This window comes from Antechinus flavipes, chromosome 6 (genome assembly GCF_016432865.1).
Source record: "Antechinus flavipes isolate AdamAnt ecotype Samford, QLD, Australia chromosome 6, AdamAnt_v2, whole genome shotgun sequence".
Classification (NCBI taxonomy): domain Eukaryota; kingdom Metazoa; phylum Chordata; class Mammalia; order Dasyuromorphia; family Dasyuridae; genus Antechinus; species Antechinus flavipes.
Window position 1 is genome coordinate 27,946,532 of NC_067403.1, and position 127,214 is coordinate 28,073,745.

The following is a 127,214-nucleotide window of genomic DNA, read 5'->3' on the forward strand; positions in this document are numbered from 1 at the left end:
CTTCAGGGAATGAATGACTCTCTGGGCAGGAGGAGACAGAAACCACACTTACCTGAGAAAGAGTGTTCCCTTACATGATGGGCCAAGATATTAATGCCTCCTCTGTTTTTTACTTTGGATGGGATTATAAAATTAGAGCTAAAGGGCATCTCAGACACCTAAATAGTCAATCAGCTCATTTTATTGATAAGGAACCGGAAACCCAGGGAAGTTAATTGACTAACCTACAATCACACAGAATGAATTAAGAGGTGTGCTTTGATCCTCTGGCTTGTGGCACCAGAGAACTACTTAACCACATGACATCCTATCCCTGTCGGACTTTACACAGGCTGAAGTCCATGCTTGCAGCATATTCCTTCCTCATTTCTACTTTGGCTTTTCACAACCTTTCTGTTACTATCTTTTTGCTTCATTGTTTTCAGGGAAACTAAATATTCCTGGATCTGAGCTAGACATGGATCAAGTTCAGATGCTTCCAGAGCTGCCCTCAAAGGACCAAATGAACCACAGTGTTGTGATTGAGACATCATCAAGCCTGAACCTAGATGATGTGAGTCCAGGGCTTGATTAACAGACCATCACTTATGATGATCATATCTCAGAATTCAAGAATTTGGGAATATCCTTTTTAGGTTATAGAAGGCATTTTTACCTTAATGGTACTAAAGGTAAGTTAGCTACCTCAAAAGGTAACTAACTTACATAATTCTGGGGAATGTGGGTTAAAAATGTAAATGAATTCAAAAGGATCCTAGCATTTAGATGATGTACAGCAGATCCAAATGGATTAGCAAGATTCTTACTGCATTGACATGTGGATTAATTTATTAACAAAAATAATCATGATTATTCAGGAATCCGTGACTTGTAGAAATCCAATAGTTACTTCTCATTAGATATCAATTTTCCTTCCTTGTTAATTTCAGATAGCAGAATTAAAGCAGATTAAAGATAGCAGATTAAAGTTCTGCTTGCTCTTTCTTCAAGGCTGCTATTGAACTCTCATCACTTTTTATAAAACTTTCTTTCATTACTCCAAACAAGAGCAGTCCTTCCATTCAATGAGTATTTGGACAAATCATTTTAACTATCTGGGTTTCGGTTTCCTCACCTAAAAAATAAAGGAATTTAATGGAATGGCTTTTGAGGGCCCTACCTGTTCTAGCTCTGTGGTCCTATTGCTATAGAATCTAGAGTCCAGATTATGCAGTTTTGTACTTAATTATCATCCAATTGCTTCATGTATTTTTATTCATTATTTAGATTTCTTCTTCCTCTTCCTCTTCTTCTTCTCTTTCTCTTCCTCCTCTTCCTCTTCTTCTTTCTCCTCTTCCTCTTCTTCCTCCTCTTTCTTCTCCTCCTTTTCCTCCTCCATCTCCTTTTTTTGCTTCTTCTTACTATTATTATTTCAGAGATTAGATCTCCCTATATTTCATTGGAAGCTGAGTGGCCCCTGACAACTACTTAGCAGACAGCAGCCCAATTCCAATATTGATCAACTTGGAAGTTTTGACCTCTTCTGTTTCTTACCTTGTATCATTCATTGTCCCACACTCCCCAACTCCAACCACTATTTTTAATGCAGAACTTTAGTCTGGGCACCCAATTAGCATAGTTACCTGCAACTTAGAACTTCCAAGCCTAAGTGACCAGCCAGACTCAGTTTCTGCAGTAACTGCAATTTACAGATATACCACCATGATGGACTACATTGCAAATTCATGAACTACTTTTTTGCATATCATAGCACTTAGTGCTAAGTGCATAATAACTGTTCATCGAATACATAATGATTTATTGAGGGGAAATGCATAAAAATGAAAGTCAGTGCCAGGAATTTATCTTTCATGATGATGTTCGTGACCCTTTCTATAACTCTGAAATCGTCTGTGATCTGTTCATCTTTCCAGATTCTGACAAATTAATGCTTATGGCAGCTCTAAGGTTAGCCCAGAAAAGTCCATGTTTATTCTTTTCCTTGGGCCATTCCAAATAAGTTCTTTGTGCCATGAGAGATTTTAGCTTATGATATCTGGTAGGAATGATGTACTGGGGGATTGGTTCCAGTAATATGAGAATTAAATTATTAGAACCTTCCTGAAATAGTTTGTGGTGAGCAAAGTAAAGTTCATAATGGCACCATTCACTCTGTACAAAGTTAGAGGACAAAACAAAGATAGATTTGTAGCTTTTCTCGATGCAGTTTATAATATTTTCGACAATACTCTTGCCAGGAATGAAGTGTCTCTCGTGGAGACAAAGCAATATGGAACTATTTTCTTTCTCTAGATTTGGTATCAGCTCATTCTTTACCCAGAGGGAATCCCCTTCATTGTATGAAATGAAAGCATGAAATTGGATCGTTCTTTTGAGTTCTTCTAAGGGCACATTCCTACTTCTGTGCTGGGCCCGAGTCCACTGAACTATCATCCTCAGGTACCAGAGCAAATCCAAACGGATACAGAGCACCGCCATGATAACTGTCCAAATTAACCCGACTATCAGAATGACAGCAATCAATAGAGGAGTGTTACAGGATAATTCTGGCAGATCAACATTCTCTAATAGAATTCCCTTTAATTCTAGAGGAAATTCACAGGTATAAGCATCCGGCCATCCAATCATCAAGCCCTGGGATTTTTTTTCTAGGTTGACGAAGTTTCTCAAGTCACAGGAGCATCTGAATGGGTTGCCTCCTGCTTTCAATGATTTTATTTCCTGGCAAGTCTGGAAGAAATCAAGAGATGGACTAATAATGGAATTCATTTCGATATTCAGCACAGAAAGTCGTTGGAAATTCTCACACCCAGGAAGATCCGTTAGAGAATTGGAGGCAATATTCAGTTCCCACAAAGCTTTCAGATTCTCAATTTCTCTGGGGATGGTTCTGATGTCATTATTATGCAGATCAAGAACTTGGATGCTCTTTGGTATGCACTGGAAAACAGAGCCAGTAAATTTATTGGATGACAAGTTCATGGTTGTGAGGGTTTCTGGCCAGTAGCAATCTTTTCCATCAGCATATTGCAGTAGATTCTGGCTTAGATCTAAGTGTATCAAGGATGTTTTAGTAGCAAAAGAACTCACTGTAGAAAGTGTTTCTAATTTATTCCTTTGCAAAATGAAAGTTTTCAGGTATGGCAGCTGAAGAGCATTTGAAAATAAGTCGTCTGTCAAGGCATTGTTGGCAAAATTCAGGTGCTGAAATTTGGTAGGATACGTAGGAAAAACCACATGGGGCATCCTCCCATCTGATATTGTCAAGTTTTCGATGTCCATTTTGGTAAAGAACAAGTAGACTATATCCTGTCGGAAGGAATATGTTCTAACAGTCACATGTTCTACCTTTAGAGCTTTCATTGAGGTACTCGAATAGTTAAATAATCTGAATTTAAAATCACTTTGGGCTCCAATGATCAAATTCTGTACTTGTAATTGTTGAACTGACGAGTGCCAAACAAATTGCAATATTTCGACAAACTCCTCCCATGGTACATATATATTACTGAGTAACAGATGAGAAGTTTTAGAATATTTTGGGCTCTCTAAAAGAGGATTCTTCTGACTTCCATGGCTTGTAAATTGATCCCTACTGACATTTGCCATTTCTAAGATTTTGGAAGTTTGGATTCCATCGCACAAAATAAATCTATAATCAGCATTCTCTGGAAGGACTATATGAAGTCTCTCAGTGTTTAAGACGGTCAAGCTGCCTTCTTCATAGTAAGAGAAATAGTTTAAGCCCAGGAAGAAAGTGCTGAGTTGCAAATGAGCAACTTTCTGCAAATCTGATTTTCGGATCTGGGCTCCACTCAATCCTAAAAATTCCAGTTGGGACATACTGCCAAACTCCTGACAGATGGGAATGTTGTCAAAGTCATTAAAAGAAAGATCAAAATGCTTGAGGGAAAGAAGCGAATAACAAGAAATATTCCTCAGGCTATTGTAAGATAAATCTAAGTATTCTAACTCCTTGTTGAATCGGAAGATGTCCATATTCAGGTGTTGAATTCTGTTATGAGAAAGAATCAAAACTTTGAGCTTAGGGAAAGGACTGAAGTCCAGGTTCTGAGGCTGACATGGGAATTTGTTGGACAGATCCATTGTGGTAGCTTTTGGTGACATATCCATAAGAACATTTTTAAGATAGTCTTGAGAACAAGCGGTAGTTAATTCCCTTGCTCCAGGCAGCAGCAGAGCACCACACAACACAGACAGATCAATACTATACAGAATGTAAATGTTTCTGATCATTCCCATTATTTTCTTCCAATCGCTTTCGCTGGTTCTTCCAAGTCACATATGAGGATGCGTCAAAGTCTAGAAAAACAATTTATAACATTATCTGGTTATTTGGTTAATTAAATCTCACAGAAAGAAAGATAAAACACAAGAATAGAGTGAGATCTCAAAGAGCAATGGTACTAATGGGGGAGATGTGTAAATAAATTCATCCAAGATGCATACAGAGAAGACAAGTGATCTTAGAGAAGACTCATTTGACTGGGGGCAAAGAGAGAGAGGGAAGGCTCCTCCAAAAGTTAGTGTCTGAGTTTGAATTAAGCCCCGGATATCAAGAGGGAGAAGGAAGAAGGTAGAGCCTCCAGGCTGAGTGATAGACTCTGAAGCTAGTGTAGATGATAGCTTTTCCTAAAAGGAAGAAAGTGCTGAAGGATCATTGGAAGCAAGACTCCCACAGCTCTTAGCACACTGGCATATGGTGAATGCTGAAGTAATCCTAACTGGCCGTCTAGTTAAAGGTTGACTAATTTATCCGTGGTCACAAAGTTAGTGGTGCGGTGTAAGAATATGGATAGATCTCCCCGATTCCAGGTCCTAACATTAAAGCATGCTGAAGGGTCCTAGGAGATCAAGGGAACCAGATACCTAGATGGAAGCCCCGAGTTCAGCAAACTTTTGTAATCTTTAAGGCTGAAAGGAAGATGGCGGTTTTAAGGTGAGGAGGAAAAGAAATAAATGAAAGAGATCCCACTGGATAACTTTATTATTCTTGGTAAAGTAAGAGACCAGATTTGCTGAGAGTATAGGGAGTTAGGGATGGAGTTGGAGGCAGTAAAAAAAAATATTGGAGATGATCACTGTAGGAAAATCCTTAAGGAAGAAATAAGGGGTGAATGAAAACATTGTCACAAAGCAGTGAAAGTCCTACTGAAGTCAGCTAGCATTCGTGAAGCACTTATTATGTATCAGACATTGTGCAGGTTAGAATGCAATTGCAATGGATCAGACGAGCAAGGGGTATTAGTCCTCAGATAAGAGGGATTTTCAAAGCTGAGCTTGGGATAAAGAGAACAAACAGCAAAGATCTACTCTTTAGAACAGATGATGTAAAGTTAATAGGCTGCAAAGACAGAGTAAAAGTCTAAGTAAAAAACACAAAAATTTGCCATGAACTAAAGTGACTTCACAATGCCTTCTGGGTACAAGTATGGAATTTCCCCACTTCAACTTCCTCAGAGACCAGCCTCACCTCAGTCTGGGTCCTCAATCGTTGTTCTTCATTTCATTTATTAATTTTTTCATCAACGGTTCATTGTTAAAGAGCTTTTTAATTTTTTTTTTTTTTTTTTTTAGGAAAGAGTCAATTTATAACAAAGGGGTGTCAAGTGCTCCACCTAGAAGCTCCTGGAACATAAAGAAGAAAAAAAATACCGAGTCTTATTCATTCCAGCTGGAAGAACTGTTCTATTCCTTCAGCGTTCTGAAAGAGGAAGATAAGAGGAATTTGGCTGCTGGATTCTCATGTTCTAATTCTAATCAGTTATCTTCCTTCTTCCATTGCTTATATTAGGTTTAAATATTCTTCCATTGCTTTCTTCCTCTGAAAGGATGAACTGTGGCCATGGACAATAAAAAAGTTTTTAGAGGAAAAAAATCCAAACTCATCTGAGTTTCCCTACATGCAGAATTTAGGCAATTTCTTTTTTTTTTCAATGTAATTCAGCAAACATTTATTACATAACTATTATGTTCAAAGCTCGATGTTAGGTGCTGAGGTACAATGACAAAAAACAGACTCCCTTCCCATACATTCTAGAGCCTAATAGATCTAGGGAATCATCATTTATGGTTTTTGAATTGCAGCTTTTTCTCTCTTTGTTTCTTTGTTTCTTTTTTTTTTTTTTAATTTTAAGTAACTTCTAAAGAAAGGTAAAATTTACCTCCTTTACCATTCCCTCTCCCAGGATGTCACCGGATTCTTCCCAATTCATTCTCTCCAAATCCTTTGTGGAGATTTCACACTTATCACACCCAAATCATCTCTCAGCCTAATTCTGTCCCTCCAGTATGATTCATTAGTCAACTCAATCTAATGTATTAATCCACTTATTAAACACCTCTAGGCAAAGCATTGTACTAAGTGTTTGAAGTCACAGAAACAAACAAAAAGTTGGTTTGTGCTTTCAGGAAGCTTTCATTTTGCTTAGAATCAGACAACTTACACAGAGAAGTGTTTACCACAGTTTCCTTTAATTGTTCTGCCTCAGTTTCCCTGAATTGTCTTTCTTCAGTTCCCTAAGTTGTCCTACCTCAGTTTCCCTGAATTGTTCTGCCCCAATCTCCCTCGTTGAAACCCCCTCCTCCCCCCACTTCCTGACCATTAAAACTGATGTCAATCAGGGCTGGGAGCCCTGACCATTAGCATTCCATAAGAGCAGACAGCTCATCTCAGATTCCTAGCTGGCACCCTTTATCTCTCCTTCCAGACCTCCTGTCTCTAGCTTGACCTTCTACTTCACTCCCAACTTATAGAGATTTATGGTCCTTCCATACTCCCAACCTGTCAGAACCAGCTTTATGGTCCATTCCTGGAAATTCCCACTGACCAGTGCTCACTCCACCCCTGCCTTTATTTCCCTGATTGCTGAAGTCTTATAAAAATCCCTGGAATTCTTCATTCTCTATTGAATGCTTTGAGACTCAAGTCCCATTCAGTCTGTTGTAGTCAACATGGATCCTATTTTGGTCCCGGACAAGCTCTCCCTCTCAAATAAAATATAAAAACTCTCTAATCTCTATCTTGCTTCAGTTTCTCCAGCATCACAGAAGGAAATGCCAGATAGCTTGAGAAGGGAGGGAAAGCACTGACAGCTAGAAAAGAAAATACAAACAAAACCCTGTTGAATTGAAGTGGATTAAAGTTCAACTGGAGACACCTGACCCAAGTCTTGAGGAAGTTAGGGGATATAAGAGGCAGAGGGGAGGATAGAGTAAATTCCAGACTTGGGAGAGGGGACCTGTGTCAAGGAGACAGCATATGGAAAATTCATTTTTTAAAAAATACACCAAGAGAGAACTGAAAACCAGATAAAATCGCTACTGCTTCACCAGCTGCTTAATAGCTAACAAACTTCAGTAATTCTTCTGCTGACTTAGGTTTTCAGGTGCCCATTATTTAGCAAGCACATCCCAGCGGCACCCAAGCCAGCCTAGACTCACAGTCTCAAGAGTTTCAGGTATAAAAACATCTCGATTTCTGTAAAAACAAATCCTGAGCTTTTATAGTCTGAACTTTGGGAAGGGATTAACCTGATTAAAATGGTATATTAAGAAGATTATTGTGGCAGCAGGGTGCAGAAAAAAATTTAGAAAGGCAGAAGACAAAAAACTGAGAGAATGGTTTTTATTTAATCCAATGTCATTTAGCCAATATTTATTAATTGATTATTATAAGCAAAAGGTATTGTGTTGGGTGTCAGGGTGAGAAGCTTAGATAATGTTTTGGACTTGAATGTAAAAGGAGAAAAAGATAAAGTTTGAGTTGTTTGGGTTTGGAAGTTTGTTTTTTTCACTCTAGGAATGATGGTTCATTCATCTATGGTTCTGTTGCCCATCAGATATTTTTAAAAATTGAGTATTTTGGTGATACTTATATGCCTTAAAAGTCTTTACTGGCTATTTTCCTTTATAGATTGTTTTGAAATTTTCTCTCATTAGACAGAATTAGCTTCATTGTTTTATTATAAGAGATGCTTTATTCTGAATGTCACGGTACTATGTTATAGAGGGAATATTGTTATTGTTGTTTTCTATAGCAGGAGATACTAAACATCAAGGATCAAATGTTAGGTTATCCATCAACATTAATTTTTTTCTATACATATTTCCACATTTATCATGTTGCACAAGAAAAATCAGATCAAAAAGGAAGAAAATGAGAAAGAAAACAAAATAAAGCAAACAATAAAAAAGGAGAAAAAACTACATTGTGATCCACATTCAGTATCCACAGTCCTTTCTCTGGATGCAGATGGGTCTCTTCATCACAAGTCTATTGGAACTGGCCTGAATCACCTCATTATCCATCAATGTTTATTACAATTTTTAGAATACTATAGGTTTCAAAGGTCTTTTCCCATCTGCAAGTGTGACATTTAGAGAAAAATGTTTGTACATCTGAATTGAGGAGTAGTGTAGACTTGTTTTTCACTTATGGCCAACTGTTTCTGACTCTATTTAGGTTTTTCTCATCAACGATACTGGAGTAGTTTGCCATTTCCTTCTCCAGCTCATTTTACAGGTGAGGAAACTGAGGCAATGAGCTGAAGTGAATTGCCCAGAATCACACAGATAATAAGTGTCTAAGGTCAGATTTGAAGAAGGAGATGCCTTGTTGGAAATTTCCTTCAAGATGAAATCACTTGTATAGACTTAAAAATGAGCCAAAAACATAGGTATTGAAGAAACTTCTTACAAACAATTTAATTTGAGTACTTTATGTTCTCCCAAAAGAAAAGACTGGATAGGAATCCAATGACTCCCCCAACTAAATATCAATAATCTTTTAAAATATTAAAGGTTAATTTCCTGTTATAATGGATTTAGAATTTAGAAGTAAAATTTAAAATGTAGCAGGATCAAAGTCATCAGTTTTTAAAATGTCAGGGTTTTCTCCTTTTAAAAAAATACAGCACAACGACATAAATTAATTAGGTGAAATGACAACAGATAAGCACCATACTGCAAAAAGCTGCACTGAAAACATGTCGATAATAGATTTAAAAATAGATGTTGATAAATTTGAATTGAGAGCAGAAAAAGAGAAGAAAGGATACCAGTAAAACTGCCCATCAATATCTAAATTCAGACTTAATTATCTAAAGACAATATAATATCTTTATTTAATTTTTAATTTTTTTAAAATTCAAGACAGTTTTCTAATTCAAGCACATATTAATCCAGAATTCTTAAAAAAATCCTCAGTGCAATACTTTTATTTACTACTCATAGATCAAAATGAGAAAAAAATCATAAACACTAAAATCTTATTTAAAATTCACTTTTCTTTCCCTCCTTAGAGTAGATCCAATATCATGTAGTTTGGAAAGACCTGAGCAATTCAAGACCTTTACTCTATGGCAGGGTTTCTTAATCTATTTTTGGGCCATGGATCCCTTCAGCTTTCTGGGGAAGCTTAAAACAACTGTGGTTACATTCATAACTAAAGAAAATGCTCAATTTCAGTTAGAGGTTAGTAAAAATAAAAGCATTATTTTTTTTCCCATCCAACTTCACAGCCCTCTTGAAATTTTTCCAAAGCTCTCTTGGGACTTTGTGGACTCCAGGGCAAGAACCTTAGAGGTAGATAAATAAGAAAAATGAAGAATTCTTACCCTTAAGTTTGCAACTATTTCAACAGAAGCAGCAGGTGCCTTTAAGAAAACAAGACCAGTTTGCTCCAATTCAAAAGTCTGTCAAGATTTATGATGAAATCCTGTCCCTTTGCGGGAGAGAGAGCCACCTACCGCTCATGGGCAGTTTCATATAGGATGCAAATATTGAATTCTTGCGCTTCATTTTTATTATCTCTTTTAGTAAGTGTTTTTAAATGGAGTGGCTGAGCTTGGGGCCAAGTGGGAAGCACTCTATCCAAGTTAAAGGATTAGGCATTCTAAGTAAAACAACATTTTAAAGGGATTACAAGAAGGAAACCCAAACCGGGGAAGAAAATGTGTTTCTTGGGTCCAGAATTTGAGTATTTGACTTAGGTAACATGCTAACTTCCTGTGTAGAAAGAAGAAAAATAAACTCTCTGAACAAAGAAGAATAGTAACAGTCAACTTGCTGTGAACTGGTTCTTTGAAGGAGGAAATTACATTCAGCCTTTGGTATCAAAGAGGTATATTTTAAGTCAACTCATGAATTAAAAAAAAAACGTTTAATAACTCTTTTCTGTTGTTGTTTTAAACATCACTGTCACTTCCTAATCCTCTCCTATATTTGTGCACATGGCTGGACATACACACACAGAACCCATCCTAGAAAGCTCCCCTCCTTGTGACAAAAAGAAATAAGTATTTTATCATCTATAGTGTTTGCTGTATATGCCATATTCTCTATCTGTAGTCCACCACTTCTCTATTGGAACAGAGAGGGGAATATATTTTATCATCAGTCCCTTGGAACCAAGATTAGTTATTGCCCTCATCTGAATTCTAATGCTTTTTTTTAAGCATTATTTTCCTTCACATTTATAGTCATTGTTTATATTATTGTTTTGTTCTACTCTGCTTTGTTCTACATTCCTAAGCTTCTCAGAATTTCATCTCTTTATTGTTTCTTAAAATTACTTCACAACATCCCTAGGACAGTATTTGTTCAATCATTTACCAACTGATTGGTTTATGATTTAGTCAGCACAAAAAAAAGGCAGTTTACCTCATTTTAACTTCTCTGAGCTCAACTAAATTCAGAGTTTACCCTGTTAGGGGAGAATAGTTTATATTAATTAATCTCCTCAGCAAAATAGAAACTGAAAGAGTTGGGCGTAAGCAAAAGCAGAACCATTCTGTGTGATTATTTTACTATTTTTCTGTCTGATTAACTCCATCTGGCCAAGTAATTATTATATGCATGAATAAGGTTTGACTCATGTCCCTCCAGATACCATATTTTTATCCGGTCTACCCTCACAAGTAAATGACCTTTTGTTGCTCCCCTCCTCCCTTGACGGGGCTCAGAGTTTTAGAATTTTAAGAGTTGAAAAGGACATTAAAGGTTGTATCATACAACTCAACTTAAAATATGGAATAAGACTCTGTAATACTATTGACTGTTGGTCACTCAGACTCAGCTTAAATGATCTCCAGGGATGGGGACCTCGCCACTTTCTGAGGTAGTCTGTCCCATATTTGGATAGCTCTTCCCCTCACTTTATAATGGTGAAGCTCTTTACTTCACTCCTTGGAAATGTGAAAAATTTTATTTTAAAAATACATATAGAAGAATTGTACATGTTTAACATATATTGGATTGTCATCTGGGGAGAGCATGATGGGAGGGAAAAGAAATTTGGAACACAAGTTTTTGCAAGGATGAATGTTGAAAATTATCTCTGCATATGTTTTGAAATTGAAAAGCTTCTAAAATATCTATCTTTATTTTTTAGTTATTATTCTTCCTCTTACAATTAATCAATAACCTATTAGCAAATGCTTATAATGTTAAAGGAACAATGCTAGGGCTAGACACTAAGCGCTTTTGTCTTTATGTCAGAAATGAAATAGTCTGTTCTCAAATAAGATTTTCTTTGTAAAGTGCACCTAGTGCCGGGCACATAGGAGACACTCAATAAAGTCCCCTCCTTCCTTCTCAGGCAGGGCAGATATATTCCATTGGGGAAAACAATACATACACGTAGGAGAAAATATGTAATGTGACTAATCCCCCATCCCAATTGGGAGGATGCTGGTGTTCTTGACAAAAATGAGATTCAGAAGAGGAAGTTTTAGGGGGAAATATTAATTCTGGTTTTGATAGATTGAGTTTCCGTTGGAAACTTTGTTTGAATAAACTGAAGCAAACTCAATTTGCTTATTGGTTTTTTAGTCTGAAATTACCAGTTGGAGCTCAGGAAAGAAACTAGGGTCGACACAGCTCTGGGAGTCATCAGTATAAAGATGATCATTAACCTTATGGGAGTTGATGAGATCATAGAATCAAAAGAGAAGGGAGTTCATGAAAGCCTTGGGGACATTTAAGGTGAGTGAGACATGATTAAAAGTCCAGCAAAGCATGTTTGGAGGCAATAAAGAAGGAGTCAGTAGATAGGAAGAGATTAAAGTGAGGGAAAACAATTATAGAAGCAATCTACCAGAAGAGATGGGAGGCAATGAGATCAAGGGCACAAATAGAAAAATTGGGCTAGGAAAGGGCTACTTCTTCAGCAGAGATTGGAGTAAAGGGGAGGATGGCAAAAGCTAATGTCAATGGGTTTTAAAAGGTAGACAAAGGACAAAAAGGAGCTCCAGAGGAAAGGTTTTATTTTCTCCTATCCTTCCCCCTATATCTAACTAGTTGGATAAATCTAATTGATTCTTCCTCCAACACCTCTTATACCCATCTCATACTCACCTATCTCATTCAATCCCTCAACATTTCCTAAAATCTTAGACTCACCAAATCTCAGAATTGGAAGTCTTGGTGGCCATTTAATCCAACTCATATGGAAAAATAGTGCTTACTGTTACATGCCTTTGAAATGATCTTCCAGCCTCTAAGAGAAGACCAACATGAAGGGGAACTATAAACTCTCAAGACAGGATATTCTATTTTTGGACAATTCTAATTGTTAAGAAGCTCTTTCTGACACTGAGACTAAAATCATCTCTTTGAAACTCTTCCCTAATGTCCCCAGTCCTGCCCTCTGAGACCAAACAATACAAGTCTTACATCTCCTCTATATGTGGAGGAAAGTATTCAATCCTTTCTGTTCCTTCCACACTGCTGGAAGAAGGAGAAAACAATCCCACCCAAGCCCCATCACTCAGACTTTACTTGTCTTCCCTCTGACCTTTTCTATTCTCATAAACAACTGGAGATTTAATCAACTACATCCTGTAGCAACACTTTGCTTGCTTTGGGCTTAGGTGCAATATAGTAGTCCTCAGATCTCTTTCATTGCCCTTTTATGGAGTTTATAATAAAAAGTATTAATATCATTGCAATAGCTCAGAATCCCAAACAAGAAAAATTACTAACATTCAGAGGTTTGATTCTCTCCCCTAATTAAAAGCTTGTGCATTGCCAGCTAATCCCTGGCTTTTTTGTATTTGGAGCAATATTAGGGCATAGGAAATGCTTAGGTAATGTGAACAAAATACGTCACAGTGTCGGTTACTAGAAAGTTAGGGAAAGAGTAAAACTTTCTTGGTTTCCCAAGAGGTGAGTTCCCTATTCCCAAATACCTGAAGATGCTACAGAATATAAAATTATTAGCCTGCTTGCTGTTACTCCCACAGTGTTCCCTCTTTTACTCCTTTATTCTGGAAACTACCTGTTACCTCTAGAGAAGGGCAATCTCCATTGTTTGACATGTAAAATTCTTCACAATCTAGCCCCAGATGTGTAATCTTTCCTGACTGATTACACGGCTTTGCCTCATGCATTCTCCTGCATAATATTCCACCTTCCCAATATGCTCATTTTGCTCAGGTTGTCTTCCAGGCCTAGAATGCCCCCCTCCTTACCTCTCCTTTTTGGGGCTCTTTCAAAGGTGGCTGGGTGGTGAAATGGATAGAGTGCTGGGACTGGAATCAGAAGAAAAATTCAAATCTGACCTCAGGCGCTTACTAGCTATGTGATCCAGGGCCAGCCACTTAACCCTGTTTGTCTCAGTTCCTCATCTGTAAAATAAGTTAGAAAAGGAAGTGGCTAATCACTCCAGGATCTTTGCCAAGAAAGCCCCAAATAGGATCCTGGAGACTCAGATAGGACTGAAACAGCTACATAACAACAGTCCCCTTCAAAGCTAATCCCAAATAGTGGTCTTCCTTGATTCCTCCCCACCCCCTATCCCCATTATTAGTGCCCTTCTCCCCTAAATTAATTTGTTTTGGATATTGATTTTATTTTTGTTCATTTACTTACTTTTGATTTTTCATTTACATTTATTTCCTAGTGTTCATATTGTTCCCTTTCTGACCTCCTCACAACTAAAATGTAAATTTTCAGCCTAATGCTCTTGATGGTACATAGTAGGTGTTTTATGGATAGAGCTGATTTGAATTGTTTGCTGTATCAGCTACAACTATTGCAGATCACACTCCTTCTCATACCTCAAAGACCCTTTCATAAGGCTTTCTTGCTTAATAGTGATAGTGATAATAGTAAGAAATATTGTGAGAAAAGAAAAAATAGCGAGAAAGGGAGACCAAGAAGTTATAACTGTCTTCCCTTTATGCCCATTTTGTTTTTCCTGTTTTGAGTACAATGATCAGATTACAGAATGTAATCACTCCTGTTTCGTAGCTACTAAACCTTAATATTGTAACTCCAAATGGAATATTCAAATTTCATGCTATCCTTCTTGTTGATACTTTTGATTGTGACATATCAGATACAGTCTAACAAACAAAATTGTTCTACAAAATGCATTTCCTGAAAACAGTTAAGTAAAACTAAGAGTGGTTATGACTAACAATACATGCCAATTTTCTTTTCTTTTTTTTTAAATACACATTGCTTTATTAATCAAGAGCAAAAGCAAAAAAAAAAAAAATGGGAGAGATTAAAAAAAAAAAAAAAACAACAGAGAAAAGAAGTGAACCTAGCATGTGTTGATTTACAATCAGTCTCCTTAGTTCTTTTTCTGGATGCAGATGGCATTTTCTGTCCAAAGTCTCTTGGAATTGCTTTGGATCACTGAATCACTGAGAAAAACAATGCCTTTCATCATTGATCATCACACATTCTTGCTATTGCTGTGAACAATGTATTCCTGTCCTGCTTGTTTCATTCAGCTTCAGTTCATGGCAGTCTTTTCAGACCTTTCTAAAATCAGCTTGTTCATCATTTTTTATACAACAATAATATTTCATTAACTTCATGTACCACAACTTGTTCAGCCAACTGACAGGCATCTACTCATTTTCCAATTCTTTGCCACTACAGAAAGGGTTCCCACAAATATTATTTGCACATGTGGGTCCTTTTCCCACCTTTATGATTTCCCTGGGATACAGACCCAGTGATGGCTCTTCTGTGACAAAGAGTATGCACAGTTTTATGGCCCTTTGGGCATAGTTCCAGATTGGTTGGATTCGTTCACAACTCCACCAACAACGTACCAGTGTCCCTGTTTTCCCACATCTCCTCCAATATTTGTCATTTTCTTTTCCTATCATCTTAGCTAATCTGAGAGGTATGAGATGGTACCTCAGAGTTGTTTTAATTTGCATTTTTCTTTTTTTTTTTTAAGATCCATAGAAATTTGCATTTTTCTAATCAATAGTGACAGATTATTTTTTCATATGATTTATTGATGGCTTTAATTTCATCATCTGAAAATTGTCTGTTCCTATCCTTTGACTATCAATTGAGGAGTGACTTGTATTCTTATAAATTTGACACAGTGCTTTATATATTTTAGCAATGAGAAGTTTTTCAGAAACACTGGCTGAAAATTTTTTACCAGCTTTGTACTTCTCTTTTAATCTTATTTCTGTTGGTTTTGTTTATTCAAAATCTTTTTAAATTTAATGTAACCGAAGTTGTTAATTTTGCCTTTCATAAAAAAGCTTTTGAAATAAGCCAACATTTCTTATACAATGTTGAATAACAATAGTGATAATGGGCATCCTTGTCTCACTTTTGAGCTTATTGGGAATGCCTCCAGCTTCTCCCCATTACAAATTATACTTGCTGTTAGTTTTAGATATATATTGCTTATTATTTTAAGGAAAGCCCCATTTATCCCTACGCTCTCTCGTATTTTTAATAGGAATGGATGCTGTCTTTTGTCGAAAGCTTTTTCTGCATCTATTGAGATTGTCATATGATTCTGTTGGTTTTGTTATTGATATGGTTGATTATGGTAATAGTTTTCCTGATATTGAACCAGCTCTGCATTCCTGGTATAAATTCCACTTGATCATAGTGTATTATCTTGTTGATAAGTTGCTGTAATTTCTTTGCAAATATTTTATTTAATATTTTTGCATCAATATTCATTAGGGAGATTGGTCTGTAATTTTCTTTCTCTGTTTTAGCTCTTCTTGGTTTAGGTATCAATACCATATTTTTGTCATAGAAGGAATATGACAGTACTCCTTCTTTACTTATTTTTCCAAATAGTTTATATAGTATTGGAATTAATTATTTTAAAAATACTTAGTAGAATTTACTTGTGAATCCATGTGGCCCTGGAGATTTTTATAAATATTCATCTATTTTGGTTAGATTGTCAGATTTGCTGTTATACTGTTAGGCAAAATAGCTACTTTAATTTCTTTGTCATTGGTGATTCATGCTAATTTTTACTTTTATCTCTTAGAGTTTTTTTTTTAAACAAGTAGGAGGAAATGTGATTTAATATAAATGATTTGGATTCAACTTGATCTATCGTATTTTACCTCTTTCATTGCCTTCTGGTATTGTCTTCATTTATATTGTTATGGTCATTGTATATATTGTTTTAGTCTTACTCTCTTCATTCTGTATTACTTTATGCAGGTCTAAGTTTTTCTGAATTTTTCATATTCATTGTTCTTTCTAAGGCAATAATATTTGTTTAGTCATTTCCAAATCATTTAGAAGTTTATTTCCAGCTTTTTACTATTATAAATAGTGCATCCATATTTTTGTACATATGGGCTTTTTCTTGCAATCAGTAACTTTCTTGGAGATATAAACCCACCTGTGGGATCACTGGGCCAAAGGATGTCAACATCTTGACATTGTTTTCTAGAACAATTTCCAATTGTTTTCTAGAACTATTAGGCCAATTCAAAGCTCTAGCAGCAGCAAATTAGTATACCTTTCCCTCCAACAGCTAACACATTGTCTTAAAATTTCATTATGTTCTTAAGAAGTCAGATAAAGTCTACTTTTTTGGCCCACTTCCTCACCCAAAATCATCTGTCCCTCTTAGGAACTCTCATATCACTGTCATTGTCTATTCCTCTCATCTGGCATTTATTGCTGTCTTATACTATTAAAGAGATTGTCTGGCATTGTGGATTGAGCATAGGACTTAAAGTCAGAAATATCTGTTAATGACACATCATATGGTTAGGCAAGTCACTTGATTTTTTGGAGTTTCAGGCTCCTCTCTTAGATAGTAAGTTAATGAAAAGCTATCACCAGGATGAGTCATTGCATCCTCAGCTACTTAGATTTTACTTTCTCAATCAGGTTAATATAAGCTCTTCAAAGGGAGAGATTCTATTTTAATATTCATTGCATCCCCCATCATGACTTATGTACCCTACACTTAAAGTACTCAATATTTATTCATGAAGTACCTGGCTGTAAAAAGATGACAGCCAGCACTGAATCTCCCTATAGATTTATGCTTTATACAAGCATTGGAGAGAACAGTGTAAGAGTGTGTGTGTGTGTGTATTAAATAAAAATAGATTATCTATCTAGATATAGATATAGATATGCATCTGTTCTACAATTAAGGGATAACTGATAGCCTGGAGTCTTCCCTAGCATCCTTGTAATGGCAAGAGAAATCCCCTCCATTTGTACTTGTGAGAAGCAATAGACAGACAAGAAGCTCACTGATTGGGAAGACATGGTTGAGTGATTGGAAAGAATATCCACAATGATAAAGTCACAGATGTTTTGAATATTTGACATTATGCTCTATAAGTATGATATGTATCTATGTTATGTTATATTATGCCATATATATATATGCATATATATATATATATTACACACACACACACACATACTTATACCCATATAACTAGTAGTCACCAAAGAGAAGAATTATCAGCAAATTTATTGTACTTTTGATATGAAGTATAATCATTATTTATAATTGAGAGCTTTTCTTTTTTTAAAAAAGTGATCCTTTTTGGGGGGTTCAATTTTGCTTTTTACTGTGACATTGACAAACAGCAGGAAATATGAAAATGTTATATTTTATATATTTATATATATTGTACCTTGCTCTCCTAATTTGCTTATGGTATCACCCTTTATACTCAAACCATGTGACCATTTTGAATTTTTTTTTTTTTGGAATGGATTGTGGGATGTAGGTCTATGCCAAATTTTTATTTTCTAGTTTTCCTAGAAATTTTTGTCAAATACTAAGATCTTATTCCAAAAGCTGGAGTTTGGGTCTTTGTCAAATACTAGATTATAATAACCATTAATTATTATGTTGTATGTCTCTAACCTATTCCACTATTCCATCACTCTTTTTCTTAATAGCAAATGGCTTTGATGACTGCTTCTTTATAATTTAGGTCTGGTACTGCTAAGCCACCATACATTCTATTTTTTTTCATTAATTTCCTTGATATTCTTGACCTTTAGTTCTTCAAGATCAATTTTGTTACAATTTTTTTTATTATAGCTTTTATTTACAAGATATATGTATGGGTAGTTTTTCAGCATTGACAATTGCAAAACCTTTTGTTCCAATTTTTCTCCTCCTTCCCCCCACTTTCTCCCCAGATGGCAGGTTGACTAATACATGTTAAATATGTTAAAGTATAAGTTAAATACAATGTATGCATACGCATTCATACAGTTATTTTGCTGTACAAAAAGAACCAGATTCTGAAATAGTGTACAATTAACTTGTGAAGAAGTTCAAAAATGCAGGCAGACAAAAAAAAAAGAACTCTATGAAGTAGTTCATACTCATCTCCCAGAGTTCTTTCACTGGTTGTAACTGGTTTAGTTCATTACTGTTCTATTGGAATTGATTTGGTTAATCTCATTGCTGGAGATGGCCACGTCCATCAGAATTGATCATCATATAGTATTGTTGTTGAAGTATTTAATGATCTCCTGGTCCTGCTCATTTCATTCAGCATCAGTTCATGTAAGTCTCTCCAGGACTCTCTGAAATCCTCCTGCTGGTCATTTCTTGCTGAACAATAATATTCCATAATATTCATATACCACAATTTATTCAGCCATTCTTCAATTGATGGGCATCCACTCAGTTTCCAGTTTCTGGCCACTACAAAAAGGGCTGCCACAAACATTTTGGCACATACAGGTCCCTTTCCCTTCTTTAAGATTTCTTTGGGATATAAGCCCAGTAGAGACACTGCTGGATCAAAGGGTATGCACAGTTTGATAACTTTTTGAGCATAGTTCCAAATTGCTCTCCAGAATGGCTGGATGTGTTCATAACTCCACCAATAATGTATCAGTGTCCCTGTTTTCCCACATCCCCTCCAACATTCCGCATTATCTTTCCCTGTCACTCTAGCCAATCTGACAGGTGTGTAGTGGTACCTCAGAGTTGTCTTAATTTGCATTTATCTGATTAATAATGATTTGGAGCATCTTTTCATATGGCTAGAAATAGTTTCAATTTCTTCATCTGAGAATTGTCTGTTCATATCTTTGACCATTTATCAATTGGAGAATGGCTTGATTTCTTATAAATTAGAGTCAATTCTCTATATATTTTGGAAATGAGGCCTTTATCAGAACCTTTGACTGTAAAAATGTTTTCCCAGTTTATTGTTTCCCTTCTAATCTTGTCTGCATTAGTTTTGTTTGTACAAAAACTTTTCAATTTTATATAATCAAAAATTTCTATTCTGTGATCAATAATGATCTCTAGTTCTTCTTTGGTCATAAATTCCTTCTTCTTCCACAAGTCTGAGAGGTAAACTATCCTTTGTTCTTCTGATTTATTTATACTCTCATTCTTTATGCCTAGGTCATGAACCTATTTTGATCTTATCTTGGTGTACGGTGTTAAGTGGGGGTCCATGCCTAGTTTCTGCCATACTAATTTCCAATTTCCCCATAAAAATTAAATATTGATTGAATCAAATATTAAATATAATTTCATCCTTAACTTTCTGTATCAATGTGTAAAGGTATTAATTAAAGCTAAGAGAGGAAAGACTGGGAAATCCTAACATCCTTGCTAAATTTCAGTAAGGTCTTATTTGTTTAAAGTCACTAATATATGTAAGTAAAGATCAGTTCAAATACATGACTAGGTAACAATTGAGATGGGGAAAAAAAGAGATCTAATTAAATTGAAGAGTTTCAGTAAATATGTCCAAATCTTTAGCTTGCATTCAAATCAAGCTTTTAGCTTAACTAATTTACTAATTAAATATTTAATCATAAGATGAGCAGAACAAAATCTGTTTCCCCTAAACAAGGTCTCCCCAGCAATCACCGATATTGTTAGATTCCCCTCCTCCTCTCTTTCCTACTTGAGTTGGCTTGAACCTGGTCTTGTCTTTGGCTGTTCCCCAACATAATCTCTGCTAAACATCCTGCTATACACATAATATCATCACCAATGTTTGTTTACTCTCTGCGTAGCTCAAAACCTTCTTAGAGAAGGAAGCAAAGAAGGAGCTGAGGGAAGAAGGGAAGAAAGGAAGTGAGAAGAAGAGTTAATGGAATAAAAACAAGAGAGCAAAGAACCATGAGGAAAGGGGATTGATGAAGCAGCAAAGACTATAAGAATCAAAAAAGAAAAAAAAAAAGAAAGAAGGAAAAGGGGAGAAAAATTGAGTTGGATTCTGAGAGGGAAATAATGAGAAAAGAAAAAAGAAAGAAAAGGAGAGGAACAATTAATATAAATGGTGAGAAAATTAAGGATGCAACACAAACTATGACATGGCCTTAGAAAAAGAGAAAGAGAAGATGCTGAAGAGCTAAAGGAATGAATGAGGTATAGGAGAGAAGAAGGAGGAGTTTGGGCATTGGAAGGGATTATTGTAATCCAAATGATAGTTGTAAATAAGCCAGCAGAGGCCCGGTTTTCCTTCTAGGAACCATTATGAAGACATATGAGGAGATTCTGAATGGGTCATGTCCCATCTACACAGATTGTTGTTGTCTTTGTCCTTCATGATTCTTGAGGCTTACTTATTTATAGACAATGATATTTATTGCATTTGTTTTGATTCAATGTGAAAAAGCCATCAAAGTCACTGTTTCTCTTTTTGAAATTGTCCAAGTATCTGAAAAAGCAGAGCGCTTCTCAAAAAGTTGTCTGGTTTCTTCTGCCATCTCCTGAAATGTATTGGAATTACATCTTAAAAATTATATGGGATCATGGAATTTTAGCACTGGAAAGTTAGCTCAATTTATATAAAAATAACAACATTAAAAAAAAAAACAAAATTAAAGTTTAAGAACTCTGGTCAATGATCAACCATATCTCCAGAGGGCCAATGATGAAGCCCAATATCCATCTCCTTGCTGAGAGAGGTGATAGACTCAAGATGCAAAAAGAGACCAATATTTTTGGATATGACCTCTGTATAGATACATTTTGTTTGATTACTCTTTCTTTTTTTTAATTGAGGGAGAAGTTGAGAGAAAAGACCCCCCCCTCCAAAAAAAAAGGGATATTGAAACATTTTTTTTAATGGACACAAGTGAATAGGAGGAAGTTCAGAGGGAAGTACAATACATAAAAGTAGGACAGTTTTGAAAATAATGTATGGGATTATATACTTTTTTAAAAAGGGATATGATAAGGATATTTATAGTTTTGCAGAAAAACCTCCTTTTGTGTCTTACTATATATGTGGAAATGCCTTTTGGGAATTGGAACTTCAGTTCAGAATTGAAAAATTAAATTTAGAAAAATAAAAGAATATTTTGAAATCAGAGGATTCAAAATCCAACAAATAATTACTGATAATAATTCTGATAATTACCAATAATAATTTTGATTATTGTTTGATTGATTATTATTACCTTGGGCAAATTGGGCAAATTATTCAACTCCCTGCCCTTCAGTTTCTTTTTTTTCCTATTTTCTTTTAAAAATTCTGCATTTTAGTTCCATGAAACTGGCTTCCTCGCTGCTCCTTGGGCAAAATGCTTGGGCATTTTCTCTGGCTATGTTCCATACCTGGAGATCTCTCCTTTTTCATCTTCATCTCCTGAATTCCCTGACTTCTTTCAAATCATAACTAAAATCCCATCTTCTACTAGAAGTATATCCCACTCCCCCAAAATTCTAATGCTTTCCCTCTTCCAATTATTTCCTGCTTTTCTATATGTAGCTTATTTGCATGCACTTGCTGCATCCTCATTAGAATGTGAGCTCCTTGAGGGCAGAGACTGTCTTGTGCATCTTTAGTATTTCTAGTGCTTACCACAGCATCTCCTATTTAGTAGGCGCTTAATAAATGTTAATTGACTGATTTAGCAAGTGCCAAAAATATATTTCCATAAACAAAGTAGAAGAGAAAAAGCTGATTGTATATAAAACCATGAATCTTTATTACATAATTTGCATTAAAAAAATAGGTATGTGGAAGTGGGAGCCATTAGATGGTGCTATAGTGCACAGAGTAAGGGAGACTCATCTTCATGAGTTCAAATCTGACTTTAGACACTGTCCTGCGGTTTGACCTTAGACAAGTCTCTATTTGTCTCAGTTTCCCCATCTGTAAAATGAGTTGGAAAAGGAAATGGCAACCACTCCAGTATCTTTGCTAAGAAAACCCAGATGGGCTCATTAAGAGTCAGTCTGGGGAAAAAAAAGAAACAAAAACAAACAAAAATATGGGAGAAAGATTAGACTGCTTTGGCCTGGACCAGGTCTCAGAGGACATCACCAGGAGTAATGGATCAAACCTGGAGAAAGTCACGTTCCACCTCGATGTAAAGAAAAGGTTTCTAACAATTAGGACCACCTCAAAAAGAAATGGGATGTTTTGAGAACTAGGGCAACATTTCTAATGAATGTTGATGCAAGAATGTTGTATAAAATATTGATGATCTATTGTAACCCATTTAAAAGAGGATACACTGTGACCAGACTGGATTTACACTAAGACTTAAATGAACTAAAACAGCATGATCAGAGCAAGAATGATTTCTACAATGACTACAATATTATAAATGAAAACACTTTGAAAAACAAGCACTTTGATTGATGCTGTAACTGATTTTGCCTACAGAGGACTGATGAGGAGGAATTCCTTCGCCTTTGGGTGGGCTATGGAAGTACAGGAGAAGACATGTTTAGACGCAATCAACACAAGAAAATTTTGTTTTGCTTGGCTGTTTCTTATAAAGGAAAGCTTTGGGGAGAGGAAGATAATAATTAGGAAAAAATTGACACTAATACAAAGAGAAAAAGAAGAGAAAAAAAGAATCTCAATGAGGCATCTAAAAATATACAGAAGAAAGCTTAAGGAATTTCAAACAAACACATGGTTTTCTTTGGATATGGAAATGTTCATGCTGTTGATAATTTTCTAGTTAGCAATTTTTAAAAATAGTGTAGATATCAGACTGTGAAAAGCTTATTTTGTATCAAAAGTCTCATTAATTCAAACACAAGAGATCAAAATAGGAATTGATTCAAAATTAACCAAGTACAGATTATCTAAATATTTTATTTTTTAAAATAGGTTATATAGTTGACAGGAGAATAGCTTCAAATATCATGCCATTTTGAATAGACCATTATGTTTCTCAAAATTTTGCTCTATTTGTTTTTAATTAGAGAGATTGGAGTGAAAGAATGAAATTGTGGAAATAAAATCCAAAATATAGGGTAAAGACCGTGAAAAGACATTTAATTTATCCATCTGGTCAGAACGATATTCAGAAGGAAGACCTTGTATAGTTAGGTTGTTTTTAATGACTTAAAGAGTTTTTCACAATATCCCTTAGTTAATCTATTCCACTGTCAAGATAAATCTTTGTTAAATCCAAGTATGTTATTCACAATATACTTTCAACTCATTTCTTCTCACTGGCAAATTCTCTCTCCTCTCATCTTATTTTTTCTGAAATTTATTTGGGAATAATGGAGAGACTGGAACTATAATTTCATGGATATAATATGGAACTTATGATGAAAATATCTTCATCTCTTTCAATGCAGATCTGGGACTGGTCTGTAACTTAGAGCCTTATTGAGTTATCTAGGATAATGTGAGGTTAAATGTCTTGGCCGGGATCACACATACAATATGTGTCAGAGTCAAGACTTAAATCCATTCAGACTCCTTGATTCTGAAACATACTTCTGACAATATAGGATTTTTTCCTATAAAGGGATCCACATAGCCACTTCCTACTTACTGTTCAATCATATGAGTCATGTCTAATTCTCTATTACCCCAGTAGGGCATTTTCTTGGCAAAGATATTGGAGTAATTTGTCAAATCCTTCTCCAGCTCATTTTATAGATGAAGAAAATGAGGCAGAGTTAAGTGACTCACCCAGGATCACACAGCTACTCAGTGTCAGAGGCTAGATTTGAACTCATAAAGACTCACATTCCAAACTCCGTGCATTATCCACTGCAGCATTAGTGTTCACATCATGGCAGTCTTTTTGACTCGTCTAAAGAAACTTAATATTTATACAGGGATGTTCCAAGTTCTCTTTTAACAAAACTTCAAGTAGGCAGAAAAATTCAAAATGCTCTAATCACTTTCTTGAGTGGGTTTTTTTTTTCTTTTTAAAAAAATTATAACTTTTTATTGACAGAACATATACCTGGGTAATTTTTTACAACATTATCCCTTGCACTCACTTCTGTTCCGACTTTTCCCTTCGCTCCCTCCCCTAGGTGGCAGGCAGTCTTATACATGTTAAATATGTTATAGTACATTCTAAATACTATATATATGTGCAGAACCGTACAGTTCTCTATTGCACAAGAAGAATTGGATTTGGAAGATAAAAATAACCTGGGAAGAAAAACAAAAATGTAAGTAGTCCACATTCATTTCCCAGTGTTCCTTGTCTGGGTGTAGCTGATTCTGTCCTTGATTGATCAGTTGGAACTGAATTAGATCTTCTCTTTGTCGAAGAAATCCACTTCCATCAGAATACATCCTCATACAGTAATGTTGTTGAAGTGTATAATGATCTCCTGGTTCTACTCATTTCATTGAGTAGGTTTTTCTTTGGGCTACAGATAATAGGCATTTATATGTAGTGCTGGTGGTTAGCTGGAAACTTAATTATGAAATCCTGAGGTCTGGTTTAGGAAGTTGTTAAATTTTTCAGTTTCAGTGCAAGCATCTTGAAAAAAATAGGATCACCCAGTAATAAGAACTGCAACAAGTTTTGGTAAAGAACAGAGTATATTTATGCCTTTTCTATACAAGTTGCCTAAGTTCGCTCTAATTTGCATCGTAGAAACTGGAAATATTCTCTCACTTCCTCTTAGATAAAGCCTTTAGTATTCTTCATAATCTGGCTTCCATGTTTTTGGAAAAGGATTCAACTCAAACTATTCCAGTGCAAGGAATTCCCTTCAAAATGTTACTGTAACAAGTACTTCTCCAGCCTCCACTTTAAGGAAGCCCTCCCACTTTGGAATATACCCATAAACTATCTATCACTGACCTCATCTACCACGAAGCATGCACTCATCAGCTCAAAAAATCAAATAGAGAAGTTGAATTCCTCTTCCTTAAAGGGCCCAACAACTACTTGAAAATGTTCTATTACATTCCTTTTAAGTCTTTTCTTCTACAGGAAAAAATAAGATGAGAGGAGAGAGAATTTTCCAATGAGAAGAAATGAGTTGAAAGTACATTGTGAATAATTTACATTAGAAACATCCTCAGTTTTCTTCACAGACTCTTTTATAGCATGGTTTCTTGTTGTCTCACTCTCTTAATTCCCCCAATCTGGATTAAGACTAATTCCTGTTTTTTCTTGGAGGCTTTGGTTTTAAGAATTTTGACTTTGTTATCTTCTAAGTGTGTGTTTTGATTTTCTTTGTTACCACAGTAACTTTCTATGATCAGAACTTCTTTCTGTTGTTTGCTCATTTCCTCCCCTTCCCCCCCCCCAATCTATTACTTGATTTTTAACTCTTATTTAAAACAGAGCTCTGCTTTCAGGGTGGAAGGTATACTGTTCCAAGCTGTAGGGGTTTTGGGCAGCTATTTTTGGAGATACTTTTAGGGACCCATAAGTTTTCAGTTCTTGGAAGGTAGTAGGATCTAAGAAGAGTTGTTTACTACTCTCCTCCCTTGTGTTCTGGTTTGAGTGACCATAGGCACTCTCTTCTGCCTCTGTGCTGGTAGAGACCCCCGTAACCTCCTTCTGACCTATTTTATGACCCCCTAATGCTCTGAAGCCTGATTCAGTGGCTCTTAAGACCTGTTCCTGGTTTGCTGAGACCTGGTCTGTGCTGCCCTGGGCTGGGCTAGAATGAGCTCCATCCTTACCCAGATCTTTCCCGCCAGCCTTCTAAGTTGTCTTTAGTTGGAAAATTATTTTACTCCATCCTCTTATGGGTTCTGCTGCTCCAGAAATTGTTTCATTGCATTAGTTAAAGGGATTGGGTTTGGGGGAGAGCTCAGGAGAATTTCTGTCTTTTCTCCACCATTTTGAATCTGCCTCTCAAGCATTATTTTAAAATATGCTCTTATTGTAATAGTGTGAGTTTTTTTTTTTTTTTAATTAAGGAAGGAAATACATTACAAAACTCTGCCTACACACAAATTAAGTGGAGAACAAACTCTTGCCCACTGAATCTCATAATGTTGCCCTGAGGCCTGATCAGCCCCAGAACAGATATGTGTACTGTGCTCCTGAAAAAAAAATTAAACAAGCTCTATTACCACAAATAAAAAACCCTGACTACTCAAAGTAGAACAGCTATGGTGTCAGAATTACTGAAACAAGTGAAACTAATCTATCTGTGGAAGTATCATGTATTACTGACTGTAGGAGTTCAACAAATGTTTGTGGAATGAATGAGGTAAAAAAGGTAAGTATTTCCTCGTGAAGAGATTGCTGCAGCTAGGACATGATGACTGGGGCTTTACTCCAGGGCCTTAAAATCTTGAGGGTATTGATAGCATTTGTAGTCCTCAGAAGGTTATATGTTTAGCCCTTGCTCTCTCCAAAATGGTCAATGATTCCTTAAATGTCAAATCTGATGACCTTTTTGTCTGATGACCTTTTTGTCTATCCTCATTCTTTTTGACCTCTTGGCAATAATTTAATACTATTTACCATACTCTTTCCTCTCTGGGATTTTGAGAGGGTTTTCTTTTGATTCTCCTCCAACATATCTTATCAGTGTTTCTTTTCATTCTCCTTTTTGGTTCATCAAACACATCATGCCCTGCATTTATGTCTCCAAAGACTCCACCAAAAGTCCTCCTCTTCTCTCTACACTGTCAGATCTGGTGACTTCAACAGCTCCTATGGATTTAATTAGCATCTCTAGGCAGGTAACTCTTAGTTCTATACATCGAACTTTATGTATTCTCCTAGTCAGCTAGGTGATGCAATGGATAGAGCTTTGGGCTTGGAGTAAGGAAACTGGGTTCAAATCCAGTCTTGGACACTTTCTGTGTGACTATAGGGAAGGTGGGTTGGCGTGGGGAGAGACTTGAGGCAGGTTAAACAGTTAGAAGGCTGTGGCAGTCATCCAAATGAAAGATGATGGGGGCCTTATCTAGGGTGTTGACAATATCAGTATAAAGAAAGGTATGGATATAGGAGATGTTGTGGAGGTAGAAATGGTTAGCTCTAGGCAAGTCACTTAGCCTCTGCCTGCCTCAGTTTCCTCAACTGTAGCCCCTTCTTCTACAGTTGTTGGGAGGTTCAAGTAAGATGCTATTTTTTAAGTACTTAGCAGGATGCTTGGTACATAGCAGTTACTATATCATAATACTATATTATATATAATATTATAATACATAGTGTATTATAGCTATTGTTATTATTATTTATTCTCCTGAGTTCCACAGCTACTTCATCAACTGCCTATTGGACTTTAGAAACCAGATGTCAACATATACAGAATAGAACTCATCATCTTTCTCACAAAATGCACCCTTCTTCTTAATTTTTTACTATGGAAGCCATCATTTTTCCAGTTATCTAGGTTTACAACCCATCATCCTCCATACCTCTCCCTCACTAATCCAATAGCCTAAGTTCTAAATCTAGCCATTTCTGCCTTCCCATCTATACCTTTCTTTATGCTGACATTGTCAATACCTCAGATAAGAACCCCTGATCTTTCACTCGCATGATTGTCATAGTCTCCTTACTATTCAACCTGCCTCCAATCTCTCTTTCCTCCAATCTGCCTTCCATATAGTAGCTTAACTAGTTTTACTAAAATTCGAGCTTGACTACGTCGCTCCCCTTCTTAAGAAATATCAATGACTTGTGATCAGTTATAAACTCCCTTCTTTCACATTTACCTTGAATAACCTGACTCAGATCTTGTTTTTCCAGCTTCATTAAACATTACCTCCTCCTTCATCAGATTTAAAGTCCAATTAAACTCTCTGTCTTAGTGTTTTATCTCTAGAAACACTCCATTTTTTGTGTCTATTCCTTACTTTGTCTATATCCCAAGCTTGGAGAGTCCTTTCTCCTGTATTTTTCCTCCAAGAATCCCTCCTGTCCTTCAAGACTCAGCTTTAGCATCATCTTATATATAAATACTCTCCTGATTTGGAAAACATGAAATCACTTGACATATATATACCCATATAGTATATACCCATATTTGCACATGCTGTCTCCTCGATAGAATGTAAATTTTTCAAAGATAGGGACTTTTTCCCACTTTTCTTTGTATTACCAGCATGTAAGAAATGCTTATAAGTACTTATTTATTGAGTGATTTATTAATTTTCAAGAATAATTTTTATACCTTTTTCTTCCTCTTCCTTTCCATGGTAGCTATACTCCAGCTGAATTCCTTCATGATCTAGTCCTCCCTTGTTACAGGTCAAAGATTGAAATGGATTGGGATTAGAAAGGCAAAGGACATGTAACATACATGTAACTGATATTTTTTTAATATTTTATTTTATTTTATAATAACTTTATATTCACAGAATCCATGTCAGGGTAATTTTATAACTGATATTGTTAACATTTTATGTTTATATCTGAAATATTCTATAGGCAGCAATCTTTAAAAAATGGAAAACATCATTAATACCGAAATTTTTTTTACCATCAGGACTTTCAGTTAAACCCCAGAATAATCAATTTTTCTTCATCAGTTTCACACCAGATATAGTAAGATATTCAATGGCTGTTGGCCAAAGAAACTAAATAATTTTAATAATCTATTTCCACATTGGCCAGAATATGAATAAAGGTAAAGCTAATTTTTTTCCAGTTTTGACAAGAAATTCATGAAATAGGAACATTAATCCCCATCCTGCCCACATTTAACATGAGAAAATTCTAAATTTATCATTGTATTAATCGATACATCCAAAATAAAACAGAATGGTTTGTTTGGTGGGAAAACAATGTTCAGACTCATGGTGTGTAAGTGCTAGAGGCCCTTTGATTCTCATTTCTCATAAAAGTTTCTTTACACTAGCAAAAGGTTATTTAGAAATAAGTAAGCAATGGATAGAAAATTTGATTTTCCTATTCTTAAAGTACTCACTCAGCTCTTCAATTTCAACCTCGTTGAAACAGGTTGCCAAATTGCATAAAAACAGGCAGGACATCAAACTCTTTTAAGGAGATACCTAAATACATAAAAAAAATCCTTCACAAGTCATTGCAGCATAAATCCAAATATTCTAGATCCTGGTGAAAACATTGCTATCAAGGTGTTGGATTCAACTATACGAAAATATAAACACGCGTTGTTAAATGACAAATCTAAGACTTTGTTTCTGGTGCTGTTTTAGCACATACTGAGAGAAAAACTGAGTCACTGACAGCAATTTCATTTTCCACTGAGGATTGAATTTTATTTCTGAGCATTAACATAAAGATGGGAACAAAATGGAAAGTTCTGAAGACAGGTTGCCTTGATCTAAACCTGTTGTTGCAATGATGTGGGTTTATTTTATATCTGCTATTTTGCTAAAATTATTGTTTCAACAAGCTTTTCAGTTGAATCTCTAGGATTTTCCTAGTATACCATCACATTGTATGCAAAAAGAAAATTTTATTGCCTCATTGCCCATTCTGATTCTTTTAATTTCTTTTCCCTCTCCTATTGCTATTGTTAACACTTCTAGTACAATATCAAATAATATTAGTGTTAATGGGCATTCTTGTTTTAGTCCAGGCTTCTGTTTGAGAAGGCTTCTAGGTTGTTCCTATAATAGATAATGGTTGCTAATGGTGTTAGGTAGATGCTTTTTTAACATTTTAAGGAAAAATCAATTCATATCTACATTTCAAGGGTTTTTAACAGAAGTGAATGTTACATTTTGTTCAAAGTTTTTTCTGCATCTGTTGACATAATCACATGATTTTTGTTATTGATATGATCAATTATGCTAATAGTTTCCTTATATTAAACTAGCCCTGCAATATTGGTATAAATCCCACTTGGCCATAATGGATGATTTTTATAATATGTTGTTGTAATCTCCTACTTGGTATTTTATTTAGGTTTTATGCACTAATATTCATTGGTGAAATTGGTCTATAAAAAGAATCTAGAAAAGGGGAGAGTAGAGTGAAGGAAGAAAAGGAGAAGAAAAGGGAGGGTGGAAGAGATTTGGTTTGGGTTCATGTTGGACTATTTCCAGAAAAGAGAACTTTACTGTACCTCTTATTTAAATAGAGGTCCTGGAGCTCTTGGCCCTCCTCTCTATTCAGAGAATTCAATCAGAAGGGCAGAGAATATTGATGTGATCTAAGCACCAGCCACTTTCAATTTTGCAGTATAATGAGATTTCCAATGAGATTCTTGGTGAATTTATCTAGGTTGGTATTTCATTGGCAAACACGGTGTGTTTTATCTAGGTCAATACCCAAAGCCTTTCAACTTATTCATTCAATAAATATTTATTAAGTGCCTATTGCATGCCAGGAGGGCAGCTAGGTGGAACAGTGGGTAGAGTGCCAGGTCTGGAATCAGAAAGACTCAGCTTGCTGAGTTCAGACACTTATAAGCTGTGTGACAAGTCCTTCAACCTTTTCTTCATCTGAAAAATGAAGTAGAGAAGGAAATGGCAGACCACTTAAGTATCTTTGCCAAGAAAACCCCAAATGGGGTCATGAAAAGTTAGACATACTTGAAATGAAAGAAGTGCAAGGATCCTCTTTTTTAATATGAGGAAAATTGATTCTCAGAGAACTGACTGGTCCAAGATCACACCCAAGACTTCCACAAATAATCAAAGTGGGCTTCTGGTTTCCTGCTTTTCCCATTAGTATATGTGCCCTCTAATCTAATAGAATGAAATACCTGCTTTTTACCACTTCTCAATTCATTGTTTGTTAGACAATGTTAAAAAAAAACTTTTTTTTTTCATTTTAGTCTACCTATTCATCAAATTCCTGAAAAACTAAACAATGTTGAGGAAAGGATTGATGAAAATCTGGAGAAAGGTATTCAGTGAACCACAACAATGGAAAAGAAAGTTCTTTTACACTAAAATCCTTGGGGCTGGTCAGATGAAGTGACATCAGAAGGGGCTATGGTTTTATTAGTGGAAAGAACTTTCAAAGCTATATTACTATCTGTTTTACCACTACATCTTAAGCACCATGGAACTTTTCCATTGGACTTAGAGTTGAAGTCTTGTGTTTCGGTAACAACAAGATTATATGATAATCAATTCTGATGGACATGACTCTCTTCAACAATGAGATGGTTCAGACCAGTTCCAATGATCTTGTGATGAAGAGAGCCATCTACACCCAGAAGACTGTGGGAACTAAGTGTGGATCACAACATAGAATTTTCACTCTTTTTGTTGTTGTTTGGTTGCATTTAGTTTTCTTTCTCACTTTTTTTCCTTTTTGGTTGGATTTTTCTTGTGCAGCATGATAATTGTATAATTTGTAATAATACAATAATGTGTAAATATGGGAATACATCCCATAAAAACTCAGAGGTATGACTAGTAAGGTAGAGAATATCAATATTATAACAGAAAGGTTGGAATTGTCTTAAATTTAACAAGATGAAGTGGTGGATTGAATAAGAATAAAAGCAAATTCCTTTTGTCGTTGCATCGTTTTTCAGTCCTGTCCAATTCTTTCTGATCCATTTGGGTTTTTTGTTGTTTGTTGTTGTTGTTATTTTTGGCAAAGACATTGGAGTTATTTGCTATTTCCTTCTCCAGCTCATTTTACAGATAAGGAAACTGAGGCAAACAGGGTTAAGCCCCAGGATCATAGAGTTAGTGTTTCTTAACACAAGATTGGGACTCACAATAACTCCAGACCCAGCAGACTATCCACTGAACCACATAGCTACTCTTCCTTTATATTATAAGTTCAAAATATCATCTGCCCAAGTTGACTGGGAGAGATCTAGTTTGGTTGGAAGTTCATATAAAAAAGAAATTTGAGGGTTTAGCTCAATGGAAATTCAATGAGTCAGTAGAATATGATGACATTGTAAATGACATTTAATCAAAGGAGTATATATAAATTATTTTGTAACTATAAGCTCTTGTATTTACTAATATTATTAGACTATGTTGATACAAGTACAGTTTCCAGAACAATAAACAATCGAAGGAATAACCCCAGAGTATTCTAAACTGATCAGACCACTTCTGTAGATTAGTGTTCAGTTTGGGATAGAGAACCTCAGAGACAGGAGGATCTAAGTTTAAGTCTCAACTCTGAAAAATACTTGTGACCATGTCTGCTCCAGAGAACAAGTAGATAAAATTACCCACATCTCTGAAATCATAGGTCCAGCCCAATCTCATTAAACTAAATAAATAATATGAAATCAACCATAATATTGCTATGAACATAAAAATACCCAGCAAGTCACACAAGTAAGTCGGTATAAATATATTTGATTCGTAGCAATTTTATATAATAAAAATTATAAATTATCTAAATTTCATCGTCTTCTGTAACTACTGCTAATTTGACATTAAACGCTGCTCTGATATTAGCCCAAAAGAACACCTGCTTACTCTTCTCCTTGGGCCATTCCAAATAGGTTCTCTGTGCCATGAGAGCTTTCAGTTTGTGATACCGGGTAGGAATGCTGCGCTGCGGGATTGGTTCCAGTAAGATAAGGAGTAAGTTATCAGAACCTTCATGAAAAAGTTTGTGGTGAGCAAAGTAAAGCTCATAATGGCACCATTCACTCTGAATGAAGTTGGGGGACAAAATAAAGATAGACTTGTGGCTTTTCTCTATACAGTTTATAATGTTTTCCACAATACTCTTTCCGGGGACAAAGTTTCTCTCATGGAGGCAAATCTTGATGTTTTCATTCTCTAGGTTGGGAAGCAGCTCCTGCTTTACCCAGGCAGAGTCCCGTTCACTATAGGAAATAAAAGCATGAAACTGGTACGTTCTTTCGAGGTGGTCTAAGGAGATGTTCCTGGCTCTGCGTCGTGTCTGAGTCCATTGTAATATCATCCTCAGGTACCAGGGCAGGTCAAAGTGGATGCACAGAAAAGCTGTAGCGGTCATCAGAACTAACCCGATGAGGAGAACAGTGACTGTGATCAGAACTAAATTACATGAGAAGGGAGACAAGTGAAAGTCTTTTAACTGTGTCCCCTTATAGCTATCTGGAAAGGCACACTTATACGAATGTGGCCATCCCCTCACCACTTGATCCGATAACTTGGCTATATTTCTGCTAAATTCTCTTAGCCTACAGGTACACGTGAATGGGTTGTCTCCTGCTTGTAGTGATTTAATATTCTGGCAGCTGTCGAAAAAATGAGCAGATGGGTGGGAAACTGAATTATAGGTGATGACCAATGTGGAAAGGCTTCTAAAGGTACTGCACCCCGGAAGATCAACTAAAAAATTAGAAGCAACATTTAGTTCTTGCAACATTTCCAGACTGGTCATGTCTTTAGGGATGCTCCTGATTTTGTTTCTGTGTAGATCCAGCACTGTGATCCTGGGAGGTAGACATCTGAAGACAGACTCAGTGAGCTCATTGGAAGACAGATTTAGGACCAATAGACTTTCAGCCCAGCTGCAGTTTTTTTTATTTTCATAACTGATGGAATTCTGGCTTAAATCCAGATGTTTCAGAGATTTCATTTTCTTTGTCATGAGAGAGATTTTGAAAAGGTGTGTAAATTTGTTCTTTTGTAAGATGAGTGTTTGTAAGAAGGTTAAGTTTTCACAATCTTGGAAAAGACTCTCTGTGAAAAGACTGTTAGCAAAGTCCAAATACTGGAATGGGCTAGGCTTAGAAGGGCAAAGCATATGCAACATACGGGTACTCGATAATGTTAACATTTTTATGTTCATATTTGAAAAGAAATCATACAAAACGGTTTGTGAAAATAAATAAACTTTGATGATACAAAGTTCTATTTTTAGTTCTTTCAGTGAAGTTTCATTATAGCTAAATGGTTCAAAATCAATTTTTTCCACCAATGTGAGGTTGTAGATATGAAGATATTCCACGGATTCCCGCCAAACAAATTGAAGACTTTCTACAAAGCATTTCCAAGTAGTTTCAATATGGTGAAGGGTAAGATTCAGAAATTTTGCCTTATTGATTATTTTTGACAAAAACTCAGTGAAAAGTGAACATTTATCATCATCTACATTAATATTAAGTAGTTCCAAATGTCTTAAGTTATATACTGACATATTCAATTGGAATGAAAACGCTCTATTTAGAGGGAGGATCATTCGTAGTGTCTTTGTATTCAAAACCAGAAGATTCTCCGCTGTGCCTTTTTTCCCATGAAATCTCTCTAGATCCAATAGGATGTGACTTAGATTCAAATGGCCAATTGGTAGTAAGTCTGACTTTTGTATTCTCGTAGCACTCAGTCCCAGGAAATCTAGTCGGGACATGTTAGCAAATTCCTCACAGATGGGGAGAGCTTCAAATTCATTGAATGAGAAATCTAAATGGATAAGGTTCATGAGATGATGGCAAGAAATCTTCCTTAATTTATTGTGGGATAAATCCAAGTATTCCAGATGCTGGTTGAATCGAAACACCTTGATATCAAGATGCTGGATCCTATTATAAGAAAGTTTTAAAACTCTCAGATTTCGAAGAGATTTGAAGTCCTCAATCTGAAGCTCAGTTATATTGTTTAGTGACAGATCTAAGATTGTTGTTTTTGATGACAGATGGCTGGGAACGTGACTGAGAAAGCTGTTTGAATAGTTGCCTATAAAGTCATTTCCCAAAAAGTGCTGGCTTCTACTCCCAAGGATCAGCATAAAGATGTGAACAAAATGAGATGTTCTGATGATTGGTGGCCTGGGATTAGCCATAGTGCTGCAGTGGACATCCCAAAGGGTTGCTGTCATTCTTCAGAACATCTTAATATAGGTCCAAATCCTAGAACAAAATCCAGAAGATATATTTGTTGAATGAATACTAATTCATAATAATAAAGTTCCAGTATGTTACCCCAATCCCACCCAATATAATAACAACTGGTATTTATTTGGCTGTTTAAAGCCCACAAAGTACCCACAATACACTAAATCATTTGAGTCTCTTAGGAACCTTGTTAGGTAGATCACAAAAGTATCGCTATCCCTATTTTATATGTAGAAAAATTGAAGTAGAGAGAGATTAAGTAGTTTCGGGAGAGAATAGATTTAGTACTGGTAGGCAGTTCAGAGTCAACTAATCCAACTGGCCCATTTTGTGGGTAAAGAAATTGAGACTCAAAGAGATGATATGATTAACCCAGGGTCACACAGCTAGGAAGTATCTGATGGGGTACTTGAACCCCTTCCTGATTCCAGGACTATATTTTATTCTCTATGCCATACCACTTCTCTGGTAACTTGTCCATAATTACATATACAAATGTCAGAGGTACTCAGATGCCTGTTAATTCTATATTTGGTACTCTATATAATGTACTGATTTGATTAATTAATTAACTTATTTTTGATAAGTTATTTAACTTCTTTGTGCCTCAGTTTCTTTATGTATAAATTACATAAGTAGTATTACATGAAAGATAGGAAGTTGGTCTTAGAGTCAGGAAGCCTTAGGTATACATGCTACTTCTCACACTTTTTTGACGACAGGTAAAACATTTAATCTCTCTGAACTTCAGCTTCCTCATCTGTGAAAGGAAATAAACAGACCTGTAGCACTTACCTTACAACTTAGAGTTAACTACTACTTTATCTCAATGAGAGGTAATATTGTTACCTTTGTTGTTAACATGGAGTAACATGTTAACACAATACAATCTGAGCTTGGGCATCCCTTTACAAAGTATGAAGGAGATTCCCAGACAAAATGAAAGGACAGATGGCTGCTAGCTAGCCGAATATTGGTGATATCCAAAGTGGTTTTTAAAAATGGAATCTGTGATTGCTGTCTTGGAGAGGGAGGAACTAAAGGAAGGAGGGAGAAAAAAAATTGGAACTCAAAATCTCACCAAAACGAATATTGAATTATTGAATGTTGAAGTATTGTTACATGTGATTGGAAAAACAAAATGCTATTGCAATTTTTTATGGAATCTACCAGACTTCCCAGTTCAATATTAAGAGCAGCCTGATGGCCTAGGGCCCCCACAACATATACCAAAAAGCACAGCAGTATGGGGAGATGAGGAAGAAGTACTTTCTCTCCTCTCTTCCATTTTCCCCATCTCTAATCTTGCATTGTAGATATTTATCCAAACAGAGACTAATACATCCAGCATGGAACACAGATATGTACTCTGTAGGAAGATATAAACAGAGAGAATAATTCAAGTCAAAAAACAGCTTCAAGGAACGTGACCCCTGGCAGCAGAAAAGAGAGTCAATTGTGGATTAAAAGGAGAATTAGCCCGACAGCCTGGGCATTGAAATGCAGAAAGAAAAGCAGAGAGAATCACAGAACTCAACTGAGGGACCTTCTCCAAAGAGATCCTGCATCTAGGATGAAGCATTGAGAAGACAACACTAAAAGAGAAAGGACATTGGGACCGTGAAATATTTTATTTACTAGTTGTCTTGGCCAGTTTTATTTCTGCATATGTGCCTCGCTACCACTACATCCTACATTTGTGTCCATAGTTTTTCCATAGGCACTGTGTGTATTTGTGGGCTGTTGGCCCCAGATTTGGGGGAGAAATATTGTATAGCAATTCTCCTTGCTATCCCATCTTAGTAACTGTTTTTGTTTTGAGTTACTTGGGTTTACTAGCTGACTTTTAAAGATAGCAGGACAGTCTCCTGAGCTACACAATTTTAGGAATATAGTCTCACAGGATACCCTTTGAATCTTGGAACCATAAAACTGCAGACATCCCCATAGTACCGCAAGGGGAAGCTACTTATGTAAAGTTTTATCAGAGAATAGCTCTTGGAGTTAATCAAGATAATGTATATAAAATTCTTTGTAAATGCTACAGTACTACTTTATTAATAGTCTGAAGAAAAGCAAACTAGGAAGGTAGCAAACTCCGAGGATGTATATATAGCACAGAGGCAAACAGGTCCACCCCTCTTTAATAATCTATCATTGCATTGTAGCAAAACATAAGGATGCTTTGTACAGTCTATTCATAAAGATGGAAATATAGAATGCATTTCAGAAAGTTTTCCTAGTCTTAAAGGACTTTACATAGGAGAAGGCTCTTTGGCACTATAGAGTTCATTGCTTTCAATTGTTGACATCATCTAATTATACAAAAATATCAGAAAAGGAAGATGTCACTGTAACTCTAGATCAGTCTTTTCTGGTTATCAAAGCAGATGTCAAAAATAACTTTACTAATCATAGTTTTTCTTTTGCATTTGAAAGTAACAAATCCGTAAGGGCAGAGCCAAGATGATGGATTAAAGTCAGCATCCTGGCTAAGCTCTCTCAACCTTCCCTTCCAAACAACTTTAAATTAACGACTCAAATCAAATTTTGAAGTGGTAGAACAACAGCAGAATCAACATCAGCTTCCAGAACTCAGTCCACAGACAGTAAGGGGTTCAGACAGCTGGGAAGAAAGAGGCACAGGGCACCTTGTAGTAATCCTGAGTTTAATTGACAACGATTGACAATTTTAAGGCTCATGTGTAGTTCTGAGTCATAGTTATAGGGCAGAAAGGAGCACTGGTGGTCAGTTCTGAGAGCAAGTGTCCTAGTTATAGTTCCAGGGCTGAAAGAAGAGCTAACACTCAAGGTTGCAGGAGAATAAGGGACCTGGTCACAGTTCTAAGACCAAGAGGAATGATAATGCATATATATAAAGGACAGGAAAGATTCTATCTGGGGACAGATGAGAGCAACAACCACATCTCTTGCTGCATCACACCACCTTGGAAATATCAAATTTGCTGATTCCCAGAACTAGCTCTGACAACAACACTGAGAAAAAGTCTGAAGCTTGGAATAATGCCTCCACTCTCCCAGGTGAACAGAGCCCAACTTTAACATTAAGTTCAAAGTCAAGAAAATAGGCTAGGAGAATGGGCAAAAATCAAAAAATAAAAAATAAAAATTTATCATAAAAACCTATTTTTGTGGCAAGGAAGACAAAGACACAAAGTCAGAAGAGACAACAATGTGAAAACAACCAAAGCCTTAAAGAAAGATACTAATCGGAGCCAAGTTCAATAAGAATTCCTGGAGGAGTTAAAGAAAGAAATGTGTGGTAGGAAAAAAATAGGGAAAAATGAGAGTGAGGCGAGATTATAAAAAGAGAATTAACAGCTTAGTAGAAGAGGCACAATAAAATAGTGAACAAAATTGTTGCTAAGTTGGCTAAATGGTAAAAAGAGGCCAAAAAAAATCACTGGAGAAAAGAACTCCTTAAAAAGCAGAAAAGAGCAAATGGAAAGGAAGTACAAACATTCATTGAAAAAATTAACTCCTTAAAAAGCAGGATTTGTAAAATGGAGTGGGGGTATAAAGGTGCAATGAAGAAAACAATCATTCAAAAATGAGAATTGGTGAGTGGAAACTAATGATTACATGAGACAATAAAAAACAATAAAACAAAGTCTAAAGAATGAAAAAATATAAGAAAATGTAAAATAACTCATGAAAAAAGTGACCAACCTGGAAAACAGTTTAAGGAGAGAGAACTTAAAAATTATTGGGCAACTTGAAAACCATGACTTAACCTCATTTCCTTTCTTTGCTCAGTTGTCTGAGAGGGTCTATGACACTTTATGTCTCCTACAGAGGGTTTCTGCATTCTGATATCTATCAAAATGACCTATCCCAAGAATCATGGGAAAAGAGTTAATGATGTCATAAAAATATATAGTTCAGTTACTGAGCAGGAAGGACCTTAGAGTTTATCTAGCCCAGCATTTTTATTTTACAAAAGAAGAAATTCCTCTCAAGTTTCCCTGGAAGAATAAAGGAAAGGATTGGCTCAAGATCATGAAACAAATGGCACTGAAGCAGCTAAAGGGCATATGAGGATAAGGATGAGGATGAGGATGATGGCATGTATATAGTGCTTTAAGGTTTATAAAATACTTTATAAATATTATCTCATTGTTCCTCACAACAGCCCTGGTGTTAATGTTATACTCATTTGCAGCTGGAGAAATTGAGGCAGACAGAGATTTTCTAGGCTCACACAATTAGTAAATATCTGAGTCAGGATTTGAACTCTGGTCTTCCTAACTCCAAGTCTAACTCTCTATTCACTGTGCCACGTAGCTGTGTGCCTTTTGTGTAACCCTCAGCAAATTACAACTTCTCTATGCCTCAGTTTCTTGCATCTGTAAAATGGAAATAATACCAGGATTATGTCTCCCAGGATTGTGTCAGAGTCAAATGAGATAATATTTGTAAAGTGCTTTGTAAACCATCAAGTGTTACATAAGTGCTAGCTATAATTAGCAGCAGCTTTAATTGTAGTGACTTTGGCATTCAAACCTAGGTCCCCTGGCACCAAAATCAGTCGCCTTTTCCCTACATTAGCCTTCAGGAGAAGATGATGACAGATAGTTTGGTGACTAGCAACACTAAGCAGAATTGTAACTAGATTTTTTTTTTTTAATGAGCAGCACAGGGAGCATTAAGTTCCATCCAAGGTCTTCAAAGAATCAAAGTTGAGGATCGTCAAAAAGGAATTGAAAAGGCCCAGGGTGTGACTATGCTGCGTTCTGTTACTAACCAAGAATTGAGCAAGAGAAATTGCATCAAGAATTGCATGATACATGAATGATACATAAGCAAAGGAGGGTGGACTAGGAAGTAACTGATAGACCAGATGCTCCTCGGATACCTACGTCATGGCAGGAGAACGGGAAGATGTCTCAGCATGGCCAATGGACTTATTTCCTCTTTTCCTTCTGCCTTGGACATGTTGGGGAAGAACATGGATGAGGGCTGTGTAAGGGTTGAGAATAGATAGACAAATAGATGATAGATAGATAGATGATAGATTAAATAGAAAGAGAGAGAGAGAAACAGAGAAAGAGAAAGAGAGAGAGAGAGAGAGAGAGAGAGAGAGAGAGAGGGAAGGAGGGACGGAGAGAAGGAGAAAGAGAGAGAAGAGGGAGAATACAGACCAACAGAGATTTTCCTCATTGGTCTACTACATCAATCATCAAAGCCAGCTATGATCAAAATGGGGAACTATGGGAAGGTGCTCAGTCACCTGGCTTAGAAATTCTTGCTTCCATGCCGGCCCAAATTTCAGGGGCCAACCCACCTCTGATAGGGGACACCAGCTATAACTCACAACTTGTTTTCATTGACAAGTCTGCCAGAAACCCTGTAACAACTGGATTGCTTGGTTTTAAACCCTCTGCTCTGCATCCTGATAACAGCTCTATCTTACCTTTTGAATTTTTATTCATTGGGTAACAATAGACAGTTTTGTATTTAATGACAGTTCCCTCTATCTCTGATTTCCATTCTGGAGCATCATGACTATCTCTCTCCGACTCAAATCTGGATAAGAGGCTCAGAACACAATCTTGGACTTCTCTAAGGAAAGACGGCGTGCATTAGCCTAGTTCTAGCTGATATGCCAACCCAAGTGTTCTGTGGCTACATTCAATTGGTTCCTGAAGTCTAAGAAAAAAATGAGAACATAAACCACAAACACTTTAGCTACAAGGAAAAGGAAGAAAACAAGAAGGAGACAAGGTTGGGGGGAGACAACAATAGAAAAAAGATTGGAAAGGGGGAAATTTTTAGACCAAAAAAAAATAGTTAAGCAGAGGGAGAAAGCCATAGATATTGTGAAATTAGATACAGAACAAGAAGACAAGGAGAGACAATAAAAGGAAAAAAGAAAGGTGAATTTAAAAAAAAAGACTCCACAATTCATTTACTCATTCAGCAAATAGTTACCGAGAAACATCAACTACGTATATACTGTATCAAGTGTAAAGCAGGACAGGACACATACAAAAAGTTTTCCATCTAGTTGAGTAGATAAGACACAGAGTCGCATGTGATGAGTGCCATGTATCTGGATTACCTATCTGCTTTATGAAATCATCAAGAAAATAGGGTAAAAAATGAAGACCCCCAACAGCAGGTGAGAGAAGGCAGGACTAACAAGCGCAAAGGAAAGGATACTTTGGGGTAAAATGAACAAATGGACTGTGGCCCTCTGGTTTTTCTCCCAACTACATATATATATACACACATCCCCTCTTCTGTCTCAACACAGAGGAAAAGACTATACACCACTGAATTTCCTAAATTCAAATAACATAGAGACACTAAAGAAAACCTACCTGTCTCCTGCATAATTCTCGGCGTTTCCTTCTTCAACTTTCAGAGTTTTAATGTGAAAAACAGATGTTAAGAGCAATCATTCTCAGCCAGATTTCAAGAAGTTTCCTCTGACTGCCCTAAAAAAATAAAAAGATGACTATTCAAATTACAGGAAGTAACAAAATAAGACCTTGAAGAGTTTTCTGCCATCTGTTGAACCTTCAGGGAACTACAACTTATAAATGAATTTTCCCTACATTTATCTATAAGCAATATGTGTTCCTTACTCAACAGAAGAGGCGTAAAACTAGGGGAGGGCAATCAGAGCTTTCCTCCAGGATGCTAAAAATTTTTTTATGAAAGCTTTTTATTTACAAAGTATATGCATGGATAATTTTTCCAACACTGACCCTTGCAAAATCTTTTGCTTCACATTTTCCCCTCCTTCCCCCCACCCCCTCCCCTAGCTGGCAAGTAGTCCAATACATGGTAAATATGTTGAAATACATGTTAGATCCAATATATGTATACTTATTTATACAGTTATCTTGTTGCATAAGAAAAATCAGATCAAGAAGGAAGAGAAAGAAAAACTGAAAAAGAAAACATAATGCAAGCAAATAATAAGAGAAAGAATGAGAATGCTATGTTGTGGTCCATACTCAGTTGCCATAGTCCTCTCTCTGGGTGTAGATGCTCTCTTAGTCACTGATCAAGTGGAACTGGTTTGAATCATCTCATTGTTGAAGAGGGCCACGTTCATCAAAATTAATCATCATATAGTCTTCTTATTGCCATGTATAATGATCTCCAGGTTCTGCTCATTTCACTCAGCATCAGTTCATGTAAGTCTTCTCAAGCCTCTCTGAAATCCTCCTGCTGCTCGTTTCTTACAGAACAATAATATTCCATAGCGTTTATCTACCATAATTTATTCAGCCATTCTCCAACTGATGGGCACAGGATGCTAAAATTAATGGACACTTATTACACTCGAGCTCTTTTAATAAGTAAACATAACAGAATTTAGCAGCAAGTAAGCAAGGATAAATTCATTCCAGGGTCATATTCTAGCTGGCCTTCTCCCAGGTCAGAGGGAAAGTCTCAGTAACTGTCCTGTAGTCTCTGTTTCTCCATCCTGGGATGATGTCCAAGGTCTACCTTCCCACAGGAGGCTTAGTGTTAATAATTCCATGATCTCAGTCTAAGTGAATCTATATGGCTTTCAAGATTGTTTTGTGATGGTTGCTCATGACACAAAAATTGTTGGTCCTATGTCTGCTCAAGACTTTGAAATAGCAGCATGTCATTTAAATTCCCTATTTACTGTGGGAATATAATTATAACGTGTGTGCTTCAGAGATCTCACTGGATTAATCAGGGAAAATATATTGGTATATCTTTCTGCTTAGTTGGCACAGTTTCCCCCCCTAAAAACCTGTGTTTTCAACTAGTAAGTTAAAACCTATAGGAAAGAATAAGAAAAGGAGGCTTGTGAACTATTTGTGACTTCCTAGACCTAAGGAGAAAATGTAATCTGCTAGTCTAAGGAATTGAAGAGAAAAGGAGAGTCAACAGATATTTGCCAGGGTTGTGCTAATAAAAGTTTAATAACTGGATCTGGAAAGGGGAAGAGGAAATGTACACTTTTACATTTAATCTTTGTTATTTATATTTTCTTCATTTTTTTTAAAGATTTGACAATCAGTAAATTAATAAATCAAGCCCAGATTTGTGGCGTTTGCTAAATTTTTATGGTGGTTGCTAATTTTCAAGGTGGAAATACTCTCACTGAAAATTTAACAATCAACTCTATCTGGTTTGAAGTAGCTGCAGTATACCCCTCTTTATCATTTCTGGCTGAAATTTCAGGTACCCATTGCATGCATATATATATATATATATATATAAAAAACAAAGAAAGAATAGTTTGTGTTGAATCAATTTCTTTAACTGAAAGCTGTTATTATTAGAAGAATGCAGTGGGGGAAAAAGAAGCTGGCTTTAGAGTCAAGGGACATGCAACTGAATCTGGCTTTTGGCCCTTACTTGTGGTGTAGCCTTGAGGGCAACATATCACTTCTCCAGGACTTGGTATTTTCATCGGCAAAAATAAGAAGTTAAGGGAGGGTTAAAAGCATCAAATTGGTAGTTGAGTGGGAGCCAGATTAACATGTAATTGAGAAATACTTAACAGAATAGATTTTTTAAAATACCACACAATGTGAATTTGTGGTTTTGTAAGTGAAAACTGAAATGAAATTGTTTCAATTTGAGTTTGAACTCACTGTATGAGATGACCTGTACAATTACTTCTAACCCTGAATATGATTTTTTGGATCTTGTAAAATTAAAATGAGTAATTTGGATAGAAACTTGTGTCAGGCAAAAAAAAAAAAAAAAGAACAACAAAAAACAACCACCATCTCTTCTTTCCTACTAAATAAAAGCAGACCTGAAATGATACATTTTAAAATTCTTCTCAGAAAGTCAATAACTATATTTAACCTATCACTGGGAAGAAACACAACTTCTCAGAGACAAATATTCTTTGGACATTTAGCTAAGAAAGATTGGAGAATGAATTTTTAATTATTTTTATATTGGATAGCCTGGGTATTCTGGAGAAGGGGATTGGGCTTTCCTTCATTTATTGCCACTGCATTTAATATTTCAGAAAAATTTTGATTTACCGGAACTCTTAATTAACTGGAAATTTTTTTTTCCTATGCCCTACTTTAGGTAATAGAGACACATGATAACCAAAGAAGATCATGTTTTTAAAAAAGTATCTTGCAGGATTTCTTCCAAAGATCTGTGCATAGTTATCCTAATTGCCCATCCCTTCAGCATTTACATTTACATTACTATACCTATACAGTACTATACAATGACCTGGAAGTATTGCAAAATCCTGAATCATCCAAGAAAGGAACAGTACTACAACACCAATATCCTCTGGAAAGGTTTTTATTCTTTATCTTACTGTCACATTTATTTATCAGAGATCTGATCATTTTCTTCTGCTGAAAACCTTTGATGGCTCCAGATTGGGCCCTAAAGGTCACTGGCAACAGTAAAAGGTATCAGATATTCTACCAAGATTTAATTTTTTATATGTAAAAATAAACAACCATATCCATTTCATTAGTATGCAAATTTGCCTTCATCTTTAAAAAATGGTAAAATAATATGTATATCAAAGAATTGTTTTAAAAGAAATTTCTTTATGATTTATTATCAGTAAATGTTTGATTTGCCTACATATTTTATACACCTATATACCCAGATTTGGATAAAAATTTCTTGGGCAGAAAGGGATGGCCAGTGGAAAAAGTTTAAGAAACCCCGTCCTAAATAAATGTTAGATTGTTTAAACTGATGTTTAAGAAAGATCCTTCACAATTTAGTGACACCTTAACTTTCCAATCTTAGATTATATTCTTTCCCTCTATATACTTAGTTCCAGACAAACTAGACTTTACCTCCACTAAATGCTCAATGTTTACCCATGCCTTTCTTCACATCATTACCTATTTCTTAAATATACAACCATTTTCTGCCTTTTGAAATCCTTCCCATCTCTTAAAGTTTGAGTCAAATGTCACCTCCATGAAGTCTTTTATGACTCCCTAGGCTGGTAGGAACTTCTTATGATTTCACGTGTACCGCTTATAATTTTGTGTTATAGTAAATTCCATGCATCTTATCTCCCCTAAATAAGTTATAGGAACCAGATCCTATTTAGCAGAGCCTTTGTACACAGTAGGCCATGAAAAATGTTTGTTGAACTTGAAATGAATAAAGATCAAAATCAAAAGAAATTTATAGTTTGCCCAAATATTCAATTAACAAAATTTTGGAAGCATTTCAATTACGTTTTTACCACACATAGGACTTTATATTTTGGTTGAGTGATTATTAAAGATTATTAATAATTATTAAAGATTATAAAATCTTACTAATCAGTATTTTTCCAGTTTTATAGACACAAAATTTTAAGGGATTTGCTAAAGGTGACTAAGTAAAAAAACAAAAACACACATAATACCCTGCAGCTGGCTTCATCGCTTATGCATTTATTAGGAGGACCAAGACTCGGCTTCTTCCTCTCATTCATTCTTACTCATAAAAATGTAAGAGGCTTCTCAATTCTCTGCAGGTGGCAGCAGGAAACACAGTTTGGCCTTTTTAGCAGCTCTCATAGCATATCAGGACTGACTTAAGAGAGACTTGCATCTGTAGGGTAAAGGAAATCCATTTGAGAAAATGGTATGTATTTTAACTTTTTTGATATTTCTTGGGACACTGGACTTTTCTTAAAAAGAAAAAGAAAAATTAATCTAAAGAAGGGACATTTTCGTGTACGTTAGAAACTCATTACAAACTAATTCTCCTATAAAAGAATAAGGGTAACATTTTTGTGGTAGGCTGACGCAGCAAATTAGACCATCACGTAAATAGCAGACATAAAGTACAGGCAATAAAAAAAGCATTTTGATAAAATAGTGTAATTCTGAATTAAATGAGATTTTTGCCATCTAAAGGCACGGCAAAGTAAAAATATGGATGGACATAAAAGTTTCTTTTGATGGCTTTTATTCTTTAACAGTTTTCCAAAACGTTTATTTTCCTCTGATAATATCATGGGTGCTAGAAGAATAGAATCAAGGTTTGGGTGGAAATAGCAATATACACAAGCTGAGGCTGTTGCATACTGTGGAAAGAGGAGAAACACCATACCTGGAATGGGGGGAGGGTAGGGAGGGGGAGAAAGCACAGGGAAACATCATCTATTTTAACATATTTTGATTCTTTCAGAAGTACAGCCTAGAAACCACTGATCCTAAATCTTATAGATCCAGGTTCATATAGACTAAGTTCAACTTGTAGTTTGTCCTTCCTTCTCTAAGAGGATGAAGTAGCCTTATCCCAAAGACAAAGGGGTGAGTCATTCTTATTCAAACTCCTTTTCTGATTAAAAGGAGCGAATTTATAGTTGGCAATAAATCTGAGATGATTTAAAATCCTCAACCAAAAAAAAAATCATTCTAAGTTATGCTCTTGTAGTAGCCATCCTGAAAAAATAACAAATATGAGGTCTTTTGTAGACAACAGGTGTGACCACAAAATGCTCAACTTTCAAAATGTCACATATCAAAATCAATTAAATTAGGATGTTTATCAAGTACTAGGCACTCAGATCACAAAGACAAAAACTAAACAGTCCATGACCTCGAAGAATTTATATTTTCTTTTTTTCTGATAATTTTTTATTTTCAAAACATATACAAGGATAATTTTTTAACATTGACCCTTGCAAAACCTTGTGTTCCAATTCCCCCTCCCCCTTCTCCCTACCCTCTCCTCTAGATGGCAAGTAATCCAATCTATGTTAAATATGGTAAAAATGTAAATTCAATATAGGCATCCATATTTATACAATTAACTTTCTGCACAAGTTAATCTTATCAAAAAGGGGGAAAAAAGAGAAATAAAATAAAATTCAAGCAAACAACCACAAAAGAAGTGCAATGTTGTGATCCACATTCAGTTCCCACAGTCCTCTCTCTGAATATAGATGGCTCTCTTTATCACAAGACTATTGGAACTGGCCTGAAGTTGAGAAGAGCCACATCCATCAGAATTCATCATCCTATAATCTTGCTGTCGTTATGTACAATGATCTCCTGGTTCTGCTCATTTCACTTAGCATCAGTTCCTGTAAGTCTGGAGGAGTTTATATTTTCAAAAAAACAATCCTTTGCTTTAGAACATTACACCTGGTGACAGTTCATCATTCTTTATTTGGATCAGATTAGAATTTCCCCCTAAGTATAAGCAGCATTTAGCCAAAATCTGCCATAGTATTGGTTGTTCCTTAACACTTGGTTGACATTAGGCCAGATTTTGGTAGGGGACTGTCCCTCCAGAGCAGGAAAACATTATTTTAGTCTTTGGCGGGACAGTCCCCAACCAAAATCAGGCCTAATAACCAAATGGAGTATTTCCCAACCTCAAATTGATTGCAGTATTTTTCCATGCTCTATCTAGCTGGGCATTTAAAACTTATTATTATTATTATTATTTACACAAGAAAAGGAAGAAGCAAACCCAGAGAAAAGCTGCCAGTACAAGATAAGCGTGACAGAGCCTAGGAGACAAATTTTCCCACTCGGACTTGATAAAGAACCCTGAGCTGGAAATGCAGAGGGTTCGGTTCTGGCCCAGATTTTGTGCCTTTAGGCAGTTGGTTGGACCTCATTCAAGTTCATCTCCGCGGGCCTTCATTTCCTTACCTAGAAAATGAACTGAAAGTTCGCTCGGGTCCTTTCTGGCTCTCACCTTTTGATTCTAGGAATGATCCCCTTAAAAAAGGACTTCGGCCCGAACGGATTCTTGCGGGGGTCACATTTCTGGGGGAACCTCAGAGAGGGCAAAGAGGAGGAATCCCTCCCTCTACACTCCAGGGTTCTAGCAAACCCTGGGGCGCAGAGCAGCTAAAGAGAAAGTAGAGGGCTTTAGGGCAGTGGACAGCGGCTTGAGAAGGGCCGGAACCCCCGACCGGGGGGGGGTGTCCCCCCTCCCCGGCTCTTTAATGACCACTCCCTAGGGCTCCCCGAGGCCGACGGGGCACGATTGGCGTTTCAGGCCCGCGGCCGCCGGGAGGCGGGGCCGGCTGCCCCGTCTGGACCCGGGCCGTCCTGCCCCCGCCCCTGGTCCGCCCCCTCCGGGTCCTCCCAGCCGCTCCCGGGCCCTGCCGACGTGGCGGGGCGGGGAAGGGCCAGGGGGCGCTCGGGGGACCAGCTCTGCGCTCGAGCGGTAAGGAGCCCAAAGCTCCCTTTTCTTTTCTTTCTTGCTTTTCTTTCTCTTGCCCCCAGCGAGGAGGTCCCTGGGGAGCGCTTCCCCACGCCCGGATGCTCCGGGCCTTGGCCGGAGGCTGGCACGGCCCGGGGCACCGGGGCTGGGACACCTGGAGGGCTGGGGCTGGGAGGTGTGGGCAGAGGTTCCGGCGCGGAACCGGCTCCGGGCGCGCAGCTTTGCCATTTGTTACTCGCAGGTGCCCTGGGCACGGCAGCCGGGGCGGGGGACAGTGGCTGGCGCCTCTATGTGCCCAGCCGGGGGGCGCCAGGGAACCCGGGCAAGATCGGGGGTGCCCCCGCAGTGTGGAGGCTCCGACTCTCCGGGAGGCTCGTTCCGATCGGCCCCAAGGAAGGGGAGGCTAGGGCAGAGGGGATGGCCGGGGCGTATCCCCTTCGGCTCCGCGCACCCCGCAGTGAGCCGGAGTTTGTATGTGACTAACCCAGTCAGACGCCCGAAGCCCGGACCTCCCTCGCCCCTAGTCTGCCATGTCCATCCCGGCCTCTCGGTCCTCGCCATTCCCGGCCTCTCTATTGGGGCAGTTTTGCAAAGTTTCCCTGCGTAGTGCGCAGGCAGGGGAGTGTAGAGCCCCGAGACTGATTGTCGGAGGAAAATCTGGGGGAAAAGCGGCAGGAGGCAAAGTTCAGCGAGTCGTGCTCCCGGGACGAAGCTGGGGGGCTTTTGTCTGCTTTCCGGGCTCATGGCCGTTCTCTCCCGCTCGTCTCTGCCGGAGCGGACACAGCTGGCTGTCACTCCCCTGCATCATCCCAGAGTAGTCACAGCAGCAGTCATTCCCCTGCCTCTCCCCAGAGCGGACACAGCTAGCAGTCGTTCCCCCGCATCGTCCCAGAGAGAACTTTGCTAGCTGTCACTCCTCAAAGCAGTCACCGTTAGCAGTCACTCCCCTGCATCATCCCAGAGCGAACTTTGCTTGCAGTCCTTCCCCTACCTCTCCTCAGAGCAGACACAGCAGCAGTCACTCCCCTGCATCATCCTGAGTGGATACTCCTAGCAGTCACTCTCCTGCCTCTCCCCAGAGGGGACACTTGTAGCAGTCACTCCCCTGCATCATCCCTGAGTGGCCACTCCTAAGCAGTCATTCCCCTGCCTCTCCTCAGAGTGGATACTTGTAGCAGTCACTCTAGCATCTTCCCATCACATCTGCTCTGGGATCTGCCCAGTATTTCTGGATATCTTAGAGCAAGGCTCTCTTTGGAGCAATTTATCCAAAGTCCCTTTTTCTGGAAAGTCCCTCTCTCCCGAAGTTTTGGCCAGGGCCTTCTTGTTGCCAGCTCCCATCCAACTCCTTCCCTAGGATACTGGAAGCTGCTGAGAGTTTTCCAGGGAGAATCTTCTTCCTGGATTTCCTTGCTGCCCTGTCCCTCAACAGGAAATTCCCCATCAGATGCTGAGGAAGGAAAAAAAAAAGTGTGTATATTCACCTAAGTCTGTTGGGATATTGTGCCAGTCTTAGGCAAAAATTGTGCATTAGACAAACTTAGTTTTCAAAAATATGTCTCCTTTGAGTAGCATAGGATCATCAATTCAGGACTGGAGTCCTTTTTAGAGATTATAGCATCCAACCATGTCATTTCGTACAGACAAGGAAACTGAGGCCCTAAAGATCACAAAAGGTAGCAAGTGGCAAAATGAGAAATGTGAATCTAAGTCATCCGACTCCAAATCTAGCAAGCTCCATTGTCTCCCCCGTTTATCATCTCTCCTTATCCTTCAGTGCCTTATCCACTCCATGCTCTTAATCACCTTTCTTCTAGTAATATCTGCTCTTTGGGAAGGTTCTGATCAACTTATTCCTTCCAGTGCAGGGATTCTTAACCTGGGGCCTGTAGACTTAAAACAAATTATAACTATTTCAATATAATTAGTCTCTTTTGATATTGATTTTTATATGCACTTTGAAACGTTGTTTTGAGAAAGGTTCCATAGGCTTCTCCAGGTACAATGAAAGGTACAATGATACAAAAAAAAATTAAGAACCCTCCAGCAAAAGATATAGTTTAAGTTAAAGTAATGAATTTCTAATGGCACGATTTCAATTATCGAGGAACGAAAGGGAGAGTTACTATTTCAAAGGTGTGGTAGGGACTGATACTTTCTTGTTTACCTTTTTATAAGGCCATCCTGGAATCTTTTGTTGCTTTTCTACAATCGTTGTCATCAGAAACTTTAATTGTGATTCTTTTGAATGTGCCAGTATTTTTAAAATCTTAATTAATGTAGCCTTAAAAAGTGTGTGTGTGTGTGTGTGTGTGTGTGTGTGTGTGTGTGTGTGTGTGTATGTGTTACATTTGTCACCAAAAGGGGTAAAAACTGCTTGAGAGGTTAGTATCAGTCGTCCAGAATTGGCACTTTCTTACATGTGGGAAGTGTACATGTAGCTGGCATGAAGAAAGAAGGGATCAGGTAGCTTCCTCCCCTTTCTTACCTCTCTCTTCAGGTTCCACTATAATGAGCTGCTCGCTATAGCAAATTTGGTTCTACAATCAGGAATTTCATGATAAAATTGGAGGAGTATTAGTTAATACTAGTTAATGCCCAAAGGGTGATTCTTGGTACCAGCCTATATTAAATGGACATAAAAGATTTAATCTTTTTTATTTCATCTATTCATATAGGAAACTCCAAGAGTAGAAATGGGGCAATTCTGTAAATTACAATCTTAGAGAATTAGTAGAACCCTGAGAATTTATTGATGTGATCACAACTAGTGTCAGAAAACTTGAATGTGGATGTTCTTGACACTAAAACTGCCTCTCTATCCACTGTGCAATATTGTGTCTCTAACATTTTTTAATCTAAATTCAATCAAAAACATTTATTAAGTGTTTTTATTTATTAATAATTATTTATCAATAATTATATATAAAATAATAATAATCGATAATATATTATTATTTATAAAGCGTGTTCCAGTCATTGTTCTAGGCACTAGGGATACAAAGTCAAAAATGAAACAATTCCTTGCTGATTCTGATTTGAGGGAAACAATATAAACAATATATACAAAGTAAATAAAATATTAGAACTGAACCTGGGATTTCACTGATGCAGAGACCTCCTAGATCCTAAGGCAACTTCCTTTGCCTCCATATCTATATCTATATCTATATATCTTATCTATACTATATACTCATACAGAGTTTGCCTAAAGAACTGATAGGTTAAATGATTAGTCCAAAGTTATACGATGATCATATTCCAAATGCAGGATTTGGACCCAGGTTTCCTGGTTCCAAAGTTGGATCTATATTCCTGACAATATGGTTGCCCCTCGTGCAAAGGGCATGCAGGGAAGGGAGAAACACGTTTTCTTAGGAGAATCAGGAAAGGAATAATAGAGACCATTATCCTTGAGCTGAAATTTGAAGGAACAAACTCTTTGTTATTCTGAGCCAGACTACTAGGTCGTGCAGATCTTATTTGCTCTTGCAGGGTTAGAATAAATAATCACATAGCTCATCATTTGAGGAAGCAATGTTCCCAGCTATAAACTGTCAAGCCCTCAATTCCATTGTCAACCCCTTTAGAATTTCCATCAATAGCCATTTCGAATATAGTAGAAAAGGATATTTTAAGATTCAGTCTGAGGTTTCCAGAGTATCTGCAATTATTTTACTGCCTTTGGAGAAAACACATCTTATACCTTCCTATGCTGAAAGGGTCAGCTCCAAGTTCATATCCCTCATGTGCAAGTGTTCCTACGCTGGTCAACTTGTCAATCAATATCAATCCAAGCAACACTGGTTTAGCACAAATTAAAATTTCTTACACTAGCACAGTATAGGAAAGGAAAAAGAAGGAACGATCTATTCCTCTTAAATTTTTATGTACTTCAGAAGTATTTGCCCTTTTACTGCCGAATTTCCACATACTGTTCTCTTTCCTAAATCTGTGTTGTCGTGGGGCCATTGTACATTGAAGTATAAAAAAGAGAGCTGATGAAAATTACTGACTTTTTTTTTTTTTGGCTGAAGCAATTGGGATTCAGTGACTTGCCCAGAGTCACACAGATGGGAATTAAGTGTCTGAGACCTGATTTGAACTCAGGTCTTCCTGACTTCAGGGCTTTACACCAACTAGCTGCCCTTCCTTCCAAACAACTTTAAAAAACTCAAATCAAAATAAAATAAAATAAAAAAGCAAATCAAATTTCAAAGTGGCAGATCAGGATGAAACATTTTTTCAGCTTAAGTTAGAAGGCCAGCAAAAATGAGACATGTGATGGGTGGGCAAAGCAGCTTTGAGAGTTCTCAGCACAAAGAAGGTAAAGAGTTAAACAAATGGTCAGAAAGAAATGGCAGGGACCTTTTGCTGGCACTGGGTGCGGCTGACACTGGATGCACTTGGCACTGGTTGGCAGCTCTATTACCTCTATGCAGTTCTGGGTCCCAGTTCCAGGGCAGAGAGGACCATTTGTGATCAATCGCAAAGGAATAGAGTCTTACTTTCAAAGAAGAAAGGAGAGCTGGTATTTGTGGCTGCAGGAGAGCAGGGTACCTGGCCACAGTTCCAGGACCCAAAGGAGCTGGGGCCCTTCCTGAGTAAAGACCAAAGTGCGGACCCTGAGAGTAGTGACTATCTCTCACTATGTCACACCACCTTGCAGACCCCTAGATTGTGGATCTAGTGGGGTCTAGAACTAGTGCTTAAAATAGTAGCACAAAAAAGCCCAAAGCTTAGGACCGTGCTTTCCCATCCCAAGATGAGCAGAGCCCAACTTTAACAAGAAGTTCAAAGTCAAGAAACTAGACTGGAAAAAGGAGCAATGGGGGTGGGGGAGGTAGAGAAGAACTTGTTCATAAAAAGCTATTGTGGTGGCATGGAAAACAAGACAGAAACTTAGAAGAAAATAATGTGGAAACAGTCACAACCAAAGGACCAAGGAGCTAGGATTGCTGCCAAGAATCACCTACTCAGCAAAACTGAGCATAATCCTTCAGGAGAAAGAGGATATTTCATGAAATAGAGAACTTATAATATTATGGATGAAAAGAAGAGTTGAATAGAAAAATTGACATTCAAATATAAGACCCAAGAGAAAGTATTGAGGGGAAAAAAAGGTAAACAGGAAAGAGAATCATTAGGGACTCAATACGGCCAAACTATTCACATTCCCACTGAAGAAGATGATTCATGTAACTCCTGAAAGACTTTATCATTAGTAGTACAGTTAAAAGGAGTTTACACAGACAGAAGCCATGGGTGTGAGTGGATTATGTTGGGATATTCTCCAAAAAATAAAAAAAAAATGAAGGGAGGCAGAAAGAGAGATACATTGGAAGAAGGGGGAAAGGAGAGGTAGAAAATTTTTTCACATAAAAGTGGTACACAAGGAAGAGCTTTTAGAGTGGAGGGGAAATGAGAGGTAGCAAATAGTGTTTGATCTCCCGCTCATCATAATTGGTTCAAAGAGGGAAATATATATATATATATATATATATATATATATATATATATATGTGTGTGTGTGTACATATGTACATACATGTGTACATATATAACATGCGTGTGATATATATATATATTTAAAAATTGTATAACCACATAGATAGATATAAATATATACATTCAGTTGTATACAGAAATCTAAACCAATGGGAAAAAAAGAGGGGAAAGGGATAAGAGAAAGGAAAGGGATGATTTTTAAAAGAGTGTAGATTAAGAAAGCCAAATAAATTTTTGAGGGAAAAAAGAGAGAGAGAAGAAGAAGAAAAGAGAAGAATGGGATAGAGAGAAATGGTTAGTAATATTAACTGAATGTGAATGGGGTAAACTCATAAAACTGAAGCAATTCAATAACAAATTGTTTTCAGATTTGAAATAGATTTGAAAACCTACAAACTTGAAACATACAAAATTAAAAATTTGGAATGGAATCCAATATGCTTCAGCTGAATTTTTTTTTAAAGTAAGGAGTATCAATCATGATCTCAGTCAAAGCAAAAGCAAAAATAGACCCAATTGAAAGAACTAATCAGGGAAATTAAATTTTGCTAAAAATATCATAGTTGACATGGTAATACCAAAAAATTTTTCTGAGAAAGGCCTCATTTCTCAAGTATATAGAGAATTGAGTCAAAACTATAAAAATGAATCATTAATTGATAACTGATCAAAGAATTATGGACAGCTAGTTTTCCAAAGAAGAAATTAAAGCTATCCCTAGTCATAACAAACAACTCTAAGGTACCACTTTACATCTATCAGGAAGGACAAATGCTAGAGGGGATAAGGGAAAACAGGGACACTGATGAATCGCTGTCGGAATAGTGAAGTGATCTAACCATTCTGGAGAACTATGCCCAAAGAACTATATAACTGATTTTTTGACCCAGTAATATCGCCACTGAGTCTGCATCCCAGAAAGATTAAAGAAAAAGAAAAGGACTTATATATACAAAAATATTTATAGCATTTTTTTTTGTGGTGGTGAAGAATTGAAAATCAAGGAGATGCTCATCAATTGGGGCATGGCTGAACAAGTTGTAGCCTATAATTGTGGTATATGAACTGGTAAGGAGGTGGTTTCAGAAAAAACATGGCAAGATCTATATGAAATGATGCAACGTGAAGTGAAAAGGATTGGGAGATCGTTATGCAGTCATAGCATTTGCTCAACTGTGAAAGACATGGCTCCTCTGATCGATACAAGGATTTAAGACAATTCCAAAGGATTTATAATGAAAAAAAAATGCTATCCAACTCCAGAAAGAGAACTGATGAATTCTGAGTACCAATTGAATTATAATTTTCTTTTTTTTTGCCATATGGCTAATATGGAAATATGTTTTGCATAACGTCACATGTATAATTGATATTATATTGCTTGCCTTTTCAGTGGATGGGAATGGATATAATGAAAAGAGGGAATTTGGAACTTAAAATTTAAAAAGAAAAGAATGCTAAAAATAAATAAATAATGATTAAAAAAAGAAAGTAGAATAGGACAACAATATAGGAACTTCCTATTTCAGCTCACACATAAATTTTAAAACTGAAGCTTCGTAAACTATGGGTTAGAACCTCATATGGAGCCATATAACTGAATGTGGAGGTTGTGACATTATGATTATCAGTAAATATTTGATTTATATACCTATTTTACATACCTATATACCCAGAGTCACACAAAAATTTCTCAAGTGAAAAAAGGTCGCAAGTAGAAAAAGTTTAAGAAGCCCTGCTTTAAACAGCATAAAAATGGATCCTTGTAGATAGTAGACATTCAATAATTACTTGTTGATTTACAGTCTCCAAATGCATCTCTATATCCTCTCCCTATTTGCCAGACACCTGTAATAGGAAAGATACTGATTAACTTATGAGGGTATAGCCAGAGGAGTTTCCATGTCTGGTACAATGGACCACTCAGGATTCAGAGGAGTAATTACTAAAAACATTATTGGCAATCCTCATGTAAAAACAGCTTACAATAAGGCTGGTCAGGGGAGGAAAGAACAGCAGAAACCCCTCTAGCCAGAGAGCAGTCCTTATTTATATTATTGCCTCAAAAATGCATATGTGGACTTCAGGTCAATCCCCTTCAGCAAAAGTATCTTCAGCTGCCCCAGTATGATTGGGATTCAGATTTCATTCAAACTGGCCAAGGTCTGTCAGCATCCCAGCCTACAAAAGGGACATTAATTTCTCTCAGCTTGCACCCCAATTTAGAAACCTGCGAAATACATTCACTAGACCATCCTGATACTTTGTACTTGCAACTCTTGTCACCACAGAGAATGATCTAACAGGCAAGAAACTACTAACGTGATCTGAGGCTGCTCTGAGAAGCCTAGCATCCAGAATTAAGGAGGGAGGCAATAGTTTCATTATGCCGTGTTCCCATCAGGCAACATCTAAAATATTGTGTTCAGTTCTAGGTGCCACGTTTTAGGAAGGACTTTGAGGACCCAGAAAACATCCTGAAGAGGGTGACCAATATACTAAGAAGACAAAATATTTCATATCTGAGTCAATTGAAGAAATTTAGAGAAGATAAACTGGGAAAGGAGGGAAAGTTGGGAACAGGATACCTGTTTTCAAATGCTTGGAGGATTGTCAATTAGTTGTTCTCCTTGTGGAATGGATAGAAATTGCAATAAGACAAATTAAGCTTCATTGAAAGAAAAGGTTCCTTAGAGAGCTGTCCAAAAATAGGATTGGTTGCTTCAATGGGATTAGTGGCTTCTCCATGATTAGGGGAGCCTTCTAGGAAGGGCTGCATTGCTTGCCTGATATGTTGGAGAGAATATTCCTATTTAGCTATCGGTCGGACTGGGTGGCCCATGGGATCCTGCTCAGTTCTCAGATTCTATGTTTCTGTATCCTGGTATCATTGTCACTGCTCATATGCCATACTTGCCACAATTTAGTTACTTCATGTCATCCCTTTTGGAGAAACTTCCAATCAGGACAGGACCACTATATTTGTGTATCTTAGGTAAGATTTGAAAATTACATCATTGTATACAAGTGGTTTTGACTTCCCATCATAATAGGAAGCTTAACATCAGCTCTTCCCTCCAAAAAAAAAAAAGGCATGTGAACCTTAAAAAGTAGGATTTTATGACTTTAAAAAAAAGTGGATTGGTAAAATCTAAAAGCTGGTTTTCCCCCTCTACTTCCCTCATTCCTTCTCCACCTTTGTTGTCATCCAACTAAATCTCAGACTACAAACAGGAGAACACTTTGGGGCACTGATTGAATAAGTTTATGCCACAGGAAATGTATGATTATCTTTAACTATTTCAAAGCTTAATAGAAGTTACTTTTTGTCATTACATTTGGTTTTTATGTATGATGATTCTTTTACTAATTAATGCAAATAATATTTCCCTTAGTTTAATATGTTCAAGCTATATAAATGAATGGAGTTTCCAGTACATTTTGCTTGATAGCACATAGAGAGCCATGAATGTTATAAGACAGTTATAGTATACAGAACAAAAACATTGAGAGCTAGCATGGTGTAGGGATATGGCTTTAGCCTTGGTGTAAGAAAGACATGTTTTCGAATTCTGTCTCAGATGCTTATCAGCTATCACTTGGGAAGAGTCCCCTATCCACTCTATAGGTCAGTTTCTTTATCTATAAATTGAGATGATTGGACCTGATGGCATCCAAAGTATCTTTGAACTCTAACCTCATGATCCAGTGTGGAAGAATATTTGCTATTTCCAAGTTTCATTTCTAGGTGTACATGTCAGCAGATCTGCTTTGAAAAGCTTTGCAATCAGATTCATTAATATGATTTTTTAAATCTATATGTTGTGCAGAAATAAAAATGTCTGAAGACACAAGTAACACTATAGCACCAGAAGAAAAAACAGAAATAACCACGATGCCTGATACAGATTCTTTACTTGAGGATGCTGCGATACATCATGAAACGACCGATATTTTGAATGAATCGTTACCAATGGGACTGAAAGAAGAAGAAGATAAAAGCATCAAAGTAGAAGATGAAGAGGTGGCTGGTACCCAGCATTCCAACAATCCTTGACAGAAGACATAGCTGCAAAGGAACCTCCTTCTAATGGTGAAGTGACAGAAGATGTACTTGTTGAGTGCATCGAGTCTGTAAGTCTTGAGCCAGATCCTGCTTCTGAAGTGTTGAGTGAGCAAAGCAACCAAGTAAGTGGAATTTATATAATTCAACTTCAGTTTTTTCCAGGGTATTCTTCACACTCTGCCAGTAAGTTTTTTTCAGAGTGTATTCTTCACACTCAGCTAGTAGCAATTAGCATCCTCTCTCCCCCAAAAAGAAGTAGACTGCTATCCCTGCCTTCAAAGGATTGACCTTTTTTTTTTAAAAACAATATACAGGGAGAATAACAACTCTGAATATTATATTTCTTCTTTTGTGTTTAGAAAAAGAGTAAATAAAATATTTGCATATTATAATCAAGCCTGCAGAACCTCTTTCCAGTCCACAAAAGACCAATTTGGCCATAGCATTGATCAATTAACAAGCATTTATTACACTCTAGGTACTATACTGAGTGCTGAAGATACAGAAATAAAGGCAAAAGAAACCCTTTCTTTAAGGAGCTTACATTTTAATGTGGGGAGAAAACATTCACAAATCGCTACATACAAAATGCATATAGCAAAGGAATATAAGAGAGCCCAGGAGAGATTGCATCAGATGTAAGAATAAGGAAAGATTGTAGGTCTTGAACTAAACCTCGAAGAAAATTAGGAATTCCAAAAAGAAAGGGAATATATTCCAGGAACAGGAAGGGCCCAGTCAATGCCAGGGCACTGAGTTGAGAGATGGGATTTGTTTGTGAGAAATAGCAAGAAGGCCCTTTTTGTTGCATTGTCCTATGTGTGGAGGAGAATATATGTAATACTGGGGAAGACAAGATGGGATAGGATATTTATATGCCAGATAGAGGTATTTATATATGATCCTAGAGGTAATAGGGAAAAGCTGGAAATTATTGAATAAAAATAACATGCAGACAGACTTGTGTTTTAGGAAAATCACTTTAGCAGCCATGTGGTAGATGATTTGGAGTGAAAAAGGAAGAGTCAGGGAGCCAAACAGAAGGACATCGCAATGATCCAGAGGAGAAGGGCCAGGAATCTAAACTAGAGTGGCCACTGGGTGAGTGGAAACATAGAAATGTATGGAAGAGATGTTGTAGGGTTAGAAACCAAAGACATGGTAATAGAATGGATATATGGCATGAGAAGGCATGAGGAGTCAAGGATGACTCTGAGGTTGTATATCCAGGTAATTGGAAGGATGGTGATAGTTTCAAACAAAAAGAGGGAAGTTCAGAAGAGGAGTGGGTTTGAAGAGAGAGATGATGAATTTTGTTATGGATTTCTCTTTTCTGAGATGCCTATAAAGCATCTAATTTGAAATGTCCACTAGGAAGTCATGGATGTAAAATTAGAGCTTAGGAGAAAAGCTAGGGCTGGTTGTATCTGAGAATCATCTATATGGAGAACCAGCAGAACTTGATAAAATCACTGACACAGTACAAGGAGAAAGTGAAGGGGACCCAAGACAGAGCCTCGAGGTTTCCCTCAGTCAGGGGGCTTGCCTAGGATGATGATCCCTCAAAAGATACTAAGAAAATAGAACAAGGTTAAGAACCAAGAGAGCAATGTCACAAAAACCCAGAGGAGAGAGAGTCCAAAAAAGGCAATTCAACAGTGGCCAATAGTGCAGAGAAGACATGTGATGAAACTATCAGTTAGGGGGGTGAAGTTGGGATCTGTTGATAGATGAGAGGCTTTTGTGGATTGGAAGAAAAAAGATTCTAATTATAGAGAAAGGATGTTTCATCTTTTATTTATTCTTCTAGCTTCTGGGAAGAAATTCTTAAAAAAAAAAAAAAAACAGGCTATCTTAAGTCACACCAAAAAATATTGTGTTTAGAAAATGAACATTTTCTTTCCTTTTTCATTTTCTCAGCAGTTACAGAAGGACAATTTGTCTTTTGTAAAAACCCATCAGTTCCAGGATATGTGCTACAATTGGATTGTATAGTAATAATAAACAATATGTTTGCATGGGCTTTTTTTTCTTTTAAGATGTTTATATTTTCATATAGAATTTTTTCACTGCCATTTCCATGAAGTCACACCATGAACTTTATCCTTCTTTGGGTTGTATGTAGGAACTAAGGAGGGTGGATGGCTTGGGAAAGGAAGAGGAATAAAAGCTGTGTTTGTCCATGGCTTCTAACTAGAACCCACAACTCCAAAATATTCTATGATTACTTACTTGACATGGAATTGTACAGTCCACCAATTGTGCTGGCTGATTGTAATCCTCCCTACAAGTAAGATTTAAGATTATACCTTTAATAACAGACTCTTAGAAGTCATTTATCAAAGACAGGACTATTCTCTAGAAGATCTATATCTTTAAAAAGAGCACTTTTGTTTAACCAGCTAGATAGCAAAGTAGATAGAGCTTCGGACCTGAAGACAGGAGTTCTGGAGTTCAAATCCTGCTTTGGATACTTTACTTAGCTATATGACCCAAGACAAGCCATTATTTAACAAGTGCCTCAGTTTCTTCATCTGTAAAATGAGGATAATAATAGCACCTACCTCCCACAGTTGTTATGATGATAAAATAATATTTTAAGCTCTTTACAAATCTTAAAGTGTTATATTAATGCTAGTTACCATCATCATCATTATCATCATCATCTCCATCTCTAAGATCCCTTTGTAGTTCTATGATGTTATGTTAGATTATATTTCCAGTGAAGAGGATCTCACAACTTTGGGAAAAACCATTTTGGGCAGATGAATACTGAGAAATTTTTCCTTCTTTCACACCCTCCTCACTCCCAAGCTCCAGCCTAGAAGAATGTGTTGTTCATGTGCTCTTGGATCCAAAGGAGGAAATGAACTCAACAATATTATGAATGTGTAAGGACCTTAAACTTCATTGACTTGATATTTTTTTTTACCCTCATAAGGCTAAACTCACTTGTTCTCACTTTAAAAAGGAAGAAAATTAAAGAGTGTTTTCCTTAGGTCATGTACATAGGATAGAGTTAATGAAAGGAAACGAACTTCATTCGATATCGTGCTCCGTGGATAATTTTGTGGTTCTCACAAACTTATGCTTTTTATACAATTTTACTTAAAATATGAGTGTTCCAAAACTTGCAAATGAACTGTACTCATTTGTAAAACAATTATTTGGAATCCAAAATTAATTCTCCTATAGAAATAGAGTCATTCGTAGTAGCAATAAAAATGCAATACAACACAGGCAATATCAGTTTATAGTTTTCCAAGTCAATATCCAGTTGGAAGGATTCTTTTCTATTTGTCTTTACCCACTGGTCCAACTCTTCTTTTTGGATGCTGAAACTGAGACATGCCTTCAATGATTTTCCCAAAGTCATACAACTTGTAAATAGTACATCTATGATTTGTATTCAGCCCAAGTCCAATGTTCTATGCATCGTAACATGTGGCTATCCCAGTCTAGACCTCAAAAGGCTATTTAATCCACATTGTGGCTGAAATCCATAGTACTACAGAACTTGTCCCCATTCAATTGAGAGCTATGTATGGTTTTCTCTAGTTATGGTTGTGCTGGTGATACTCCTTCTCTTTCCCCTTCTTCTTGTCATGACAACGACATGATCTGTCACAAATAGTGTAACAGCAGACATTTATGTATCACTTTGGAAGATGCTTTTTATGTAGTCAATCAATAAATATCAATTAAGCACCTTTTATGTACCAGGCACTATGAGATAAATGATGGACTCTGTTCTCAAGGAGTTCACAATCTAATGGAGGATTAATTCATTTGATCCTCACAACGATCCTGTGAAGTTTTACTTGCATTATTATCTTCATATTATAGATAAGGAAACTGAGGCTCAGGTTAGGCCAGTTGCCCAAATTCAGACAGCTAGTAAGTGAGAGAGGTGAGAGTCAAATCTGTGTCTCTTCTGACTTCAAGTTCAAAGCTCTCTCCACTATAGAGGATTGGGCTTACAAAGGGTCTCCTCAATAAAGACATCTGAAATGAAACTAGAAAGACATGGTTTCATCTCTCATTCTAGATGTCCTTTACACCCAAACTCCAAAGCAGTACAGGGTCCTGGATCATGCAACAGTGATGAACCACATGCTCCTAACTTGGGCTTGGCAACCCAAGGTCCCACCCATGAACACCAGAAGGCACACGAGAAGGGGGGAAAAAAATCCAGGAGACCAGTAATGACGCTGTAGACTTCTGGAACCTTGCCTGCTGGCCACTTCCTTGTTCTTTCCAACACCATAGAAGAGCACAAGAGTTTTCACAAGAATTGGGTCAATAATAAACTACATCAGGGCTACAGTGTATTACTATGGGAGTTACCATGTTACTCCTGTGGCTCTCTAGACCAAGGGCTCTGACAGCCTCTGGCTTGGACTACCCATATGATAGGCAAGTCAGTCTCCCTAGCTCTCAGTTTCCTCAACTAACCAGAGTGTTTAAAAACAGCACACAGACCACCAGGAGACCCTCATACAAAAGGACAGAGAAATCTCTGCTTGTGCTTCCTTAAAGTACCTTGCATTCCGAACCCTTCCCTTTGGTTCTGGAAAATCAAGCTAGCTCCTTACCTCAGCTCAGAAAATCAGGTCTGTCCACGACTGTAGCTCCAGAATAGCTCACTATGGATGCAATTCCTAGAGTTTTCTCCCGCTTGTGACAAAGGTTGGCTGCAACCTTCACAGATGTATTGATGCAAGGTAAACACCTTTGCACACAGCATCATGAGTAGATTGGATAAGAATAAAAAAAAACTGGTAGGATTCCTTTGATATTATGGTCTCATCCGTCACTTGGGATCTTTCTGTCTCCATGGCTCCCCTCTTCTCTCCCAGTCTAGTTTAACCAGTTTGCAACAGGATAATGGGTTCCTCCTATCTGATTTTCTTCTCTGACCTCTCCTTCTCCAATTGATTTTGCTTGGCTTTTTTTGCATTTAGATGCTATAGACATAGGTGCTAATAATGGGATGATGTACATAACAGATCAAAAAGAGATTTATTGAACTTTAGGCTCTGAAGCTTCCCCTTACCTCAATTAAAAGGAACAAATCTTTATTTACATTCATTAATAGATTCTTAGAGGATCATAGAAGTCATGTTGTCCAAGGAATTCCCAACACTGAATCTCGGACCAGTGACCAGCATTGGTTTCTACTTGAGTTACTCTAGTAAGAGAGACACCTTCCCTCAGGAGCCGGGATCCTGGAGAAATCTAACTTTTAGAGATTTCTTTACACTAAGGTATAACCGATGAGCTCAGGGTAGCAATTCTAGTTTGAAATAAACAGGTGACAAATTCACAATGGCTATTTTCTTTGCCTAAAGGTAGGTTGATTTAGGAGAAGCAGTTGCAGACAAAATGAAGAAGTAAAACAGGTGCCAGGAATGGCAAATATGAACTAGAATGAGGAGAGCAATAGGGTGATCAAGGAAAGGGGTTTGGAAGAATCCATTAAAGGAATATAACATATCACATATACGGTGATGTAAATACGTCATTGATTGGAAGGTGAGATTCTTAGAGGACTTTAGCAGACTAACCAGAGTTAGCTGTAGTAAGGAGAAAGATGCCATTGAAGGGGGAGAGAGAGAGAGAGAGAGAGAGAGAGAGAGAGAGAGAGAGAGAGAGAGAACCTCATAGAGGGCTTAGTCCTGAAAAGATCTTCTAGGGGAAATACAACCATGGGGGAGGACCAGAGAAGAATCTGAGAGCTCAGAGGTACCCTTGGATCAAGGAGGAGCCAGATGCAGTGTACCTGGCAGACCAGGTCCCAGACTCTCTAAAGATATGCTAATCAGTATCTGAAAGGTTGGTTAAAGATGCTCAGAGGTTTCAGGGATAGACCATGGAGGCTGATGCAAAGTTCCATTCTCACAATCACTTTATACAAACAGAACAGTCTGGAACTTGGTTATATGTCTGATAATAGCCAGTTGGGTTTCTTTCTGACTAGGGAAGACAGTAAGCTCAAAGTCCACATCGAAACTTCCACCCATGATCCTTAGTTCTGCCCTTTGGGACCAAACAGAATAATAGTCCTGTGTAATAGTCCTTCAAATGCTTGAAGACTCCTATCATGGCCTGAGTGTTTTCACTAGCCCAGGGCTTTTTCCATATGCAACCCCTTTTTGCCCAAGAAGTTTTCATGAATCCAGATATATAGGTATATAAAATAGGCATACAAATCAAAACACTGATAATAAATCAGTTACATAGCATATTGGTATGTATACAAACTAAGTATACAAATCAAACACTGATAATAAACTATAGTTATATGGTATAGAGGTGCATAAAATATGTTTACAAATCAAACACTTACTGATAATAAATCAGTTATATAGTATATCAGTATGTCTATAAAATAAGTACACAAATCAAACCCTGATAATAAACTATAGTTGTGTGGTATATAGGTACATAAAATACGTACTGATAGTAAATCATGTTTACACAGATTCCATACTCAGTTATGAGACCATATATGGGGATGTGACCCATACTTTAAGAATCTGGGCTCTAGACTAAATATCCTAGATACTGCATGCTAGTAGTAATAATTTCTATTTCTTCAGTACTTTAAGGGTTAGAAAGTCCCTTTCTCTTAAAAACACTGTGATTTAAAAAGCATAAGTATCATTAGCCCATTTTATTTATTTTTTATTATAGCTTTTTATTTACAAGATATAGGCATGGGTAATTTTTCAGCATTGACTCTTGCAAAACCTTCTATTCCAACTTTTCCCCTCCTTCTCCCCATCCCCTCCCCAAGATGGCAGGTAAACCAATACATGTTAAATATGTTAAAGTATATGTTAAACACAATATATGTATATTATCCATACATATCCATACAGTTATTTTGCTGCACAAGAAAAATTCGACTTAGAAATAAGGTCAAAGTAACCTGAGAAGGAAATAAAAAGTGCAAACGGACAAAAACAGAAGTGGAAATTCATTAGCCCATTTTAAAGAGAAAGAAATTAAGGCTCAGAAGTAACTTTAATTGGGTTATAAACATTGATTTCTAATCCTGGGTTCTCCTGCAGTATTCTTCCCACCATTCCATGCAGGTTTATCTTAGACATTAAAAATGAGTGGGCTTTGGGTAGGAGGAGAGGGAGATCATGAGTAAAACTGGGGGAATAGCCCACCCAAATTTTCTAAGCAAGATGATATAAGCAGCTTTTATATATGGGAAGAAAAACAACAACCAAATCCTAGATTCATGTAACATTTATTTCCATTTGCTAGTCAATTACCAGCTGTCAGATCATATTAAGTATATTGTCATTTGAGTCAAAAACTGTTCTCCCATACCAATATTAGCCCTCCCTGATCATGGGTGGTAATTTGTTCCCGTGAAAGGATGTTGTTAATCAGATCCACATCTGTCTTTACCATGGCAAAATCTTGTTTCTAGGTTCCATTGTTCTGATGAGTCAAATCAAAATATAAATCAAAAACTCTGCTTGTGTTTTACATTTTCAGAAGGGATAAGCTTCCTCCCTCCCATTTATTAAGAATGTTTCTCACTCTTTTCTTATATAAAACAATCAGTAATTTAATTTCTATAGCAAATTAGTTGTGAAAATATCATATTTGTTTACAAGCAGATGGCATTTTAAATTTACTCAGGAAAAAAATTATAGAAACTATAACCTCAGTAGAAATACCTCAATTTTCCTCTCTTGTTTTTTAAAACCACTCTTTTCATAGTTAATTAGCATAATAAATCTAAGAACATAAGTTACTGGGAGGATGACTTCCTATTTGGCAAGAACTATCAGAAAACTAGAAAGCAGATTGTAAAAAATCAGCTATAGATCATTATTTTACATTACAAAACACAGTAAGCTCTAGATGAATATACAACCTAACTATAAAAGGCCTAATTACACACATACCTCCAAAAAAAGAAAAGAAAAAGGAAGTACCTTTTACAAATATGAATGATTGCATAAAGTATTAATTACTCTATTGTAAAGGAATAAGGTGAACACAAAAGACTAAATAACTTCAATTACATAAATATTTAAAAACTGCATGAAATAATGCAGATAGTCTAAGAAGATACATTGTCAAAGTGAGAAAATTTGGGTAAAGCATTATTGTTAATGAGTTTTTTATTTCCCACATCACTTCTTGCTTACTTGTTTTTAATCTTATCCAGACACCAAAAATAATTTCATCCCTTCAATTAGCTGGCCAAGATTCCTTTTAATTCTCTTATCCAAATTACCTATGATTTTCTTATGTTCATACTCACATTGGACCTAGAGATTTGAAAGCTAAATATATCTTGAGGAGTGTATAAATTCAGCTGTGTAAATGTGAATGGGACAAATTTGTTGGAAACGTTTTCAAATGATCATTCGATGATAGTTTAAGGCACTCTTACTTCTTTCACATGACTCTCCTATTCCCAGCCATTAGCTCTCAGGGATTCAGAAAACTACGGGTCAGGGTGCAACAGATTCATTACTTTTGGTTTTGAATCACGTTCTCAGAAAGCACTAACACAACTAATCACTTTGGTACCAAAGTGCACATTGCAAAGTGTGTTAGCGCACTTTTATGACCCTGTAGTAATTTTTAGTGATTTTTATATCTTACTCGTTATAAAACTTTGCTGTTGTTCTTTTTTCTTTGGGAAAAGAAACTGGTGGCTGATGTGATTAATTTGTATTCCTATAGGATGAGGATTCCTCTTCTCAAGGAAGTGGGTGGACAGGATGGGGATCTTGGGGAAAATCCCTTTTGTCATCTGCATCTGCTACGGTTGGTAAGTATGGTACATTGGCACAGGATTCACAGAGATTGAGATTCTTTTGAAAATGGACTGGATAAATTGACAATAGCACATGCTGGTAAAGCATTAGCTCTATCAAATCTTGTGCCTCTTATATACTCTTAAAGCTTAAGTATTTATTTAAGTTTATTGTGCACAAATAGAAATTAGTGGACAGGAGAAGGCGGGAGTATTCCAAATAGGGGGATTAAACTGAACCTGAATGTGAAGGTACTCCTAAAAGGAGGAAGAGATAAGACAGAATTCCCTGAGAATTCATTTTCCCTTAAAGTTCCAGACAAAGACAACTGAATTGTAAAAATGACTCATCTTTCTTCCCAACAGCTGCAGGTACATGAGGACATGGTTGCTTGGCTTGTGATATAGCAGGTACAAACCATGTCGTGTTACCTATGGGAATGTGCCTGTGCCTCTTTGTTTGTGTTCTCTACTGTATATTTATGATCCAGGCAGATATTGGCCATTTTAGGTCAAGAGAAGCCGCCATTTCAGCCACTAGTTTCTTTCCCTACAGAAAAAGACCAATAGCAAAGTTGATATTATTGACTTCATTCTCCAGAATGTATGGCTCTAGATCAATAACCACATCTGGTTATCAGTAAGGTTAAGATTTTTCATATACAGTTCTTTATATTCTTGCCACCTCTCTTTAATCTCTTCTACTACTGTTAAGCCCTACCATTTTGTCTTTTATCATGCCCATTTTAAAGAGATTTTTAAAATCTCTTCTTTTTAAGAGAATCTCTAATTTTTAAGAAATCTCTTATCTTTTCCATTCTATTTTTTCTTCTTTTTCTTTGCATTGCTTATTTATGAAAATCTCTCTCCCTGCCAATCTCTGGAATTCTGTATTCAGCTGGGTATTCTTTCCCTTTCTCTTTCTTTCCTTTTTCAGCTATTTGCAAAGCCTTTTCAGACACCTAGTTTTCTTTCCCACTTTTTTCTCTTTTTCTTTGGGATGTTTTTGGTTGCTCCCTCCTACACAATATTATGAATCTCTCTCCATAGTTCTTCAGGTACTCTCTCTACCAGCTCTAATTTTCTTAAGTCTGTACTTCACTTTTACTTCATATTCAAAGGATGTTATTTAACTCATACCTATACAGTCTGATGTTTTCTCTAGTTTCTGTGATTTAAATTGGAATTTAGGTTTATCATTAGAGATGAATGCTGACAGTTCCTTCCATACTTTGTTTAGAGAGAAGCAAGTATTAAGAATATTTGAATAAAATTTCAATTAACAAAGAAAGGAAAGAGCCAATCTCTGATGACCTTCACTCTGGAGGGTTTTGGTTGCACGCTGTTGTATTCTAAGTTCCTTCTAGTGGCTTTAATTACTGCCCTGTAGAAGTGGCCAGGAACTCCTTTTGGTGTCTGCTTACATCCCAACAACCTTCTCGTAGCTCTATATTTAAAGTACATCCAAGTTCAGACATTTCGCAAATGTAAGAGTCAGGAATTATCTAAGCATCATTAACTGAATTAAATCACCTGTCTCTGGAAAGGAGACATTTTGCAGAGGGCATGGGAACTTAACAAGGGGAGTGAGGATCTGGCAGGAACTTGTCTCAGCAAAACAGTAGGGCTACCTGGCACATGCCATCCTGGCTATCTTGTTGCTTCAGCAAGGTTGGTTTGCCAGCCTTGGAAGCGGCATTAAGTTGGCAGTCAGTGTGAGGGCTGCTCCCTTCTCCACAAAAAGTTGTTTCCCTGAATAATGAGGGCTGGAAGGGCTGGGCTGGAGGCAAGAAGGTGGTTTGAGGATATTGCCATTCCCAGGGCTCCTTGGCTTTGGTGGCAGTTGGCCTGGTAGTGATGAGGGCAGCAGGTGCCCTCTCCACATCGCTATTTCCCCTCTGTGGGGAAAGGCTAGAAGCAGGCCTGGGGATTGGGAAGCACTGCTTTTCCCAAGCTCTTGACTTCAGGGTCCTGGGCGGTCCTTATCTGAATCTTAGGGGTCAAGGTGGTAGAAGTAGCCCGACTTCCCTGGCACACATGCCCCCTGTGCCTCCCTCAGGGTGCCTTACTATTTCAAGTGAAAAAGAAGCCACCGTCAACCTTGAGTTTGTGTTTGTTTCATTGTGCCCTCTGCAAGGGCATTCTCTAAACTTTCCATAGTTAGTGATGTCTGGTGGGCACTTTCCTCCGCTGGATTTACTGTTCAGTCCTTAGATATCCTACTGCCACCTAACATTGGTCTGAAGCACCTTACTACCAGGAGCCTGGCCCTGCTCCAGGCTCTCAGGGTTTGCTCCCTGGCACAAAGCATGAAAGGAGGCTGCTCCTCGCTTCCCTCCTGAAGAAGCTGGGTGGATTTCTGCTGGATCTTCTCCACTTTGGATCTCTTAGGACCAAAACACATTTTCTTTGACCTGCAGTTTGATGTCATATTCTATTGCAGGGTCTCGTTTCATGTTAATATTGAACTTCTTCTATCTCTGATGCGCCACAAAGATCATGTTCAGTGTATTGTGTTACAGCTCATACCACTCTGCAAATTCCAGAGGCTCACAGTGAACAAGACTGTGTGTGTGTGTGTGTGTGTGTGTGTGTGTGTGTGTGTGCAGTAATTAATCCAGAAGAATTCTGGCAAGGATCTTTAGACCATGTGATGATCGCTTCTGTCTGCTTTACCATTTCCCTTTTGATTATAAAAATGATAATGGCTTTTCAAAGACAGTGAGATATTTTCTTCTCATTACTCCAGAAATTGAAATGAAAGTCTGATATGCATAACCTTATCTTACCCTTTTCTATTTATAATTCTCCTTCAATGGGTCATTAGGCTTAAGGACTTCATATTTCTTCTTTTCTTCTTCCCTTCCCTCTTCCCTCCTTCCCTCCCTTCCTCTCTCCCTTTTTCTCTCCTTTCCTTCCTCCTTTTTTTATTTCTTTTTTTCTTTCCTCCCTTTCCTCCTCCATCCTTCCCTCCCTTCTATTCTCCCTTTTTCTTTCCTTTCCTTCCTCCTTTTTTCTTTCCTCCCTTTCCTCTCTCCCTCTCCTTTCCTTCTCCCCCATCTCCCTCCTTTTCTTCCTCTCTTCCTCCTTTCCTTCCTTCCCTTCTCCCCTTTTTCTTTCACCCCCTCTTCCTTTCTTTCTTTCGCCCTTTCCCCCAATTCTTCTCTTTTCCCAACCCCCTCCTTTTCCCTTCTTGTCTCTCTCCCTTCCTCTCTCTGAAATTCTACTTCTTCCTCTGTAAAAGTCTTTCCTTGCCTATGTTAAAGGAGTGACTATCTTCAGTGAAAGACTCAAAGACACAAAGCCTGAAATGTCTTATGGGTGAGCTATTGTCACTGAACTAATTAACACCATAGAACCCAGGCTCTTAACCTTTTCATATAATGGGCCCATTTGGCAAGCTTGGCAAGTTGGTAACATTTATGGACTGGGTGAGCCATTCTCAATGTCCTGCCTCCTTTTGTGACAGATGACTCAGCCCATTTCTTATCTGTGAATAACCAACCCTTTTATACAATATTTTGAGAATAATATAGTTTAGCAATCAAAGTAAAACTTAGCAACATGGAAAATTATATAGACTCTGTATATTGGCTTATAACCAACCATTTTATAGAATATTTTGAGAATAATATAGTCTAACAATCAAAGTAGAACTTAGCAATACAGAAAAATATATAGACTCTGTGTATTGGCTTATAGCCAACCATTTTATACAGTATTTTGAGAATAATATAGTCTAACAATCAAAGTAAAACTTAGCAATACAGAAAAATATATAGACTCTGTGTATTGGCTTATAACCAACCATTTTACATAATATTTCGAGAACAATATAGTCTAATAATCAAAGTAGAACTTAGCAATACAGAAAAATATATAGACTCTTTATATTGGCTTATAGCCAACCCTTTTATACAATATTTTAAGAATAATATAGTCTAGCAATCAAAGTAGAACTTAGCAACACAGAAAAACATATAGACTGCATATTGGTTTATGACCATTTTACACAATATTTTGAGAATAATCAAACAACAATCAAAGTAGAACTTAGCAACACAGAAAAATAAATAGACTGTATATGTGCTTAAATGTTTACTATGAATTCCAATTTTAATAACTGTGTGAACCTGCATTGATAAGTATTTAAGTAATAAAATAATTCTAGTCCATAGGTTTGTCTCTTAGAGAGTCAAGGGTTCAATACTGCTACCCTTTTCCCATTCTTACTAAATTCAACATTTTTTCCCCTTTTGGGGGGACAGGAGTGGGATTAGTTGTTGTTTTGGGTAAAACCTTATTTATACATTTAGGACAGAGAAAGAATTCAAAATTCACCCTTCTCTCACTCCTGTTAAATTCAATATTTTTTCCCCTTTTGGGATGTGAGAGTGGGGTTAGTTGTTGTTTTGGCTAAAACCTTATTTATACATTTAGGACAGAGGAAGAAATCAAAATTCACTTTTCTTCCACTCTTGCTAAATTCAACATTTTTTTCCCTTTTTGGGGGACAGGAGTAGGATTAGTTGTTGTTTTGGGTAAAACCTTATTTATACATTTAGGACAGAGAAAGAATTCAAAATTCATCCTTCTCCCACTCTTGTTAAATTCAACATTTTTTCCCCTTTTGGGATGTGAGAGTGGGGTTAGTTGTTGTTTTGGGTAAAACCTTATTTATACATTTAGGATGGAGAAAGAATTCAAAATTCATCTAGTCCAAACTCTTGATTTTAAAGTTGACCTAGCTGAGGCCTAAAAAGGTGAAATGACTCATCTAATTGGAGCTCAGATTCAAATTCAAATCCTCTGACTCCAAATCCATTGTTCTTTGCACTGTGCTGCTCACCAGCCACACAGAACCATGCTGAAATATCAAAGAGCACCCTGGGAGTCTTTACATGTATAGTGGAATGTGTTATTTTAAAAGGGATTATAAGATGTAAGTCAAATCTGATCGTTTCCATAGTAACAATATTATAAGAGATTAGTTTCCTGACCTATGCCCAGCTTGATTTTTTTTTTTTTATTTTTTAAATAGAAGTGACCACTTTTGAACCTCTTTATTTGAGTCAAGAAGGGAACGGCTCATTGGCTAATCAAATAAATCAATTTTGTCTCTGGAGGCTTTAAATATCTGGAGAGATTTCCCTGGCAGAATAGTCAAGTAGTAAACCAGCTTAATGGCAAAAGAGTTTCAGTTTGAGGTTGGAGTCAAGGAGAATTACTCATAAGAGTGAAAAAGGATTTTTCCCCCTCATTTCCCCACCTACTGATCATTTCATCAGAGAACACCAATGAATCCAGCTGGGACCAAAGAGAGTAGACAGTAAGAGACAATGCACCCATCTAGGAGTGATAGTCTCCTAAAAAGGCTTTAATAGCTTAAAAGTGCACTAGATTTGGGGGACATCTGTATATGGTTCCTAACACTAATATATAAGACCAAGAACCATTCCTTAATTGAAAAATAGTCAAAGAACATCAAAGACCACCAGCAATGTACATACATATACATACACACATATGTTTACATGTAGTAGTACATGTATGTATGTGTGTTTGTGTAAGGGTACCTAGTAATGTTGGGCAGAGGGGGCAGAAGATAGAAAAGGGCAATTAGGTGGAGATGAAGATGATAATCTGGGCACCTGGTGACTCAGTCAATAGACCACTGGACTTAGAATCAAGAAGAATCACCTTTCTGAATTCGAGTCTGACCTCAGACACTCACTAGCTGTGTGACCCTGAGCGGGTCACAACATTCATCTGTATAATGAGCTGGAGAAGGAACCGGCAGGCCACTCCTGTAATTTGCCAAGGAAACCCCAAATGGAGCTATGAAGAGATGGATGTGAACGAAATGACTGAACAGCAACAACAAAATACAATGGTCTAGGAAAAAGGTAATAGGATACAGAACTAAAATGATAACTTTAAGAATATGTGGGAATATATATATATTTTAAATTAATAGGTGTGTGTCCTATAACTGGTAGACACCTATACCTCCTGCCTTTTCTGGCATTGTAAACTTTATTGCAGGGAGATGACCTTCAGTTTTTTAAAGTGCTTTACACCCATTGCCATATTTGAGCTTCATAACAACCCTATAAAAAGAACTCCTACAGGTATTCTCAACCTCATTTTAGAGATGAGGAAACAAGTACTGAAAAATCCTCTCACCTATTTTTCTGTTACTTCATTTGGAGGGCAGGGTAAATTAGTTCCTCTTTGCGGATGTTCTTCAAGTTGAGACTAAATGACCACTTGGCAGAAACATTGCTCATGGGATTTCTGCACAATAGCCTCTGAATGAGACCTTTTTCTTCCATCCATTTCTTTACAGGTGAGTAGGTGCTTCCTTTTGGTTCATCGAATACTCATATGCCCCATGTAACAATATTTTGCTGTTCACTTATTTCAGTCATGTCCAACTCTTCATGACCCAATTTAGGATTTTCTTGGCAAAGATATTAGAGTGGTTTGCCATTTCCTTTTTTCAGCTCATTTTACAGATGAGGAAACTAAGGTAAATAGGGTTAAATGACTTGCCCAGGGTCACAAGGCTAGTCTGGGCTGAGCCCAAACACAATATAATATAACACTATATAACACAGTTTTTAAGTACAAACTATATGCCATGCACTTTCTCAGTCCCTCTTAATTCTAGTTCCTTCCCTCTGTTGGTTATTTCCATTTTATTTTGTATACACACATATATATCCCCTATATATTGATTAACTCCATTATATCCTATTTATCTATCCTATACATGTGATTTTTTTTATAAAGATACGTGTTATATAAATATCTTGTTTACAAAGTATATAAGTTCCTCAAGGTTTTTACATTTCTTTGCAGCCTTAGTACTTAGCACAATGTCTGGCACTTAGTAGGTTTTAAAGCTTATTGATTAGGTGCTAAGAATATAAATACTAGTAGGGGAAAAAAAAAAAGATAATTCCTGCCCTCAAGGAGCTTATATTCCACATCCTAATAGTGGTAGGGAAAGGCAACACACACACACACACACATGTGAAAAGGGAAGATGTTTGAAAAGATGAAGGTACCCATGAAGGAGTCTGAGAGGGTCAAGTGCAGCAGTCTGGAGAAGAATGAAAGAGCCATTGGCTTGAGTATCTTATTTAACATGGAGCCTTCCCTCCAAGCCAGAGGGAAGGGCCAGAGAGTATTTCCGATGAAGGAGCTCTTAGGGATAAAATGAACTTGCAGGATGAATAGGTTTCTAGGGTATAGTAAAGAAAGTTCGGAGAGTCGGGGCTATAGTTTGTAGAGGAAGACCTATGGGTAGACAAATAACATAATTCATGAATTTTTAATCACCATGAAATCCATTACTGCCTATAAGGCCTTAGGCTTAGAGGCTTAATTTTAAAAACACTAGATGTCACTCTAAGGAAAGTTTTAAGCTCTAATGGAGGAGATTTAACAAAGCATCTAAAATAGTCCATTAAATAAAAATAAATCTCCTGTAACTTTTTTCAGGAAAAAAAATATTTTCTTAATTATTTAAAAAATGATGGTGGTAGAGTAATAGTCATCAGTGAATAAGCTTCAATAATCTCTTTACTTGCCAGTAGTCATATACTTAAGTATGTTCATTATTCATATTCATACAGGGGATTTGCTTCTGGAAACAAAAGAATTCTTAAAGTGACTGTTTTTCTATGCAAGTACAAACTATCACTCATTTTCTGAAACCCAAATTGTCCTGGCTTTGTGAGTGAAAAAACGTATATTGAGTACATCCATTGTGTTAAGCATTGGGAATAGAAATGGGAAAGCAAAGAAAGGCCCTTTTCTACGGGAGATCTCATTCAAATGGGACAAGCAACATAGCCGAGAAGTTTCATCTCCATGACAGATGGAAAAGCTTGGGGTCCTATTGCAAAGCTAATTATAATGCCCCTATCATTTCCACTGAGGATATAATCATATCCGTTGAGGGGGCAGTTTTGAGCTATTTCAGATCCAGGGGACAGGAAGGTCACTCTTTGATCTCTGCTATCACTCTTTACATCCTTACTTTGCCTTCTTCTCATCCACCAAAACAGGGTTCTAATTATCCTTTCTGGTCACTCATTACCTGTGGAATGGTACTGATGAAGGTGCCCATCTTTGGGATTGATCAGCCTTGGAACAATTTTTTCCCTCATGAATCTGACAAGTTAATCTTCCTTAAGAAAAGAAAGCACTTAAGCTAGGTCATCTATAAAGTTTCTTTCAACTTTAATATGATGTGATCCTAAACCCCCCTGATTTGAAAGACTGAGAATTGAAAATAAAGATATCAAGTTAAATCCTGGAGTGGATTTCCCAGGGTGAGTACAGAATAGCCTTTTTAATGAGCTGAAAATCTCATCTTTCTATAATGGAATAGTTATAGAGAATTGTCAAGAGGTCAAAAAAAGGCGGGGAGGGTAATCTCTCTAGTGTTGCTCAAATTGGATTATTCTGTTACTCTATATCTCAGTAATCTAGCTAAAATATTTTATTAAGCATTCTGATCATTTCCTTTTGGAAAATATACAAGATGATTTAGAATATAGATTTAGTATTTAAATAGGTAAGCTAACAAGAAAATGATAATGACTCCATTGCATTACATGAACGTATTTCTGGCACGACTGGTAAAAAGCCAATCTTGTTTCCCATTGAATCCCATTAAATTTACATGAACCTAGGGAAAATGAAATGCAAGGAATTATACTACATTTTAATTAGACTTCATTATTAAGCTTATATCACTGTTAATTTATATCTGGAAGGAAGGAAACAAGAATTTATTAGGCAGCTACTGTGAGCCAAGCACTAAGGCAAATGCATATTATCCCACTTGATCTTTATGACAACCTCGGATGGTAGGTGCCATTATTATTTATGTGGTTGAAAAACATAAACATAAACGAAAACATAAAATGAAGGTTTACAATGCATTTTCCAAATATTTCATCTGATATTCACAACAGCCCTGGGAATTAAGATCAATTGTGTCCTACTCTTCATGGCCCAATTTGGGGTTTTCTTGGCAGAGACACTATAATGATTTGCCATTTCCTTTTCCAGCTCATGTTAAAGATGAGGAAACTCAGGCAAAATGGGATAAGTGACTTGCCCAGAGTCACACAAGTACTAAGTATCAGAAGCCATATTTGAATTTAGGAAGATGAATCTACCTGGCTCTATCCACTGCATCACTTAACTGCACCCTAAAAAAAATCATCAGTGAACATCTTCAAAAAAGAGTCTAGCCAAGAATGGACAGTTGCCACCATGAGGAATGAATGAAAGAAAGAAAGAAGGCAAATTTATTAAGTATTTAATATGTGTACAAGTACTGTAGTAAGTCCTAGGCTTTAAGGGCAAGTCCCTGCTCTCAAACAATTTACATTCTCATGTATCTATTTTAAGTTAGCCTATTCCCACTTTTCCTTACTCCCAATCTAATCTTCTTGTTTATTACTCCTGACAGTACATATATTTTGAACATCTGGATGCTCTATGGATGGAGCCCTGAGGACCAGAGTCTAGAGGACCCAAGTTCAAATCCATTCTCAGTCATTTACTAGCTGTTTGACCCTAGGCAAATCACTTAATCCATATTTGGCTTGAGGTTCTTATCTATAAAATGTAAATAACAATAGCATTTGTCTCCCAGGGTTGTCATGAAGCTCAAATGAGATAATAATTGTGAAGCATTTAACACAATGTCTGGCACACAGTAGGCACTACATAAACATTAGCTATATTAAAATTGTTATTATTATTACTTGAATAAAAGGTGATTTCCAAAATTGAATAGGAGGAAAAAGGCTGATGCATTTGGGAAATAGTATCGTCCTTTTAATGATGTCATTTCTCCCTGACAAAAACAAAAACAAAAACTATATTTTTCTCTTGAGTAGTATCTCAGTGATACTTTAGGACTGTGAATTATGGACTACCATGATCTCTGAAGAATAAAAATTATGCCTTTGACCAAATGCATAATGGAAAGAGACATAGTAGATATCAATAAGCTATAGCATGTTATTGTATATAATCACTAGGTAGCACTGTAGTAATATATTAGTTTCCTAGTTCAATTGAATCCATTAATATTCAGGAATATGCTGGCTGTCGATCACCTATTAGATCTGCCCTCCTTGACTATTAGATATAGGTATATCAATAAATCTCTCTAGTAGGACATTTTTTGAGATGTTCTTCCTGGCTTTACTATCAACTTGTTTTTTGATTTTTGTCTAAATCTACAAGGAAGTAAACTGTTACCAATAATAAGTCTTAGTTTTGTTATAGTTGTTGATTTGTTTCAGTCATGTCCAACTCTTCACGACCCCATTTGAGAGTTTTCTTGGCAAAGATCCTGAAGGGCTATTTCCTTCTCCAGCTCATTTTACAGATGAGGAAACTGAGGCAAAAATTAATCTTTTTAAAATTAATCTCTTCTTGCTCTTCCTTATCCCCAATCAATTCTTCTTGTTTGTTACTTCTGGCAATATTTCACTATCAAATTGTCTTTTGATTTTTGTCCAAATCTAAAAGGAAGTAAATTGTTAGTAAATAAGATTTAGAGATCCTTTTGATGGAAGGCACTATAAAAGTATAAAATGTTGTTTTTGTTACTCATATTGTAATTTCCTAGTATTCTTTGACAAGTGTGTTCTTGATACCTAGAAAAAAATTGCAATATCAAAATGGGGACTGCATGAAGGAATTTTATACTAATATGGTCCCATGTATAGCTACATAAAAAGGGACACTTAAAAGTCTGCATATTTTCCACACAACAATCTGAAACACCATATTTTTGAGAAAAATAGAAACCCATTCCCTATTGCTTACAATGTCATTGGCTGACTGAACCAATCAACCAATCCTACTCCTAATCAGCTTTAGGATAGCTGGTTGTAATTTTAATTGGTTGTTATACTGTCCCTGGATGATTTGATGATGATTGATAAGTCGGTCACCTGATAATGAGGGATGCAGGAACATTGACAGATATTAGACACGTCTGCTTTTGTACCTTCTATTCTGTGGATTCAATGCAAAAAGTTGGTTCAGGTACAAATATGGGGATGTGAAGTGTTTGCTATTACTCTCGGACCCTGGAGTAGCAGCCGATATCACTTCCTCTTCAAGCTTTTCCTTAATATATGTTTCAGCCTTCTCTAAATAACTGAGGTAAGAGAAAGCAGGGAAAGGGAAGGTGAGGTAAAGAGTTCTTACCTGATGAACCAGGTATCCTCAAATGGAGCACTGATCATTTCCCTATGAATTTTGCTCCTGGCATTTATATCAGTTAGAGGAAGAAAATGAGAGGAAGAGAAAGAAGAAGGAGAGAAGGAAGGAGGGAGAAGGAGAAGGAGAGAGGGAGGGGAAGAGAGAGAGGAAGGAAGGGAAAAACAGAAGGAGAGGAGAGAGAGAGAGAGGGAGGGAAGAAGAGAGAAAGGGAGGAAGGGAGGATAGAAAGGATGGAGAGAGAGAGGGAGGGAGAGAGAAGAAAAGAGAAGGAGGGAGAGAGGGGGAGAGAGAGAAGAAGGGAAGGAGAGAGAAGAAAAGAAAAGGAGGGAGAGAGAGAGGAAGGGAGGAAGAGAGAAGAGGGAAGGGAGGGAGCAAGGGAGGGAGAGAGTGAAAGAGAGAGATGCATATTACATATGTAAGAAGATAAATGAAAATTCCATGTCATAGAATATTAATAATTGCTAGTTGCTCCTGTTGAAGCCTTAAGATATTCAGAGCATTTCAAATTTCTCATTTCTTATTCTTCTTGAGATTCTCTCTTCTCCTTGGTTACTTTTACTTTCTAGGTTTAAAAAAAAGTTATTTTTTCCCTGAATTTACACAATGAAAAGAGAAATCAAAAGTTCAATAATTTCTAGATGAGATTGAACTCTAAATAAACTTGCTTCTCTACTATAATTGAATAATATTGGTAAATTTGTTCTCTGCCTTACTTAGCTTATGAGGAGGTTTGACTGTACCTTCCAGCTTCTTAAACTGTAGCTCTCAACCCCAAATGGCAGTATATAACTGAAATAACAAAATTATGATTTATTTTCAATAAAGGTTTGATTTATATACATATTGTATTTGCCTATATGGCCAGGGTCCTATAAAAATTTCTCTGTAAAAAGAGGTCACATGTGGAGAAAGTTTAAGAAACCTTGCTCTGTCTAATCCAATTCAATAAATATTAAGCATCTATAATGTGCCAGTCATTATACTAAGCATTCTTCTCGACCAAGAAGACTCTTTCCTATCTTTTCTGGATTTCCCCGAAGCCAAATTTGTGACTCTTGAGAAGATGAAAGAAAGTCACTATTTGGAGACAGGTCACAGTGCCCAATGCTATAACCCATACTAGGGCACTCATGCCCAGTGTGGTTGAGTCCCTGGAATCCATGTTATATGGGGATAGATTGAAAGTATTCAAAGAGTCGTTTTCTTCTTATCTCCCAAACTGAGATGAATGCGTGGCAGATTGGGCTAACTACAGAAAGGAGCTTCTTAATGATTAGAGTTGTTCAGAACTGGAATGGTCTGCCTTAGAAAGTATTCTCCATCTAATAGAGGTGAATCAAATGGTGATTGAACAAATAACTACTTATTGGAAATGGGGTTGAAAGGATTCCACTATTTTACATTGCCAAAGCTAGAGAAACACTGCTTACCACCTGCTCTCCCACTGTGTAGGATAGTAATTATGAAAATATACTCTTTGGAATATGCTATTTTAATTCTTGATATTAAGCTGTTTTCTTCTTATTTACTTGTCCCAAAAATAAAAGACAGAAAAACAAGTCCAGATAACCAAACACTGCTTTGTCGAGCTCTCATTCGTTTAAGTACATCCCTTATTTATTCAATTTTGGGAGCTCTTAGTGCAGAAACTTTCTTCCATTATAGATCAGGATTTGTTCCTTAGTCTTGGAAGATTGCCTGGAGTGCTGAATGGTAAAATGATTTACCCGTGAATACATAGCTAACATGTGACAGGAGCCAGATTTAACCTAGCTTCTTGATTCCAAGGTTGGCTGGCTATCCACTCTACCATGTTGCTTCTCTTTATTTTAATTAGATGGATTTTCACTTTGGAGCAACATCGAGTGATAAATTTTTCAGCTCCAGTAGCTTTTGACTATGACATGTAGAGGTCACAGTTTTCAGCACTAGAGCATCCATACTGATCAAATTAAAGCGTCTTGAGTGTAGTGTTGAAATTACCAAAACTAATAATTCCATTCTAATAAAATCAAAATGTATTCTTACTCCCTTAACAGGTCAAGGATTAACAGCAGTTAAAGAAAAAGCAGGGGCCACTCTCAGGATTCATAATTCAAATTCTAGGTCATCTGAAAGTGAACCGGTGGATACAGACAAAACACTCCAAGGTATGGTACCATGACACTCCTCTTAGTCGTGAGGGAGAATGGACTACCGCTAAATGCTATGTATGCAAGGACTCTTTTTTCTATTATGCATCTGAAATCTAAAGTACTATTTTGGGGAAGGAAATTCAGAAAGCAGTAAATGGATGAAATAAACATGAGGACCAGGAAAAAGGGTGATACATTCTTAGGTGAGACCAGGGTTGAGACTTGAAAAAAGATAAAAATTTCTAAAGGTTGAAAATAAGAATTGACTGTCTTCCAAGCATATTAAGAAAGCTTGTGTCAAGATGAGGCAATAGTGCTGAATTTGGGGGAACAGATGACATTATTTCAGGCTTAGATGAATGGCCAGGAACCTGTGGAGCAATAGAAATCTACAGCCTGAAGTGAAAAACCAAATCCTGGGACTTGCTTATAAACGAAAAATTGTTGTTCATCCTTTGTTCTCAAAAAGGACCATGATATCAGGGAATTGAATTGGATTGAAGTGAGGGAGGACTCTGCAAGGTCACCTGCCTCAATTTCCCCTTCAGAGTCATCTGGGTGCAGTGGCCAGATATAAATCAGGATGACTGGCGATGGCCCTGGATGCACATGACCTTTTAAAATCAAAGTGTTTAACAGGTCTCAGTTTGACTGAAGCAACACCCAATCAATGCTTAAAGTGAGAATGGCCCCTTTTTATTAGTCAAAAAAAAAAAAAAAAGATCATTGTGGGAGGGGAAGCTCTCAGAGTTTCTGGCCACAACAATTACTTTTTACATTCAATCTGAGCCAATCTGGGCCCAAATTATGACTAAATGGGGCTTGGCTTGGAACCCATTATTGGTCAGGCAGTGGGAGCCAAAGTGTTTTGAGACTGGATCCTTGAGAAGGTAAATCCTAATGTATCTTGGGAGGTTTCAGGGATCAGAATTTATCTTACTTCCCTGTGATGCGTTTTAAATATCTGAAGACAGCATCATGTTTCCCCTGAGTCTTGTCTTCAACAAGTCCTCGTATGAATGGACTTGATTCCTGTTGCCCTTCTCCAAACACACTCCAATAAATTCCTTGTTTTTACAGATCTCTCAAAATTTAATACTTGTATTGAAGAAGATATCGAATTCAGGCCATAAGATCCATCCACCAAACCATTCTTTTGTGTTTTTTTAGTAACAGAAACTGGTGTGGATCAGAGCACTGAAGAGGATCCGCCCTCTTCCCCATCAGGATCCCGAGGGATGCTCTCAACTATCACCAACGTTGTTCATAACACGGTCAGTCATCTGGCGCTTCCTCTGTTTTCTTTTGTACCTTCCTGTTCTTTTTTAAGTATTTCTATTTACTTGTGACCTAGATCAGAGATATCCAAGAAGAGAAGGTCTTGCTCAGAACTTTGTAGGAAATATGCTTTATATGATTTCTACTTCAGAGAAAATCTGACTTTGATATGGAAATAATAGGAATAAAATGAAAAATTACTTTTATGTAGGAAGGAAGGATAAGTTTAGCAATAACTGAGTTCTGATTGAAAAATGACTTATCTTCAATCTTATGCTTATTCCATTGGTTTTGTTTTGGCGTTTTGGTTTGGGGGGGTTGGTGTTTTCTGGATTGGGAGAGGTCCCTAACATTCACTCACATTTACCACCTTCCTCTATACTCCAATATCTCCTGAAAGTAGATCCCTTTTCTCTTTAATGCAGACTTCACTCAAATTACTCAGATATATATGATACACATGAACTGAAATATCTTGAAGAATGGAGGAGATGAGGGAAATGAAAGAAACAAATGAGGAAGAAAAGGACATTACAAGATCCATGCAGAAGTATAGAGGGAATTTTAGGGTGAGGCAAAAATTGGTTCCAATGGAGTCATTCTTATCAGTCCGCAGAGTTAGCTTTTTTTTTTTCCTTTTCTTAGATATCTTTTTTCCTGATTCGGAGAATTGGGAGTAGAATGGAGACAGTTATGACAGTACTTTTAGCAGAGATGGGGACTGAATAGAGTAGATATACTCCCAGTGGAGGAACTCTCTCTCCAGTCATATTGGTCAGCACTACTAAAGAGATGCTTAAAGCCAGAGAAGTTAAATGAGTTGCCCAGGATCATGTAACCAGTATGTGTCCAAGGCCTCCCTCCCTCTCTCCCTTCTTTCCTCCCTCTTTCCCTTCCTTCCTTCTTTCCTTCCTTCCTTCCTTCCTTCCTTCCTTCCTTCCTTCCTTCCTTCCTTCCTTTCTTCCTTCCTTCCTTCCTTCCTTCCTTCCTTCCTTCCTTCCTTTCCTATTTCCTAGGGTAACACAGCTAGGTTAAGTGTCTGAGGCTAGATTTGAACTCAGGTCCTCCTGACTTCAGGGCTGGTGCTCTATCTACTGCACCAACTGGTTGTCCCTATTTTTTTTTTAAAGCTTTTTATTTTCAAAACATATGCAGGGATAATTTTTCAACATGGACCCTTGCATAGCCTTGTGTTTCAGATTTTCCCCTCCTTTCCCCCACCCCTTCCCCTAGATAGCAAGCAATCCAATATATGTTATATATGTAAAAATATATGTTAAATCCAATATATGTAAACATATTTAAACAGTTCTCTTGCTTTATGCTGCCTCCAAAAGGGATACATTGATTTTTGAGTGGAAGAGTCACATGGTCAAATTTAAGAAAGTTTAATCTGGCAGTAAGGTAAAAGATAGGTTGGAATACACATAGATTATATAGGAGATTATTGCAGTAGTGGGTAAGAAAAGTAATAAAAAGGGTCTGGACCGGATGGCGGCAATGAGAATAGAGAGAGGAATGGCTGGATGTGGGTGCTGTTTTGCAGTTAGGAGTAATAGGATTTATGATTAATAGAATGTGTATCTTTGCTCACCCAGTTCCTCCTACCTTTTGTTCCCTCCAACCCTTTCACTTTTCTAAATTCTCCTTATCCTTTAAAACCTGCTTCAGTTCTAGAAGTCTTTGATAACCAGCCCCACCTTCTCTGGATTCTTATCACACTTAGAGTCATTACAATTTTGTTTAGCTCTTAGCAATTGTCCATTTCTTCTTCCTCAGGGAGATTGTCAGCTCCTTGAGGACAGGAGCTACTGCTTATTCTTTAAAAACAAGACCTAGTGCACAGCTGAGGCTTTTTTACCTCAGTGGTGTGCCAGAACCCCGTGGTGTTGCCTCCCTGGTTGCCTGAGGTGTGGGTGCTCTTGTGGGTTATGGCTATGCATAAAAGCTTCATAAAACTTCTCATCTGCTAAGCCCCTCTTCCCCTTATCCCTTTTATTCCAATTCAAATCTACACAATGGAACAATGTTTTGCCACAGTCTATTCAGTGCTCTGGAGAAGATTTATTTTCATTTTATCCAGACCAGTGATTTCATTAATTTAGGGAATTCCCAGCGAGGGGACTCTTTCTTCCAACAGAGATGAGCAACTAACTGTTGTGCAGTTTACAGTCTTGGACTTGCCCAGAATATCAAGAGGCTACGTGATGTGCATACAGCTAGTATAGAGCAGACATTACTTAAACCTTGGTATTAGTGGTTCCAAGGCAAGCTCTTTAACCACCATCCCACATATAGATATAAAGGAGAGAGACAGAGACAGAGATAGAGATGAGGGGGAATGGGTTGTCACAAAGCTCATTTTTCAGTATTTAGATAAAACACAAAGCTAACTTTGCTAACATAACATTTGAATTCAATAGGTGCAAAACAGAGGCTTATGTGACATCTGAGAGGAGAAAAATATAAAACAGTTCCTGACTTTAGGGAGTTTACATCCTTGGGATGGGAGATGACTAAGGGAGTAATAGGGAGAAATACAGTCCATCTTCCCTTGGGGACACTCAGCTATTTTCTTTCTAAGCCAGATAATTTGCTAATTCAAGACCACTTTTAATTCTGCTGGGGTTCTCTTCCCTTTAATTGTCTGAAGACTCTCTGTTCCTTTTTACAAGCCCAATATAAAAGGTTGGCTCCAATTCCTTTTTTTTTTTTTAATAACTTTTTATTGATAGAACTCATGCAGGGTAATTTTTTACACCATTATCCCTTGCATTCACTTCTGTTCCTGGCTCCAATTCCTAAAGCATGATCCAAAAGATCACCCCAGATGCTGAGATCTAATCGCTCATCCTGAGTTGTATATGGGCCACAGGACCAAGACAATAACATCCATAGGCTCTCATGGAGGCGATCGGGACTGTGTCTACACCATACATAGGGAAAGGCAATCAAAGAACAAAACCAAGGCCTCCTGTCATCAAAGTGTGTCAGGGACAGAAATGTTCACCCCTTCTCCAATTACAGATTATCCTAATCAACCCTCTCCACACTGAAGTTAGAATCACAGGAGATAAACGGCATTGATAGAACTAGTGAACTCACAAGGAAGAGCAGACAATGGGAAAGGTAATAAGCTTGGTTTGGGACAAATTGAGTTTGAGGTGTTGGTGGGATAGCCAGCTGATGTTGTTCTATGCAGCTAGAACTGCAGCTCTATCACTCAAAAGAGAGATCAGAGATGGAGAAATATAGAGGATTTATGTCAGGCTGCTGGAGTCAGGTAACCAGAATTTATTAAGTGCTTCTTGAGGCACTGGGGATAAAAAGAAAGGAAAAAATTTGTTCTCTTTCCTCAAGAAGCTCGCATTCTGTTATAAAGACAAAATGCAAACAAATGAGATTGCTAAAGGAGATTATACAGAGATGAGAAGATTAATGATTAGAAGTGGGAAGACTATCAGAGATAGTAGAACCAGGAAAATGTGACTCAGAAATCAAGGACTAGGCAATATTTAGTAGGAGAGAATATTAGTTGTCATGTGATTGAGAAGGGATGCAAGATGAGACCATTGATTTGCCAATTAGGAAGTCATTAGTGAACAGTTTCAGTATGGTGATTGAGGTGAAAACTGAATAGCAAAATATACAGGGAAAGAGCCAGAGGTGAGGAAGTGAAGGAATGAGATACAATTTAACAGCAAAAGGGAAAGGGGAAAGAAAATGTTTGCTGAGTAGGGTGGAACAGTTAAGGAAGCACCTTTTAATTGTAGGGAAACTTGAAGATGGAAAGAAGCAAGAGATTGAAGATGCTGACAAGTGAAATGATTGCTAGGATAAGATCCTGAGGCAAGGAAGAGGGAATGGGAGTGGAGATCCAGATAGAAGGGCTTGCTTTATTGAAGAATGGGGATGGCTCTTTTGTGACTAGAGAAAAGGAAGAGAGATTTTGTAATGGATGATGCCGAAAATCTTGAGAGAATTAAAAGGGATTCTGATAGAACTCAGGCCAGATGGCTTCAATCTTAGTTTAATAGAAAAGGGCATAGAAGAAAAGTGCCTAATAACAAGTACCATCGTGTACTTTACGCCTACTCTCTCAGGACTATTTCAAACCTCCAGGAATAGATCATCCCACTATCAATCTGGGCTCTAGTTTCCTATGAGGACTTATAGACAGGTCTGGGGCTGACATCCGGGCTACAGGAATCAGGAGAAAGTTGGACATCTCTGAGCCCAAGCTAATGATTCTAACATTGCAGGGGTGTTCAGAACTGTCCTAGACAATGCCGACTCCTCCAAGACTTGACCTCAACCATCCTTGCTGAGTCAATCAAGACTAATAGAGATTGTAGTAAATGTTCTGGTCTGTCCCATGGCCCCCAGGTTCTTCTCCCTGATTAGCCTTTAAGGTAGTGATGGTGGGGACAGAGCTTTGAGATGCTCGATGTTACATTATCAGAGAAATGTACAGGGAAGACTGTATACTAAAGAAGAATGGCTCTGAACCCAGAAATACTTAGAAATCAGCATTTTCAAGCTAGCTCATGAATATACTAATTGCATACAGGTTCTGCTCATTTCTGAGATGAGCAGAGACCATCAAAAATAGCCTGAGGGTCTTTTATCCCAAGGTGATGGTTTAGAGAACACCACAGTTAGTCAGTGAGAGTATGTGATATATTAATAGATTGCTCCGCACAATTCTTTTGGTTTTGTTTAAATTTATTTTTTACTAAGTCATTAATTCTGTGACTTACTGGTGCTTTATGTCATAAATATGTATTGAATACACACGGGGACCCAGTACAATTAACCTATGATGTTTTTATATTTATTGAACATTATTCTTTGTTTTATCCACATAGACACTGTATGGGATTATAGAGATCCCTTAGGAAAAGAGATAATTAGGTGGGTGATAAAACCTGGTGATGAGTCAAAGTGGAGGATTTATATTGAGTTTAACACTTAAAGATCAGTAACTGACACTGAATTGTCACTTCTGCAAAACAATAGAGTAAAATTATCTAATCTTGTTGAATCATCTCCTGTGTAGGGTAAAAGTGTCTTAAGTGGGGGCCTGGATGCTTTGGAATTCATCGGCAAGAAAACCATGAATGTTCTTGCAGAAAGTGATCCAGGTTTTAAGCGGACCAAAATATTGATGGAGCGAACAGTTTCTTTATCTCAGGTAGGATCATAGATTTAAAACTCATAGGAACCATAGAAACCACCTCATCCAAGGGTTTTAATATAAGGTCCAAGAAAATGTTTGTGGATTTCTTTTTAATATCTTGATAACCGAATTTCAATATCATTGGTTTCTTTTGTATTTCATTATGTATTTCATTTTAAGTATTTAAAAACATTATTCTGAGAAAGGATTTACCTTTTACCAGACAGCCAAATGGGTCAATGACACAAAAAGTTAAAAACCTCAGATTTAGTTTAACCTTACAATAAATATTTATTGTAATAATTAATATTGTAATATCAATAATAGTATTTATATTACACTTTACAGTTTGCAAAATGCTTTACATATTTATTTTGTCTCATTTGATCCTCACAACAACCTATAAATTAGGTATTAGTAGTATACTAATACAGGGTTGTAAGTGTCTAAAGCAGATTTCCAATGAAATTAGTTGGAGGGAAATTATTCTTTTAGTAATGATAATCACAATTAACTGGTATAATATCCAAATGCCTAAGGGTATTCTGCATACATTTTTTTATTAATCCTTACATTATCATTAACCTTTTCTTTGGATAGAGGAAGTGATTTTTTTTTTTACTGGCGAGGACTCTAGTGATGATGATGATGATGATGATGGTGATGATGATGATGATGGTGGTGGTGGTTATGGTGGTGGTGGTGGTAATGGTATGGTGGTGATGATAATAACTTACAAAATGCCTTAAAATTTGCAAGGTAACGTGCTTTTGATACATAATCTCAAAACTCTGGAAAACAACTACTGGAAGTATTATCTCTACAGATGAGCAGCCTGAGGTTCAAAAAAGTTGTGTAAGTTGCTCTTGGTCCCATAATTCCTAAATGTCAGAAGTGGCATATAAATCAAGATCTCCCTGAATTCAAGTCCAGCTCCAAATAGCAATTTTGACTTGATTAAAGACAGAAAATGAGTCACAATAGAACATCCCAAAGCTCCAATCTCTGCTTAGTGCTGAAGTCCTTTGCTTGGTTTGTGGTGTTTGTTATTGGCTATCTCAGTGAAGCCTTAATTCAGTAAGCCAGTTCCAAACCAGGAGGTTTACTAAAGATCTATCCAAGAAGTACATCATTCCCCAAAAATAAGAAACATTTTCAGTAAAGCTGAGACCGTAATCACAACCACCCATACCCTATCACCTTGCTGGTTAATCATAGTAGAAAATGGCTTATTTGCATCAGAGCAGACACAGTAAATTCCCCAATCCATCTCTCTTATCAAATAATGTGTATCTTATTAACATGCCCATCATCTAGACAGGAGGTCAGCATTCCCAGTGGTATTACTGTACTCCTTGTAAACTAATGAGAGACTGCATTTGCTGAAGATGTTAATTACCTGCGATCAAAAATATTACCCTTAGGACTTGTGATTTTGTTACAAGAACCATCTGGTGCAAAATATTCCCTATACATACCAGCACTAGCAGATAAATATAAATATATAGTTTCATGATTCAATAATTGGAATCCATAAGAATTGTTTTCTCTGAGTGCTTTTATTGGTCTCATATTAGCAGCAATCGCTCAAAATTTGGGGCAGCTGGATGGTGCCATAATGGATAGAGTTCTAAGTCCAAAATCAGGAAGATTCATCTAACTGAGTTCAAATCCTGCCTCAGATAGTTATAGGCTGTGGGACCCTGAGCAAGTCACTTAATCCTGCTTGCCTCAGTTTCTTCATCTGTAAAATGAATTGGAGAAGGAAATGGCAAGCAACTCCAGGATCTCTACAAAGAAAACCCCATATAGGGTCACAGTCAGATATGACTGAAATGACTGAACTCAAAATCTATTTCAGCCATGGAGACTCTTTTGTGTAGAATGCTTTTGTAGTAAAACCCAAGTACAGCTTCTCCAGCAACTGTCTACTCTATCCTGGCTTTTTTTAAGGGGCAGAGCTAGGATTAGGGCTGGGAATTAAAAAAAAAAACATCCGTTTCTAGGACAATTGATAAGCAGTTGCTTATACCAGCAGGAGTTAGACAATAATAGAGAAGCAAAATATAAATAGCAGGCATCAACAGTATCACCAAAAGACTGGATAGGACAAAACAGCCTGGCCAGAAGGTCAAAATATTAGTTAGGAATCAGAAAATCAACCTAAAGAAAGAAAAGTGAAGGAGAACTGAAAGGCAATTTGCCTTTCCTAGAGAAACCTGTTAGTTATTTTCCAGATTCAATCAACACAGAAAAAGTCAGGGTCCAGTTAATATCATACAGCTCAAGGAATCATAGACAATTGATTCATAGGAGAATTTAATGCAGATCATCCTAGAATGAGATGATGTTGGACATTTTTAAACACTTCCCAAAAAATGGCACTGGTTTTTCTTGGCTACATAGAAATAAGCATTTATTTTCTCTTTCTTTTACCAATTGATGGCTACTCCTTAGTTTCCAATCTTTTCCCACCATAAAAAAATATTTAAACATTATGGGATTTATGGGACCTTTCCAATATTCTTGATATCTCTAGGAAATAGGCCCAATAGTAGTATTCCTGGGTCAAAAGGTATGAACAGCTGAGACATAGTTCCAACTGTTTTCCAGAATAGCTGAACCAATTAATATCTCCACCAACAGTGTATTGATCTGCTTTGTTTCCCTGTAGTTCCTTCAACATTTATGATTTTCCTTTTTTGTCAAATTTGCTATTCTGGCATATGTATAATAGAGTCTCAGAGTTGAGATTTCTCTAATTATTGGTGATTTTAAAGCATTTTCTCACAAATGGCTCTTGATAGCTTGTATTTCTTCCCTTGAAAACTGCCTTTTTATCTTCACTGATAAACATACAACGTCAATCAAACTACTTGAAGGATTCTATCCTTGTTATATGGATTCCTTGTGGATTTTTTTTGAAAGGATATGAGTAAGAACTATCTTTGGAAGGATATGTATAAAAACAGTAATTGAAGTCATGGATGAATTATAATACACAGTGATGAAAGGGTATAGCAACAACCACAGATCCATTGGTGTATCAAAGCTGATGTATCCTATCATCCCCTTTGGGATGGTACAAATCATCCTAAAATAACAATCATAGTTTTTCCCCTTTTAGTTGACTTTTTTCCCAACCTCCTTTCCCCCTTATGGCTACTATTCTCTAAAGTTTAGTGTATTGGGTCTCTCAATAGAGAGAGAGAGAGATTGGAAAAATTCAAGTAGCCATATATCTTCATTTTTGTTTGTTCATTTTCCAACCTGAGAGCTCAGTGATCATACTAGGTTACACTGAAGGAGTTAAAAGGAATTCCCAATACTAACTAGACTAGTTTAGATGGAAAGCTTTCAAAAAGCCAGCACTGATTTGGTCTCAAAGACAGATGGGAGAGAGAATCATCTGTGCACTAAGAGCATCCTGGCCACTAATCTTCTGTGCATAAATGGGAATAAAGCTGATTAGGGCTTTTTTTTAATTTCTTGGTTATAAAATAAACAACAAAAGCAGAGTTCTTCCCCTGGTGATCTGTGTGTGAGCCAAGGCTTGGGCCCAGTGTTTTTATAGTACCTGTCATGGGTAGAAGAATAAAAGCTATAAAGCTAATACCCTCATAAATTTAACGAGGAATCAAATAAAGCCTGCTTAGGAGGAAAGAAAGCAAGTACAGCATATTGAAGCTGCCTGCTATCCTTGGGTCTAGTTTATTGTCTTTTTATTTGATAATTTTATCAATAAAAATAGCAAAAACCATCAGTATAGAAAAAAACTTGGGCACAGCAATATTTCTGGAAAAGGAAATCCATCTTTTAAGAATCTACAAAACAGATTTATAAATGGAAATTTCCATTTTTATTCCATTCCTGGTACTGAAAACATTTCTTAGAATTGTAGCTAGATAATTTTTAAAAAGTAATCAATAAATAAATACATTTGCAAATGGTCACATGGAAAATCAAAAGTAGAACATAACCTAAATATTTTACTAAGGAGGTGAATCAAAAGAAAGCCTTCTGAGAAAGGATAGAGCAACTAAAACTTTAATCTTTCCAAATGCAAATTCAATTTTTAATAATTTCACTTTTCTATCAGAGGAGAGTATTTAAATAAGCAGATGGGCTTGCAAACGCTGTATATTTCTGCAGATGTTACGGGAAGCAAAAGAGAAAGAGAAGCAGAGATTGGCTCAACAGCTCACGGCAGAAAGGACGGCACATTATGGGATGCTTTTTGATGAATATCAAGGTTTGTCCCACCTGGAAGCGCTGGAAATTCTCTCTAATGAAAGTGAACTCAAGGTATGTGGTTCATGGTGGAAATGTTCAACGTGAAACATACTTAAACGTTTAGGACGCCAGAATTTCTACCGCTAGATTCAATTCTTTTTTAAAGTCTCATTTGTCTGTGTTACTGTCTCTGTTAGTGACAGTGACTAACTACTCATGCTCACAGCTTCCCCGTATTCTCCAATTTTTATTGCTTCTGCTGCCAACACCCAACACAGCAGCAAGCCAGAAATCACTAGGACCAGCGGCACTTGATGGAAAATATTGCTGCAAAAATACATTTTCCCCTCCCCCAGCAAGATCAATCCTTTAAGGATCAGGTCTGGGATAGGATGCTCAAGCAGGTCTGAAGAGCCTCCTTGGAGACTCCCCATGAGCACCATCCCGCTCCCTGTGCCCTTGGTTGACATTCAACAAAACAGGGAGGTTCACCTGCTTTTAGATTTCAGATTATATCAGTATTTTTACCACTGTTGTGTCAGAAAATAAATGTCCATGGCCTGAAAGCCCAGATCACATTTCTGTTTTTTCAGTCTAATAGAAACCTGGCAAATGTATCCTATAAGACAGCCAAGTACTCTCCTACTTGCAACCATGTTGCCCATAGTAGACTAAGGAAAAGGAAACTCTTATTAAGGAAAAACTAGATAGCCTCTGTGATAATAAATATGGTCTAATGCCTGGAAGAAAGGGTTTTGCAGTTAAGACTATTTCTTGATTCAAGTATCCACTCTGTTCATTCAGCCAGCAAGCATTTATTAAGCACCTACTATATGCCAGGCACATGGAGATAACTGGATGCTTCAGTGGATAGAATGTTGGGCCAAGAGAGAATTTTCATTTTTTCCTGTCTTTTCCTCCCATGCTTTTCCCCATTTGCTTGTAAGAACAGCCATGCCCCAGAAAGGTTCCTTTCCTTACATAAAATTCTATTTGTGAAATAATATCATTGCCCCATTCCTTATTTTTGTCTTAGAAGTATTCTTCAGTTGGTAGAGCTCTTCAGAGCTCTTGTTTTTGAAAATAGGAGGGTCTCAATTTTGGATGTTGTCATGTTTTTGCCATTTTATTTTATTTTGTTTTTGTTGTTGTTGTTTTGTCTTTTTATTTTAAAACAAAGTTTGTGGATTACACAGAATAAATTTGTAAATTTAAAAGCAAAACAACAACAAAAAAGGCCCGAGTTCAAATCTAGCCTCGGGTGCTTAATAATTATGGGGTTCTGGGTAAGTCAGAGTAAATTTGCCTTAATCCACTGGAAAAGGAAATGGCAAACTGCTGTAGTATCTTTGCCAAGAAAACCCCATGGAGAGTACTGGCTTGGTTTGGTCCATGGGGTTCACATGATTGAACAAATGCCGGTGACTGTGCCTCATTGAGTATACAAAGTAAGTAAAACTTATGTTCCCTGCCCTCAAGGAACTTACATTCTAAGGCCAGGCTTCTCCCACATAATTATTGCTTTCTCGAAAACATCCATTTTTTAATAGCCGTCTATGGCTTAGAGCTGGAAGGACCTCTGAGATCATCTAATTTAATCTACTTATTTTTTTAAAAAAATTGAGGCCCCAAACTCTCTCTACAAGATTTGCCTAAGGTCACATAGCTAACACAGACCATTTGTACTGGGGTCTTTTGACTCTGGATCCAATATTATTCTCAATTTTTTAAAAAAAGCTCTTCTCCCCATATAGAGCTGTGACAGAGAAGAACCTAGAAGTTCCACATTGACTTAATAGTAATAACAACATTTATATAAACTTTATTTTTACATATTTTTACATTTTATTTGTATTTTATATATACTTTTTACATATATTTTATATCTATTATATCAAATATATTTACATATGTTTTATCTAAAGTGATGATAGTCCTTTCAGGGAAGCTGGTAAAGGAAAGCTGCTGGTCTGGGACTAAGTTTCCTAAAGCTATTTCGTCTGGCTTGTAGCTCCATTAGCTGCAGGTGCATGGAGCCCACCAGGAAGAGCTTTAGGGCCCACCAGAAAGGGCTTTGTGCCCCCCACGCCAGACACATATTTCTCGTAGGCTCATAGACAGAGAGCTGCCAAGTCTCAAAAGCCCTTCATTTTACTGATGAGAAAACCCAGGCAAGTTGGCTTTGCCCAAGATCATTCAACACCAGAGGTGAGAGAGTATGACTCCATACTTAGATATTCTTTCTATCGTACCACATTGGCTCGTATATACTTGCAGCCATTCTAGCATTACTGTGGAAAAAGGAACATTTTATAAAGCTGATCTATTAGTATTTGTGTTTCCTAAAATGTTATGCTTCTAAGTTGTAACATCTCAATACATTATTTGTCTACAAGACTCAATCAGTCTTCAGTGGTTGTTGATTCTAAGACAAATTGTGCTAAGATCCAGTACCACCTGGAATCCTAAATCCTAAAAAGTTTGAGATATAGATGAAGCAGCCTGATCAATAAAAGAACCACTCGTTGGATACCTAATCTTCTATAACTCTTCATTATAACTCTTAAAATGGTGCTTTATGGAATCATTTTACATCTGTTATTTCATTATCTTGTATTTTGCCCCATCTATCCAATTAAACCATAAGACCTTTAAAAGCAAGGAGTATCCCATAGTACCTAGCTTTTGCTAGACAAATAGTAACTTCTCAAGAAATATTTACTAAATGAATAAATCAGTTAATAAATAGATGAATGAATTAGATTCAAATAAAAATCAAAAGCTCTCTACTACATTATAAGACCCTTAGTCCAAACCAATCCACAAGCATCTATTAAGCACTTGCTATATACTAGTCATTATGCTCTATACTGAGGATATAAAGAAAATAATTGCAGCCTTCAAGAAGTTTATATTCTATTGTGCTAGCAGCCATGACATTTCATCTTTATGTTCCCCCATAGTACCTTGCACATTAGCAACCTCCCCAAAAAATTGTTTGTTAGATGAATAAGTAATAATAACTCATATTGTATCAACAGAGATATAAAACTTTAAATTTTGTAAAATCTTTTCTTTGCCACAATCTTGTGAGCTACATAGTGAAAATATTAATACCTGTGTTTTGTAAATGAGACTCAGAGATTTTCATATTTCCATGTGACTTAACCTATGAGTTAGCTAGGTAACTCAAAACCTAGAATATGAAAGAAACTATATTCTAACTATTGCTAACTGCTCTTTCTATAACACCTTTCCTTGTTCTTTCGGATTGATTATCTGTAGAAAAAAAAGGTAGTAGTAATATTTGACACCCTGGATGGACAAAGGAGAAGTAGTTTTTGGAGTTTTGTCACATCCCTGTAACCCAACACACTTTCTAAGAACTGGAAGAAGGTAGTGTTTCCTTCAGAGAACAATAAACTTGAGGGGCATCCCAGTAATCCCATCCTAAGATCTATATCCACCTCAAAACTAAGATGAATGTAAATAGAATATAAGTTTCTTGAGGACAAGAACTATTATTTTCCCCTTTGTAGTCCTAGTCCCTAACAGAGCAGTAACTTGTATGTAGTACACACAGTTTCTTGAATTGAAATGAAATTACCAAATTAGCAAAACTGACATATCCTTTGTTTGCCCCTAAAAATTCTCTATCCTAATGCATTAATCCTAAACTTTTCTTTTGAAATTACATTGGTTTAAGGAGCTTCTATCGATGTAAATTGGCACCTTCTCTGAATTTTATTTTCTAAAGTAGTTGCTCCAAGGATATTGTGAGGTTACATGACTCACCTAGAGTCACATAGCCTATGTTTGAGATAAGAATGGAACCTGGGTCTTTCTCACTCTAAAACTATCTCTTTCCAGTGTACCTTGCTGTCTCTTAACATTAAATGTATTTTTGATAAATGTTTAAAAAAAAACCCACCATTTTGAAAATGTGATTGTACTTATGGATGGTAATGTAAACGTATGCTAGTTTGCTCAACCAATTAAAAACGCAAGATATATGTTCAAACAAACAGACTCAACGTGATAATCAAAAAAAGAGTTAAAAATTCCCAAGTATGGATTTGCTGTCAACTATTGACTTGCAATTCAACTTGATTCCAGCTGTTGAAGAGCTAACAGTTAATGTGTTTTTTGCTGATTATTTTCAGGCTTATTATTCATAGTTCCTCAGTTCCCTTCTCCTTGTAAAATAGCTACTTATTAAATTTTTAAATGTGGATCAGGCTTGTGTTAATAAGGAAACTAGTAAAAATTCCTTATTAGCAATTCATGTGTTCCTGTCAAGTGTTGAATCAATAATTTTAGATCTAACTTTGACCTGTCCCTTCTCAGTTCTGTACAAAAGATAGAGTGTATTTTTTTCTTCCTAAGTTAAAGTAAGAAGTCATATTGATAATCATTTATTAAATGATAGCTTCATGGTTAAAAATCCTAACTTACTCACTTGTTCCCCAAGTTCTAACTTTCCTACTGACTAAATTTACTTAATGGCAGTGAGTATCAGGTACATGAGACTTAGGAAGAACTGAAACTAATACTTATTAATAGAGAGACATTAAGTTGACCCATTTTGTTTGCAGATTCAGTCATTTTTAGCATCACTTGATGGAGAGAAACTGGAGAGCATTAAAAATGACTTAATTGCTATCAAAGACATCTTTACACCAAAGGAATCAGAGAATGAAGAAAATCAAGAAGAAAACGGTAAGATAAAAAAAAAAATTTAAAAACTTGATATACAGCTATTGTATTTATTTGTAAAATTGATTTAAAAAACTAACCTTTCAGATGTGTTAAATAACAGAAGTAGAACAAGAACTAGTGTACTATACATAGAATTTTAAGAACATGATGCACCAATTTCCAGAATTTTTATGAGCATTACAGAAGGAAGTACAGGAGATGGTGTTAGGAGTGACGGATCTTTTGATGGATTTTCTTTTGGAAAAAGTGGAGTTTTTCTCATAGGATAAATTCAGATTCTAGATTTAAGCAGTAAGATGTTCTTCTGTGAGTTTGGTAATTTTTTTTTTTTGCTCAATTTTTAAAGATGCAAGACTAAAGAAGGGTCTATCTTTTATTGTAATGGAATTGTAGGAGATGTAAGCCACACAAATGACCTAAGAGAGTAAGTGCTTCCTTCAGCATCTTACTTCTCAGAAGAGATTGGGCATCAAGGAGATGACTGGATGATTATTCAGTCAGTCAATAAACATTATTAAGTACCTACTATGTGCCAGATACTGTGCTAAGCTTTGGGGATACAAAAGGAAGCAAAAGTAAGTCTTTGCCCTCAAGGAGTACACAATCTAATGGAACTAGAACCCATTTCTTCTCTTATACAAGTGTAGCTCTATGGACATTTCCTTTGAATGATCCTTTATTTAGAAGCAGATTTTTTTTTTAAATGCTGTGATTGCAATACATGATCTCTTACTACTGCCTAAAACTGATACTCTCATCAAAGGCTAATCCATACAGCTGATAAAATGTTCAGTTCCATACATCTTGTCAGTGACAAGCACAAGACCTCTTCAGGAAGTAGAGAATGGATGAATTTAGGTGAATAAAGGGAAATCATGGGAAGTAAAGACTGGAAAGATAGGTTGGATTAGAAGTTGCAGGACACTGAATGTCAAGATTTTGGACTTTAGTGAGCAATGGAAAGATACTGAGGAACTTTGAACAGGAAGATGACTTGAGGGAGCATCCTTATAAGAATGACTTTGTTAAAAATATCTAGGATGGGTTAACCTGGAAAGAGAAGAGTAGTTAGAGCCTTAATATAATATTCCAATGTGAGGGATATTTAGGTAGAATCGACTTAAACAACTCAACCAACAGATGGCTGTGCACTGGTACTGAGGTCAGTTTCCAACTTCTTTTCTCTTAGGAGTTCAACATCAGGCTCACTTTCATCTTCTCTTCCCTTATATGAGGGCTGTTTAAAATTCATATTGATGTTCTCCCTTTTGTCTCCCAATTCTTCAGTTATCATAAATCCCATGATCTATTATTTTCATTCTCCCCCTGCCTCACATAGATATGGCTATATACGGAATCTCACTGATACCGATAAGTGTTCCAATTCTTTAATTAGAAAATCTGACATTCTGTCTACCTATCTACTTATTCTAACAAGCCGTAATCTCCCATTATTCACTCCTACCTACATCTCACCCCTCCTAAAACTATTCTTGACTCTCATCAAGGCCTCCAATCTCTCTACCCTTCGGTAGTTCCCCAGACAGCAAATTCTGATCTGACTTTATAATCTCAACCCTGTAATTAGTCATTTCAATTCTACACTGTCTCCTTCTCTTGGATCCTTTTTCTCTTGTCCTATTACCTCTAATCACCTAATGACACGGTATAAAAGAGCAAAGTGAAGGATGCTCAGGACAGAGCTTTGGATGACATCCAAGGTTAGTGGATATGACCTTTATGAAGAACAAGCAAAGGAGACTGAGGACTGGTCAGTCAGGTAGAAGGAGAGCCAAAAGAAATCAATGTCATGGAAGTCTGGAGAGGTGACAGTATTCAGGAGAAAGTGCTAAGCTAAAGTGACATTTAGACAGACCAAAAAAACCTAAAAAGCACCTTAGTCAGGAGGAACTTGATGTAGTTGGCAAGCAGAAAAAAATGAGTGACAGCCAAAAAAAATCAGTTTAGAATCACAGCCTTTTGTAAAAATCTCATCAAAAAGGATAATGAAATTTAATAAGCAGTGTCACTTTATGAAGGAGGGTCAAACAATGGAAGCAAAATGAGTTAAAAGAAAGCTTTATGAAAACTCCAACTAAATGATGTCATTGAAGGGTAAAAAAGGAAGGAGAATGACAGAAGAAAAAAAAAAGAAAAATGAAAAAAAAATTAAAATTTAATGGTTTTCACCATCAGGAAGAGTAAAGTCAGTACATGTGGATTCTAACTCAACAGTTCTCAATATAGTAATTCAGGCAGGAATGGTGTTAATGGGAATAAAAGCTGGAAAAGCATCCTAATGGGACCAATGGTACATATAGGAGGTGCATACTGGAGGAAACATAAGCAGGAAGGAATTAAGTGATTGAATCATTAAGGATCTGAAGTATCCAAGGCATGGAGAAACTCACAGACCTTGTAATATTAGATGGGTCAGGGGATAGAGCTCTGGGCCTACAGTCAGGAGAATCCAAGTTCAAATCCAGTATCGGATACTCACTAACTGCATGACCCTGGGCAAGGCACTTTAGCCTGTTTGCCTCTGTTTCCTTAAATGTAAAATGGAAATAACATCTTGTAGTGTTGTTGGTAAACAAGAAATGAAATAATATTTGTAAAAAGCCCTTAACACCATGGCTGGCACATAGTAAGTACTTTATAAATGCTCATTTCCTTCATACTTAAAAAATGTGATTGAGAAACCATCAACAGCTAATGATCCATAGGCCTTCTTTTCCATTCATATTAAATTGATTTGGGATTCATCTACATGCCCAGCAGACATATTTCTTTATTAGGGTATTAATGGGGAGCAGGCAGGCTTTTAGAAACCCTATTATTCTATAGTTTACTATCTCATTACCATTAGACTTTTGGAAGAGAGATCTAAGGAATACAAGGTCCCACTATGTTTGTTATTTGTCGATTATTAAAAAACCTTACATCTGAGAGAGCCAAATAAAAGAAATCCCTAGCTCTTCTATATAGGACTGACATAATGATGTCCTAATGTGCTGCTAAGTCATTTCTAGGTCACAGAGAACTGAAAAAAAGACATTTCCCAGGCTATTAGGAGCGTCCACAGGCAAAGCCAACAGCAGCCTAACCGGGATAATTTTCTCTCCATTATTGCTCCCTTGGGAAAATTGCTTTGCTCACTTCAAAGTCAAAAGAGAGAAAATTCACCCCTCTGCAGGAGGGAAAGTTGTTGCAGATGCCAATTTATTCCTCTTTGTCCTGACATAAAGTTACAGGGAGTTCCTGAACTCAGAAAAGAGAATAGTAAGCTCTGTTTCTGATTTCTGCCTTTTTTTCTGTTTCCACTTGTAGATGAAAAGGGAGAATTTGTTAGCATGCTAACGGAACTTCTCTTTGAGTTACATGTTGCAGCGACTCCTGACAAACTCAATAAGGTTGGTCATATCAAAATCACTTTGTATAAAAAAATTACTTTTGTTATAGTCCAGAAATCCTTTAAAAAAACAAAACAAGAAAGTAGGAGTCTGAATTTATTATATGAGAATTAGGCAGGATGTTGAGTTCAATGGATAGTATTTAAATAGAAAAACAAAATGGAATTGTGGGTTTACTTTGTCTTCTGGAAAGAATACTGGGCATTCAGAGAGCTGGCTTCTAGCTGACCTAATTGTATGACCTGAAGTATTCTGTTTTATCCCTTCGAATAAGATGAAAAAATTGGCCCAGATCAGAGATGTCAAAGAACAGGCCTGAATGCCCACAAAATTCCCAAGCTGAATTGAATTAAAATGTCATTGGGAAATGTTTGACCAAATAAATAAGATCACAATACATCACAGATAATTTGAACTTGTGGTTTTCTGTGTCAATATGCTGCCTGCAAAAATCTAAAATGACTCTTCTAGATCAGTAAAGTTACACTCAAATAGAAATTGAGCCACTAAGCTTTACTCAAGGCTGCCTTGGCAATATTGACATAGAAAACCACATATTAACATGACCTGTGTTCTATTGCGTTTTTATTGATTTTGTTATAGATCTCAATTACATTTTAATCTGGTTTGAAGAGGGAGATGTTTTAGGCAGTTTTTTGACTTTACTAGCCTAGACCACCACTTTTCAAAGTGTTGTCCAAGGTCATCTGAGGGTCCCCAAGACCCTTTCTCAAGACCCATAAGGCCAGAATATTTTCATAATAATGTTAAGATGTCACTTGCCTATTAAGGTACTTCTCTCTTTTCCAACAATATATTTCTAGAAGGCTGAATAGTCTTCAGATACTTCCACCAAAACTATACAACACAATAGACTAAATGCACAAACAGATATGAATATTCAGCAGACTTTCATTAAGCCAGACATTAAAGAGATTTACAAAAATACATAAAAAATGCCACTCTTCTATTTTGTTTTGTAAAATAATTTTTCTCAAAAATGTTTATATTGACATGTAATGGGTTTATTATTTTTTTAAATAAATTAATATTTTAAAATTTATTGGTTTCAATTTCTAATATGGCAAATACCAGTAGATATAATCCACATAAAGAAAAGCTGCATGAAGGAGTGGAGTTAATGATTTTTTAGTATAAAGGTATCCTGAGACCAAAACCAGTTACCTAGTTAACTACAAAGTGCTTTCATTCTGTTCCATTCAGTGATTTCATATTAAGATTTTAATGTTTTGGAGGTTTACTTTGATATACTTCTGAAGAACTTTTTTTACTGAGCAAATACATCTGCTGACAATTTATTTTCTAGATATTTCACAATTACCATTTTTAGCTAGGAGTTATGCATTAAATCTAGTTATTTGTGTATTTTTCTTTGTTTTTTCTTTTCCTTTTCTTTCTTCCCTTCATCCCTCCCTTTCTTCTCTTTTTATATCCTCCCTTCCTCCCTTCTCCCTTCCTTCTTTCCCTCCTTCCCTCCCTCTTTCCTTCCTTCCTCCCTCCCTCTTTCCTTCCTTCCTCCCTCTCTCCCTTTTTCCTTCCTTCCTTCCTTCCTTCTTCTTTCTCTTTCTTCCTTTTTTTTTTCATTCTCCCTTCCTTCATTCAGCCAAATGAAGAAGGAAATAGGAGAAAATATGGCAAAACAGAGATTTCTTCATCAGGTATCATTTCTAGAAGTTCCAGGATTTAAAAGAGCCTAGAAATTTCCTCCTTCATCTACATCCCCCTTACTCAAAGGGAAGACTGAGATTGGATTGAGGGGGAATAACTAAGGACAAACATTTAGAGCAGAACTTGTTAAACTTTTTCCCATTTGTGGCCCCTTTTTGCTCAAGAACCCCAGATATATAGGTATATACAATAGGTATACAAATCAAATATTTACTGATAAGAAATCATAATTTTATGACCCCCACCTTCAATTATGAGACCATATAAACAACAATTTTTTTAAATAAACAACAATTTAAGAAGCTGAGGTTTAAATGACTCTCAAGAATACTCTCTAACCCCAGAAAACACTAGAATGTCAACAATTCTTCCCCCCCCCTTTTTGAAAAGAAAGTCCATGGGTACAAAAGCTTCTGAGCCATTGTTCAGCTTCTCATATGGATATCATTAGGCTCATGAAACATTAACAGCTTGATGAGGAGGTCTATCTGCTAAGGAGATTTTCTCCAGTAGTAACCATAGTTAAAATCCTGCCTCATTTTTTTTAAGGGCTACTTTTCTAAATATTTGAAAATAAATGGCCATATTTGCTTTTTCTTTTCTTTTCTTTTTTTGGATGTGCCCATTATTCTTATATCTTAGCTATAGAAGCAGCATGACATTGAATTTTTTCTTGTTTTGTTTTGTTTTGTTTTTGAGGCAATTGGGATTAAGTGACTTGCCCAGGATCACTCAACTAATAAATGTTAAATGAACATTATATGATAGGGCACTATAAGTGTATGCTCTATATACATAAATATTTATTTATATATAATATGTAAATTACATCCTTACTTGATAAGGGAATATATATGAATGTCCTATATATAAGTATGTCTTATTGTTAATAGAGGATTGGCACAAGAGGCAGAAAAACCTAGGTTCCACTCCTGGTTCTGGCACATGTTAGTTGAGCGATCATAAGCAACGCATTTAAGTTCTGAGCATTTGCAGGCAACTCTCTAAGACCATGAGTTACAGATGTTTTACTTTACTGCATCAGTGTGGGGATTTTATCCCAAATGGTCCTCTTATTGGGACTATTTGGGTTTTGTGAGTCCTTGGGTCCCCACAAACCATTTTCTTCCATTCTGATTTGTGTCTTTTGACCCATTCATTTTTCTTTAGTCTGCACATTGTTTCAAGCAACTCCACAAAGCAGCAGAATTATTTCTTCACAGTCTAGAAACAGAGAGCCACATTTTTTCCCTGTCGGATTTGATTTTTCTTGTGCAGCAACATAATTGTACAAATATGTATATGTATATTGGATTTAACACATATATTTTACCATGTTTAACATATATTGGATTACTTGCCATCGGGGGTGGGGGGATGAAAGAAGGGGGGGAAATTGGAACACAGGGTTTTGCAAGGGTTAATGTTGAAAATTTATCCACGCATATGTTTTGAAACTAAAAAGCTTTTTAATAAAAAAAAGAAATAGAGAATCAATCCAGAGAAAAGTTCTTTAAAAATAAATATTATTTTTCAGGGAATTCTGAAATATAATATTCTCCCCAGTTATATACGATTTACATATGCTATGGAAATGTTAGGGGATAATGAAACCTTTCCTTCCAAAATCTCAAAGGGCTGTTTTAAAGAGATAAAGGAATCCAATATGTGTACTCTTGAGAACCGTTGTCCAATGATTTCTTACAACCTGACTTTTAGACTAGAGCTTGAAGAATTAGGCTGATGGGATTGTTGTCTGGTTTTTTGGTGTTTATTAGTTTCAATTTCTAATATAACAAATGCCAGTAAATATAATCTACATAAAGATTTTAATACTCATTATCCTCCCTTCTTCCAGTATAAACGTATTCCTTTGGGTGGGGATGTTTATAGGCTAGAAAAAAGGCTCACGACTGGGTGGAAGAAGCCCAAACTGTGACATCAGTTGATGTGGTTGAACAGCCAGTGGAGAAAACTCCAGAGGATGAAGAAGAGAATCCTAAAGTCCTTGAAGAAGAAAATAAAGAAGAAGAAAAGAAAACCAAGACCCTAGAGGTAAACATAACTTTTCTATCTTTGTAACAATTACCTTGTGTTAATCTGTTGGGCAGAAAGAATAGAATGAGGGCCTTTAGTCAGGATGACTCATCTTTCTGAGTTCAAATCCCACTTCAGCTGGGAGACCCCAGGCAAGTCATTTAACTCTGTTTGCCTGAGTTTTCTCAGGCAATGTAAAATGGACTAGAAAAGAAAATGACAAACCATCGCAATATTTTGCCAAGAAAACCCTAAATGAGGTCATAAAGAGTAAAAACTGACTTATAAACAACTGAAGAGCAATAACAGCTCTTAAAATCAACACTTCTTATTTTAAATTATGATAGCATTGTTTTTTTCTACCATTCCAGAAAATGATAATTCCATAAATACATATCAACTTTCTTAGATAAGCCAATTTGCAGATTCTTATAAGTTTGATAGTTCTTCATGGATTTATAGGAATTGAAAAGGAAAAGCATTTTTATTAAGGGCATAGTAATTTTATGCCCAGGGAAACTAATTATGTATACATATACATGTTGTAAAACATCATATATGTCTTTATAAATAATATAGCATATTCTTCCATGTCCTTTTTACTTACCATAATTATTTAATGCTATATTTAAATATTGGAAGCAATCATTTATTCAATGAAATATTTACAGAGAAATCATAATAATACATTATTATTTATACAATATTTTATTATATATGTATAATATTATAATGTTATACAATATTATTAATACAATTTTAAATTATTATAATAATTAACAAAAAATAAGAACTAATAATATTTGCATGAATGCAGAGGATGAAAATGTATTTATGGTTTGCATCTCCATTGAGAACCATAGACTCACAGCTATAAGCTTGCAAAGTTATTGAAATATGAGTGAATGAATAAAGCATTTATTAAGTGCTTCCCATATGTAAAGCACTGTGCTAAAGAGCTGGGAATACAAATAGACAAGAAAGACACAACCTGTGCTCAAGGAGCTCACATTTGAAGCAGGAAGATGGCAGAGTAAGATGTAAGAGTCCTGTGAGTTTTAGCTTATAGTGGTAAGCTTATTCTTTTTTGGATGGATAGGGGAGCAATTGGGGTTAAGTGACTTGGCCAAGTCACACAGTTAGTAAGGAATTTGAATTCAAGTCTTCCTATCTCCAGGACCAATATTCTAAATACTGCACCATCTAGCTGCTCCCAATGCCCATTCTATAATATCATTTTTGCTGATAAAATCATTTCCATTTCTGATATTGAGTCACTTGACAATGCCAAAGATGTTAGTGACATGAAACATAAAGATTTTAAGGAGAAATAATTTTTCAGTTTGATAACACTAAGGATGGTATTTCTAATTCAAATGACTAGTATTTCTGCATGTAAATCATTTTTACAGTTTCTCATGGTATTTTAGTACATTATAATAGATAATATTCAGTCACATCTACAAAAATCATCATTCAGAGCACCAAGTTTCATTTTGTGTTGTCCTTGGGCTTAATGAACAGTAGCCTCTCTGCCTCTCCATATGAATATTGATGCTATTTGTTTGTTATTTCATTACAGGAAGTGTACATGTTATCGATTGAAAGTCTTGCTGAAGTAACTGCACGCTGTATTGAACAGCTTCATAAGGTAGCAGAGCTAATTCTTCATGGGCAAGAAGTGGAAAAACCAGCTCAGGACCAAGCAAAAGTTCTTACCAAGTAAATATAAGTTTAATTTTTAAAAAACTTTCAGTGCCTTTTACAATAGTTTGGTCTTTTTTCCATCCTCATTCATTTCAGGATTCATAAAAATTAAGATTCGATATCAACAAACCTCCATATTGCTGTGAAAATCAATGCTTCCAGCAATTCAATAGGAAATGCATTCTGGAAATAAGAAGTAATGGCTGCCTTCCAAGAGTTACCACCCCAAGATTGCCTGGAGTATGTTAGGAGACATAGGAACTTGGCTATATTGACAATTTTAGTAGATCAGATGCTTTGAAATGCAGGCATTCTCAGTGTAAATAAATTTCCACCACAAAATTCTTGGTTGATGAATCAGCTTTAGTTGGTTTTCCTTGGCAATTTATCCGTTACAGACATTCATGGGAACCAAAGGAAAAAATCTCAAAATTGTTTTAAGCTAGACTGAAAACTGTAGTAGAAATGCCTCCCTTAAACCTTCTTTACGATCCTTAAAATGTGGTTTGTGACCCTATATGGGGTCTCGTAACCGAATGTGGGGATTGCCAAATTATGATTTATTATCAGTAAGCATTTGATTTATACGTCTATTTTATATACTTACATACATAGGGTCATACAAAAAAAAAATTCCCAGGGAAAAAGGGATCATGAGTGGAAAAAGTTTAAGAAGCCAGGAGATTTTTTTTTCACTTACGATACAATTCAATTCAATAATATTTACTGAGTGTTTCTTATGCTATATGATGGGAAATAAAGACAGAGTCTCAGCCTTCACGTTTACAATCTCCTAGGGGTATACGACAGTCAAATCAAGTCAGCAATCATTTTTTAAGCACTTTACAATGTGCAAGTTACCGCGCTGAACGTCGGAAATACAAACACAAAATAAATGAAATAGTCCTTTGTCTCAGGGAATATATTCAGTTCAACTTTGTCTTTTTCTCTTCCTTAAAAATTCCCCAAACTTTCCAGCTTCCAGCTTAGCATACCCTGAGACAAAGGCTTAGACTCCTAGCCACTACTAGGAAGTCTAAGCTGATACTGCCTATGGGATGGCAATCAGTTTACATGTTGTAGGAGATGGGAAAGCCTCTGCAAATATCCCATGCAGCCAGAAAGGATCCTCTGGAAAAATGCACGGTCAGCGTATCATTCACCCTGGCAACAATCACCATCTTCCCCCTCTTCAGAATGTGTCTAAGTGCTCTAATCATGTGTCGCAATCTCATAATTACCTACATGAGTGAATGAATTAATTAAAGACACTTATTAAGAGCTTATTCTTTGTAAAGCACCATGCTAAGGGCTGAGGATACAAATAAAAAAAAAAGACAACATTGGACCTGAAGAGAGAGTGATTAAGTTGTGATGTGACTCAGATGGCACGTGGTACTTCTTGTTTCTCCCTTAGCTTAGGGATTGCTTCCCCTCGCCAGAGCCCATTCCCAGAGAATAAGATTTCTTTGAAAGGAAAAATGGGTAGACAGTAAAATAATAATAATAATTATATCAATTATGGGATGTACTTATGTTTTATACAAATCAGAAGTCTGACTTATATTATAATAATAGGGCAGGGTATTAAAAGGGAATCATTCACTCCTTTCCTCAAACTCTAACCCCCATATCAAATAATAACAGCTAGTGCATCCAAATCAAAATGTGTTTTTCATGATGTTTATGTTAAAATAAAGCAGAACCCATAGTAATTACACTCATTATCTGGTTGACCAGAACTTATGAATCTCCAGTGGCAAGACTGAATCTATTACTTTTTAAGATTCTGATTTCAGCATTTTGATTTTTAAACAATAACTTTAAAATAATCTGTCTCATGTGTCTTTCCTTCAGATTAACCAGTGCAATGTGTAATGAAGTGGCTTCCTTATCTAAGAAGTTTTCTGACTTTTTAACCATGACTGGGGTAAGAATATGTTATTTTTTAAAATAAGGACAGGGGGTTGGGGTGTGGTCCTGTGACTTCATCAAAGTAGGGGGCTCTCCAGTGAGGAAACTTCTACCAGTATAAACTTGCAACTGTCCTCCAACTGGAGAAACATGGAGGATAAGTGACCCAGAGTCACACAACTAGTCATTTTGAGATGAGAAATGAAAGTAGGTCTTCCTGCCTCTGAGGCCAGCTGTCTATTGATAGCGTCATATTGCCTGGCATCCATTTAATAAGAAATAGTGAGATGATTTTGAAAGGGAATAAAAAGAGTGGTGGGGTTGCAAGATGGAAATTTATGTCTCCAACAAGTTTAACCAAATAATACTTTAAATGAAGTTTAGAAAAACTTGGTTAGTGTTTTTTTCTGTAATGATACCACACTGGTGGTGTGGTAGGCAATGACCCTTCACGTGTGTATAAAATTGTGAGGTTTACAACCCTGCGATATAAACACTCTCTTTGTAAAAGTTAGACTTGAAGGGACTAACTTGCCTGAAGTTGTTCCCATTATGAGTATTTACTCAGGGCTGGGATTTGAACCCAGTTTTTTCCCTCCAAATTCATTTCTTTCTATGACAACATATAGACTCATAAAAAGAAATTGAGAGTCAGAGGACAAAGATTTGGTTCTGATTTGGCCACTATTGTAGCTAATTGTATGATTGGGAAAACCATTTAACTTCACAGGACTTCAGTTTTCTCATCTGCAAAATAGGGATATCTATAGTCTGAGGCCATGTATCTTCTTTAATGTCATTTACTTTTTATTTCATTTGAATATTTTCCTTTGCTGTGTTTTATGCCATTTCTTCTGCTTTAGACTTGCCTTTAGGGCCAGTTTACAAACCACAGGAAAATAGTCATGCTTGGTTTGGTTTCATGATTTTCACCAATGTTTTTATATGGTCCAATTTGTTAATGACCCTATGCAAGTTATTTCACAGTCCACTAGGCAAATCGCCATTTATTATCTTCTGTAGTTCTCTAGCCATCGTATCAACCAATCAACAAGCATTTATTAGATGCTTACAATATAGTAGGAACTATAGTGAGCCTTGGGGATCCAAATTCAAAAGTGAAAGAGTCTCTGTCCTGAGGAACTTGTGTTCTTTGGGGAGAGATCCTATAATAATAAAATATTTATGTATTTTATATGCATAAAGTTAAGAATTTCTTCAGTTCTTCCATATCTGAAAACACATTTGTTAAAAATATTGTAGAATAAAGAGGTTTCAGCAAAAGACGATGGCGTTTTGGTGAAATTTTATATTTTAAGTAAGGAAAAATATCAAAGTAGTAGTTTCTCTGGAAGTCCTCTCACAATATAATAGTACTTGTATTGTGAAGCTATTATTCCTGAATTCTAAGTCATCATTTCTGGGAGTTTTTTCTAGCTCCTAGAACACAGCCATTATTCATAACTAGAAGTTAATGGGTTTATATTGCTCTCCAGACTCCTTTAAGGTTGTTTGTACATTCTCAAAATCAATGTCATTTTATTACCCTCATTTTGATTATATTTCAGCAGTTTATTGATAATCAGATAAACTGAGAGCAAATATCATAATGGATTTTCTGGTTACTGACAATAAGGATTACATTTCAAAAGAGTTTCTCTCTAAACTCCATTTTATTATCCCTAGAAATAATATGCAGTACATGCTATTTTGTCTCTATGGAATAACTATAATTGATCGTCATCTGAAGCTACTTGGGTTGAGGCAAATTTTGTGACTATCATCTTAGATGCAATGAGGGAAAACCCTTTGAATTCCCCTCTCCCCCTTTTTGTATAGGGGCAAAATGGTGGATAGTAAGTGCTAGATTTGGGGGGGTAATCCTTATTATAATCTCACCATCACCAATATCTATATAATCTAAGGGGCCTAACATCTTATTTCCATACAATGGAATAATTTCAAAGGTCAACAGAACCTTAGAGGCTAAATAGTCCAACCCCTTTATTTTACAGGTCACGTATGTCACATAGACAACAAAAACCAGGAATTAAAATTAGGTTTTCTGACATATAAACCACCTCTTTCCACTGAACTACACTGTAGTGTAGTGGACAGAGAGCTGACCTTAGAGCCTGGAAAAAAAAAAATGAGTTCAAGTCTCTTCTCTGAAACATACAGTGCTACTGTGGGCAAGACACTTAACCTTTTCAGGACCCTGGACAACACTCAAATTGTAAATTGATAAGAAAGTGGCCCTTTGCATTAGTACAGACAGTTCTCTCATCCAGTGATCTCCTATACCAATGAAATTATGAGTCTAGTGCCTTCCCTCTTTAGAATAGAAAAAGTAGTCACTTCATAAGTACTATCCCACCACAAAGATAAACCGAAAATGGTTTAATTCCTTAAAAGAAAGCCACTATCTTAACATAGAAAATCTATTCATATTTCATTGAACAAAGGAAACTTATTCTGTCTCCAGATGACCTGGATTCAAATATTGTTTCTCATACTTCTTACCTTTGTGTTCGTGCGCAAGTCACTTCAATTGCCTTGGTTTCCTCAAATGTAAGAAATGAGCTAATACTCCCTGCGGTCCCCTCTCACTCTATGATCCTATAGACATTATTATTTAAGGTTACCATCTGCCCCTTCCAAGTGCTCATGTTTTAATTCTTTGCAGTGCAATCTAATTCAGCAACTACAATTTAGCTTCATAAACAAAGGTGGTAAGAAGTACAAGAAGAAAAGGGAGAAAAAAATGACCAAATGTTTCCTTTTTTTCCCCAAAATGGGTTAATGTGGGCCTGAGTTCACACACATAGTTTCTGACACATAGTGGTTCTGTTGCCTTGAGGAAATAATTTCATCTGATGCCCCTCTGGGAAATTCTCTAAGACCATAAATTGCAGAGAAGTTGCTTACTTGTATTGGTAGAAGGTGTTTCTCTATGCAAGGAACTTCCTTTTCCAATCATCTAAGTCCAGATCTTATTTCTGCCCTTATTCTGTGATTCACTCTTCACAGTCATATCAATATAATTTGACATTTGACTGGTCACAGAAAGTGATGATTTTTATTTGAAAATAGTAACATCTTCCTAAAATACTGAAAATAGTAATATCTTCCTAAAGATATTAGTATCATTTTCCAATTCATATATAAGCTAGGGATACTGTCAAATATCAGTTGTCCAACAAATATTTACTTACTACATTAGAAATTCTCCAACTAAATTAATTATAAATGTCTTCAGGATAGATACTGAATTTTGCATAATTTTATATACATGCTGTACCTAGCTTGGACCTTCACAGATAATATATACTCCATAAATATTTGTTGAATAAATTTTCATTTACTCTATTGCTTGCAGTGTGCTATTAGCACTTTGTGCTATATATGGGAGTGTAAAAAACTAATTTCTTCTGGCCTGAGTCAAATTATGTATCAGTGTGTAAATTATATAGATTTTGAAGGTCTGGAATGAAAATGCTTAATTAAAATCATAGCATCTGAACTAAGAACAATATTCATTTAAAATCATATATATTTTTCCACATGTTATTATATTTCTCATTACAAGAGGCCCGTAAAATAGATCATTCTCTTGTAGCCTGGTCTTACAGATTAGAGATGTAAGATCCAGGATATTAAGTGTGTCACCTGAATACTGAATAACAGAGATGGGACTAGATTCTAGATATTCTGATTCTTAATCCAGGATTTTTTTCCCAAGACATCAGGCTGAAAGGAGGCATTAGAATGTTATTTTCCTGTGATGTCTCAAGACCTCTTTTATTCTTAATTCACAAATCCATGATTCACAAATGATGCCTTAACAAAACAAATGAATTTCTACTCACTGAAATCAGCATTTTTGGACCTGCAATATAGACTTCAATCTACCTGATTTGTGTTTTGATTTGACAGAGCAACCAGAAGGCTGAGGTCCTCAACCCAATGATCAATAGTGTTTTGTTAGAGGTAAGCTTTTAACTGTCACCTGGGGATGGCTTGATAAAGTGCCTTTGAAAAGAAGCAGGTGTGGAGGATACATTTTCCACGTCTTTCTCTTAAGAAGAAAGTGGTACTGTAATTCTCTGCTATCTCATCAACAACCCTTTGTGTGAGTGTGTGTGTGTGTGTGTGTGTGTGTGTGTGTGTGTGTGTGTGCAGAAACTAGCTGGAAAGCCTGAAGTAAATCAACAATACTTACATTTCCAAGGATTTGTGAGTGCAAAGAAAAATGCTAGCCTTGCATGTTATTTCTGCAACTGTTGCCCGAGGCTTATCAAATGCTTCTGGATGTGTTGCTGTAAAAATTGACACCAGTTTTAACACTGTAGTTACTGGGTTCTGTGGCAGTCTAAAACTTGAAATTGGTCTCATGAAAATCTAAACCTTTTTCCTCTTCACATTCACTGGGTCCTCTTGGCCAATGAGAACCAGGCTAGGTTGGGAGATGTGGCAGGTGCCTTTTGGTTAACAGAGTGATGCAGTAGCCAGATTTTGTCTACCTGTACACAAAACTCAAGAGGCCTGCCCTTCCCTGGCCCTAACTCTGACCTTCATCTCCGGTAACAAAATCACCAAGGTTATCCCAGTATCATCTGTGACCTTGCTTGGGGCTATGATATGGGAGAAGATAAAAGAAATATTTTTCCCCATTCGTGGAGGTGGGTTCTAGCTCTGGAAAACTCTACTGTTTTGTACTTGTGGTAAGTAAAGTGAATTTTAGTGAATTTTTTAATGAAGAAAATTTGGGCCATTGTATAAGCAAGTGCTTAGAGCTACAGGACATTAACAAGATAGTAATTTACATTTATATGGTACATTTAAGTTTATGAAACTCGTCCTCTGAAATTGCTGATACAGATATTCTTTTCTACAATTTAGAGATGAGGAAACCCAAAGAGATTAAATCCATGGTCATAGTAAGGAGAGGAATTAGAATTTAAACCCAGATTTCCTGACTAAATATATTTGCCTTTCAATTCAATTATAATTCAACTGAGGGTCTATCTATAAAATATATTACATATGGGGGCATATTTATTTAATGTGTATATATGTATCTGTACATATATATACATATGTATATATTTATTCCCTGCAATAGAACATATATATTGGTACTCTTAGTTTTTTGTCCTTCCTTTTTGAAAGAACTGACATCAGGGAGATGATGTCACAAAATGCAAGTGAATTTAAGTGAGGGAAGGCTGGATAATCACCTCACTTTTTCCTCCAGTGCCATCTAGGTTCAGTGGCAAGATATAGATTAGGATAACTTGGATTTCTCTGCCCAAAGTTTTATACCATGAATATTTAAATTTCCCTAACATAAATCAGGAGTTTCCTACATACACATAGCCAGGTTCCCTGGAGATGGTGCTTAATTGTTTTCCTCATCATCTGTAAAATGTTGTTGGTATTTGAAAGCTCTTTCCAGTTCAGACATTACTGATTCTAAAATAGTTGTTCCCAAATAAATATAAAATAGTAGCACCGAGTTATATATACTTTATTGGCCTGAATAGAAACTACCCCCCCAAATATAATCCCAATCATCCATCCAAAATAAGACCGCTTCTTTGAAAGATGTGTAAAATAGTCTTGCAAAATTAACATACTAAAATATTTATTTCCCATGAAGGGATTTTTAAGGCAATTTTCTCCAATTCAGACAGCAATGTTTTATTTATTTTTTGTCCCTATTCCTCACTTCATCTTACTTTCATTGGCATTCTTTCACTAAAGATCCAATTCAAGGCCGCATTCAGATCTTGTACCAACCAAGTTTGAAGGGGAAAAGTGGCCAATATTTGGGCCAACAAGGTGTATTGCAGATAATTGTTAGCAGTGGCTAATGTTCTAGATTAAGCTAAAGTGGCTGGCTTTTAGTTTAGTAACGTAAACTAAGAAAATATTTCCTACGTTCTATTGCTCAAATGCAGTGTGATAAAAAAAATCAGCTGGGGGGAAAAGGGTTAAGACATCAAAGATGAATTCATTCGTCAAATATTGGGATTTGAAGTTTAGGAGGGATTTTATTTTGAAGTTTTGAAGATGTTTGAGGGTTTGTTTTTTTCATAAACTATCTTTTGGGCTAACACTGAACATTAATTTGGTTTTCAAATTGACCTATAACATATCTTAATTGAAAGCAGACACTTATAGGTGGAGAGGATGGTATTCTCTAGGATTTCCTAGATATTCAAGTATTTTGCTCCAGATCTCCTTCTCAGATCAATTAATTATCTGTTTTGTTGCTGACAAACTAAGACTTTTTCTTTGCCTTGATTTTCAGACTGATGAAGAAACAGTTTAAATATAGAGACTAATGAATATCATTCTTTAACTATATCCCAGAGGCTTATTTTTATTATTTTTCCATTTTTATAGAAATCCTTCTGCCTAATAGTTCATAATTAAGAGTTGACTCATTATGATGAACTTAGATTTCATTTATATTCCAAAATCATTAAGGAAATGGAATTAAGTATCATGTGGGGAAGGCTGAGATGGTGGTGAGCAATTAAACTGGAAAGGATGATTCCAACTTTCAACTCTAAGAATAGTTTTTCAACCACACTTTTTCTCCTCCCTCATTAGGGTGCCAATAGTACTACATACATCCAGGATGCTTTCCAGCTGTTGCTTCCTGTTCTGCAGATTTCACATATCCAAACCAATTGTTTGAAAGAAGAGCAGTGACAGCTGCCAGAATCCATCAGCGTGTAAAAGGAAGCCCCGGTCACATCCTTGTCATGTTTGTGGTTAAGGGCTGTCTTCAGAGAAAAGTGGCTCCCGAAGGCCCATCACAGGACACTACAGCAGTTTTGCACAGACAGTATTGAAATAAATGTTTAAATACATTTCTCTTAATGTATATGGTTGTTAGAATAGCTTTTTTTTTGCAAATAGTAATATTTTCTTCATATTAATTTAAACTTGAATGGCAAGTATATTCAAAATAGTGTTGGCTTGATTATATCTCCTCATAAAAAATAATTCCTGTGCTTTAATTGGTAAATCACACTGGGTCTAGAGATCCCGGGATCTTGAATTCTTATGCAGATTGTTTCAAATTTCCTATTCCTCAATTTTTGTGTTTAACTTAAATTTTCTACTAAATTGTGATGTAGAAAACATATCTTATGAAATTTTTATCTAAATAGTAAGGCAGAATGGTATAGCGGAAAAGCACCCAGTGTAGGGCGATATAGGGAACCTGAACTCAGGCTCTGCCAATGGTGTAACCTTGAGCGAGTGACTTAATTTCTCCAGTCTCAGGTGTCTCATTGTAAACATAAGGTGCTTAGTCTAGATGAGAAGTTCTGAATTGTTTTTGTGTCATGGACTCTGCTGGCAGTCTGGTGAAGCTTATGGATCCATTCTGAGAATGTTTTTAAATAAAGTGGAAACCAATTATATTGAAATACAGTTATCAAAATATATATTTTTTAAATTTACAGACCTCAAACTAAGAATTCTTAGACCAAATGAGCTCTGACTTTCTATCCAGTTCTAAAATTTTGTGACAGTAAAAATAAAATAAAATTCTATGACAATATACACTGTCTAATTATGTACTCAAGAGATGTAATCAGATCTGTAATAAAGAACTTTTAATTTGAGTTCTACTATAATTTACTGAATCTGAAAAAATATTAGCGGTATCCCTACAGAACAAAGTGTAGAGGGTAAGGAAAACAGAAACTTGAGTTTAATAATTGGTTTCTTGTTCATTATATATTTTTCCAATTGACTTGTAATGTAACAATCTGGTGCTATTAAATGATTTCATACCAGAAGAGATTTTTAGTTATTCAGCTGTTTAGCTGAATAAATTTGAATTGATTTGAAAACTGCATGACAACATAGCTTTATCAGACTGAAAGCTCTTTGAGGGTAGGAACTGGTCTTATTTGCTTATTTTGCTTTTTATCCCCAGAATTTAACACAGTACCTCAAAAAAAAGCGCATAATAAATATGAATTGAATCAGCATAAGTATCATGGTCTTTGAAATGAAATTGCTATTTATGAATTCATTTATATATGGAGATGATGCTTACATGACTTGAATAATAAGTAAAACCCTTAGGAAACTGTTTCAGTTAGTTTACCATCTGAGGGAGAGGGGAAAAGAAAAAAGAAGGGAAAGATAAAATTTAGAATTCAAAACTTTTTAAAAAAGAATGTTAAAAATCATTTTTACATATAATTGAGGAAAAAAATAAAATATTAGAAGACTTTCATAAGTCATCACTACAAAAGGTTGTTCACATTTATGACTCTCTCACCTTCAATGTCAATTGTGCTGCAAACTCTGACTACTACTCTCTTCCCTGTTGAGCTCTGTTGAAAATCCAGAAAGGATTATCACGAGATTTATCCAGTGAATCCACTCAATACCACATAAGACCATCTGGTTTACAAACCTTCTCACAACTACATATTCTTTCACACATATATTCTTTTATTTATTTCTCTGGTAGGGTATCTCCAGCCCACACACACTTCCACCCTCACAAACCCCTGTTGTGTAGTGTTCTATTCCTCAGAATTTCATGTATCAAGGGTTTGATGGCCTAGAAAGCCCCAAAGAGGAAATTATAAAAAAGCACTGCTATAGAATCTGAAAAAAAAAACATGTTTTTCTGTGGGAAGCTTCCATTATAATAACCTGAATTAAGTAGTGTTTTATAAATATTATCTCATTTTAAGCCCCCCAAATCCTCTGAGGTAAGCTTATTATTTTATAGATGAGAAAACAGTCCTGGAAATTTTAATTTGAGTTCTACTACGATTTACTAAATCTAAAAAGTATTGGCAATATCCCTATAGAACAAAATGTCTTAAGGAAAATAAGAGACTATCTTTAATACTTGATTTCTTGCTCATTATATATTTTCCTAAATGATATATAATGTATCGATCTGGTGCTATTAAATGATTTCTTACTGTACGAAGAGATTTTTAGTTATTCAGCTGAATAAACTTGAATCGATTTGATAAATTCATGATCACATCAGACTTTATCAGACTATAAACTCCTTGAGAGTAGGAACCTTGTCTTGCTTCCTGAAGAACAGTATGAGGGTTATAAAACCTCTGTATTTGCTTTTCAAACGCTTAGTGTGCAAGCAAGAGAAGAATATATGCAGAATCGTGTTTGCTGTAAGATATTGCAATTCCAAAGAGCCTTGCAGACATTAAATTAATTAAGTGTGGAATTTTAAAAAGGTACTTGGAGCCAAGAGCAAGATTTCACTAGTTAGATTTTTAAACCCACAGGGAAAGATTACTTTCATGGGTAGCAGTTAATGCAACTTAAACATCCTGATATCCAGAAGAAGAAAAAAGCTATTCAAAAATTGCAAAAATAATGTCTCATTCTAAAAGAACTGTTTTACTTCAAGATGCATTTTTTCTGAAAATAGGCAAATCCATAACAGTTTCTAGGCATCTGGTATTATGTATTTTCATAATAAAATAATCACTTAAAACTATTCTTTTTTCCTCAAACTATTCCTTTTTTTTTTTATCAATTACACTTTCTTCATGCTTTTTATCACTTATTTTGATACTTGAAAAGATTCAATAAAAAGCTATTAAAAATTTTTTAAAAAGAAAAGATTCATGATATAATTGACATGGACCCTTCCTTACGTTCTTATTTTTTGCCATTCTCTCATCCTTGTTACTAATAGAGAGAGGAAACAGGTCTGAGCAGATAGAAGTTGGTCTGTGTCTCGGACACATCCTGGCTGTGTGACTTTGGGCCAGCCCCTCAAGATCTCAACACCCTACACAATTCCTTAAGACCGATAAGGACTTGCAGAGAAAATGCCCACCTGCCTGGCAAAGGGAGCTTCTTCAACTTGAGAGTGTTCTCTACCAGCGAACTCGCACAACCCATTCCTATCCCTTAATTATCTCCTTTTCTGTGCCTTTCAAGTCAGCAACATTCAGGATGCAGAATTTGGCAATCTTGGTTTTTGACACTTTGACAATCAGTCGGTAACTGAATGGCTAATATATCCAGGATTTATTCCTCTGGCACATTCTATTTCTTCAGTAATCCTTTGGGGATTTAAATGTGTTTGGTTCACTTTACTGTGAGCTATCAACACTGAACAAGAATGCCCTCTTCCTCGTACCTAATGCAAAATTGTCACTTGTCCAAATCAGGGGTATATGCTGTGTTTTACCCTTATTAAATGAAAACCTTTAAAAGCGTATTTCCAATTCAAAGTAAAATGTATTCAAGAAACATTCCTCTTGGGTATTGGTGCATACATTTCCAAGTTTAACAAGCAGAGTTCAACACAGGGTGTCCATTAAAGCAGCATATCTCCATGGAAAATCCCCTCCTGCTGACTAAGATGCTACCTGTTTTTACTGGGTCTAGTTCACAAAGGTGTTTCGAACGGCAGCGTTTAATGGAAAATCCATTGGGCATGGGGGTCAGATGACTCGGTTTCACATCCTAGTTCTACCACTTATTCTTGTGACCTTGAACACCTCACTTGACCTGTAATAATTCTCAATTCTGTCATCTGTTAAATAAGAGAGTTGAACTATGTGACTTCTAAGATTATTTCCAATTCTGAAAGCTCTGTTCCTTAGCTCAATTTTATGTGAATAATAGATTTAGCTAAGTGGAGTAGCAGGAACTTTTTACCAGCAAGAACTACTTTGGCAGCATATTTTCAAGGGTGAAAGAAGGGGCATTCATGCTTGGAAAGTACTAGGGGTACAAGGTTATAAATCAGAGATTTCCCTCTGACTATTTTGAAGTCAACTGCTCTCCCTTCAACTGAGTACCCAGAATTTTATAAACAATGGCTACTTTCTACAATAGCCTGGTCATACTTGAATTATACTGGAACTAAAAGGGGACATTTTCTGTTTGAGGCCATTTCTGATAGCCCTCAACACAACACCCCAGAGCAACCACTTAAAAATATATTTAAAATAAAAAATAATTCCTCTTCTTTACTGAAAAACATCTCCACAGATAGGAATTGTGTACTGTGTATTACACAGAACTTAAATGGGTCTTTCATTGAGAAAGTGTTTCTTCTCATAGTCAAACCAATGTTTCCAAAAAAGTGTGGCCCTATAGTGTTACTCTTGGATATAACCTATTTTCATACTTTTAGATCTCAAAATTCTTTTTCTAAGTATTGCTTACTAATCTGCTTCTGGGAATGGGCTTTAAAAGCATGTTATCAGGAGTAGTTCTTTACATTCTAAAATTATCCTTCATCACATCTCTTTTAGTTGATCAAAGTTCAAAATGTCATAGGAGTTGAAATGGAAAAAAAAACATTTTACAAGCCGTGAATCATCTTTCTCAAATATGCTTAAGATTATTTCACCAAAATGGTAGGAGCCAGAGCAAGGGCAACACACAGCTAATGATTTATGTGTTTTTCTCAGCAGTATTATGCTTTAATTAATTTGTGCTCCTAAACCCCATTAGAATGTAATTTCTTTGGGAGTAGGAATCATTTCACTCTTTGTACTTGTAGTCCTAGTATCTCATCACATAGTAGGTATTTAATAAATGCTTTTTTAACTTGATTTGATTTTTGATTGCCTGACTGGCTTCTCTGACCATTTCTCTACAATTTGTTCTGTACCATGCCTATTGAATAAAGCTAAATAAAGGAGCTGTTATTTTCATTTTTCCTGAATTCCTCAAAAACCTATTCAATTAGTCTTCTACATAATTACAACGGTCTTTTTTTCTGTTACAATAAATGACTACAACCTGTACAGTTAGTTTTATTAATTGTCCTTCCAGTAACCTGATCAGCATCTGTAATCAAAACAAGTTGGGCACAGGGACTGAGTGTAGAGGGACTAAATCCTGCATTCTTCATTTAGATATACTTACCTTGGCCTAGATCACAGAGCATTTTTCTCCCCGTGAGCTATCAGCCAAAAAGTAATAAGATTATGTCAGCACTATAGTCACTGCTGATTCATTTGACAGATCTGTCTCTTCTATTGGTCTCAAAGGGATTAGACAGTGAAAAGGAATTTTTCTGAGATTTTCCTATAAAACATCACAAGGTGCAGGCGCTCGGGGCAAGATTCTCTTCCTTGACCCAGTATTCACCTAGGACCTTTCCAGCTGGAGAAATTATGCACAGACTCCAGAAGGGAGCAGGTTTTTCTCCCCAGGGTTCCCATAGTTTTTATTCCAACAATTCAGTTCCTCCCTTTTAATGACAATTAGATGCAAAATAAAATTTCTCCTTGTTAGTTCCTCTACTTTGGAGGTTAAAATTATCCCTAACTCAAAGTATCATTAAGTCAAATCAAGAAGTTATTAGTTGTTCTATTTTTGGCAGAAAGCTCCAGCAGGTATCTAGATAATTGAAATTACCTTCATAACTACTATATCATGCATCCTATCTCTACAACAGGATGCCTCAGTACCAGGCTTGTAATCTGTTTCCCAAATAATGGGCTTATTCCCTATTTTTGTCCAGTACCTCTATATAAGTCACTCAACTGTGGTAGAAATTAAAAACACAAATGTTGCGCACTCAATACAAGTGTTTGCACCATCAGCTATTTTCCACAATGGGTCAGATTTTCAGTCTTTTAAAAAATACTTTTGGTTGTTTGCATCTCAGCCCTAAGCAATTTAGAACCAATTATCACCTTTTAATAAGTATAACTTCACTCAATTTGATTTCTTTAATTTTAGTGCCATCAGAGCTGATGTGATTGTATATATGAAGTAGGTTTGGGAGAGCATAATGGTTCAGTTCACAACATGACACAATCATGACAGAGGCATCTGCCCCAGAAGATTTGCCATTTATTATGTGAAATAACTCATGGGCTTAAGCAATTGTAATGAAGCAAGGCAGAATCATAGATGATTAAGCAATGTTCTTCCATGTTCACAGACCTTTAAAGTCTCAGGGGAGAGCAGGGGCAAGGGCAGAGTCTCAGGAGGAGTAAAGGAGCATGGAAAAAGTTAGGGAGGACAAACTTGAGTGGCAAATATATAAAGAGATAATTGAAATTGTCCTCAATATGTTAACAAGACAGTCTGGGAAAACTGACCATCTTATGGTTGATCGAGTACTTACTAAATAAATATACCAAAAAGACAGTCTGGGAAAACTAACCTTCTTTTTTGTGAGACTATGATTGATTATGGAAACAGAATGGACTTGTTTTAGCATTTATAGAATGAGCTGGTTTAAAGTTCACATCAATAGCCAAACTCACTTTTCTTTCTATGGGTTTCACCAATGTACCCCACCCACCAATTTTCTTTAATCCTGAATTTTTTCACTTATATTTTCTCATATCTCTTGCCTAGTATTGCCAACTATCTTTTCCTTTACATTCTAAAATTATCCTTCATCATGTCTCTTATATTTTTCCTTATCTTTCTTGAATTTATTCTTCAAATTCTGCTTTCTAATCTTTCTTGGTCCCCCTTAATCCTTTTCTATACTTTTAAATTTTCCCAAATACTGCTCCTCTTTCAATCTGGAAGGAAAATTAGAAACTGGACTAGTATGTGTGCCTAGAGGTTGCCCTCTTTTATATGTTTTTCATTTCTTTTTAAATTTTACCAAATTTTTCCTCTATAAATTCAGCCTTTGATCTTCTATAGTCCAATACTTCTAACTCATTTACATGATGCCCTTTTGCTTATGCAAATCCTTTTTCTCTTTTCTTCCACTCTTTATTAAAAGATCTAAATTCAATCTCATCTCTGATCCTACTTGAATTAATTTGAGCAAAGTAACTTAACTTCCCTAGACTTTGGTTTCTTTATTTGTAAAATTAAAAGAGTTAGCTAAATGGTTCCCTTTCAGCTCTAGAGCTATGATTATAATTTCTTTTTTTTTTTAAATTTTTATTTAATAATTACTTTATATTGACAGAATCCATGCCAGGGTAATTTTTTTACAACATTATCCCTTGCACTCATTTCTGTTCCGATTTTTCCCCTCCCTCCCTCCACCCCCTCCCCTAGATGGCAAGCAGTCCTATATATGTTGGATATGTTGCAGTATATCCTAGATACAATATATGTTTGCAGAACCGAACAGTTCTCTTGTTGCACAGGGAGAATTGAATTCAGAAGGTATAAATAACCCGGGAAGAAAAACAAAAATGTAGATAGTTCACATTCGTTTCCCAGTGTTCTTTCTTTGGGTGTAGCTGCTTCTGTCCGTCATTTATCAATTGAAACTCAGGTCTCTTTGTCAAAGAAATCCACTTCCATCAAAATATGTCCTCATACAATATCGTTGTCGAAGTGTATAATGATCTCCTAGTTCTGCTCATTTCACTTAGCATCAGTTATGATTATAATTTCAAGAAAAATTACTTGAATCTACAATTCTACAATTGTATCTAGATTCTACAATCTACAATTGGTAAAGGGAGTTTCTGCATTGGGAACTTCCATACTGATGAAATCATAAATCTGAACCTCTCTTTATCTCCAAAACTATAAGGCCCTGGAGGTATAGAGATATCAGGATAAAAGAGAAAATAATCCCTGCCCTCAAGGAATTTACAGCCAAATAGGACTTGTCCCTCAGTATAAGATTGCTGGAATGGATTTTCATTCCAGAAGTCAGAATTGATAGAAAACAAATCATATTTTCAGTCACTATTACCAGCTTTCCCTCAATCAAGATTTTTTTTTTTTGGTCAAACAAAGCTAATCACTTCCTTTATTTCTGAATTATTTTCTTGTCTTCCTCTGGAAGGTTCAACCATTCCAAACAGAAAAGTGTTACAGGTGAAGAGATGACCCCAAAAGGGGAAATAATAATTTTAAATAGCAGCTAAATGTAAAAGGCTTCAAAGACACATAGCCAACCAACCGTTATGATCTTCCTATTAAATGTAGACTGTTCTGGGACACATAATGACTACAGATGCAATTTCAGAACGCTTCTGGAAGAAAAGTCATATAAATGTAAGGAACCATCGCTATGAAGTATTAACATGATGCTGAATTGCTGCATATCACATTTCCAATGGGCAGTTTACAATCTGTTCATTTTGATGAATTCAACACCGGGGAATTTGAATCCCTACATCCGCAATTTCTGTCTCTCTTTCTAAATTTATGATGAAATTGTAGACACAAATAATGTGTCAGGGTAGAATGAATTTAGGGCTTCACTCTGGCCAAACAGCTCCATTATACTCCAAGGGGCAATAATAAATGGGAAGTAAAGAAAAGTCACAGGAGATAATGAATCGGAATACTAATAACCTTCCCAAAGTACAAAAATGGATCTGTAATTTACCCAGTATTGCCAAAACCATTTGCTTCCTGTAATAAAGTATAAAATGGATTTCACCATTTGGGGCAAGACAGCATAATGAGATAGCATTTTTCTTAACCCATGAAGTATCTGCGAGCCTCTATTCTTTGTCAAAGTTTGGGTTTCCATCAATGTCAATGAAAGGCATAGCTCTAACCTATTGTGTTTATAGCCTTGATGGTAATGTGATAATGAAACAATCCCTGCTGGTGTATTTCATAGTGCCTGACATTGTAGTCTGATCATTAAAAATGAGAACTAAATGTTGTTAATCAAACATAAAGAATCTAAAATTTCTTCCCCCCCCCCTTAAAGTCATTCAACCTATTAATTTGTTTGTAGTGAGGAATGCAAAATGACTGCTTCACATTTTCTGAAGGGAAATTGGTGTTGAAGAAGCTTGGCTTTTGCTGCTAAATGACTCCCAGGCTTTTACTCAACTGGTTCTCATCCATCGAGATCACTGTTAATATTGCAATTGATCAGTCATTATCGGGGAATTAATATTGAGCAGGAGTGATAAGCACCAAATTGTATGAAATAGCTAAATAAGTTCATTGCTTTTAAAAGCATCATTCAAGCTCTTCATATCTTGGATTGAAGTGCAATCTTTATTCTTTCTCAAAGAAGCCAAAATGTTATACAATAAGACTGAAATTGAAATTGAAATACATTAAAAGTTGAAAAAAAGAGAAAGATTACTATTTCCCGACTCAATATTTTCTTTAGCAAAACAGATCTCCACTTGATATTAACAGTGATTTTGCCTAAGATAGAAACAACTCTCCAAATGAATCCTAATATATGTGCCTGTCATGGAATATCATCTCCCTATATGAAACAAAGAATACGAGGAATTAGAGAAATAGAGGAAGATTCACAGAGGAGGTATGACAAAGTAGATAGAAAGCTGGTCTCAGAGACAGAACAAGACTTGGTCTTGCCTCCAACACATAGTGACTATAACTCATGGCAAGTTATTTTAACCTCTTAGTCCTCTAGGCAATTCTTGAATATGTTAGAGAAAGATACCAATAGGTATTGTTAGCAAGGGGCTTTTTACCTTGGAGTCCCCTGTACCTGTAAAAACTACTGTGCAAAGACATGAACTTATTGTGGATTTATGTGATGTAAATTTATTGAATTCAATTCAGCATTAATTCAATTCATACTTAAAGAGAGATTTCCCTTTACAAGAAGTCCTAAAAGTGATTCTGTCTATATTTCAATTCAATTAAACATTTACTGAAAATGTATCATGTGCAAGTTAATTGGTAGAAAAAGTAGGGTTTAAAATAATCCTTTCAATATTATTGTTCTGTAAGAAATGACCAGCAGGATGATTTCAGGAAGACCTGGAAAGACTTACAGGAACTGATGCAAAGAGAAATGAGCAGAACCAGGAGATCATTGTACACGGCAACAACAAGATTATACGATCATCAACTCTGATGGACATGGCCCTCTTCAACAATGAGATGACTCAAACCAGTTGCAATTGTTCAGTGACAAAGAGAGCCATCTACATCCACAAAGAGGACTATGGGAACTGAGTGTAGTTCATAACATAGGATTTTCACTTTTTTTCTTGTTGTTTCTTTCATTTTGTTTTTTTTTCTCATTTTTTTCTTTTTTGATCTGATTTTTCTTGTGCAGCATGATAATTTTGGAAATATGTATAGAAGAATTGCACATATTTAACATATATTGAATTACTTTGCCATCTAGAGAAGGCAGTGAAAGATAGGAAGGGAGAAAAAAATTGGAATAAAAGGTTTTGCAAGGGTGAATGTTGAAAATTATCTATGCATGTGTTTCAAAAATAAAAAGCTTAAAAAAAATCCCTGCCCATAAAGACTTTACATTCTGCTGGAGGGAAATAATTATGTTGATGAATATAAGCAAAATAACACATAATGATTTCAAAAGAAAGAGAGAGTAATTTAGAAAAGGTCTTTTTTTAATAGGAGATGAACCTGAACTTGAAAAAGCCTACAGATTCCAAGAGGCAGAAGTGAAGTAAGAATGTATCCTATACATGGAAGACCAAGTGTATAAATAAGATAAAGATGGAAGCTGGACTAGATCAGAGAGTATATGAAGGAAAATAATATGAAATGAGATTGAAAAGGTAAATGAGAGCTTGATTGCAAATGACCTGAAATGTCAAGATACAGATTTTGTATTTTATCCTAGAGGCAATAGAGAGCCATTGAATATTGTTGAGGATGGAGATGACATCATGATACAACTGAAAGAACATTTCTTGGCTCTAGGGTCAGGGTCCCTGAGTTCAAAGCTTACATCTGACACTATACATGGGACACTGGGAAAGTTATCAATAATGTCATTGGGCCTTAGTTTTCTCATCTGTAAAACTGAGCTGGAGCAAGAAATGGCAAACTGTTTCAAAACTTTAAATGAGGTCACTAAGAATCAGAATTGAATAAAAAGAAGAAGGGTTGGATCAATGGATTTCTGAGGTCCCTTCCAGATATAGATTTATGAACTATGAATTGTCAGACACTTATTTGAGGAATATCAATTTGACAGCATAGTGTAGTTCAGGAGTGTCAATGCAAATAGAAATGAGGACCACTAATCCATACATAAGGATCACTGCAGGCTCTATAATTGACTTAATTTTGAAATGCAATGTTATCTTTGTTTTATTGTATTTTTATTTATTTTGAAATATTTCCCTGATTCAGATCACACTCAGGAGTACTGAAGATTGCATGGGGCCATGTTTGATACCCTCATGTAATTGATAACTTCCTTTAAAGCTAGGGTTCAGCTCCCCCTTTAACATACACAATCTGTGCCACATTAGGAAAGTCTCTTAACCATGGCTACTCTAGACTAGAGCATCTTAAACTTTTCCACTCATGACCCCTTTTTGCCCAAGAAATTTTTATGTACCTCAAAGTATATAGTTATATGAAGTAGGTACACAAATCAAACTTTTGCTCATAATCAATCATAATTTCATGATCCCTACATTCAGTTATGTGACACTATATAGGGTCTTTACCTAGAGTTTAAACAGCTTTGCTTTAGGCAATTCTCTAAGACTCTACAAAAGAAGGGACCAACTTGGATTGGTAGGAGGAGTTTGCTCACCAATGAGTTCCATTGAAATCTCAGGGTCAGTCTCTATCTGGGATGTGTGCCTGGAAGCAAGAAGCCATTTCAATAGGTCAGGGAAGTGTTTGTTGCAAAGAGGCATTGCAATTAGGTATCAAATGAAAAATACAAATAAAATTCTCTATATTTTAGGCCAGAAACAATCTTTTTTCCACTTAAAACAATTATAAATCCAAGCATCTCTGTATTAGAGGGATAAATATTCAAAAAAGTATGCCAAAGGTTTTAGATTGGAGAAATATTATTTTCAAATATATTCAGTTGAATTAAAAAAAGTTGTTTTTTAAATATTTTCACAGAATTTATGGCCAATGAGGAATTAGAGAATATGACATGCAAAATGGATAATTTTGATTACATTAAATTAAGAGGCTTTTGTACAAACAAAACCAATGCAGCCAAGTTCAGAAGGGAAGGGACAACTTAGGAAAATTTTTTACATCCAAGGGAGACTGATAAAAGCCTCATTTCTAAAATATATAGAGAATTGACTCAAATTTATAAGAATACAAACCATTCTCCAATTGATAAATGGTTGAAGGATATGAACAGACAATTTCTAGTCATGTGAAAAGTGCTCTAAATTACTATTGATCAGAGAAATGCACATTAAGAGAACTCTGAGGTACCATGACACACCTCTCAGATTGCCTAAGATGACAGGAAAAGATAATGATGAATGCTGGAGGGGATGTGGGAAAACTGGGACACTAATACATTGTTGGTGGAACTGTGAACAGATCCAGCCTTTCTGGAGAGCAATTTGGAGCTACGCCCAAAGGGCTCTCAAACTGTGCATACCCTTTGACCCAGCAGTGTTTCTACTGGGTCTGTATCCCAAAGAGATCTTAAAGGTGGGAAAGGGACCCACATGTGCAAAAATATTTGTAGCAGCCCTTTTTGTAGTGCAAGAAACTGGAAACTGACTGGATGGATGCCTATCAATTGGGCAATGGCTGAATAAGTTATGGTATATGAGTGTTATGGAATATTATTGTTCCGTAAGAAACGATCAACAGGATGATTTCAGAGAGGCCTGGAGAGACTTACATGCTAAATGAAGTGAATGGAACCAGGAGAACATTGTGCACAGTAACAGTAAGATTATGTGACGATCAACAGTGATGGATTTAGCTCTTTTCAACAATAAGGTGAGTCAGGTCAATTCCAATAGACTTGTGATGGAGAGAGCATATGCATCCAGAAAAAAAGACTGTGGGGACTGAATGTGGATCACAATGTAGTATTTTCACCTTTATTTTTGTTATTTGCTTGCTTTTTTCCCTCATTTTTTCCCTTTTTGATCTGATTTTTCTTGTGCAGCATGATAAATATGGAAATATGTTCAGAAAAATTGCACACGCTTAACCTATTTTAAATTACTTGTTGCCTAGGGGAAGGAGAGGAAGGGAAGGAGAAAAATTTGGAACACAATGTTTTAAAAGGGTAAATGTTGAAAACTATCTTTGCATGTATTTTGAAAATAAAAAGCTATTAAAATAAAATAAAATATGCTTCCAAAAAAGTAAAAAAAAATTGCTATTGCATGATATAAAAATGCCTTTGTTACATGGGACATTTTTTGGAACACTGTTAAACAAAAGGGAATTTAGCCTCTATTTAAATAGAACTACAGAGAAATACTATTTGCTAGTCGAGTTATTCTTCTATCTTCTTCTTCCTGCCTGACAGTTTACCAATAAATGGGGAAACCAATGATGAGGTTCTCTCTGTATGTCCCTCTCCTTCCCCACCTTAATCTCAGCCAGTTGAGAGAGTCTTTTATTTCCATAGGTACCATATAATGAAAGAACTGAAAGGGCTACAAAGGCTAATCATGTATCTTTGTAAACCAAAGAGAAAGAAAAGCTTACCAAAAACATATAGTCAGGTTGAGCAGGATTCAAAGACAGTAAATAATTGCTTTGAGACCCTTAGAACATATGTTTCCCCTAAAGCAAACCTATTTTTTTCCAAATATGAATTTCATGTAGGAAGAGAATAAGCATTTATAGAATGCTTTGAAGATGAAAAGCTACTTATAAGAACACGAACTGATGTCTATATTTTCCAAATGCCAAATCCCTGAAAGGATTATTTCTGACAACAGGTCTCTAAACTCAGAGCAATTTGTCAGTTTTGAAAAATCAACAATAATCCAAGAACTTTAAACATATTGCGGCAAGTCATCTATAAAATAGATCTAGTTGGGAAAAAAGGAGAGCGAGATAGATGGAGACAGATTTTTTAAAAAGCATGGTTAGAAAACAAAAGTGGAGAAACGCAGCATGGTGGGAAGAGAATTACTGTAATAATAAAGAAATAATCATGCTAACAACAATAGTGAGCGTTTACATTATACTCTTAAGATTTGCAAAGTAATTTATAAATGTTATCTCATTTTATCCTGACAACAACTCAGGGAGGTAGCTATTATCATTATTATTATTATTATTATTATT

General features: G+C 36.4%; 3 protein-coding genes and 1 long non-coding RNA gene across 4 annotated transcripts; 1 reads left to right on the top strand and 3 right to left on the bottom strand.

The window, feature by feature from the left end:
* Positions 1-810: 810 nt before the first annotated feature.
* Positions 811-15,112, bottom strand: TLR10 (toll like receptor 10). Its single transcript, XM_051964997.1, has 3 exons — positions 13,494-15,112; positions 5,495-5,649; positions 811-4,323 (listed from the first exon to the last, which is right to left on the bottom strand). Exon 3 carries the CDS (start codon positions 4,261-4,263, stop codon positions 1,873-1,875), a length of 2,391 nt encoding a protein of 796 aa, XP_051820957.1. The 5' UTR covers positions 4,264-4,323; positions 5,495-5,649; positions 13,494-15,112; the 3' UTR covers positions 811-1,872.
* A 17,578-nt stretch (positions 15,113-32,690) lies between these two features.
* Positions 32,691-35,172, bottom strand: TLR6 (toll like receptor 6). Its single transcript, XM_051964857.1, has one exon. It carries the CDS (start codon positions 35,152-35,154, stop codon positions 32,737-32,739), a length of 2,418 nt encoding a protein of 805 aa, XP_051820817.1. The 5' UTR covers positions 35,155-35,172; the 3' UTR covers positions 32,691-32,736.
* A 10,381-nt stretch (positions 35,173-45,553) lies between these two features.
* On the bottom strand, positions 45,554-48,157 carry LOC127539593 (uncharacterized). The gene is made up of 2 exons (XR_007947998.1): positions 47,840-48,157; positions 45,554-45,733 (listed from the first exon to the last, which is right to left on the bottom strand). It is a non-coding gene; the product is annotated as an uncharacterized LOC127539593 (long non-coding RNA).
* Positions 48,158-48,225: 68 nt separating this feature from the next.
* Positions 48,226-117,951, top strand: FAM114A1 (family with sequence similarity 114 member A1). The gene is given in 15 exon segments (XM_051963755.1): positions 48,226-48,316; positions 57,652-57,875; positions 57,878-58,009; positions 66,612-66,699; positions 79,995-80,105; positions 81,261-81,364; positions 86,428-86,562; positions 90,700-90,852; positions 95,376-95,499; positions 98,830-98,912; positions 102,495-102,656; positions 104,221-104,360; positions 106,203-106,275; positions 110,196-110,249; positions 112,881-117,951. Coding segments are annotated over 14 exon segments (1,677 nt in total). The 5' UTR covers positions 48,226-48,316; positions 57,652-57,659; the 3' UTR covers positions 112,983-117,951.
* The last annotated feature ends 9,263 nt before the right edge of the window (positions 117,952-127,214 follow it).

What these genes read in the sequence shown, in the direction of transcription:
- TLR10 (XM_051964997.1), bottom strand. Translation starts at nt 4,263, where the DNA reads ATGGGAATGATCAGAAACATTTACATTCTGTATAGTATTGATCTGTCT.
- TLR6 (XM_051964857.1), bottom strand. Translation starts at nt 35,154, where the DNA reads ATGACAGCAACCCTTTGGGATGTCCACTGCAGCACTATGGCTAATCCC.